At 46.3% G+C, this 144179-nt stretch overlaps 2 protein-coding genes across 2 annotated transcripts in view; both read right to left on the bottom strand.

Annotated features, from left to right (window-relative positions):
- Nucleotides 1-491: 491 nt before the first annotated feature.
- Nucleotides 492-55203, bottom strand: CAPN13 (calpain 13; the record flags this gene model as incomplete). The annotated part of the gene is given in 23 exon segments (XM_084261939.1): nucleotides 492-978; nucleotides 2881-2934; nucleotides 3967-4022; nucleotides 8101-8217; nucleotides 11120-11198; nucleotides 12248-12316; nucleotides 14004-14071; nucleotides 15106-15163; nucleotides 16195-16257; nucleotides 17943-17979; nucleotides 19563-19723; nucleotides 22761-22909; nucleotides 24314-24480; nucleotides 25327-25401; nucleotides 27834-27919; nucleotides 29595-29663; nucleotides 30542-30716; nucleotides 32496-32629; nucleotides 36281-36399; nucleotides 37275-37344; nucleotides 47916-48182; nucleotides 55120-55185; nucleotides 55189-55203. Coding segments are annotated over 22 exon segments (2127 nt in total). The 3' UTR covers nucleotides 492-978; nucleotides 2881-2907.
- A 27994-nt stretch (nucleotides 55204-83197) lies between these two features.
- Nucleotides 83198-144179, bottom strand: part of GALNT14 (polypeptide N-acetylgalactosaminyltransferase 14) — a gene marked incomplete at both ends in the record, with an annotated part of 97395 nt that continues 36413 nt past the window's right edge. The window contains 14 exons of the mRNA XM_084262166.1: nucleotides 83198-83356; nucleotides 83934-84053; nucleotides 92518-92662; nucleotides 94195-94278; nucleotides 95580-95672; nucleotides 98241-98367; nucleotides 102720-102823; nucleotides 104170-104254; nucleotides 104923-105010; nucleotides 109483-109604; nucleotides 111225-111290; nucleotides 113658-113725; nucleotides 122796-122894; nucleotides 142308-142477. Coding sequence (XP_084118292.1) covers nucleotides 83198-83356; nucleotides 83934-84053; nucleotides 92518-92662; nucleotides 94195-94278; nucleotides 95580-95672; nucleotides 98241-98367; nucleotides 102720-102823; nucleotides 104170-104254; nucleotides 104923-105010; nucleotides 109483-109604; nucleotides 111225-111290; nucleotides 113658-113725; nucleotides 122796-122894; nucleotides 142308-142477 — 1530 coding nt within the window. The remainder of the gene's footprint in view (nucleotides 83357-83933; nucleotides 84054-92517; nucleotides 92663-94194; nucleotides 94279-95579; nucleotides 95673-98240; nucleotides 98368-102719; nucleotides 102824-104169; nucleotides 104255-104922; nucleotides 105011-109482; nucleotides 109605-111224; nucleotides 111291-113657; nucleotides 113726-122795; nucleotides 122895-142307; nucleotides 142478-144179) is intronic.

Consider the following 144179-nt stretch of genomic DNA (forward strand, 5'->3'; position numbering starts at 1 on the left):
CAACCTTGAATTGCTTTCATCCATCGACATTTGCATCCTTCATTTTGGCATTTTTCACAAATAGAGTTTTCAGAGATAATTTTTTTTCAATAGTAGAGTAGAATAGATCACTAGATTTGCTTTCATCACCATGATAAAAAAAGTATGAAAGCAGAGTTTGTGCGGGGGCTACAGAAAGGTTACAGTTATATAGCAGATTTAAGTTAACTTTTGAGCATGAATTACATCTGAAGAAGCCCTATATTTTTAAAGACATCAGGTCAGGGAAAGGGAATGCAGTTCAGATAAATTTGTCTCCTCCTAGACAGTCCTGATATAGATGCTGGAAATCAGAAAAAAACACAGAACAATCTGTCCTACGACTCTACTATGCCTCTCCATTGCCATAGCAAATAAAATGGAATTCCTATAGCTGACAAACTCAAGTATGTACAAAACTTTTTTTTTTTTTTTTTTAATAAAAAGTAAAAAATAATCACAAAGCTCCTGGTGTTATTTATGAATTACAATTAATTTCTTCAACCTTTTTGTGGCATTCAGAAACGGCACACAAGCAAATTAAGAAGTAATTAACATAAAACTGTCTTAATTACTTCTGTTATCTAAGCAACAGGCAGTCCTTCCATGTAAAAGACTTGATTCTCACTTGCAATGAAGTTACTGGAGCTGTTCCTGACTTCTGTGCATTGACCAGGAAAACTCACCATACTATTGACATGAAGATGAGAGGAGATTCCACTTGGCACTACCAGCTTGCCTGTGGATCTCCCTCTTTACTTCCTCTTCTCTTCGTAAACAGCTCCAGTTTGCCTGGAAAGGACTCTCTATCCAGGCATCTGAGTACCATGATGCATAAGCGAATGTCCGAAAGAAATCTGGTTTCCCTCCTTCACAGTGTTCAGGTTTTCAAGAGCCCCATGAATGGCTCTTAGATGGGATGGCCTTGGGCTGCGTCATACTGAGGAGCAGAAAAGCCACCTATGGGAGACGTAGAGAGAAACACACTCAAAACACAGACAGCTGGAGGTCAGTCTTTAGAAATCATTAACAAGAGTATTTTTTCAACAGATTTGTTTTCCAACAAATGCTAAGTATGTTTTCTCACATCACTCATGGTTTGTTAGGCTCTAGTTTAAAGAGTTGCAGTTCTCTGAGGTGCCCATGCTGAGACTGCCCAGCCTCCAGCTGCAAGTGGCTGCTGAGTTGCTCAAGTGAACTGCTTAGAAACACTCTACAGGCAGAATTTAATTCAAAACTGGTAAGTGAAAATTATGATTAATGATATATTTGCAGATTTTATTATCAGTTTATGAATGATTCAAGAAAGGAAAGAAGATGACTAGACTATGAATATCATTTGCAAGCAATAATTTAATCAATTTCATCCCCCAAAGTCAGGTCCTTCTAGTCTCATATTTACCTAATGATACTCTGTGTAGCAAGGGGTGGGTGCCGTGTTTATGAATAACCTGTTGCTACACATCAACACATCAAAATTCAGCTTTGCGGTTGCAAAGGGAAGGTGCACTGTCCAAAAACTCCCTGAACGCAAAGGGCAGACCTTCAAACAATAAACTGTGTGCAAACAGAGCTCAGACAGGTGAAAGCATCACAGTGTTGAGTAGTGAAGCCCAGCTCCTGCTGCAGATGAACACATAGGATGTAGTGAGCACCCAAGACAGAGGAGCAGCTGGGTATGACAGCTGCCCTGGAACCAAGGGTGAGACACACAGAACTGTCTCTAGCTTGGGTATGAATCTACCATCCTTTCTCCATGGGGGAGTGTAATTTACATCCTGATGATACATTTCCTCTTTCAACTTCTCACCAAAGCTGGCATCCAATGTCACCTGCCTTCAGAAACAGGATAAGAGACACCAGAGACACTGCTCATATATTATTTATTATTGTAATTCCTGTCTATAGGAAGGCTCATCTTGATGCGGTCCCTGGATTTCAGTGAAGGTCCTGGTTTTGGGGTTTTTTTTTTAGGTTTTAATTCCATTTTTGCACTGGGTTGATAAGGAAATTTTGTTACTTTGCCCAAAGGTGCACCCTGAGTTCCTGGGGTCAACCACAACACAATGGCAAGAGGCTGCTGGCTCTTTGCTGGCTCTCTGACTGTACCTTTTCATTAGGGATTGGCTTTCCTCCCTATTTTCTCCTCAGTGCCAGCTGTCTGGGACCAGCATTAGTGCTCTACCCATGGCAACTGGGACCAGCTGTGTCTCAGTGGGTTACTAGAAGCATGGTGGCCAAGATGGTTTATGAATATATAAATAGGACAAGTTTTTTTTTAGGAAAAGACAGAGTCCTTCACTCCAACTACACAGCAGAACTGAAAAGTCCAGGCAAGCTTCAGGCCAAAGAAAGCCCCTCTTCCAGGCACGACATGAAGGGAGCAAATGTCAAATGAAGCACAAGCCAGGGACTGCTGTTCAAAGCTAAACTAAATGACATAATTCAGCTAAAAATGTGAAATCAGCCCGACCAAGAAATCTAAGTGACCTCATACACCCACCCTCTACTTCATTTTACATGTGCTGCAGCTATCTAAGGTGTGCAGGAGTAATCACATCCCTTAGAAGAGAGAAAAAGACAAGTTCTGCTAGTTGATCTTTGAAAACGTACTACCTCAGGTGGGAACAGAAGGCAAGTGGCTAACTGAGCCATTGGTGGCCTAAGCAATGGATACAGCCATCAGCAACTCCGAGAAAAAATAGCCCAAAGACCAATTCCCCTTGTAGCCCCTCTCCAGCCTCACTCACACTGCACCATAACTGCAGGGTGAGCTTTCTGCAACCCCCCCACACTGTGGCTGCTGTAAGGGCACCCACCTCTTTCTTCTCAGTATGTACAGCACTTAAGGGGATTTCTTACCAGGCCACGCTGAGCTCTGACATCTCTTTAGGTGTACATGACAAGAGTCAGCCACTGGAAAAAGAAGAAAAGGTGCATTTAGACAGTGACATTGTGCTAAGCCTTTGGGCATGCCAGTACCTTCAGGCTATGACTATGGTCCTTTTGTCCTGCACAGGACAGTTAAAGGGTTTTGGAACTACCTTTTCCCCTTATAATAATTCAGATGTTCAAACACTTTCCATATGTTTCTTTCCATAAATTATTGCAGCAGCTGGAGCAAAAGTGACTGCTGGGAAAGGATGGTACCTGCGTGACTGCAAGGTGGCAAGGCTCCGGGAATGTGGTTGTCCTACAGACTACCCCCTAAAACACCTTCAGGGCCTCTGCTTGGAAACTCTGCTCAGCTCAAAGATTTAATGAACTCTGAGCCACTGAACTAACCACGGAGCATAAACAGGAGCTGGCAAGATTGTAAAAGGTTTTTGAAAAAAAAAAGTTTAAACTCTGTATTCTCAAATAACAGCCCCCAGACTGATAAAGTGTAGCACTCAGGCACATCACTATGGAGCACAGCAAGATATTTGCTTCAGACTAGCAAATAAAAAGCTTGATGTATCCCCATTTGGCTAGCTATCCTTCAGGCTGTGCTTTTAAGACAAACATCAGCAGCAAGCATTTGTCTGCTATTTCTTTCTTAAAACCAAGATGTTTCATGATTCAGAATTAACACATGGGGCGGTAAGAAATGAGGGCATGGATTTCTTTTGTCACTTCCTCAAGGTCACTTTGAGCAGTGCTTCCAGCCTCACTGGCATTGGTGAGGGAGGTCTCTGTACTTTGAATGTGGATGGCCACCACAGAGCTGTGCTCACTCCAGCAAGGTGGTGTGACTGGGGCCAGGGAACCTCAGGGAAATACCTTCCACCCATTATGTACATCCAGCCAGGGGAAATCCTCACTGCTCTTCATGTCAGAAGCAAAAAAAACCCCTAGCAAAATATATCACACATCATCTTTACCTTCACCCTCCTGCTAACATACTCAGTGGTCCCACTTTGGTTGAGGGGAGAGGAGGAGAGGGGAGGGGAGGAGAAACAGTCTTACCTCCATTGCTGTCATCAAAATTTGCGATCTGCCTTCTGCTAAGTTTTGAAACGCACCTAGGTTTAGAACAAAGACAATCTGATTGCATGACCATGAAGCAAGAATGCAACACAGACATATGGCTGTGGCAGCTGAGAAGCAGAGCTGGGATCCCAATGGTGGGATCCTTGGCCTGGGTCAGGTGTCTGCACACACTGTCCTCCTGAGACACATGTAATTTCTGCACTGGGTACTTCCTCTGCCCTGGCCTTTGAATTGCAGCCTGGAAAGGCACCCCAAGCACAGGGCCAGAATGTGGCAAAAGCATGGGGACAGCGAGTGCTCAATGGGACTGTGTTCATCTCCTCTCATAACTTGTTTCAGTTGTACCTCCCGCCTGAAGACTGACAGGACTGGGGAGAAATGAAACACATCTTCCCACAGGGAAACTTTCTGATGGTCCTTTTCCATCCTCTCTAGCAGTGAGTGATCACAGTGTGCCCTAAAGAAAATTATTATCTTGAAGTCATTAGTATGCCTTGCGAGCTATTGACAGGGAGTATAAATGCAGATGCTGCTGTTATTCAGCTAGACTTTGAAATTAACATTGCTGAAAGTTTTCTGATGAACACTTTGCTATGACAAAATTCAAATCCATTCAAATATTGATATTCTATGTGCACATTTACACTGCAGTTTGTCTAGGAGAAATGTTCAAACCCAAGTGTTTGGATAAAATCAAAACACAGTATTTTGAGTTCTCACTGTTTATTTTGAAATTACTTTTCTCTTAGAAATGGGCTGTTATGAAGAGTAATAAAAAAAGTTGAAACAAATTTAATTCTGTCTATCCTTGAATGACACATTTCTCCAGGAGCTCCTTTCCCACACTGAATGGAAAAGGCATTGTAAGATCACAAATGTTTTGAAACCTGCCCAGCTTCAGGCAAAAGCAGAAAGCTGCTGGAAGACCGTTGGAACAGGGCACAAGGGCACATTGCTGTTCTGCTCCTTAGGAGGCAGCCAGAACTGCCTACAGAGAGAAAGCAGGGAGATGAACATCCAGCCAATACTGCTCTGAAGAAAGGCACAGAACAAGGAAATCCCTATGTGAAAATCCAAGGGGGAAATGTCCCCTTGACAAGGTTGTATTTGCAGGCGCCAGCTTATGCCCAGCGGTCCTCTTAGGAACAAATGGCAGCGCTGAAATTACCTATTCTGGGAAGAGGTAAGTGTCCCTTTACTGCTTCATTAAATCCAGTTAAATAGAGTTTGCAAAGAAGCTGCTGCTTTTGGTTTGGGTCTCGTCTCTGTTTATTTTGAAAGGATGAGTAATGATACAATAGGGCAGATTTTTTTATCTTCCCTGATGCATTCACATCATCATAAAGGTGAACCGCCTTTTATTTCCACTTGGCATCCTTATCCTCTTCTGTAACAATATTATTCACAATGAATTGAAAAGTTTGAGAAATGTATTCCACATTAAACCCTCAGTAAAGTGATAACCAGAAGACTTAAGAGCGTTTTAAGATACTCATTACAGACAGCAATGAAACTTTTAGAGATTCCTTTCCACATAGATGTAAAGGAGTTGTCTTAACACTGGCACTTAAAATGTAAAATCTTTTTTAGGTAAAAAAAAAAGCCATGGTGCTAATTTAGGCAAAAGAATTTTCATCTACAGCGAATGACATGTATAATCACAAAAAATGAATGCTTACAAGTTATCTGTTTTTTAATGAAAGCATTAAAATCAGGACACGCTCTGACTTTCTGAGCTGCTTCTGCTGCGCGCACTGGAAATGGGATTTTAGGCAGTGCCATCTGGGCGGACCCGCTGACCGCTATCGGCCCGTAAAGCATCGGTGCTAAAAAGCACATGGGAAAAAATGAGCACTCATTTCCACGCGCTGCTGAAACCCAGCTCGTTCCAAAGATGAACTAAATTGCTGTACCGATGTTCTAGCACACGGGTCACAATTGCTGGGTTTGTCTAACTACCAGAATTTCCAGTCAAAATGCTTATTATTAGAGCAGTGTGAATGGTGCTTTTGCAAAACAGAATTCCATTAACTTTCCGGCAAAGGCTCATTTACAGACACTCCCTCCTCACAGCTGCCAACAAGAGCTGGACACAGCACAGGGCATGAGCTTGTTTATCCACTGAGAGGGATCACAGACCTTCTTCTTACCAAAAATCTGAGAGAATTTTACATAAGTTGGTGGGAAAACATGCCTCCAGTTAAAAAATTAAACAAACAAACCCAAAAGAACCCAAATCCACCACCCTTTGCTGTGATTCAGACTTCCCTGACTTTTAACCAAAAGAGAAAGTCTTCTACTTGAGATGTGCTGTCTCATTCCTCTTCATTGGACATGAATGTATGCAGTCTCCCTCAGCAGTCTTGGCAACACTCCCCCCCCCCCCGGGAAGCTCTGCTGTGGAGCGGGATGCTCAACCTTGTGTTGAAGGGCATCAGCATCAGCACAAAGACACATCTTGTTTTTAGAAAATGAGTCTCTGCACGCAGGGGCTCTAAAGACAAACCTGCAGAGACCAGGCTAAATTCACACAGCAATAAAGGATCAGTAGCTGAAGAAGCTCTGGCTACACATTATCATCGCTCCTCGGCAGCGAAAAACACTTGGCAACATGGTACCACGTGTTGTGGTTTTGCATGGCGAGTGTCTGGTGCAGAAGGGGATGCTGCATCAGTGGCTTCTGCAAGAAGCAGCTAGAAGCTTCCCCCAAGGCCCAACAGAGTAACCACCAGCTGGGCTCAAGGCTGGAGCCGCCACTGACCAAGGCCAAGCCCATCAGCGACAGTCACAGCGCCTCTGGGAATCACGTTTAAGCCAAAAAAAAACCCCCAAACACACAAGCAGTGCCTTTTTTGCTGGCAGAGAAGGGAGTGAGAAGATGTAAGTAACTCTGCAGACACCAGGGGCAGTGAAGAGGGGGGGAAGAGGCACTCCAAGTGCCAGAGAGATTCCCCTGCAGCCCATGGAGAAGACCATGGCAGAGTAGGTTGTTCCCCTGCAGCCCATGGGAGACGATGAGGAGACCCTATGGGCAGCCCATGGAGAGACCCCACGCTGAAGTGGGTGGAGACATATGGAAGACACTGTGACCCATGTTGGAGCAAGCCCCTGCAGCCCATGGAGAGAGAGGCCCACACAGGAGCAGGTTGGTGGGGGGGGGCTTGTGACTCCATGGGGGCTCAGGCTGGAGAAGCCTGGGCCTGAGAGACTGCACCCCGCAGAAGTGACCCACGCTGGGGCAGCTGGTGAAGAGCTGAAGCCCTGTGGGAAATTATTCACACTGGAGAAGTTGGTGGAGGGCTGTCACCTGTGGTGGGACCCCATGCTGCAGCAGGGGAAGAGTGTGAGGAATGCGCACCCCCACCCCAGGCTAAGAAGGAAAACATCTCGTGAGGAACTGAGAAAAAAACCCATTCCCTCCTCCACTCCTCCCATGCCACCCTGTGGGGTGGGAGAAGGGAGAGAAAGTTACAGCAGCGAAGAAGGGAGGGATGGGGGGAGGTTTTTAAGATCTGGTTTTACTTCTCATTATCCAGCTCTGGTTTCAACTGTGTGTGTGTCTGTGTGTTGTAATACATTAGATGCTTTTCTTTTTCTTTTTATTCCATGTTGAGTCCATTTTGCCAGTGACACTGATTGAGGAATGATCTCTCCCTGTCCTTGACTCCTAAGCCTCTCAATACATATTTTCTCTCCTATCCATCTGAAAAGGGGAGTGACAGAGCGGCTTTGGTGGGTGCCTGTCACCACACCACTGAAGCCCACGGGTGCTCTGATGGGAAGCTGGAAGCTGACCTCCTTCCAGCCCCTTTCAGTAAAGGCATTTTCCAGCTGTTGCATTCCCAGCACTAAACTGCTCTCTTCCAGCCAATTGTTCCTGTGAGATGGAGGCAAATCTGGCTTTTGGCAAACAGGCTGCCCAAAGAGATGCCTGGACCATGCCTGGGTACTTTGGGCAGGTTTATTATTTCCAAGCTACACCATTAGTCATGGACTATCATGTCTAGCAGTGTGTCCCTTGCCTCTGGCCACTGCCCTCAGTCTGGCTTTGCAAATTCCCCTGCCCAAACCCGTCCCCTGCCCAACCCAGGCCCCAGCACCAGGACTCACTGGTCATGGTTTCAAGGCGCAGCATGCAGCACACAAAGTCAGAGAAGCCGATTCTCCTAGTAGCATCGCCATACCGCAGGATCATCAGGCGCAGGAGCTGATCGTTGGCAGCCAGACCTGCAGAGGGAAGAGGAATGGCAACATTAAGGACTCACTGTGGAATGATGGACTGGCCCTGACAGCCTCATATACCCTGCAAAGAAGCTGGGGCCCTCCCTCAGCCCCCCACCATGTCATGCTGGGTCTCCTCTGCATCCCTGGACAACAGCTTGCCTTTCCCCCAGGTTTGTGCTTAACAGGCAGAGCAGGGCAATGGACAAATCAAAGTCCTTCTAGTCACTTCCTCAAGTTGGGGGTTTGGTCAGCAAGCAGAAAACATTGAGCTAAATAACCAAGTGCTACCTCACTTTGCCTTTTTAACTTTTATTTTCTGTAAGAAAGGGTGATTTTCTTTGGCTCATGGCTGTTGAAGTCTAAACATAGCATTTACTATACCACTGGTGCTTTCTGCTAAAGAAATGCTGCATGTTCTGCCAAAGAGATGCTGCATGTTCATGCTATTATGCAGTATTGCATGCCTGGGATTCTTAATTTTTACATTTTCTCTCCTATTAGAAAATGGTGAAGGGTGAATTTCTTTTTTATTAGCTGATCATTCAGTATTTGTGTCACAATCTGTTTGGATGGAAATTGGTATTCAATTGAATGAACAAAAATTGCCTTCTAGAATGATTCTTTTATTAGTTAAATAAAACTACCCTGAATGTGCTGGCTACATAAAAGAAATGATTTAAATATATTTTGCACTAAAAGCTGATTTGCTAAACAAAAGAGAAATTTCCTACAGAGAGCTGGACTGATAGCTTCAGTTTAATGCATTCTCTGAGGCTTCAGAGAAGTCTCATTTTCTCACCCCTAGTTTTGAGTGGCTCAGCTGGAAGAGAAGTAGCTTTCCTTTTTTTTTCAGATTTAAATGAACTCATTGTGGAGCTAAATTAGTTGAATGAGAAGAAAATAAGGAAATGGTTTCTCTATACCTGTGTAGGGGGAGATACAACTGGTGGAGGTGAGTTACTAAGTCGACAAACTCTGGTTACATGAGCGTAGTTGAAGAAGGTCTCCAGCAGGAAGTAGACAGACAATGCTGACTATTTAAATAATTGGAAATACATTTGGGCTTAAGATAAACCTGCTTTTAGGTTTGTGTTTTGGTTTGGGTTGGGTATTTTTTTCCTAGGAGGAAAAGTTAGTAATTTAAAAAACCTAAGTTACGGAATTTTGTCTTTGAATCTGGTTTTAAACTACTAGCAAGAACCACAGTAGTAGTAAGCAATGAATCCTACCACATTTTTAACCTTTTGAAGGCAGTGGGAATTCAATCTCTGTCTAAAGAGCAGATTTCAGCAAATATTACAATGCTGCTTATGAGATGCTATAATCCTATCTTACTCTAGTAGAACACCATCAATTTGGCATGGTTGGTCTACTTGCTCTGAAATCTGCTCACCTGGCAATGTTTTGGTTAACCTCACCAACGAGACTGAAGTGTTGGTCTTCCCCGTTCCCAAGACATTTCACGTATGTGCTGTTGCTTATTTTTAAGTTTACTCCCCACATCTTTTGTCTGTTGGATTCCTCACTCTGGTTTTACTCCAGCTTTAAAATACAGACTGGATATTTCCCTCTTTTTTAAAATTATTTTTTGATGCATTTAGTATTGCCAGTGAGGATTTTGTAAATACCCCAGCCCAATGCTCCTGCATTTCAGGGCAGCACTGCTATTAATGCAGCTAGCCTGCTTTGCTCTGGCAGAAAATTTGACCCATCATTATTATGCTTTGAAGCATTATGACAACAGTAAAAATTAAACACATACTTCAGTGTTTTGCTGGAGAAAGCACTGAACGCTTCAGGGAACAGCTGGCTTAGAGCTGTATTTAAATACAGCCGTTCCCAGAGGTAGCACCAACCTCCCAAAGGCTTTCTGGGGCTTTCCACTCTTTCCCATTTAAAAGCCAGGACAGGGATCATCCTAATGCAAAGGCAGAACGAAATGCAGCTGTCTGGCTCAGAAAAGGCAAGAATGAGCTTGTAATTGTATTCCCTTTCCCTGCTAACTGCTTATAGCCCATCACATATTGAATCTGCCATTTAACAGTGCCTTGTTACACCTTCAAATAGCTGCACTGTTTTGGCTGCCAGGACTTCTCAGTTTTCCTCCCAGTTTTATAGTTTGGCACCTTTCTTACAGAACGGGCCTGGCAGCTTCTCCTTGGACATCTGGCACATCCTCAGGCAGAGGCTAATGCTCTGCCCGCCTCTCAGCTACACAAAACGTTACGCGTGCATCCCCTGAACCGATGCTTCCCACAGGCAGCACTTCTGCAGCAGGCTTCTCCTGGGGACACCACCGCTCCAAGCTTGTTGAGATTTACTGGGAGCTTCCCTGCTCTACGATTATACGAGGATTGCTCTCTCAGAGCTGTATTTCATGTACAAAGTCTTCGGAGAGACGATCCAGCTAAATACTTTGCTGGTGGGAAGAGGCCCCATGCAGTCCCTGCAAGTTCCAGCATCCGTGTAGCCAACAGAGGTCAGTGCAAACTAAATAAATGCCTGTCACTGCGCTTTCCCTGACAGGCTGTCACTGCCACGGAGGGAAACTGCAGGAACTGGAGTGAGCACGAGCACTGACTGCTTCTTGCTCCTTTCCTCTGCTGGATATTTCGTCTGTGACCCAGAGATAGTGCACAGGAACCAGTCTGCAGGCTCGGGCTGTGCTTCCCTGCACCTTGCTGCCGGCTCCCCAGCTGCAGTGCAAGGTGTTTCTCCCTGAAATGAGCTTTCTGTCTCGATGCCCTAAAACAATGCAGACCTCTGAGCAGAGCTGTGATCTAACTGCCAATCCAAACCACTTTGTCCCTGAAGCTCATTTTTTCTTTCCTCTCTCTTTTTCATCCTTTCATCCTACAGTGCCACAGGAAGAAGGAAGGGAGCTGCTCACCACCTACAGACATACCTGTTGTCTGTACTGCTCTTTTCAGTTCAGACACATCAAGAAATCCGGAATTATTTCTATCTTCCATGATGAATATATCCTAAAAAACAGTGTAAAGGCAGGTTTCAAACCCAGATCAGCAGTCCCCAAATTCACTAATATATTTAATTATGCAGGATGCTTTCCCTCCTTAATAGGCAGATAATCAAGAGATGATACAGGGTGATCATGACAAAGGAGACCCATTTCCAGAAAGTTCAGACAGCGTTGTTCCCGTGCAAGAAATCCCACATTTTTGGATGGCTGGAAGCCTTTTGGCTTGCTCTCCCTGGTTTATGTATGTGGGCACCAATGGGAATACACCTCTACTGACAAAAGGACATTGTCTATAATGCATTAAATAAGCCAGGAGTCCCTAAGTCCCAGAATGGTGTGAGGTCACCTCTCCCAACCCACCTTTGAAACCCCTCAAGCCACACTTGAGGTGCTGTCAGTGGGAAAAGCACCACTGCTAGATGGAGAACTGGCACTCCATGTCCTAGGCTGCATCAGACCATCTCAAGAGGTTTCAAACAAATTAGACCCCCCCACAAATCTGAGGCTTCACGAAGTCTTCTCATCCTGCAGCAAGGCTGAAGGGAGAGAAGGACCTGAGAACCTGCTTGACTTAGGTGGGACCCTAAATACCAAGCTACCATCCTCACTGGTTCCAATCCTAATGCTTAACCCTTTCTCCCAGATAAACCTTCATCAGACCATACACATTTTCACTACAAACTACAGCAGTGAGCGAATGACATTTTTCAGAGGAGACTGTTCAAGAAATTTATTTTAGCTTAAAAAGCTTTTTAAAATAAAATGTTAGTGATGGAACTCAGAGATTTCCACCAAATTCTAAGCCTAATTGGCCTTCCTACCTTTTCTTCAATAATACCTGCACTAGAAAAGCCTTGGCTACTCATTTGGAGCACTTCACACACACCCCACTGCTTCCTGAGCTCCCGACCTTTGCATGAGAGGATGGAACTCTGACCCACTAAGCATGCAACGTTTGTGACGTTTTTCCCTCGCGGTCCTTTGATATCACAGAGCATCTGCTCTCTGCTGATGGAAAGCCCAAGAACACAGTATTGGCAGAGAAGAGAGTACCATGTATTTAGTGACTTTTTGCCAGAGGCTCCCGAACTCCTGCAGTGTGAGTTGTCCATTCGAGTTGAACTGTGCATTTAGTTAAGAATTGAACTGTTAATGAGAGCTAAACCTGCCTGTCTTCATTCCCAAGGATGCTGCCTTCACATAAAGTCATAAATGCAGCCTCTTTTGGTCATTACTTTGTGTTGAGAGAGCCAAGAGCTTTTCTGCTCTCAATTACACTTAAATTCACTTTCTTTGGTACACTGTACAGCTGCTCATACCTGTGCTCACAGACAACAAAAGGTTTCTATTTTTATGGTGCCTTTAACCATGAGGGAACCTGCAGTGATGGCTCTGGTTGACGTATAGCCACTGAACAAAGAGGGTCCTGCAGCAGAACATAACCCCACACTCCAGGCCACACACACACCTTGCCTCGCCTGTCTGCACCAGGCAGCACAGTATTAGCTCTTCCTGGGTCAGCCTGGCCCAACAGGCACTGAAGTAGCCAAAAGCACAAGGAGCCTGCTGTCAGAAGGCAGCCACAGCCTTTGAGCCATGCATATGCTTTGGGCAAGAAAACAGTTCCCCACCATGAGCTGAAGGAGCCATGGGTGTTGGCAGACATCTCCCATGGATGGAGTGGGATCGTCTCAAAGGACTATGCCAGTGGACCTGCTCCCTTCCTGTACACCACTGAGGAGTGCTGACCAGACATGCAGCATCTCACCTAATGCAGCTGGGATGGCAAAACCCCCCAGAAAGCAGAATTCATCACCAGTAAAATAGAAGCAGACAAGTGACGCTTGCCATGAAACCTGATTGAAAAAAGCTGACCCCGTCTTTGCAGGCCAAGATAGGTCACATTGTGCATGGGTTGTATGCAGCCTGGAGAATGAAAAATCCATCTTGAATTAAAGCAGAGCACTGGCTTTGTCAGCTCTTTGCATGTGCCATGCATTCACAGCACCCACTTAGTCCGGGAGCGGCTTTGGAAAGGGGGAAAGCTCTTTCACCAGCTAGATGCAGAAAGCTAGAAAGAGGGCCTTGTAATTTTTATTCATTCTCTCACAGTTCATAAAGCTCTGAAAACGTCTCAAAGTTATTACAAGGCATGGAAGATAAGAGACAGTGAGCAAGCAAGGGGGAGAAAACACACAGGGGAGAATTTATGTTTTCATCAAGGAGCCTGCTTGTTCTACAACAGCCAGCAATGTATTTCCAGTGTTGTCTTGTTAACAGTAAAAAGGCTGCATGATCCATCTAAATAGGGAAGGTACACTGGGAAGGATGAATGGCCTGCCAGGCAAGTGCCTGTGATTCCACAGTGACAGCGCTTCTCTCCCCAACACCAGCTTTGCTGGCAGTGCCAGCAGGCTGCTCGAGCTGCTACCACAGGCCAGCGTGGCTGCAGCTGTGGTGGAAGAGCTGAGTTATGCCTGAGCTCTGTGCTGCCTCCTCACCTTGGGCTCTGCTGCCACCTGATCCTATGCCCAAAGGTGAAGCCTAGCCAAGACCTGGACTCTGCAGAGAGGAAAACGAGCCCAAAGAGTTAGCTGGCAGCAGAAGGCTGAACCTCACTTCTCATCAGACACAATCAGAGCCAGGCCACGCATGACAATGCCTTGCATAGATTCTGGGACACTTAGCTATTGAGGACTGTGGCTAGTATTTCCTTGTGGGTTCTCACAGTGGGACGCTCAGCTCAACCATAACTCAAGGTAAGGATGGACAGTGCTGGGGAAGTTTATTGCTTCTGCTGAAAGGATACATCCATCAGAGCTAAAATGCCTCTGCAGGAATCGAAGCTGAATTGTCCTCCCAGGCTGGTCATTTCATCTGCAAACGTTGACAAAAAAAAAGGAATTAGCAATAACAAGAGAGGTGACAGAGGCATCAGGTCAGAGGGAAGGAGGACATCAGTTCTCATAGGTGAAAAGCCCCCGATCTGGCTCAGGCTCTCAAACAGCAGCAAGGGCTACGTGCCAGGCTGAGGTCCACTGAGGTCCTCTGATGTATCTCAGACATTTCCACTTCTCCCTTTCCCAGGAACAGGTGCCCTGTTTGGGTTTACTATTCCACACAGTCTCTGCCCAGCTTCTTACCCTGATGGAAACTCTTCCCTCTTGAAATACAGACAAAGGAAATGACAGTGATAAGAAAGGCTATTTATGCTGAATGGTGAGTCCTAAGAGCATTTGGAACCTTGTGCATGACTGAGTTGACACAAGGCCTCCAGCTGTGCCCCTGTCTCATGCTGTTTTCAAAGTGGGCTGGTAGAGAAGGTTGGGAAATGCTGAAAGCCAGCTTGAGGTCTCTGCAGAGGATCATTGCAGGCCAGGGCTGAACTGGAAGAAATTGTGTGACAGTGAGGAGAGTGGGAGGCAAAGCTCCCTGGGGCTCTCACTGGTGCAGGCCAGCCAGGCACGGGGTTCCTGCTGCAATTGTTGGGGCATGGAGCAGGAATGGTGGCTCAAGGGGTTGCAGGGACATCCAGGAGAAGGGCAGCATAGGGTAGGGTAGGTCTACTGAGCAGTTCTTGGCAGAACTGTGAAGAGAGAATTAAATTTAGCAGGCGCACAGCTTTGCTGATGTCCGTGCATTAAAGAGCATGTTAGCAGCTGGTCTGGGCTGTACTGCCTTCTTCATGTGAATATCGCTTTGTTTTTCTTTAAAAAACAAAACCCAACTGTTGTGCATGTAAAAGGAACCCTGGTGAAGGCACTTACCATTTTTCAAAATCCAATAGTGCAGCTAGCTGTGCTGAGGATTCTTTGAGGGCCATCAGGACACCACTAAATCCTCTGTCTAATTTACACTAGGCTAAGAATAGGGAAGCATGAAAGACATTAGCTGGGTTGTAAAAGCTTTACCTTGCAGGATCACTTCATTAAGGAGTTGTTGCAGCTGCGAGGCATCGATAGCTGAGCCCTAATGCAGAATAAAATGCAGAGAGGGGTGTGTGAGCATAAAGCTTTTCTTCTGTGTCACTTACACCCAAAACTTCTTCACTCTGTGGCAACTGAGGAGGACTTCCTTATATCTGCACAGCAGCAGCATCCCCTCAAGAGAATAATAAAGCCCTCCATGCTCTTGAGCCAACTTTCTGTTCTTCCCTATGACACTGCAGGGCAGTTACAGACACTGACATCACCATGGGGTATTTTCAACAGCAATGGGAACACTTGCTGACTTCACCAGCCCGTTGCTGGGAAGATGCCAAAAGGCAGGCATAGCAGGCAGCTGGGTGAGTGGGTTGAGAGCAAAGGTGCTGCTGTCTGCTTCCCTTTGAGCCACCCATCAGTAAATTTTATTGCCTCCCTCCTGAGACACCCCCAGGGCATTTCAACATGGCAGCCCGTGTTCATTTTCACCTTCACATATTGATATAACTATTAACCATAAGAGGTCCATTGTGCAAAGACTTTTGGCACTGATTTTTTTTTCCCCTCCTCTTTACTAAGTCAAGTTGTTCTTTCTAACAGTTTATTAAACCATTAAAAGCATCTCCTGTGAACACAAAGAGTTTGGCTCTGAAAGAGCAGGAATCAATTACTCAAATGCTGACTGATGTCTGGTTTCCAAATGCTGTGAAGGCAAATGGAAAATGATGCTGATGAGAGGGGGGAATACCCAAGGCTTTCTAATTGCTTTCAGTAAATAAATGAACCAAAGCCAAAAAAAGACACATGCAAGCCCATCACTAGCACAACTGCAAATCTCCAATCCTCCACTGATATATGGGGCTAGCCAGTCTATCCCAGCTGGATGTCCCATTTTTCTAGGGGTTTCGGCAGGTCAATCAATACTGTTTTCAGGGTATCCACTTAAGGATGGAGCTACATTTCAAAAAAACCCCATTTTTTTCTAAATTGATTTGTATCAACATCAGAGATCAGGTCTTCTTTTTGCAAGTCCATGTGCCACCTTTATTTAGTAGCAAGATGTTTTAGATACAATACCTGCTTAGCGTATCGTAGGAAGACAGCCTTATAGGAGCTGTTCTGGTTCTGTCTTGGTACCTCCTGGATAAAAGACAAAGTACACAGATAAATAATTCAGTTACAAAACAACTGGAAGCAGAAGTCTGAAGATCCAGCCAGCACTTTAGGGAAAGCAGGGTATGTACAGTACAGGCTGCAGCTTTAGCACCCTGAAAGTAAAGTGGACTAGGAGTGAAGAACAGCTACTGCAGTGAAGGAAGAACCATAGTTTGGATGTTATTACTTAATACCACCAGGAAGGAGCAGCTCAAGGCCTGAGTAAGACAACAGAATACATCCAGGGTATTGAATACAGAGATAAAAGTTGTTGAATATAGAGATAAAAAGCCTGATCCTTATTGATGGCCCTCAGTTGAAACCACTGTCTTAGGGCATGTGATTCATGTGATCCAAGAAAACAAACCAGGAGTTCACTTTTCCTTTTTCCTGTACCTTCTAAACCCCAAGACAGTCATGACTGTACCTGAGCAATTGCAATTTAATGGTTAAGGGATTTTTTTTTCAATACTCCAGTGCATAGATCCACCAAGCACTAGGGGAAACTATCCTTAACATTATAAAGCTTTTAAAAAATTTTAAAATCTAAGCCTAAGCCCCAATGCCAATTATCTCTGTACGAGATAATTCACAACAGTGGAGCCCAAATATGTGAACAAGAGCAGAAAGTATGGGTACCACAATTCATCAAAGTCAAAACATTGGCTAACTACTACAGCCAAGTAAACTGACAGCTCGTCAGTGCAAAGAGATAATAAGCCACCATTTACACTACCCCTCTAATGGGACTTAACTGCAGGCTGGAAAATGTATCACAAGGAAAGGAGTCTGCTTTCTGTTCTACTGAAGCATCTTTACACCTCTGGCTTCAAAGATCCGCACTCGGTTTTCGCTGCTATAAATAACAGCCTCTCAGCTGTGAGGCAGCAGCAGGGACTGGACCAGCACTGGCCATCTGCCAGTCCAGCAAGAGATGGTAGGCAGGCAGAAATGCAAGTTGAAGTAGAGGTGCTACCAGTTTTCAAGTGTAATTTCCCTTACGCCTGTGAAGACTTCTTGATGAAAATCAGGAGGAATCTGCTTTGGGGCTCAGGTATCCAAGGAGTCTTGCACTTTATAATAGGGTGCAAGCCCTCAGATGATGGCATTCCCATGGGGAAGGTATGAATGACGCCACTCTCAGGTGACAGGTCTTTTCAAAAGACACAAAAATCAGGGTATGACTTCTTCATCAAAGTTACACCCCCCCCCCCCCCCCCCCCAAATAGTTATCCAAATTTTATAGACATTTCAATAATTTAGCCTCTTTGAAATCCCTACCTCCCCTGCTATAATTGGTTGGTCAGAGTGTTAAAGTTGGCCAGGTGAAAAGGACAGATGTACAAGCTGACAGAGGGACTGCGTGAGATGTGTTTCCTTCAAAAATGAGGCTCTGAGAGAGACATATGTGAAGAGGACGTGCTCCATTGTCACTCTTGTCTCTTCAGAAAGGTACCCCAGGTTGGACACGTGCTCTCCCAGGAAGGTTGCAGGGTGCCAGGGTCGAACTCGGGGGCAGATACTAAGTGTTGAAAGGAGAGAAGAGCAAAGTGGTGTAAGGTATCTACAGAAGGAAGAAGAGGAGTCAGTAGAGGTGACTAATGAAATGTCAGTTCCCTGGGAATCATTCACCGCCACCCGTATCTTCATCAGTTTTCACAGACTCTTACCTTTGGCAGCACTGGGCTGGGCGGGGAGTTTGTGTTCCTAGAAAAGAATTACAAGAGTCAAACTGGGAGAGACCAGGGATCTGCAGGTGCGGCAGCAGGCAGGCACCGACAGGACCACTCACCCAGCCACAGCCCCATGCAATGCTCAGCACCCACACCTTCCACCCTGTCCCAGTTCAGCCAAACCTCTTGCACCAGCCCTGGCTCTCTGTGCAAGCAGACATGAGCAGCTCTGAGCCTCTGGCTGCTCTGGGGCCACTGCCTCCTCTGGGCCAGACCTGCTGGCACCAGCAGCAGAGGAAGGGTAACTTGTCTCACTTTGGGCATGCTAGGACTAACCTCACCACACAGAAGACAGGGCTGCCCTGCCTGGAGCCACATGAAATTTTTATCTGCTTTCTCTTTGCCTAGTTTAATAGTCAGAAATAAAAATAGCACCTGGGCTATTAAAAGACAAAATTTTTTAAGTATCTGCAGGCTTCCTGAAATTGAGCTGGAGTCACCGTACCTTCTGAGACTCCATAGCAACATTCAATACTTGAGTTTTGCTTCTGGTAGAGAAAACAGGCAAGCCAGACACTATTTTTTATAACATCTGTACTATTATATAGGTGAGTACAGCAAAGACCCACAAGAAAGGGATCCTTATGCTTGGCCTAGCTCGGGAAGGTCTGTGAGGGTCAGAGACAATCCTGGAAAGTGCTGTCTCACAAGGCTGAGACATCTTGTGCATGATTCATCATGCTGAAAGCAGTCCAGTCCAGAGCACAGACTTCTCATGTTTGTTTTCCATAACTAAGGAGTCACCTTAGTTGGCTGAGGGATATTTTTTGCCAGGGGCCACAGCCTAGAAAGCAATCTAATTGTTAAGATATGGGCCTGTGAGGTAAGAACTGCAATTACCTCCACTATACAACTTGCTGAAGGAAAGCCACTGCATATCGGATGCTTGAAGGTCATTTGGTGAGGCTGAATTCCATGGCTTGCTTTTTTTACAGAAAGCACAGCAAGATATTTGTGTAAAAATGTGATAAGAGCTGCCTTTGCATGAGCTAAGATACCATTTTTCCACTAAACTTATCTTCAAGGCCCCTTTCATACCCGCAGGGAGCCCTGCCAGCCCACCTATGAGATGGCTGGGTGAAACGATCAAGGCATCTCACTGCTCTTTGCTTCTTTAGGCTCTGCTCTGAGCAGAATGGGACCTGATCTGTGTAGAGGCCAGTCAGCATACCATAAGAAACTACATAACAGCTGGTAAGAAAAACAAGATCGGAGAGATTTCGCCACAGTGTGTGTGTGTGTGGGGGGGGGGGGGGGGGGGGGCGGGGGGTATACCTCACAATTATTGTTTGCTTGTGTGGCTCCTTGTATCGAAGCTGAGCCATCCTACAAGGTGGCTGCAGATGAGCTATTGCCCTGTTCTGCAGTGGCCACCCCTATGTATCCAACTACATGTCTGAACCTCCTCAACAAGGTGCTTAACACTTGGCTGTGTCTTCCTAACCCACTTCTAGAGTCCATTAAAAGCAAACTGCCACATTACTTAACTTGACATTAAATTGTTAAATCCTGGCACACTGTAAGTCTGTAGCCCATAAAAAGTATTTATCATCTTACTCATTGTAGTCTTGATGCCTTGTGAAAATTCGTAAGAGAAATTCAAATTCTTGGTCCTCTGTTGTAGCAGGAACAACAGCGTAGGTCCCAGGGCTCAAGATAAAGTAGCTGGTCACATCTCGAGTCAGGGAAAACATTTGTTTCACAACTCTGGAATCCTCCTGAAAGAAAAATCTAGCTGACCATCTCCCTTCCATGTCAGGAACCAAAGTAAATCAAAAAGTACATCCACAGCAGTCTTAGATTCCCTCAAGCTTTCTAAATAGACACTGCATATAACAAGCCCATCCAGGTGATGGACGTTGTTCAAGGAGACATTAGAAATGCACAAGGGTGGGAGAACTGAAAAATACAGAATGGCAAAATGAATGTAAGTCGATTTGAAGAGAACTTCAATTAACATTAAGCAGACTGGAGTTCATGAAGGATGAATACTCTTGCTAAAACTTCCCTGAGATCTAGCGTGACTCAGAGTGGTCAGAGACTCACTAAGGATCTCACCCAGATGACAATGCTTCAAGAATCACAACCCAAACCTTCCAGCAAGTGTCACAGGAAAACAGAATATCCTGATCTTTCTTCTGTTATTCCAGTATTTTTGCTGAGATAAAACAAATATAATGCAGCAGCTATTACTATGATGACATGTAAAGATAGCATAATAAAAAACCCTTACTAAACATATTCTCCAAAATACATCACCGTGTATAAATTCCATTTAGAATGGTTATACAGCGTGGCAGAGTTATTTATGAGCCATGCCTTTGGGAGAAAATAACATAAAACTGCTATTTTGGGAGGGGAAAAAAAAAAAGATGACTACTGTTACAGACAGCTGGGAGGTATGTAGACTGCCAAGTATTATGGGTCGGATCTCGAGCAAATAGAAATGGGCAGTGCTGCAAAGAAATAAATGGTGTAATCCTTTTTTTACTTTTGGGTCTCATTCCACATTCCTCCTGGTAAAAAGCAGAAGCAGATTAATATCTCAGTGGAGTAAAAAAACTGGTGTGAGAGAAGAATCAGCCTCTATACATTGCTCAGCTTTATCACACAACATTAAACTTCCCTCACAGCCATGTATTAGTATTCCACGTCTATATTTAATCAAAGGCTTCCTAGAGCTATCAGATATGTCCATTCTGGTTTGCATCCTTGCCTGCACTGCATTCCCCTCTCATCCTGTCAAGGGAGTATACTTTCCTACTTCACAGCAACAATTTGACGCATCCCAAGAGGTGCTGAACAATGAGTGATGTTGCTAATGAATAATGGCAGTGAAAGCAGTGCAGGGGAAAAAGTAAAGCCATGTGAATCTTAGCAATTCCAGTCTCCTCATGCAAAGTAAACCCCTTGTAAACTTTTATGCAAAGATGCCACCTCTGACTGCCCTCAGGCACTGAGGCTAGAAAGTGGGAAATAATCCAAGGGAGTGGCACTGTGCACCTTCCCTGACTTACTACTGAATTGGGCTTTTATTGCTACCAGAGCAGGGTGCTGGGCTGGCAGTGAGGAGCTGGTAGACCAGCTCTCATGTTAAAATACTTAAGCTGTGTCAGTTGGGAAATATTATTTGTATAATCTGCCATGTGGATTTGTACCAATATCATTACATTACCTAAAAGCTACAGTGTGACAGAGCAGCATCACTGTCCCCTTTCCCTTACTGACCAGGGGCATCACAGTTATCCTGGTGCATGTAGTAACCTGTCTGTTCTGGCTTTGTCCTTTAGATCCTGTGTAGGAGATCACCTGGGATCAGATGCCTAGACTTAGCCTGAGGTGAGCTATGGGCTGACAGCCCACAGAGGCCATGTCATCCAGACTTGACACATTCATTGAATTTCCTCCATCCTTGGGAGCATACCAAGAGAAAGAAAAACTAAATGAACACACCTGAGCATCAACTGCAGTCAAAGAAAGAAAATTTAAATGTGAAGCAAGAATAGAGCTAATCTGTCACCTTGTCTACTTCCTGATTAAACAATCTCTTTCCAAGGGACCCAAGACCTATGCCATCACATCCCAATCCAGTTAAAATGGGTAACTAATCAATGTGGACATGCATAATGCAAGAGCATGCAAGCACCTCCATGTCAGGTGACTGTTGGGGAACAGCTGATGAGAATACTGGAAGGAGTGAATTCCCCATTCACCAGGAGCAGCAGCTCTTTCCATGTGACACAGCTGGCCCAGTGGAGTCCTACAGGCCTAATATCTGTACCAAGCAGAGGATCTCCTTGTGTAGGAATAGGGAGTTCCATTTGCTGGAGGAATGTTCTTTTTATTTTACTTCTCAGACACTATCTTTTATGAGCTACAAAGCCATGCTCTTCCTTTATGAGTAGCTGCTAGACTTATGACATCAATTATTCAAGCTCTGGAACTAGGGTAAGCCTCTCCAGTGATCAGGAGAATGTGAAGTTAGGGTCATAGCAATCTCTGCTTCTTTTCATTCTTCAGGTTAAGAATAACTCCATCCCACTCTCATCAGCCAACAACAAAAACACTTTGGAAAAGGCTAGCATCCATCCACACTAGCAACAGTATTTTCAGTAAGCCTGGTAATGCTGACAGCACCACCCCATGAAATGGGTCCTTCCTGGGCAGTCATCAAGAGAAAAACCCAAACAAACAGCAAACTGTAGTGGAAGTCCCAGATATCTGAGTGGATTACCTCTGCTCTGGTCTTGAGAAAAGCCTTCTACGCCTTTTGAAAATGGCTTTTGTGTGGCATTTCTGTGATAGAAAAGCAGGGCAGACCCATTTTGGGGAACAAAAGGCTATTTGCTTCCCTACTAGACCTGGAGCACTGCTCAAGTGATCTGGTTACTGCTGGTTGTCATTCCTTGTGCCAGTCCAGCAAGGCATGTCACCAGTACTGCTGGGCACAGAGGATGTTGCCCTGGCACAACTTGTATCCTTGGGTCTCCTTGAGCTTTCCAGGGCTATTTTGGGATGCTACATAACTCAAAGTTCAGCCTTTCATCTCTTAAGACAGGATTAAAGGAAACTAAGCCTGCCTATCTCTACTTTTCCAGTCATGCTCTATGATAGAATTCATCCAGAAATTCACTTCAACTACTAACCACTCTCTTTTTACAGGCCAAAAGGCAATTCAGTCTTTCACTTCCATGTAGGGGCATAATTAATCACACAGAAAACACCAGTGCCTACTTGATACCTGACTGTACTTACCATGGTGATAAAAAAGCCAATCTTCTTTTTTTTTGCATCCCGCACATCCTCAGCATGTTTTTGCATGAGTGAAATGACTACATTGTAGGCTTTAGGTTCATGATTTGGCACTTTGAAAAAAAACTGAGAGCTTGTTGAGACCATACCTGCTGAGAAAGTGTTACTAGATTAATAGTAGCCATAGAGATGCTCCAGTACTAGCCTATTGTGCAAAATCTTGCTTATGTATACCCAGAGGAATAGGTAGTTACTACTCCAAGATCCTTTCAATACCATAGAGTACTGTAGCTTCTACATTACCAGTAGGAGTCGAAGCATCTAGAGTTTAATTGCACATTAATCATTCTAGAAAACTCTGGCAAAGCCATGAAAGTCATGGAGATTCCTCAGCCCCTCTACATCTGCTTCACCTACATAGCACACTTCCCCCAAGGCAGAAAAGCAGTGATATTTAATCAGCCACTTGACCCACTGGCTGAGTTGAAAAGGATTACAGCTTGGAGACCAGAAACACATGGAAAAAAAAAAAAAAGACAATATGGTCCAAAGCTATTCTCCCCATCCTTCCTATTAGTATTTCTGATGGAGAAGACAGAGTGTTGAGCACCAAAAGGAGAAGGCTGAGTTTTGAGTTAACAGGAAGCATCCCTGATGAGAAAGCAATAAGAAGCCCAAACTGGGGGAAAAAGACTGAGATGGCAGCATCTGCTTACATCAGTCTAGACTCTAAGCCATGTAGCTGTGTTGGGTGGCATCAAAAGCTGCAATTGTACTTAGACAGGAACTTTGCTAGAGGGCTGGTGGAAAACACAGATCCATGGAAAATGGCTGTGCCCACATACTTTCAGCTCAGCCTTTGCACTTCCTTGCCCAGCACAGGCATTGCTTTGTTATCACCCCTTGAGACACAGTGATCAAGGTTATGATGAGGAGGCTGAAACCTGTGAGCCATAGTTTGCTGCTGATTCAGGGATCAGCCTTGCAGAAAAAAAGATCCTTCACTGACCCCATGCTACCATCTTAGATGAAAAACACAGAGCCCAAATAGTGATTTGGCTGCAAAAAAAAAGATAATATAAAATTAATTTTATTTTAAAATTATAATAATTGGAGCTTGCAATGCCAGAAGAGTCCAGGCAGTAAAACCAGTGGTCTCATTTGCTCAAAGGACTTTCTACCTTCAAAAATAGAGCTTTGTAGGACAATTCTTCATTTTGTATCCATTTAATTTTGGAGTATTTCTTGCTCTGTAAAATCAGCTACATATTTTCCAGACCAGACTTTCCAATGAGGTACAAAATAAAACCTACTGAAACTGGCTGAAGGAAGATAGACAAGGACATTTTGCTTTATAGAGTTTAAGGTTTCTAAATCACAAGTCTCCTAACTGAGCAAGCAAGTGCTGCTATTTTGTTTCTCCCTCTTTAGCTGATAGGTGCTGTAATGGGAAAGGGCTGGCATTAACAGTTGGTAACAGCTTGGGGTGAAGGTTTCACTGTAAGCACCAGTGGAGAGGAGGAGAGGACTAGGTGACTGCAGCGAGCATTCATTACCTGGGGAACGGTTGTTCCTGCCTGTAGCAAGGACTGGACGCCACAAGTTGCTATGTCTCTCTACAAACCATGTTGTGCAGGGCTGATCTCCAAAGTCCAGAAACGTTGGGGTGCTGTTACATATATACAGCCAGGAGAACTGCTCCTGGAAGTTTTCACAGGACATCCTGCAGAGAAGAAGAAAATCTCACCTTTCAGCGAGATTCAGTGGTCACCCCCAGAGCACTGTAGGCCATAGCTGAGCTGGTTGATACCTTGCAGAAGACATCAGCCCTCACTGCATTTGGGCTGCTCAAACTGCACATAAAGCCCCAGGGAAATTACAGGGCATGTTCAGTATTTCCTAAGTGCAGCCCTGCTATCTCCAGCACCTTTCTGCCTCTGCACCTTGCTTTGCCCCCATTCAGCATCCTACCCTGCACTAATGCTTTGCTCAAGCCTGAAGTGCCCATCTTAGACCAGCCGGCTGTTCCCCTGCTTTACACTGAGCCTCACGGGGCAAGTGTGCGCTTTCAGAGTAGTAATAGCTTTTCTAAAGGATGGCTCAAACATGACTGAAGTGGATTACAGAGTAATCAGAGGCACTGAAAAAGCACAAGCACTTGTGGAGCAGTCAAGTGCACAAGCTGTACGACCGGCTCAGCCACCTGTCCCCTCTGAGCACTGGGCAGTCCAAGGTTCAAGCTAGGAGCTTTAGAGGAAAGATGTGACAACACTGTCAAAGTGTGACAATATGACTGGGTCTCAGGGAGTTGGATTTTTACTTCCCTCATTTCTCATTTTTTCCACCAGTTTGTTACTTAATCTTGTCCAGCTCTGTTTCTCCTAAGCCTTGTTTCCTCTGAAACCATGGGGTCAGGACAACCTCCAATTTGCTGTTTGCTCACAGCTAACACAGGGTGCCTTGAGCCATCACTAAGACCAGGGATCTGATGAAATTACTCTTATTTCATAATGACTCTTCTTTTTTTTCGTAATGAACCTGCCAGGGAGAAGGATTGATAGGGAAATACCAGAATTCTCCATCATCCTTATTTCTGAGGAGGTCTTCTCGGCATTTAGGATCAACGTGGTCCCACTGAGGGGAACTGTAAACAGGAACAAATGAAAAAGCAGATGTGAGGCACAATTTTCCATCCCTCTGGCCAACCCATTCTTCAAACTAGCCCGTCAAGTCATGGGGGATAAGGAGGGGTGAGCAACCTGCACATTGAAAACAGGTCTTTTGTGGTTTTGCCCCAGCTGAGAGCTGAGCATCATGCAGCCGCTCTCTTCAAGAGGGTGTGTGAAAGGGGAACTTGGAGGGGGTGGAGGGGGGGATGCAGTGCGGGCAGGGGCAGAAGAAAGGAAAAGAAAACCAAACCTCATGGGTTGGGATAAGGGCAGTTAACTGGGACAGCAGAGAGATAAAACAATAATAGGACTTTATAGCAAAATATAGAAAACTGGTGGTACACAAATGCAGTTTCTCACCGAACCGCCCAGCTCAGGCCGTACAGCTCAGAGCCATTCCCAAAACTGTACCGCCTCCAAAACCACATGCCCTGGAGCCATGCGCTCCACTCCCACCAGCCCCCCATTATGCTCAGCATGATGTCATTGGTACAGAATACCCTCTTTGGCCAGTTTGGGTCACCTGCCCTCTTTGTGTCCCCTCCCAGCTTCCTGGGTGCCCCCCCACCTTCTCGATGACAGGGCAATATGAACAACTGAAAAGTGTGTGACTGCTTGGCAGCAACCAAAGCATCATCATCATCAGTGCTATCAGCACTGCTCTCATCCTAACTACCAAAGCTGCACTGCACCAGCTGCTAGAAAGGAAATTAACTCTATCCTAGCCAAACCCAGGACAAGGACTATGGTTGGTGCCTTGACAGCCAAGGCCAGCAAACAGAGCTCTACACCTTTTCTGTGCCTGAATGAATTGCCCACCCTGGGATGAGGAATCCTGCTTCTCCCTTCCAAGTCCTGGTCACCTGTCCCCATGCTGGAGAGGCTAGTGCAGTACCAAGTCACTGCACTCTGAAGTGCTGACATTACACTGGCACGTAGAGGGCACATTAGCCAGTCAAATGTGTTGTTTCCAAGCATCATGTTTATAATTAAGTGATAATTGTACTTTCTGCAGAGTGTAAGATAAATAAACAGAGCATGAATCAATAATTTATTGATTTATGCAGCTCACCTGTGAATGTGCTCTACTGACATTTCAATTAGAGTTAGGAGTATAGGTTGCTGTCCTGGCTCCAGCCAGGCCAGAGTTAACTTTCCCAAGGAGCCAGCAGAGGTGAGCTGAGCTGGCCCAGGCTTTTTCCACACCATGCAACATCACACCTCTGTAAAAGGGGCTGGGAGGGGAGGGGCAGGTCCGTGTGGCTCCAGTGCCATCTGGCATAGGGTTGGTCATTGCATTGGTGCAGTGCTCTGTGTTACCACCTTGTTGTGTGGGTAAAGTGCTCGGTGTTATCAGAGTGTGTGTGTGTTGTGTCCCAGGCTCCGTTGTTGTTCCCCTCTCGCAGTGCTGTGTCACTACCTGTCCTTATCCCAACCCACGGGGCTCTGTCCGTTTCTCTCCTGGGGTAGGGGTGAGCGAGGGGTGTGTGGTGTTCAGCCACTGTCTGGGGCTGGACCATGACATTCACTCTCCCAAAAATGGGAGGACACTGTCTGAGCAGACAGCTATTATCCCAACCTTACACGTCTGCGCCACCTGCCAACCCACCCAGACACAACACACTAGCCTGCCTTTTCTCACCAGAGAAGTTTGGAGCAATCCTAGCCACAAGGACAGGTAGGATGCTATTAAATCATGTAAGAGTGACACCTGAACATCTCTGTAGTCAGGAAAACAGTGATGGAATTCCACCAGGAAAACTAGTATCTATTTATTTATGAAACACTGTTGCAGTCTTCCTCTGTATCATTTCCTTTTCAGGGAAGAGAGGTTAAACACAGCAACAAAGTGGTCCTTGCATCTCCAAAGCTGCACGCAGGAAACAAGCCATCCAGCAGCACTTTGCCTTTGTGATAACCAAGAACCCCTTTTGCCTCTGTTCAATACTGCATAAAAATACTGCTCTACTTTCATGGACCCCTAACTACTTCCTTCCTTCCCAGCTAAAGACTCATGGGAAGGGAAGAAGGAGCAGGAAAGTGGATGCATGGTTGCTACAGGTGAATTTAGTAAAAGCAGCAAGCCAGTGTCTAGGGGCATGGCCAGTGCTTACCTTAGGTATATAACAACAGCTTACCTGGAATGAGCCATTGGGAGAAATGTATGCAGAGACAAAGAGAGATGCCTGCACTAGGCCTAGTGAGGAGCACATATAAAACCGACGTGGCATTAGTTTTCCCCAGATTAGATTTCTGTGGGCAGTTGCTTTGCAGAGGGAAATAATGCTTATAATGAATTGATTTAGAAATTAGATTTCATTATAATGAGTGCAAGGCAGAGGTCCTTTACAATAACCTTATAATAAAGAGTGATTCTCCTTATGAGATTAAAGCATTAAAACCATACCCATCACTCCAGGGCCCCTTCCACTCCCCGTGGCCCCACGGATTCCAGATCCTGATGATGTGTTTCCAGCCATTCTTGTATGGTATCTGTAAAAACAAAAGTAAAATAAACTCGGTCACAGCTTTTCACAATTGTGATATTCAGTGAAGAGATGAGTATTAAAATGGAGGCCTGTTTTAACTTCTGGTCTCATTTCAATCAGTGCCTTTACTGCATTGTAAAGGAATGATGTTTGGGAGAAAAGCCGCACCCATTCTTCTTTCCCAAGGACAGTGAATCACTGACACAGATGGGAGCAGCAGCATCCCTGCCACACTGCATGACAGCCTTGGGAAAGTCCAGTGCCTAATCCTGCACATCTGACACTGTGAGTCAGCAAACAGAGACTTTGAGGAACCAAATCACTATTAGACCGCCTGGAGTGAATGTCAAGATGATAAATAGAATCTATGCCTCTATATATAGAGTATCCTGGTTTCCAACAGCTGGAACTTTGGTGTTTTCCTCCTCTTGCTGTTGGCTGCTTTAAGCCAGAAGCAGCTCACTTTCACCAGTGAAAGTGAAATGGTGGAATTGGAGAGGAGAAGCAAGCCTTTTTGTTTCTGGCTTTTCTTATGCACACAGAGAACACTGAAAACAAATGTCATGGCAGTCTCTTCCCAGGCAAAGGCCCAACCCCTGGCCAGCCTCACATCATTTTCCCATAGGGCAGCCCCTTCAGATGTGGGGGCACTACTGTAAGGTAAGGCAAAGACTGCTTCTCCTCTCTGCCTGCATCATGAGCAGCAGGAAGCTGAAACAGCCTGATGCTGTCCAACAGGATTCAGGATCCTTCCACCCTTCTTCTTCCCTCCTTCCTTCTTCTTAGGGAGAACCAGCTGGGAGCTTCTTTGGAGCCTTGCGACCCCCATCCTTCCATTTCAGAGCCTCATGGCTACAAGCAGCCATCCTCCAAGGCGGCTATGATGATGGCATCAAACATGCCGTGGCAATAAGGGGGTACAAAGCCAAGCCAGGCTCATTTGGGATACCATTAAAGAGAGGGGGATAAGGGAGAAAACAACATAGGGGAAAGCAATTTCCCTTTCCAAAGGACTTTAAGTTCCTAGATTAAAATGTGTTGTAGCTTCTCTTGCATGATAGCTTACTGTTAACACTCCCTGTATGTACTACAGCTTATGTTCTGACTTCTGGATGTAAATTCTTGTGATCTTTGCGATAAATTGGTCCTATTTTCAGATCTGCAATATTATTATCTAGTCAGGAGAAGTTCTGTTTGAATAGAACAGCTTTAAAAGATGGAGAAATACTGTTCTTGAACCAGTGAGTTAATTTACTTTTCACACAGTGATTTTTAGCATCTTGTGATTGAGCTGAACAAATGCAGATTTGCATCATATGACAAATCCCAGAATTTCAGACAGTATTTTTATTCCTATTTGAAAGAGAAAAGTGATTTTTTTAATAGTCACCATGGAATGAAAATCCCCAGAAATTATGTATTTTCTATTGAAGTGTCCTAAAACAAAAGTGAACTTAAGTTGCATTTTTCCATTACAGAAGATGACAGGATTCAGATATCCTTTCTCTTCTCATTGTGCCAGAAACCTTCCATCTCCTGGAATTTGAACTATTTGTTTTCAGTAATCCCTTCTCAGCGTGAAGCTAATTAAAATGACTCTGAAAGGAACAAGATTGTGACTGCCCTGCAGTGGATCACCCATACAAGATCACCAGTCAGGAACATGTCCTTGCTCTTACCTTCACAACCCCTGTGACAGTGTAGGCGTGACCCTGTACAATCCCATTTCTCAGCTCTATGTTCCTCAGCTGCAGAAGGGAGAAAGCACAGATTTTAGCTCTCTGCCACACTGCTGAGGTATGGCCATCAACTCCCAGGACTACCATCCGGTATGGCAGAAAAGACAACCTTGACTACAGCAGTATCTCAGACATAGTGGCTCCAGAGGAACGTGACTGTTGTTCCTGCTGCAGCCAGAAGCAGTCCAGTAAATTTAACAAAGTCACAGGTCTTCACACATTTGCAAGTTCTTTAGTGATCCAGAGCAACTGCAGAACGACCCAGACTGGCTGAGAGGATTAGAACTCCAGAGGTTCCCTGCCACCAAGGCCTCAGAGTCAGCCCCACCTGAGTGGAGGGGCTAGTCCTTGGCTTATTTGCAGCAGCTGAGTTGTCCTGATGAACCAGGCACTGAAGGACCAATGCTGCATACTTTGCAGTCTTCTCTCAAGTGCTATAAGGGAAGCCTTAGCAGCTTTTTAGCAAGATACTCACTGAGCATCACAAAGCCTTATACAACTTTCTAGCATTAATACTGGTAGCCTGCAAACTGTAATGCAATAATAACATCATCCTCTTGCAGGGGAGGGGTGTGTTTTGGCCTTGCTACAATCGGTCACAAAGCTATGAGGCCAAAATCAGCCCTACTGCAAGAGGATACCACTCTATCCCAGTGGGATTACCCAGGAGAGGACCCAGAGACCTCCCCCTCTGACAGACAGTGCATCTACTCAAAAGCCTTTACGTGGCTTACTGCATAACCTTATCTGCTTTCAACTGCCAAGTTCTCCCCAGGCACCCATAAGCTGTAACTATTACACAGAGTGATTATGGACTTCCTTCTTCACTTCACCTTTAAACAAACATGGTAAACCGAGAAAGGCACACTCCTGGCCCCGTGATGTACCTGGCCTGAGGTGCTACACCCCATCAGACACCGAGATTTGGCAGCTGCTCTTAGTATCTCCTGCAGATGAGGAGGGGGTTCCTTCAGCGAAAACTGCACTTGGACTCCACCTGTGAGGTCTACTAAAGCATCAGAAAGGTAGCCTCCATGCAGGTTCTGGTAGGAGCCCTGTAACCTGCGGGAGTGAAAAAAACCCACATTGATTAGTCCTTATATGGTGTTTTAATAAAAATAAATAGTTGTAGTTTCCAAAACGGACATGGCATTTAAGTGGTGAGCCTGGAGCGTGTAAACACTGGGGCCAGTTAATGAAAGGAAATGGGATTGAAATACATGCCCAGACACAACACATGGCCTGTGGAATGAATGAGGCAAAGAGGGGCTTTTTCTTATGTATTTACTCCCATCCAAGGCAGCTGTCTAGAGTCATTTACAGGCAGTGGAAAATAATATGCAACTCATGCCAACACAGACATTTTAGGGAGATGAGCTGCATCTCATCTTAAAGTATCTGGTTTCCTACTTCTGAACAGGAAGGGAGCCAAGGGTGACTAGTTCAAATGGATTTTTCAGATCAAGTGAAGCTGAACTGTTTCTACATCATATTTTGTCATGACTCTTCACATAAATGGCCAGTATCCCTTTTGCAAATGAGAAAGAGGAAGATGAGAGAGCTGAAAGCATTTGCCCATGCTCCCAAGGCAAGACAGAAACAAGTTCTGTCCCAGCAGAACAGCACTGTTCCAAATTCCTCTGCTAGAGTGCAATAATAGGATAATAATTTAATATTTCAAACACAGTCCTTGTTGGTTTTATTGTGTGCTTTTTATTGAGACAGCAAATAAACTGGAACATGCTGTACTTAAAACAGGTAGAGCATGCTGTAAAGCCGCACCACACACACTGTATTTAATGAATGTAATCAAATGAAGTCTGCGGCTAATTGTATTTTGAAGAGTTGTCCTTGTCCTACACTGATGAAAAGAATTTGCCATGGGAAGAACTTCTCAAATGGGAATCTCATAAACAGCATCGCTTGCAACTTTAATTTAATAGAGGTTTGGTTTGCTTTGTAATTAAAATCTTATGCAGCAAATTGATACCGAATCCTGAGTCAACTTTTCTGAGATATCTCAGGGCAAAATGCATCTATTCCTAAGTCACTCAGATGCTGCTTTAACATTTGCTTATTCCTCACCAAATCTGCCAGAATAATGAGCTCTCTTCGTCAGGTCCTCTTTGTATTGCAAATGTTACACCGGCTTGATGTAGGGCACATGCCCCACGTTCCAGTCCTTCACATTAACCCCTAGCACAGGAATTGATTTTTCAGCATATTTAATAATGGGTAATGTTACAGGTGCTAAGGTACCAAACTCTGATCCCTTTACTCCTCAAAGTTACCTCCTTATTAATCGTTTTTAACCCTGCAATACTCTGGGGACCTCAGCCAAGAGTCCAAGCTCTCTGTGCAAAGTGAGAGCTGACTAGAGGCTTGCAGGAGTGCATGTGTTGTGCCTGGGCATATTCTTCAGCCATGCTTCCTCTCATTGCCTCTTCCAAATGTCTGTATGGTCTCTGACTAGCGACTGTAAACAGAGGTAATCTCTGCTTGGACTTTGGAGTTTTAAACAGAGGAAAATACAGAAAACAGGCAAATAAGTTTCAGGTAGGGAGGAGATGCCCAGTCCTTTCTGTGTCACCAGCCACTGCCCATTCATTTTACTTCTCGGGTATCAATGTCACAGAATTGGACTGGGTGCATTTAGGTCTTCAGCCTGAAACCAACATCTCCTGCTTATGCTGACCCTGTGTTTGCATTCTGCCACAGTTCCTTACCTAAGCACAGCACAACATACACACTGTTAGCCTGAACTCCTCCCTGTCTGCTTTGCATAAACCACTCACAGAAGGCACTCAGCACCAGGTAGAAGAATAGACCAGGTATATTTACTTGGCATATGCTTTCTCCAACAAGGATGGCCAGAATTCATTTGATGTTCGAGGGTGTACAGACAGGTATCTTCCATTTAAGAACGGCAGCCGGTCATCTATCACTACATCCACCCAGTCTCCATATTGCCAGAACTGGAAAGAAGTAAAAAAAAAAAAGAGAGAAAAGCATGACCCTCTTTTAAGAGCTAATATTCATGCCAAGAAACAGCCTCCAGAAATAGCACAGGAATTAATCTAAAGCATGGATATATGCAAGTTCTCTCCTGAACTGCTTCAGGCTAATGGTCCACATTGTTAAACAAGCTACCAAGTGGCTGGATTTCCGAGTGGCAAGGGAAGTCATTTGGGAATATAAATAGTCCTGCAATCAGTGGGAGGAAAGATTCAACACGGGGAATATGCTAATATTATTGGGCGATAGCAAGCATTCAAGATGATAAAGAACAATCACACAGATGGTTCAGTGAGCCTTACTCCTCAGCTGCACTTGGATTTTCCCCTGTAGCACAGCTATTGGCCAGAGAGCCTCTGTCAAGATCCAGTCTCTGGATTTTCTTTCCTCTGTGTTTCAATTAAGACTCATGTGCTGTCATGGACAGGGACAGTGTAGTGACTAAAGACTGCTTTGTGGTGTTATCCATCTCCTTGATAGATGAGGAGGATGCAGGTGGTCTCTCCAGCATGTCGACAGAGCAGGTGTTTCTCCAGCTTGAAAGAAAACTTTCAAGGGAGAAGATAGGGGAAGAGATCTGTGGGGATGAACTAAAGGAGCCATTTCCAGAGTCATTAGCAGATTAGTAGAGCTTAGCATGATTCTCAATCATAAGAGGCCAAGCTCTTATTTGCACTAATGCTAAGGACTTCAGTGGAAGTATGCCAGCAATAGATTTAGTCTAGCATGATTTTATTTCAACAACTTTGGTCAATGAAAAACCTCAAAATGAGCTGTTCTGTTAGAAAAGCACAAGACCAGATCTGCCCAGCAGCAAAGCAGCTTACAGTCCACTAAGCCGAAAGCAGATTTGATCCTACTTATGCTCTGCCTCACCCCAGCCTCTCACTTCCTACATTGGTGGTGGCAGGAGGTGGCAGGGTTTGACTCTCTGAACCTGAGTGAACAGGAGTGGTTTGAGACTTCTACTTGATTTTGGCAGAATGTGATCAAGGAAAAGCCTACCACAAAGAGAGATAGGCAAAAAGGACAACCTGAAATCAGATGTCCTTTCAGTCACCTGACATGTCATCCTGTCACACGCGGAAGCAGGTCTGTATGGAGAAGCGTGACATGTAGCCACAGCTCCCCATGGTGCTTAACTTGCAAATTCAACAGGTAAACAAGGAGAACAATATGGAACTGTCTGTGGGGATTAATGCAGTCTGAATGACATTTTTCCAAAAGCCAGGTTCCTTGGCCATCTTTGGTAGGGAGCTCAAGCTTGGAGGCCTTCCAAATGCAGCCCTGTATTTTCCTCAGCTGGATAAAGACAGCAATTTTGTCCTGGCTGCCGCAGACTTTCAGATCATGGTCTCAAAAGGACAAGAAGAGCCACAACAGGAATGAGAAACATTATAGAAAGTGCTAGGATGCTCTTGGACTGCAAGAGTGGTACAGGAGAAGCCATTCTTCACCATATGCCTTCAAAGAGGGCCAATGCCTTTACTTCTTATCTTGAGAGCCTGGCTTAGTGAAATTTCTTTATACCCTCAAGATTTAAAGTATACTGCAGCAGGGAATGTGACACTAAATGAAACAAAGAATCCCTGTTTAGCACGCTGCAAAGAAGTAAGTTCTTTGCTTCCACATTTGTGATGAGCCTCTGAAATCAGGACTTTCTTTTTCTGGGCTTAGAAGAGGAGGAAAAATAAATGGACAGTTGCAAGATGGCAACAGACCTAGGGTGCTGGTCAGAGAGGGAATTGTGCGTGGTTATTTTGCCTCCTTTTTTTTTCCTCTTTTGACAGGAATCTGTGAGAAATCCAGTTCTGGAAGTGAGCAAGGTGAAAAATCCCACATCTTTCAATCACTCTCTTTTGCATAGTATTAGAAGGTACCTTTTCAACATGTCCTGAAACTGATGTCTTGACCACTTATGGCCTTTAAAGTTTTCATCAGTTTCTTCCCAGGAGCAGGGACATTAACTCTCAGGGCAGATTCACCCTGTTTTGAGTGGATGCATTGTGCCATAGCCCCCTGTACCCCCACAGAATATTTTTTGGTTTTTCCCAGGCTGAGCTGCTGCTGCTCACTGTCACAATGCATGGCACACCCTGCCTCAGAGGCATCAGAGATTCTGTGGTAGAGAAAGTGATTCCAATACAAACACCAGATCAAGTGAAATCCTGGTTTAATAATGTCATTGTAATTATTCCCTAGGAAAAAAAAAAATCACCCATCTTTATCACAGTTGATTAAGTGCTTAACACCCTTAACTCTTGCATCCAGTTTTGTGTAGGGAGAGTGGTACTGCCTTCTGTATTCCCAAGAGGGAACAGGCTCCAGATCCAAAAACATGAAAAAAGTTATAAGCTAAAATCTGTACATTAGCATATGATATGCCTTGTTTGCAATTCTTCACTGAGCTAAGGACTGGTGGCTTAGCCTGTGGATGGCAGTAAAATATCTTTGATGGAATAATTGAAAGGCATTACTGAGAAGCATTTCCATTCAGAGTAGCTTTCTCAGGGGTTTACTGCTCAAGGAAAGCCAGAAACAGTTGCACTGATTTGCAGACAAGATGACAGGGAAAACATTTTCAAATACTGTAAGGTATTTATACTGCTTAAGATTTAAGGATTGCTCCTAACTAATCTTTTCAAAGCTCTCATGAAAGACAATCAAGCTCGCATCCTTTTAATGTGTTTTAAGCTGGCTGAGATTCCTTCAGATAGTTTATCTCATGCACCTCTGCATGCTGGAAACGGGCCAGGACAGAAACATCTGATATGCTGAGGAGCAAAGGAACAGAGCAGCCTACCCATGAGATAATCCTCCTGGTGCTGCTCCATGAGACCCCCAGGGAGTCAAAGAAGTCTCAATGGCAAAGCTCTTCGTTTAGTACTAAACTGCATATAACAAAACAGATGTGTGATAAAAAACTGGGATGATGAATGGCCAAGTATATACTGATGCTCTCTACACCCAGATTAGCTTCTGGAGCTTAATGGTACCACAAGTAACTCTAATCCCAAAAGATATTCAGTCGACTCAGATACAAGTGATCATGGTCAGCCAGTTACTATCCCAGTCACCCTCCTGGGAGATTCAGAGAATTTCAGGAGTTGCTAGAAAGTGAGATTTACACAAAAGCCTTACTCTTCTCCCAGAAACAAATCTCTTTCCAAATATCAAAAGCCTGGTCCTCTGATCTGTCTCCAAGGATTTGTAATTTCCTGCTACTTCCATGAGCTAAAAGAAGAAGGTGAAGTGTATGGCGATACAGAAAATGAGTCGAAATAGATAACACAGGTCTGCTGACAGCCTGTCCAAATCAAAAAGACACCAGAATGCCATCTAAAACATATATGCACACAAATCTAACTGAACAGCTGGTATCTGTACCTCTGCAGTCATAACTTCTAAGAAAAACACTTAGAATTCCCTGAAGTATGATTGCACCACCTGGAGCACAAGGAATCATTAGAAAATTTGGGGTTTTTTTCTGCAGAATTCTGAACTGTGAGCCAGTACATTCAAGGGTGTTGAGATCTGGGACTGCAGTTTGGACCCCTATATAAGCCAAGCAGCCAAGCCCGGGCAGTACCGATACAGCAGACAGTACATACCCGGAAATGAAAAATCCCAGCATAATCCTCCTGGAATCCTTGGTCCTTTGGTAAAACATTTTCCAAAAGTTCCTTCTGCAGTGTCAGGGATCCCAGGGCAGCCAGCATCCAGCAGTCACCTCAAGGGGAGGCGGGGAAGAATACAGTGCATTCAACCATGTACTTATTGTCATGGACCATAACTAACTCTTCAGGAGAGTGTACATTAACATCTAAAACATCTCAGAAGCAGACTGTTCTAAGAAACCAAGATTCTTCTGTCTCCCTCTCCCAAAAATATTGAACCACTCAGTATTCAGCAGCAATATCCTGTGGGAACCCTGATGCCACCCAACCATCTCCTTCTACCTTCACGCTCCTCCTGTCTTTGGTGGTCATATTGCAACTTGCAGTCTAGAACATTGTTTAGGAAATTTTCAAACCTCTAAATGGGGTGAGAAATGGGAGGACGTTTTTTTCTATATGGGAGCAGAGCTACTCCCAAAGACAAACATGGGTATGGGCCAGGAGAAAACGATGGAACCAATGCAGGGCACAGACAGATGTCTGGGTAAGTATCAGAGAAGATGGACAGAAATTTCCACAGGAGAGAAAAGAGAGATAGGAAAAAGATAAAAACGTTTGGGATGAAAAGAAAATTAATTATTACACATGTTGAGGCCGGGGCTACTTACCCCAGAACTGTGTTTGACCCTTCTACTTGAAGCATCTGCCTAATCTCAGTTGGATCTTTCTTTCTATGCTTGTCCTTATATACATAGAGGGCAGGTGCCATATATAAGCAATAACAATTAAGAGCTGCTGCATTTGGAAATCCCGTTAAATATCTGCAGTAAGTTGTGTGTAGACTTGTATGAGTCTGGATTTACCTGCACTAATCATTTCCTGCAGCTACCATGGTCTGTGTCTTCCCACCAAGCCCTCAGAACATAGCAAGGCAATCACAGGTCATTGCTTTGTGCCAGTCTTTTCCAAAACAGGCATATGAACTTACCTATTTCTCCTTGCATTATATCAAATCTGCTAACTCCATTTGTGATCAAATAAGGGTTTCGCTGAATTTCCTGGAGGAAAGAAAATGCAAAGAGCAGTATGAGTACCCAGCCTTTGCCTGTAGTGTTCCTATCCCTTGAAGACTCTTACTTGCCTACTTTTTCCACAGCTGATAAGTGTTTCTCTTGAGCCCTGATTATTTTGTGGCCTATCACCAACAAAACTAGAGATACTCAGGAATCTCTTCTTTAGTGTGCACGGCTGTTCCTAGGGATGAGGACTTGAGGCTGGGCGCTCACTGAGTTTTCATTTGGGTTTATCTAATGCTACACCTTTCAGAGTGGGCTCTGAGCCTGGCTGTGAAATCATGTGGTTTTCTGGGGGTCAGTAGGACAGACACACAGGGGTTACCAAGCAAAGTGGAGCAGAGTCTGTACTTCAGCTCAGCTCTGGATCCAAGAACGTTTTACTCTCTGAGCCTTTTGTGTTTCTATGCAGGACTAATAGAGATCAGGCTGATCTGCTTTTCATAACTCTGGTGAGGAAAGAGGAAGAAAGCTTAATCCCTGGCTGCAAAATCCCACAGTCCTGGTTAACATATTTAATTCAGGGAGAATATTCCTTGCATTCCTTGACAGTCTTGCTTGGGCAGTGAAGTGGGAAACACTTCAGGGCTTGGCTTTGCACACAGAAACATGAACCATTTTCCCACCTGTGCCTGCTACTGGCCTGTGATAGCTGAGTTCTCCAGTAGGAATGGCCCAGACATCCCCTGTGAGTAACCCTTGCCACACGCCAACCAAGAAAGGCTCTGTTTTGAAAGAGTAATCAGCTTTAAATAGCAAAGTCATTGCACACCTAAGAAAATGAAGAGATAAAGAGGAGAAAAAACATCTGAGTAAGAGAAATAATACACCAGCGCTTCCTTAAGAAGGCCCTGGGATTTCTTCTCCCCAGTTGATATGACATGCTGCACAAAACCGTACCAGTCAGTACACAATGTGACTCATGACTCAGCTGCATGAGCTCAGCATTAGCCAACACTGATGGTTTTCTGAGGTGACTTCATGGTGATAAATCTCCACTAAGAAGTTTCCCTGTCAGGAGGTGATGCAAAACAATTTCGCTGCTCCAGGCTGGCAGACGGATCATGCTCCCACAGCGCTGCTGACACTGGTAAAAACAGCTTGGGCAGACACCTTCTTGGACAGATACTTTCACACAGCCGTTCACAACCATCCCAGGACTTTGAGAATTTGCAATAAAGAGATTTACCCACAGCATGGGAGCAGGCCTAAGAAGTGGTGATCACCAGTAGCAGTGGTTGGTCATCATAGAGGGAAGCAGCAGCACTTGGCCATTCTACCTTCCCCTCTACATCTGTCCCAGCTTTCTCTTCTCCCTGCCTCTATTTCTCTGACAGTAGTTTGCCTCCCACATGCAGGAAAAAGTAACTTGCATGACAAGGGTCTGAACTTGGCCTGTGCTTTTGTGGGTGTCTGGCTTGCCAACAGTCATCCCAGAAAAACATCAGCATAAAGGAATGGGTCTTTCAGTTCCCCTGTCATTTCTGAGGTTGTTGAAGTCTTAGTTGCCCCAGGCTGGGTGGCTGTACTCTGGTAGATGTGCTACAGTGTATTGCTGCCATGGAGGTAACCACTACGCAGAGACATGAGCCTGAAACTAATAGGAAGGCAGCTGAGTGTCCTATGGGATTCCCAAGGAAAGGGCTGATTCCCTGTACTGTGCTGCAACAATAAAGTTTTTAAGTACAGTGTGGATCCTGCTAGACTGTTATAGAGATTAGCTGAAAGGTCAGCCCATTGAATACCTCAGCAGATAACCTATTGTCCACCAAGACATTTGTCTCCAACATGAGAAAATGATGGGGATGAGTTGAAACATGAAGCAGGTTCCTTGCTGAGAGAAAACAGAACTTTTGTCTAAAACCAGAAAAGACATGATCTGAGGTCAGCCCCAGACAACATGACTTGACTTTACAAAGAGGGTGGTTGGGTGCTGGAACAGGCTGCCCACAGAGGTCGTGGATGCCCCTGGGGGTGTTCAAGGCCAGGTTGCATGGGACCCTGGGCAACCCTGTCTAGATCATGCCTGGAGGTTGGTGGCCCTGCCTGTGGCAGAGGGGTTGGAACTCTATGATCTTTGGGGTCCTTTCCAACCCAGACCATTCCATGATTCTATGACTGTGCATACAGAGAGCTCTGTGGCTATCAGAGAGAACAAAAGCTGAAGTCGAAGACTCTCACTATAATCCCCAGCCTGCTTCCAGTGGAGAGCACTCCCCACAGGCTTAGCAGGCAATAACTGGAGAGCAGCCCAGTGTGACTAGCCATGGAACAGCTCAGCAGCTGTTCCTCTGCAGAAGCCAAGCAGCAAATGCAAGGTGAATTCCCACTGAGCTGACACCAGTACCATTGGCTGAAACAGCAGCAGCCCTCCTTTCTGCATGCACTGCGGGCAGAAGCGGCGGGGGAGTTTTTAACGAGAGGTTTGTGCTTCTGAGTGTAGCCACCTCTCTGTGAGCTTGAGGAAAAGGGGCAGTATGAGTGTCCTGGATTTGGCCAACAATGATCACACTTAAGGATGCACGGAGCACCAGCTCTTTGCAGTGTTGGGTGTGAGCCAAGGAAGGGCAGGGGACAAGCAGAAGCTGAAGCAAAGGCAGGAGCAGGCAGTGGTGGGACCTGCAAGACCAGATACTCAGAAGAGCTCTGGAAGAGTGTGACCTCTGAAGTTGGTGGTGGAATGGCTGTTCTCTTTAAGGATCTGTGGCTCTGTGGAGCCTGAACTAAGAAGGATTTTTGAAAGAGCTTCAAGAGGACATAATTGTGATGGGTGCAACGCTTTGGAAATCTAGGCCTTCTGAACTGGAAGGAAAAGAAGTCTCCAATTAGCTCCTCATCCTTCAAAGACAAGGACACAGCAGTGATAAAACATGAGAAACTATAATCTATTAATGAAAACGCAGCTATGCACATAGTTACCACAGCACAAAATGTGCAAGTCTCACTCTCTGCTAGTGCTTAAATTGCATAACAAATACAGAAAGTACAGATGTAACTATGTCTGTCCAGAAGCAGTGCCCCTCTTCACTGAGAAATTATGATGAGACTTTGTGGCATTTTCCCCTATACTTTTCAGTCTTAGCTGGGGGGGAGGGGGGGAAAGAAGAGGGAGCTCAAGAATGAGCATGTGGTCTCTTCTCGGTGTATCTCCAAGTCCAACAGTGAAGGCAACCATACAGTCAAGCACTCTGCCTGAACTCATACCCCCAGGAAAAGCTATGCCTGAACTCACTCCCCTTCCCCTCAGAAAAACTATCATCACTCACTTTCCCTGGCCCACTGAAGACTTCATTATATATTCAAAATAAAAGCAAAGTTCAAGTTCAAGCCAGTTCGTCTTCTACAGAATATTACCACAGAAGTACTGCTTATCCAAAGGCAAGATGGAGAATTAATTCGAGAGGTGGAAGGAGAGCTCCTTGTACATGCATTTGTTTCTAAACTGGGTTTTATAACTACTTGAAATTTTTAAGGAAGTGCAAGTCCACCGAAGCTGAAGGTGAGTAGCACAGATGTAGGCCACAGGCAGACACATGCAAAGGACACAGTCAGACATTTTTGTGGAAAATGAGACAGGATTTCACAGGCAGTGCAAGCCAGTCTGACTGCAGACAGCTGCCCAGCACGGTGGTCTGGCCGCTGCTACTTTCCCATGGATTTCCCCACTGGCCTCGTGTGATCCTGAGTGCCCGCAGAAAGCCACTGAGGGTTAGGAGGCAGGAGATGACTCTTTGCAGAGCCACCTGCCAAACAGATCACCTTAACCCTACAGTAAAATCCCAGCCCTGTTTCTGCTCCTGACACAGCATCACATCTTTCCCTTCGGCTGTACTTGCGCTGCTCCCCCCTGCTCCAGCTCCACCTTCCTGACACGTCCTGCCACCCTGATCGACAGGGCTCCCTATTCAAACCACACCAATTAAGAAAAATTAAAAGGCAGCTATTGATTGAAAGTCAAACTCTGTTCTCAGCTGGAGAAATCTTAATTCAGCATCACTGCTGTGTCCGTAATCATGTTGATCTGGATTAAGAAGCAAACATGGCATTGCAGTTCCTTGGGCACTGCCTAGCCACGCGCTGAGGAGGGGTCAGGCACATCACTGTCACACATTCTGTACCTGCAGGAAGCCTTCACAGAATAGCTAACACAGAAATAAGCCAGTTGGAGTAGGGAGAGAGGGCAAAACAAAGGACAAGCTTTGACAGGTCACACTGAAGGTCTGCCCTCTTGCAATGCCTCATCTCCAACAGCTCAGAGAAGGAGCAGGATAACAGAGAAAGCTGAAACTAATGCTCCTCTTGTATACATCCTCCCACTCTCCATCACTTGGGGGTTAAAGGGCTTCCTAGGCTGGAGGGTCTACCCAGTTTTCTGTTTATTAGAACTCATGGGAATAAGGAATCTGTTCCCTTGAATCTGCCTAATTTATTTTTTAAAAAACTCATATTCTGCTTTTCTTTGACATTCTCTTAGATGGGAAAAAAACAGGCAAATCTCAAGGGGTTTGCTAGCACCACCAGAACTCAATTCCTTGCTTTACAGCAGCATAGCTCAATTCCTAATTGACTGTTTTCAACAGAAATGCCTCAGTTGCTTAAAAAAAAAAAACCAACCCTTCTGTGCTCCAGCTCTCTCTCACAACAGAGGAATGAAGGCCTCAGACTGCACAGGTGGGGAGCCCACAAGTGGGAAAGTAAAGTCCTGCTTTGCAAGGCTCAGTACTTAAAAACAATGACAAGTGCAAACAAAGGAGGTCAATAAAAAGGAGGCAAACAAGGGAGGTAGCCCTGTCTGCCCTGAGCCTTTGAGAGGCAGTTTTCTTAGAGGTCTTGAAACCTCCCACTCAGGCCACACCGTGCAAATTTTAAAGCAGCATGGTGTTATCAACTGTTGCCTGTGGCCACCACAGCCAGATAGAGTCCTGCTGACTGACTCCCCAGCCTGAGAAATGGGGAAACAGGTGAGTCAATAGACCATCATCAGAGGAGCGCTGCTTTCCCTTCAACCCAGGATGTGTGCATTCCAACCCTCTCCAAAAGCAACAGGAACAGAGATATGATACACATAACCACCCCCTCATCTAAAGCCTGTACAGAAAGACAGATATAATGAATGTTGATGCACTGCAGATTTCTCGGCCCAGAGATACGAACTCTGTACTTGAGGTCAGATGCAATCAGCTGAGTAGGCAAGGGCTGAGACAATGGCTGCCTGGAAATGCTGCTCCTGCTCAATTACACTGATTGCACGCTCACACTCAAAAATAAGGTGAATTGATTTTGATTTTCATCAAGGAGGAGTACTGAACAGAATGCAAGGACCTTGCATGCCCTGGGAAATACTGAGGCTGTGAACTCCACCGTGAACTACTGGTGAGGGGCTTTGGCTCGTGCCAGAGAACAGACCCATGGGGACAAACCTCCAGGAAGTGCAGGACAGCACTATCCCTCGTTGCCATACATTTCCTGTAACTTGCTTTAATAAATCAGCTCACATGATAATCCACATTCCTTTTCCCTTTTTTTTCTTAGTATGTTTTTCTTTATTTGTCGCCTGTGTTTGCAGAGCTAAGTTTTTAGGTTAACATCAAACTTGCCTGATTTCTTGCCTGAATTAAATCTGTCTTTTCTTCCTTTCCATCTACAGACAGGCCAAGGCTGACACAGGAAGAACTCCAGCACAATTTACCTGGCTGGAAAGATCCTAACTTCAAAAGTACTTTTTTTAAAGAGTCCATTCTGGTTCAGTCAGCTCCTGGGTTTGAAATCCCTTAACACTGATATTAATTCTTAGAAATTAAATAAAATACCAATAAACAAATAATCACCAAAAGCAGTGGAGAATCATGACAGGCACTCTATTTCTGAAAGAAGGTTACATTTGATTTGGGAAGGGACAAAAGAAGAAAGGAAAAATATGGGCAAGCCTTTTTGAAAAACTACTGAATCAAATAACAAATTACTTTTCCCAGCGAACAAGCACTGACTCCAACTGTATCATTTTCCCCATTTCCCCAATGCTTTTTAGATGCCACATGCAATAACACAGGTCCCTGAGTCTCTGCTAAGGGAACAAGGTATGTCCCTTGCTCAAGTTCATCTCAAAGCTGCCTCTTCCTGTGGCTTCTACGCAAGAACTTCTTTTAGATCCTACTCTTCCCCTGACACTAGACAAATACCCAACAGCTCCACACCCTGATGCTATGAACAGACTGCGATGATTCAGAGGAAAACCCACGTTGGCTATTTCAGACAGTCCTTTCACTACACAACTTCTTAGAGTGAGAAGAGGCACCCAGAGATTTTTTTTCTTTTCATGCTGACCCTCAAACCTCCATTGACCGTCTTGCAGCTTTTCCCTCTCTTCTGGTTGCACCCACACACCCACCCCTGCCCAGGGGATAGGCCCTCCTACACAAGCTTTGCAGGAGCCGTAGCTTGTGACCTTGAAGACCCTTCAGAAAAACCTTCAGCAGCTTTATCCTCTGCCCATTTTAGCCTTAAAAAGCATAAGCACTGAAGAACAGGGACTAACCTTGACAAAGTTTATAACAGGCATCGTACCAAGCACCATGCTGGTGTAGGGCCAAGGCACTGCCATCTATGTGGCAATCTCTCCCCCTTCACACAAAATATGTTTGAAAATGTAACTAATGTTGGGAAAACAAAACAATCTGCCACAGTTCACATCATCTGAATCACCCCGATTCAGCTTCTTTCTGCATTTATACGGTATTGTGCATTGTGATCAGAACAGAGGTGAATCTTTAGCTAAAACATTGATTAAAACCCTATCTTCAGTAACAGCAGATCACTCTGTGACTTCCTCTATTCTACTCAATTCTTTGTGTGAAGGAAAAGCATCAAGCAATGGAGCAATGAATTCTGAATTTTTGTTTTAAGGGAGCATCTCCTTTTTAAAAATCTGACATAACTCATCATGAAGAATTTCCCTTCGATCTTCAGAAAAGCCCAGCTATAGAAAAGACTTTGATCAGTCTAAAACAGGACTCCTCCATTCCTCCAAACTGCAGGTGAACCAAGAGGCCAGTTAATTGCAGAGCTCCTGCTGTATCTGGCACCTCCAGCCCTACCTCTAGTAATGCTTGGAGTACCACATGCAAAATCTTTGTAAGAAACTACACACATTTTAATGGGCACAAACTGAGGGCCTGGGGACGAGAACACAGCCTGGAGCAGTCCCCATCTGAAGGGAAACTGTAATTACTGAGCAGCTCCGAAAAATGGATGTCTTGGTGCTCCTCATTTGCCTTCCCCTTCAAGGGCTCCCATATTAAATCAGGTCACTTTACAAGTAAAAATAGGTAGTTTCTGACTGTCACCACTGACTACTGCGGTCTGAAAAATCAAGCTGTTTTCTCTCTACTTTATACATTACTGCCAGATACAAAGTCTCCAAACTCTGAATGTAATTGACAATCTCCTTGACAATGTACAAGGTAAAATAGTAGTGGCACATTGCTCAGCTGCTCGGTTGGATCTGGAACAATTTATAATTACTATCTACCACTTAAATAGCCAGATAATATAGGACTCAGAAGATGGGGGCTAAGAATAGTAAGATCAAGATGCCATTTCTGCCACAAGCACATTTCCTGACATTTTTTAATATTTTTTTTAAATGTCAGAGGGAGCTAATGGTGAAGGCTGAGAAAAACACAGACATAGGTTAAATTGGCCATTGTCTCAGCAGGCAACTACACTCGCTCTCTGGGTGATGTAGTCAAGTAGGAAAAAGTCTTCCTTTGGGAAATTATATGTGTTTTTTGCTAAAAGTAGTTTAGGTAGCTTAAACGCCTGGGTTCATGTATCCTTACAGTTAGCACTGCAGTGACCTAGGAGCAAAGAGTTTATTAAGATTTCTGCACAGGTGAAAGATGCCCAACTGGAAAACTTCGGGTTTGGGATACTTTGATTCCCAACACTGCAGCCTTCCCTCTTCTTTCCTGGGGATCAAACTCCAGAGGCAACTGGACACAACACTGGCCTCACAAGACAAAAAAATACAGTTTTGAAAATTTTATTTCTGCTGCTATTTAATGACTTCATCCTGCCTCTCCTTCATTCTGACAGATGGAGGCTATGCTGTGATGTCATTGTGACACAGCATGGGTGTTGCATTTACTTTTGAGAACTTCTGGTTGAGCTCCCCAGGCAGCTGATGCCATTGCCCTTCATCTTGCATCTTGGCTAGCAGGAAGGTTGAGCAATGGCTACATGTGGAAATTTTGGTCAAACCAAAGAAAAAAAAAATTGAGCCTTCTTCAGCACTAACCACCTGGGTTTCTGTTCCAGGTAAGCCAGCTGAGTCAGCAGTCTCAACTTTTGTTCCTTGAGTAGGTCACAGAAGAGCAGCTGGTGATGCTGCCTTCACCTCTATAACAGAACAAAAGCCTTTTCGATGTTTGTGTTGTGAACCCTGAGCCATGAGAATATGGTTTTATTTCTTGGAGGAGAGCTCTGGCAAAGTCAACAATGACTTTTCATTTTTCTCCTTCCCAAAACAGCCCCAGAAAATTTTGGTAAATGCTTGGTTTCAGTCAATGTGGTGGGGTCATGCTGGAAACAGGGGTGTAGTGGTTGCTGGGAAAAAAGAAAAAAAAAAAAAACTTTAAAAGGGAAGTGTTGGGAAGGAGAGGAGCTCTGCAAATTTTTCAAACCTCTTTTCCTTCATCAGCTTAATCATCACAGATTCAGCAAAATGGAAGGGGGTTCTCCTGACACCTGCCTCACCGGCAGCCCCAAGTTCTCCTTTTGGCAAGGCATATCAGTTTCTTTGCCTGTGAAGCAGTTCTCAGGATAAATGAGAAGGATAAATGTGCATTCCACACCACAGTGCCTCAAAATTAGTTGTACTTAAATTTCTAAGTCAGTTTGCATGCTTTTGAAATCCTAGGCTTCTTTGCTGCTCCCAAACAGCAAAAACACTGGGGTAGTTAGTACTTAACAGAATTGTATCATAACATTTTATTTTAGTTTATTCATCTTTAAAACACCCCTGAGAGTCCTTTCCAATATCCATATTTGTCTTTTGTGAATTTAAGGCTTAGTTATTGCATCTTTGGCTTTCTCAGCCTGGAAACAGTAGCAACTATCTCCTTTCCATTTTTTTAGTTACTCTTCTACTGTAGCCCTCACTTCAAGAGACACATTTCCCACCTACTACAACCTTGTAAGCAAAGTGCTGGTGTAAAAACTGTAGCACCAGCTACAGCACTGGGCCCGAATTTGAAGAAAGACTGCCTGAGGAGAAGCCCATATGTTCAGCTTCTGTGGAGGAGAATGTTCCCTTTGTAGAACCTCCACAGAGGACATCCAGACATCAGCAGCCAGCATCTCCACAGCTACCAAACCACTTTGTAACACATCAACCTAGATTAGAAGTGCCCATACCTCTGCAAATACAATTTCTCTGACACTATCAGGCCCTGCTGCTGCAGTGGGCTGTGAGAAGTTCAAGCCTTAGGCCCCATCCCTTTCACCACAACACTGCATCCACATCCCTGTTGGTGTCCAGGCTCAAGTTCCGCTCCATCTGGTATTTCACCATATCACATTCCTTTTACACCAGGGCTGGGGCTTTTCAGTTTTCCATTTGGGCATCCATATCCAGCAGCTATGTGTGCTCTCTGTGTTAGCCTGCTTCCTTTCTGGGACCCACTGCTTTCAATGTCCTCTGCTGCTGCTATGCCAAGGCCAGCACTCTGCCAGGCTGCAGAATACCATCATTGTCCTGCCTGCACCTGCTATCCAAATAAATGTTTTCTAGTCATCTTCTCCTGTCTCTACACTCTCACAGTTATTGTCTCCACACCCCAAGGGATTGCCTGCAGAGAGGTGAACTGATTTGCTCCAACCCAGGGAAACCAAAGGCCTCAGGCAGTAATGGTGTGCTCAGCAAAACCCAGCAAAAGGGCAGCACATGTCAAATCCAGTATCTGCACCAGCAGGAAACGATACACAGCAGTGCTAATACAGCACAGTCCAACCATGGAAAGATTCCCTGAATTAGGTCTTAGGATAAGAGCTGAGCATTTGATTCTACCTCACAATTTAAATATCCATTTGCTAGATGATAACAACTGCCTATTAAGCTACAACTGGGAATCAACAGACAAAAGTACTTCATCTCATGCCTTGTACCAATTACTTTGAAATAGGTATTGCTGAGTCAGTGGTTTGGACTACAGAAACAAGAGATCTTTAATAGAACTTGACAACTTTTCAACTTTGCATGAAGTCCTCTAGAAGCATAAGAAAGTGGGAACACGAGTTGTAGTCAGGTTCCCAGGTGGAAACAAGCTTCCTACAAAATGTACCAAATGAATTCATTAATGTCACAGAGGTTATCTTCCCTGCATACATCCCATAGCAAGAATCCCTCCTTGCAGCGTGGTGCTCTTAGTGCTCCCCTTGGGGTCTACTTCCGTGCTTTACACATATGTCTTCCCCCAAGGGGAAGGCTTTTAGCCCCTGGCCACCAGCACTCCCATTCAGCAACAGGGCTACAAAATGCCCTGGCTGGTGTTACTCACAGTTGGTCTCTTCCACTGTATTTGATACAGCTTATCCTCTGGGAGCAGGTTGGGACCAAGGGAACTGATGTTAGCGGGGAAGGTTGCATCCTCAAAAAGAAATCCTTGTCTCTGACACAAGGCTCGCAGGGAGTTGAAGTCCTGGTTATTAAATTTCTTCACGTTCTGGAGGCTTCCTGTTGCCCCTGTTGTTTGCCAGTCCTTCCCATTGCCACTGTTGTTTTCCAATGTCAGAGCAGAGCTGGAGGCTAGCATTGTGCCCCTTTCCTGTGAAGGACATGGACTGACATTAGTTTCCCGATCCAAAGTGATGTAGGAATGCAAACTTTCCTCTCCCCACCAAGAGGATTGTGGAGCAGCAGTTTGAAAACCTGAAGGCAGTCACAGTGACAAAATCCTTATTAGCTGGAAATGCCTGAGGAAAGAGTAGTCGTCAAATCCCAACTGTTTTATCTTAAACCAGTGCTGTCACTGCTACAAATTCAATTTTGAGTCTTCCCTGAGGACAGAGAGCAAAGCTGTTAGTGAGCCACTGTGTTAGCACTGAGGTACATCCGCAGTGTAAGCAAGCATAGGGGATGGAGCAGGAGCTGCAGACACAGGGGAGGAGGGAGGTGGTATGTGCAGGGAGGCCGCTCAGAGGTACCCAGAACTCTCCTGGCCATGGATCACATCTGCACCCAGGATCTGTGCCCTGTTCCTTGGAATCAACACCAAAGACCTCAGGCAGATTAGGGAGTGGCTTCCTATCAGCCTGCACAGACATTCACCAGAATCCCTACAGCTGAGATGGGACCAAGCTGCACCATCCAGACCTGGATCCCTCCTGTACTACTTGCTCGCATGAGCATGCACCAAGGTCTGTGCGTTTTGCACTCAGTAGTTCATTCAGAAGCCAGTGTTTAAATGTATCAAAACTTGTAAATTCATATTTAAACTGGGCAGTCATTGCATAGCATCAATCCAGTCTGGAGCATGTTCAAACCCCTCTTTGTTAATTTGTTGAAGGAAAGGGACAACTTGCTTAGGAAAAGTGAACACATCCCACATGCAGTGAACCCCTAGCCTGGGCAGACCTGCTAACATGTGTGCTGACACAGCTAGGGAAGGATGCAGAAGCTAAAATCGTCTGTCTGAAGTCTGTCCCCTTTGCAGTCATCAAAAAACACAGTAGGACTCTTGCCATCAAAGATCTAGACTTAAGTGAGGTAGCGAATCTTCCACAGAGTCAGAATCATAGAACGATGCTGGACTGTGGGGTGGGAGGGCTTTTAGGACAGAAGTAGGAGAAAGGCACAAGGAGGAGGAAAACCTGCATGTTGTGAGGGGCAGTGTGCTAGACCTTAAAAAGTGTTATTTGTTTTGTCTAATCAGACTACAGGTTTTCAGGTGCCCTTCCCTAAGCCATGTGGATGCACAGACACACACATACGTGCATGACATCATGGATATCTTCCTTCAGCTAAAGATCTCTGTTGCTGATCTCAGAGTTCGGAGAAGTAGCAGAAAGGTTACACAGCTTGCTTTGCCTCCTGGATCCTCCACCACCTTCCATCACACAAAATTACGTGTTCCTGGATCAATATATAACTCAAGATACACACTAGTTTTCACCTGTCATCCACACTTGCTTTCATAAAACCAAAATTTTAACGTTCCTAAGCAACAATTCCCCTTTTAACCCTTTCCATATGAAAAGGGAAGCCCCTGGTGAAACCCTGTGTTAGCAGACTTTTAAGAGCACAGAGGATCCCTGTGCTCACCTCCCCTGGCTTCTTGCACGACAGATGCCACTACACTTGGTGCAGCAATTCCTAACCCAAGCTCCTGGCTTCCACTTAAGAGGTACCTACTCATAAATTAGCACTTGGAAACACAGCACATGCCCCAGGCAAGCCACTCCTAGAATTAATTAGCTTTGCAGTGCTAATTTCTAGCCTGAAATCACCCAGTTTCATTTCAAGCCACTGGATGCCATAGCAGTTTTATTATTATGGGTCTTAATTTTTAGTAGATGAAAGTTCACTGTCCTATCACAACAATATTATCTGTAGATCTGATATGTTCCTGGTGCAGTACAAAGAGACCAGATACTTCCAGTAAGAGCAAAGTCTCACATTTTTAATGTGATCTGGTCACACGTGAGCAAAACAGACCAGCCACACTGAAAGCATAGTACAGCCCTGACAAACAAACACACCTTTTACTTAGTGCCATCCCCTTTCTCAGGCCACCTGGACTCTTGGTGTTGTAACAACAGTCTAGAAAAATAATAAGGTTTGCATCTCATTGTTTTAATTAAAAGCCCCACAAAAAAGAAATCAAATGGAATTCCGAAATCACCCTCGGCCAACAAAACAAGAGAGAACATTCCCCTTGGGCTTGCATTTTTTAGTACAGTGGAAATAAATCTCATGTAATGTACCATAACACGACAAGGGAATGGCTTCTTCTTAACAAATACTCATTTGAAACTGTGCCCAGGCCCCATGCATTCTAAGATCTATTTCTTGTAACAGTGTTCCAGCAAAACTGATTACTAATTCCAAAACTCAAATTAAAACTAACAGAGCTTGAAGGCTGGGTCTGACATGCGTTCCCTCTCTTCTGACAGAGAACAAGAGTTTTTAAGCACATGTGTGTGTGTTTAATTATGTTGTTTAACATATCCGGAATAAATTAGCAACCAGACTGAAGAAAATAATACACTTAAATACTTTTCCCTTGCAGGAATAACTTCATCAGCATTGTGTTGGGGGGCACATGTGCACAGATACACAAGGCTCTGCATCTGTCTGTGCCACTGCATAGGCAGCCCATGGGGTCAGACACACCTGTCCATCACTGTCCTGTCCACCTTTTCCAGAGCAGCATCCTTAGCCCTGGCCACGAGTTGCATCTCACAAGGTGCATCAGCAACGGCATAGATCACAACAGCTTTTAAAGCAGAATATTGCCTGTCTGGTTTAGGAGCATCTTACAGTTGCTGAACTCTGCGGCAGACAGACTGTAACAGGACAGAGTTATAATGCAACAGGTCCCAGAGGCATTGCCTTTGCACTGCTCCCTGCCACAAAACAAGAGGAGGAGGACTTTTAAGCACTCACAAGAGCTGGTTCAGGCTTATTGTGAAACACAGAAAAACAAGAGACTGACTCCCAACTGAGGAAGGAAATTATTATTCAGAGGGGGTTAAACATACATTTACTTAGTCACGGGATCTCTTCCAAACATGTATTTATCTGAAACGGGGAAAGGGATCACACCCAGATTTGCATCGACTGCTCTTTTTTGGGCCCTCTTCCTTCTCAGTAGAGAGATCCTTCTTGCTGTCTGAATCAGAGAGAGGGTCAAATGACCAAATGTGAGGGAGTGAAGGGGAGCAGTGGAAAAGCTAAAGAGGAGAAAAAGAGATCAAGTGTGACAGATGGAAAGGATGGGAAGGAAAGGGGAGATTCTGAGGACATCAGAGCAAAAAGGTTGGTGACCCCCACAGAAATTAACCTGGGAACCCCAAGTACCAACCATTTTCTGCATTAAACAGCTTAAACAGCAACAAAGGGTGTTAGTCTCCTCTCTCTCTTGCACTCATTCACGAAATATGTCAAGCAACTATTGTAATCAGGTACTCAATGGCGGCAAATGCTACTGACAGCTAATTACACTTTACATAAAGATTTATGTCAGAGTACAGATATCAGTTCCTTCAATGGCTTCTGATATTTTTCACCGAGTAGGAAGTGGAAATAGGCAATTAGAAACATGTATCTACTTCATAGCTAACTATCCACCTTCTTCTCTCCACCGATTTTCTCAAAACTTTTCCATTACGTATTGACTCAGCTGGGTTTCTGTACTTCAGCAAGAGCAGCTGAATTGTCTCAAACACTACAAAGAATACCAGAAAAGTCAGAAAGCCAGCAGCCTTTCTTCCCATTTCCTCTCAAACTATCAATGTACATTTCATCTCACCCGTAATATTCAATACACACTACAGTAATGCAAGCACTCTCTTGCTCTAAGACCCTGTCATTCACGTATTTGGAACATTGTAAGAACTTTGAAGAGTCAGCTCCAGAACTGTCTTATAATGAAGGCAGGCATGAGGTTTTCTTTCTGTTCAGAGACAAAAAAACTAATGAGAGTGTGATGCTTTTCAGCAGTATGCCCACAGTGACTGCAAACTGCAGAGCAGGATCGGTGACCTGAACTTGACTGTCCCAGACCTCAGATGGACAAGAGCTCCTTGTACCTCCTTGTACATACAATGTGTGAAAGCCTTGAGTACCTCAGAAAATCAAAACCAAAGCCAGGCACTTCGACAACCCTCCAGATTACTTTCCCAGTGGCATCTTGCATGACCTTCTGCTCCAAACAGTCTGTGAAGTACTCCCTTCTGGCTATTTATTAAATCAATTTTCTCCTTGTTTTGCAGACATAGCATAGGACAGTTCCAGATACCTTTTTTTCTACCTCAGTTAAAGCAGCATGCAGCAACTATAGAATCATACTCCTTGTAGGATCTCCACTCCCACTTGATCCAATTACTTCTGACAACTTACCTTTTTACTGTAAGGCTATTCCTAAGCACAACAAATTCGTCTTTTCTTTTCCTCCAGGTAACATTAAGGATGGGGGCTCCAATTTATTCTGTATCCCCAAGACAATCCTCTCTCAATGGGTCTGAGGTGCTTTTCCAGCACTATTACTTGTATTTCGGCTGCTTCATCTCACAATAAGTAAAACAGCAAAGTCACGTTTTACCTGCAATGCCTCCGGTGTAACTCTCTGGTCAACACCAATGAAGTAACAGGCTGGCACTATCCCCGTTCTCCTTTATAGGGCAGCCTTCTGCCACGCCTTAAGTAAATGTAACCAAGTTGAAGTCGAGTTCAGGGCCAAAAGTAAGCAATCTGGCTAGGGTGTAATAGTTTTTTAATAGATACCATACTGTGGAGATACAAATATGCTTCTATTAGCCACCCACAATGAATTGTTGATTGACATATGACCGTCGATAGCTTCCCGTGACTTCAGTCGCTGTTAACTCTAAGAAAACAGCGTTTGCTTGCTCCTCTCACACTTTCACATTATCTGTTTTCCTCCTCCCTCCCATCACCGGGAAATGGAGCAATCATCCTGGATCCAGGCACAGCCTGGTAGGACTCATCACGAGACAAGTTATCAGAGCTCTGTGTCATTCTTTCCACTGCAGTAAAAGCAGCGGTTGCTTTCAGTGCAATCAATGCCTGTTAGCACTTACACTGGGCTCTAACGCAACTCCACATCAGTTCACTCACCTGGGAAGTTAATTTCCTCCAGGATTGCCTGAGGAAGAGTTATCCATATGCTTAGGAGACCTACAGGACCGTCCCCCCTAAATCTCAAAGTCTTAGAGTAACTAGGGAAAGTACAGGAAGGAAGATTATTTCATGTTTGGGAGGCCAATCTGAGATAACCTAGAAAGGCCCAGTATCCAAGAGCATGGGTGCAGCATGTTCTCAGGTCCATGTTCCTGGCAGCAACACGAAGTGTATCCTTACAGCCTGTAAACATGTTTTTTGAGAAAAGGTCATTGGTGCCCTGGTGTAGAGCAGCCAAACAAGGGCCAACAACTCACCCTTGCAGTAAAGCAAGCTGACACCACCCCGGGCCACATGAGCTGCAGCAAAGCCTGAGGGTCAAGGTGAGGAGTCCTTCCCTTTTGTGCAGTGCTTTTGAAACCAAATCTGCAATGCTATGTCCAGTTTTGAGCTGTCTGGTGTAGGAGGGATACTGAAAGTGCAGCAAGCCCAGTAGAAACCCATCAGGGTAGTCAGAAGGCTGGAGTACACATGTGAGAGAAGAGACTGGGAGCCCGACTGCAGAAGCCTAGAGACCTAATTGCAGTCTCCTAAAAGACAGTTACAGAGAAGGTACAGCAGAAGGGCAGAGGTGATAGGCACAAGGAGCAGCAAGGGAAATTACACATGGTTGGAGAGAAAAGTATTATTCAGAGTCATTCAGCCCAGGAATGGATGCCTGGAGAACATGGAGCATCTCAACCCATGAAGACAGTCAGCTGGATGAGACTATGAGCACCATCACTACCTTGAAGTCAACCCTGCTTTGAGCATGAGTAGGAGTCAAAGACCTCATGAGGTCCTTTCTCAAAAAATTATCTCTATGCTTCACTGTTTCTGTAGCTTACGTGGCAGCATCCATGCTGCCTTCAGGACAGCCAAGCCACGTGTGAGTGTGACACAGCAGTGACAGCACAGAAGTCCACAGTGGTTGCAAAGGTCACTTCAGCACTTGCATGGCAAGTGTACTTTAAGCACTGTACAAGGGCACCACTGCTGTCAATATTCAAGCTAGCAAATGGAAAGTCAGCTCCAGCTAAGGCTGCGTGTACACAGCAGGTTAGGTACTTACCCCAGTAATTACCCTCTCTTTTTGAGCTACCACAGCTTTTTCAAGAGAAAAGTTACTCTGCAGTGAATGTTCATGAAGTTTAGCTCAGGGCTTAGCAGAAAAAACTTACCAATGTGAAGTTCTTTCCTTACCCAAAGTAACAGAATCGCCTGGGCTCAGAAATTTCTTCAGAACAAGACTTTCAACTTGGACTTCAGGCTTTCTGAGGTGGGATGTTAGCAGTTCCCATAGCAGTTCATCCCTAGGAGTCTGGGAAGATGACAACATAAACAGTGCTCATGAAAAAGACAGTTCAGCTTCCTCATCAATGTTTGATTGAGTTTTGTGGGTCTCCAGACCTGGATCTTCAAAAGTTGTGCACTGCATCCTGCTTACTCACATTTCAGGGCTCTCATTTATGCATGAGAACTGAACATTTAGCAAACTCTAGCAGGAAATGTATCCATGTAAATTAGAGAAAAACCTGCCCCAGAGAGCGAAACAGGTGTAGTTTTCCTTTAAGAGCTATTTTCCACAACCACTACATAAATAAAAGCTGATTGCACTAGAAGCAGGGAGCTAAGATTTCCTTCATTGCGGGAAAGGAGCTCTGGGGTGATAAATGCCAGTGCTGCTAGCTCAACTGACAGCACACATGCTGTTAATCGCCTCCTCTCGGGGAAACGGCAGGTATATTCCCCTCCAGGTATGGTGATTCATTGTCTGGAACTGATATCTCTGCTTAAATGGTGGATTAACATGATTTAAGAAATATTCATTGCAAAGTTGATTAGAAAGCATCATCACCAACCTGGCAGGAGACTGCAGTTATTACAGCATGACACCATTTTGAGATTGTCAGCTTTCCTGCAGAAGGCTATATTGATGTGTCCATTTTCACAGTGGCTCCAGAGAAGGAAACCCAGAAGGCTGAGGGTTTTATGCACAGGAATGAGCCTTTGGATTATTTGCTCTTCTAAGTGTTGGTGGAATCCTGCAAGGGAAAAAACCCAAACAAATGAACAAGACCCATTTGAATGAAAAGCACAGGGCTGTGTTTTCTGCTAGCGGCACCCCTGTGAGACCATGGCAGGTGCAACATCGCCCTGACTTGAGGTTTTCTTTTGCAGAATAGGGACATTAACCCACCTCAGGTTAACTGTGCAGTTTAATCCACTCGTGAGCAGAAGATGCTGAGAGATCACTGAAAACTCAGAACTGCTTCTGTGCTGTTAGCAATCACCTCGGGGCTGTTTGATGGTTGGACCTGATGATCTCAGGGGTCTTTTCCAACCTTAAAGAGTCTGTGAAGAGCACAAATAAAGGAGGGGCCCCTATGCTTAAGCCCAACAGCTGCAATGAGTTCCTTCCTCTGGTCCAGTGGGCACTGGCATCAAAGGGCAAGTACCAACAAGTGCTGTTGAACCAGTGCTTTCTGTGCAGTTAGTGTGGCTTGCAAGGTCTCAGATGCTACCACAGAATTTCATGTATTTTGGGATTTAATAAACCTTATTCCTCTCTGCCATGGAATAAAAATACACACACAAAAAAACGCACAAACCTTGGGCTGCTTTTAAAGGAGATTTTAAACTAAATATATTTCTCCTCTCCTTTGCCCAGCTTTCCTGAGGGGAGGCTGCTGTTCTGCATAGCGACCAGCCTCCCTGAAGCAGTGAGTTATGTATCATCTTTGGGTGGGGGGGAACACAACTACACACAGCCTAATTTTGACCAAGTACCGGTGGAAGCTTTGGCATTAAGAAAGGCAACTCTCCTCACTCCACCCACAGAGCGTATGTGTGGAAGTACTAAGACTGTTATCTTTTGCAACATTTCAGGCACATGTCTTCATTTCTTACTTCCGCTGCTTTTACCCCTGTGAAGATCACACACTTTTTAGCGGAAATACTCCTAATTTACACCATGGTAAATAAAAGAAACAGGCCGGGAAGTTTTCCAGAGTAGCACATACAACAACGTTTTGCTTAAAGGGGAAATGTTCCTTCACTCACCTTCATATTCGCTGCAGTGACTGGGTTTTTCACTGCCTTTGCAGTACTAATGGGACTAAGAGAAGAACACTGTAAATCCATTTCATTTCCTCATTCATAATTTTGTATGTAGGTCAAGTGTTACCATTTATTTGCTTCTTTTAGTCAAGCTGGAGGGAGGCCAGGAATAATAATACTCACAATCTCCTTTGCTCTGTGTTTACGTGCTTGTATTTCTGGCAGGACCTGCTCTTCTGAAACACAAACTTTTATAACCGTGTAAACTATCAGGCAAATAGCAAAGTCCTACTTTAACATCTGTTTTTACCCAGCCTTCACCCACGAGCTGGCCCTCAGTGCAAATTCACCATGAGCCGCAGCACTTTGCCATATTCACATATGAATCATTTTGCTTGTAAATGAAGTACAACTGCTGCTGGAATGAAATGTGGCAGCTGCTTAACAGTACATAATGAATCCACGCAGCTAGATCCTACTGCCACTTGAGGAAGGGGGGATTTGGTGTGAAAAATATATCTCTCTGGAGCCCTATTTTCAGAAGAAATATCCACCAACTTCAGACCTACCAGTGGGAATTCTTCAAGAATAAAAATAAAAAGAAGGAAAAAACCCAACACCCATATTAGCACTACAATTTCCCAGTAGAATATTTTTCCTTCAGAAAAATGCCAGTCTGTCAAACATGAAAGCCACTAGCAATGAATTTTCACCATGAGAAGGACACAATACATTTCAATAATGCCACTAGGCTCCATTTTGATTTGGGAATGGTCTCATTTTTCGCTTATGAAAAACGCATTACTTCAGGATCCTCTGTGAATCATCTGTCATTTAAATACCTCCAGGGACAGCGACACAACCACTTCCTTGGGCAGTCCATTCCAATGCTTGATAACTTTTTGGGTCAATTGTAGCAATCTGGGTCTCAATCTCTTCTGCCAAGTAGCAAGCGATAAGACAAGAGGAAATGGCCTCAAATTGTGGCCGGGGAGGTTTAGCATGGATACTAGGAACAATTTCTTCACCAAAAGGGTTAGCTTAGGAACATGGTTTAGCTTTAGACTTGGCAGTGCTAGGTTAATGGTTGGACTTGACCTTAAAGGTTTTTTCCAACCCAAATGATTCTATGGAAGTTTTAACATTACAACATAAAAAAAGATTCCAAGTGTTTTTGCAATAGCTCACTACATTCACTCGGCCATTATTTTTCAGAACTTGGTTTCTCAGATAATTTCAAACACTGTTTTTCATTTGAATGAGGAACAGAATAAGAAAGCATTTGAACATACTAAATTTCCACAAAACTGAAAGCCTAGTTTAGCTCCACAGCAGCTAGCACTGAACCTCTCCACAAAAATCAGCCCATCCCACCATTGTGGCTAACAACAAAGCATTTTTTGAACAGAGTTGTCATGACATTATCCTTGCAAATGACACGGATACCCTTTCATCTGGTCATACCATTGCTGTTTGGCTTACCAAACTTCACGATTAACTGCTCTGTAAATAAGTGTGCACACTAAGTAAGCGAAGGAGCAGTTTTGTCCTCCTCATCACAGTGTCCCTTATCTACCTCTTCATAAATGGGTATCAGGGTCCACGAAACAACAGGGGCTCCATTGTGGAGAGGTTCCATTGCGGAGGGCACACCAAAATGAAATTCATATTTTCATCAGGACATTAGCCCTTGCTCAGATTTTCCAGCCCTTGTACAAGCCCTGTAGACACAAGATAAATTATTCCACACTTTAAATCTTGGTTTTGTCTTGGTGCGAACAGACTGCAACAGTCTCATACTTGTGTGTTTTTCAGAAACATTCCTACTATCCTCTAATGAAGAATCCTAAGACAGTTTACTAGAAACATTCGCAGTTCAGTCCTTGCTGACTAGTGACATATATTGCACTGGGGTTACTGCCCAAATCCAGGCAGGGGAGAGGAGGGATCGGAAGTTAATTGTGGCAAGCCCTCATACCATCACTGTGGAATTAAGACCATGAGGTGACTGGAAGTCACAGATATAACATCCTAGCCTTGCTCTGCAAGAAGAGCTGGTGGAGCTCCTCCACCAGTAAGCATGTTGTACGCTGACAGTGCTGGTCTTGTTTGAATATTTTGGTTCCATGAAATGCAAGTAAATGAGAGAAGGAGACATTGAATTGTCTCACATTAACACTCCCAGATAACACTCTACCAGAAGATAAGAAAAAAAACCAGCAAGCAGGTGTTTTTTATTACTCTGGTTTGATCTTTGTTATATCCAACAGAAGTGACCACACCTGAAGCAATAAAACCTAAAAATAGCTATCTCCAAGGTACCTAGCAGTTTAAAAAGCAAGATTGTCTTGAAAGAGCATGTCAAGATACAGAAACTTGCTGTTAATGTCTGAAAAAAAAGTATGTACATCTCAGTCATCTTGTCAGGTAAGTGTGGTGGTTCAGCCTCAAGCAGTGGCTGAGCACCACAGCTGCTCGCTCACTCACTCCCTGAGGAGAAGCAGACAGAGCCTCCATGGGTTGGGAAAAGAACAGTTTACTGACAAAATCACCAAGAAAGGGGAATGATAATATCCCATGGCAAATTTCTCTCATACCTAGTGATAACACAGGGTACATTACCAACCATAACAGAGGACTGCACACTCAAGGACCAAGCCAACTTCCTCAGCCTAGCTCAGACTTCCCTGAAGACATCCAGGAACACCCCTCCCCAACCAGCCCCTTTTATTGGGGAGTGATGTCAGCTGGTGGGAAACAGCCCAGGCTAACTCAGCTCACCTGTGCTGACCTAGCTTACCTGTGCTGGTTGCCCCTGGGAGGTTAGTTCTGGCCTGGCCAGAACCAGGACAGCGGGATAGGCACAGTTTTTTTTGTCTCTGGGACTGAGCAATGGACCATTCTCCCTGCTGCCCCATGGAGCATAGGTATGAGGCTCCCAGAATCAGGGTGAGTTTCTCTGGAATACATGGGATGCCTAAAACATGTGTCTGTAGCACTTGGATAAATTCCCATTGTGCCCTACTACAAGTACTAGCTATAGAATCACAGAATCACAAGGTTGGTTGATCTTAAGATCATCAAGTCCAACTGTTCCTGTCCTAAGCTATATCCATATCCCTATGCACCTCATCTACATTTTTTTAAACACATCCAGGGATGGTGACTCCACCTCTTCCCTGGGCAGCCTGTTCCAGGTCCTGACAACTCTTTCAGTGAAACATGTTTTCCTCACATGTAATTTGACCCTGCCCTGGCACAGCTTTGTGCCAGTTCCCCTTGTCTTATCTCCTGTCACCTGGCTGAAGAGACCATCACCCACCTCTACAACCTCCCTTTAGGTAGTTGTAGGCAGTGATAAGGTCTCCCCTCAGCCTCCTCTTCTCCAGGCTAAACATCCCCAGCTCCCTCAGCCGCTCTTCATATGATTTGCCCTCCAGCCCCTTCACCAGCCTGGTTGCCCTTCTCTGCACTCGCTCAAGGACCTCAATGTCCTTCTTATGGTGAGGAGCCCAGAACTGGACACAGCACTCGAGGTGTGGCCTCACCAATGCCGAGTAGAGGGGCACAATCACTTTCCTAGACCTACTGGCCACACTGTTTTTGATACAGGCCAGGATGCCATTGGCCTTCTTGGCTGCCTGGGCACACTGCTGACTCATATTCAGCCTGCAGTCAACCAACACGCTCCGGTCTTTCTCTGCCTGACAGCTCTCCAGCCAGTCTCCCCCAAGCCTGTAGTGCTGGATGGGGTTGTTATGTCCCATGTGCAACACTCTACACTTGGCCTTGTTAAACTTTATCCCATTGGTCTCAGCCCATCGGTCCAGTCTGTTCAGATGCCTCCAATGAGCCTCCCTACCCTCAGACAGATCAACACTTTCTCCCAGCTTAGTGTCAACTGCAATGTTACCATCCATTGGTCTCAATAAGTGACATTCCACAGTTCCTTTCACACACACTGAGCCCAAATTCACTAATCTCGCAGCATCTCCTACTCGGCAGAAGATGAACCGCAGCGCAAGATGGAGGATGGCTTCTGCCACCACCCTGCGTTCAGTTGCTGTTCGAGCTTTCTGTGAAAAATGCAGTCTGTGCACTGTACCCCCCTCTCACCAGAGACCCATTTTTTTCTCTTTATGAATGATTTTGGCCAAGAGTCATCTAACAGCTTTTGTAACAGCATCAGCACTTGCCAGCATCACAGGGTTGGGCTGTTAAGAAAAACATCCCTAAAACATTACCAGCCTGAGTATTGCCATGTTTTCTCATCCTGATGATTTTGCAGCCAGATGTCTCTGAGCTGGCTCATCTGACTGACAGTGAGTAAAAAACAAACCACTACCCATAAAGAAGGCAGCTCATCTTATTCTTGAGGCCATACCTGTGCAACACTGTTCAGTGTTGGTGCTTCAGCGCAAACCAAAGGAGATTTTCACTGCTTATTTGAAAGGCAAAGGAAGGGCAGAAGCAGGCTTCTCCAGTATTCCAGTCAGTTTTGCCACTGAAGGCACGTCTCAAGAGAGGAGGGAAAAGCAAGAAGATTTTGTATAGAATTTAGGGATTTACCTGGATGAACTTTTAATACCAGCACAGACTGGGAAGGAAGGGGAATTTGTTCTTTTGCCGTATGGCTCTGGTGGGTGCTGTAGTGCCTAGGACATGTGGAAGACTCAAGCCCATCTGAGAAGAACGAGATGCAAAGTCCATGTGGTGAAGGTGTAGAGACCAACTGGAGAATTTCAGGTTGAGCATCCAGTGGTGCCTCCCTGGGGCAGTCATCGCGAGCAGCATCACATCAGGGCTCAGCCCGGGTTCAGACACACAAACAGCTGAATGCTGGTGGAGGAAACCATCCTCCCCACATTCTGTTTTCCAAGAACTGCAAGGGGCCAGCTGTGACTTGCATGAACAAATGTATCAGTACACGCCACTGCAACAACCTTGAAAAGAAAGGGTTTCTGTGTTTGATCTCATTTTCCAGCCTGTTGCCACAAGCCCGTGGTGCATCAGGCATGCTGGCTGGCACGCTGCTTCCCATGCTGGCCCTTTACTGTAACCTCTTTGCCCGCACTGTGCTGACAGCAGGCTCCCATTACGTGCATGAGCAGCTTCAGAACAGCTCCAGCCCCAAGCTCCTTTGTCAGGATCAAAGCCTCCTCTCAGAGCTGCACAACACGCTTTGATAACGCAGGCCTGCTCTCCCGGCTCTACGCAGAACAATGAGGATTGATACTATATCTGAGGTATTAATTAAATACCTTATATAGATAGATAAAGCATTTAGCTAAAGCTCGGTGCCCACAGGGAGAGCAAAATGCCGCTGCAGAGAACAGAGTATGGTCCCTAGTGAACACTCCTGACACTTTTCATTGACATTCCAACTAATGTTCTTCCCTGATTACCTACTTTCTACAACGTATTAACAAAGCACATCACAGATTACATTTAACTTTTCCAGCCAAACTGCACTATATTTCTAAAGACCTCCTTCTTCTTGGGGGAAGGGGAAGGGGAGGACTAAACCTTACAAAACATCTGAGGTCAGGCACAGGAGGCTATGGGCAACATTTACAAGCTGGGATAGAAATGGGGCAAAAATAGAGAGCAAGAATGTAAACAGAAAGGCAGAGTCTCAGGAGCTTTAACAAGGATCACTTCTGTGAAAGTTACTCCATTCAGTAAAAAAGTGTAAAATAGCAAGCAACGCCTGAAAGGGAAAACAGACTCTGAAAGAGTAGTCAAAGCTCAATAAGACTGGCCCCAGGGTGAGACAGACTTGGAAATGGTCACATACCATTGAGGTGAGAAAAGCTGGTACAATATTGTGGTGGTTTGACCCTGGTTGGAGGTCAGATGCCCACCAAAGCTGCTCTATCACTCCTCTTTTCAGCTGAACAGGGGAGAAAATATATATTGAGAGGTGTCAAGATAAAGACCAGGAGGGATCATTCTGCAATTAGTGTCATGGGCAAAACAGACTCAACACAGAATAAAGAAAACCATCTAAGTTATTGCACTACACACACAGAGTGAAACCAGAGTTGGATAATGAGAAGTACAACCAGATTTTAAAACACCTTGCCCCACCCCTCCCTTCTTTACAGACTTAACTTTATTCATGATCTCTCTCCCAGGGTGGCATGGGGTGGGGGGTGGGGAGAGGGGGGAGGACGAATGGGGGTTTTCCTTTGGGGGTGGGGGGGGCATTCCTCTTCCCCACTCCATCGTGGGGTCCCACTCACAGCAGACAGTCCTCCAGAAACTTCTCCAACCTGAGTCCTTTCCCACAGTGCTTCAGCATTTCACCAGCTGCCCTAGTGTGGGTCACTTCTATGGGGTGTAGTCCTTCAGGACCAGACTGCTGCAGCCTGGGCCCCCATGGAGTCACAAGTTCCCCCAGCAAACCTGCTCTGGTGTGGGCCTCTCTGTGGGCTGCAGGTTTGGCCAGAAGCTTGCTCCAACACAGGTCACAATGTCTTCCATGTGGGTCTATCCTCCCCACCATCTTCCATGGGCTGCAAGGGGACAACCTGCTTCACCATGGTCTTCTCCACAGGTTGCAGGGGAAGCTTTCTCTCGGGTGCCTGGAGTGCTTCCTCCTGCCTTCTTCACTGACTTTAGTGTTTGCACAGTTTCTTACATCTTCTCACTATATTCTCTGGTGGCAAAAAAGCAGCTGCTTGCAGGGGTTTTCTTTTCCTCTTAAACATGTTATCACAGAGGCACTGTGACTGTCACTGATGGGCTTGGTCTTGGTCATCGGTGGGTCCATCTTTGCGCCTAGATGGTATTTACTCTGTCGGGCCTAGAGGAAGCTTCTAGCTGCTTCTTGCAGAAGCCACCGCTGCAGCCCCCTGCCCTTCTCCACCAGAATCTTGCCCTGTCAATCCACAACAAGCACCCAGGGGAGTCTGAAAAACTGGGAAACAGCCTCAATTCCTGTTGCATTTTCAGTTTGAACTTTTTCTGGAACAGAACACATTAATTTTAAATTTGGTGAGTTTATTAGAAACTCCCAAACTAAATCACTAATCTCACTATAGCAGCACTAATATAAATCTGGGTTTTTAGGTGGAGCAAGAGCTGTTAGAAGATGTCACATCCCCCACAGCCCACCTGGTGAGAAAGTTCTCACCCTTTTCCCAGTCATCTCATTTCCTCCAGCTAGTCTGGTGCTTGGTGAGGCATGCAGAGATGCAGAAAAGGAGTGAGTGTGAAGTAGAACTCAGTGAAGCAGCTCTTCTGACTCACTAATGGAAAAGGCACCACCATCCTAGCAGCTCCCAAGAACAAATCAGGGACCTTTACTTTGCCACAGCAAGCCATGAAAAGTTGGTTCTCCAGAGCAAGAAGATACTTTGAATTTAAAAACAATCAATGCTAGGACCTCTCTGTACTGTCACATTTTATTCACAAATGTGTCATAAGACTTTGAGGCAATACTGAATCAAAACCCTCATTTTTCTGCATCCAAGAGAAAACTCTGTATAAGCATATGTGGGATGTGCTGACACAAAGACTAAGCTATTTCTTTCCTGCAGCCTGAATTTCAATTACTGGGCTTGTTGTAGCATACTGGGACCAGGCCTCAGTAGCCATTAGCTGTAGCATCAAACTATAATGCATTTGACCCAGCAGTGAGTGACAGAGAATGGTATTGAAGAGGAAACACTGCAGGCTATGATATATTGTATTCTTGGAACAAAGAATTACCTTCCTGTTCTCAACTCTCTTTTTATCTTCCACCAAAGCACCAGGGATGGTCCTCTTAACTATGGGCTACAAGAGAGCATTGCAGAATCTTGCAAGGAAGTCACAAAGGTGGGTTTCACACTGGATAACTGGGCTGTCACAGAGACACAGAGAGAAGATGACACTGCATTGCTGGGAGACAAACCCTGAAATTTAGCTAGTGTGATAAGCCATCCTGCAGTTTCCTTGGGGCCGCAGGCTACTATTTATCATGTCTGTATAGTTCCTCGTGCAACAAGACTTTGATCCCTAACTGGAGCTTCTAGAAACTGTTATCCAAACAGTAATAACAAAGAATTACTCCATGTCAAAATGATGAATGATTAAAAACATTTTATTGTGTTTTAACAATTGGGCATACAAAAAAACACATGGAAGTTTCAGAACAGTTAATCTTTAATTTTTCCTTTTTTTATTAACTACAGTAATAAAATGCTGGGCATGTCTTTAGTAAGCATGGGTATGTACCGTGCAAAAGCAAAGTCATTATCATAAAAATTATCCTTTATGAAAGTTTCCGTGCCTTTGTTTAACTTGCTGTTTTACCAGACCTGTACACAAGCCACAGAGACACAATACAGATATACAATCAGTTTAACTCCTCCTCCTTTCAAGTACACACCCTTTGCCCTTTTTTGCCACTACCACCAGTGGTGTTTTAGAAGCAGGCTATGCTCTGTTATCTCATTCAACACTGAATAATAGGTGAAAGGCAGAGTTCCTCAACTTCTCATCACTACTCAGAGTGGACAACACTGAAAGCTAGGACTGCCAAGGCTGTGCTCCAAAGTTTGAGCTGTGCACTTTGTACACGGACTTTGAACTCCGGAGAGAAAATTTTACTGGTGAAGCATTCACAGAGAGACGGTCTAAAGCAAAATCAGAAAGCATGTAGTTGGAAAATTAATTCCCATTTACAATTCAAGAGTCCATCTCAGAAACACACCTGCCATTCTTGTTTCTCTAACTGGGGATTAACTCAAAGCCTGGATTTCCAAATGAAACCATGAACCAGGATCTAACTTGAAGGTCACTGACTTTGACAGAAGTTTCTGCAACTTCAGCATGCCTTGGGGCACATCTACCAGGATGAGACAAACACCTAAGCCCTGCCCGGGATTAAAAGCAACATCACAAATGAGCCACAGACACTGAGGTTTCATAAGAAAACACCAGTGGCCCAAGTCTGGCCCTAAAGCCAAGTGGTGTGTGTCCATACCACAGACTTACCTTCTACTCCAAAAGAAGGCACTCTGATCCAGGCTGGCAGGGGATTGGTATCCACAAACTACTATCTGGGAAATAACACCACTTCTTTGCTAGCCAGCAAAACCACCACACCAACCTTTTTTGGGTAGGATGGCCTTAGTTTCAGTTCAGAAGAGAGGCCTATAGGCCTGCACATTCCCATTTCCTTTCTTTATCTCTATTAATAGCCCTAACTCAAGGCACTGCCTCTCTCTGCCACTTTGACCTTGCTCCTGTCAGCATTCCTCTCCAGCACCTCCCTAACGTTCAACCTCACACATGCATCTGTGCAAAGCCATTAGTTAAAGCTTGTGTCAAAAGTAATTGAAAAGTAAATATTTGCAAACACCAGGTCTACTACCTGCTATTCCCTGCAGTTGTATTCCTCCTGGACAGTGAGTCAGGTGTCACCAAAGCACAGGGAAGTTGACTCGTGTTTATGTCATCATCTGCAGTAGGTATTAGAGCCTGAACTGTGGTACCCAAAGAAGAATTTTAGATAAGAAAACTCCCAGAAAGCCTTGTTAGCGCCAGCCCAAAAACCTGAGCTTGTATTTGACTCACACATGGATTTATTTATTCTTCACTGAGTCAATCGCTTACAAACCAACACCAGCCAGCCCTGTGGCCTGGCGTTGCCTTGCCCTCTCAGCCACAGGGTGTTCTGCCCAAAGTCACCGCAGCACCTGTGATTTGCAGAAAGCTACACAAGGTCTAAACTCCACCTTTGCATGTAACCAGGCAACTCCCATTGATTCCTCTCTCTTCCCCCACTGACCAAAAGTACATATTTCCAGGAGATGGCTGGGTGGTGTCAGCCTGAGAGTGCTTTTCGTAAATGGAAACACAGGGAACTCCATCAAGGCTGTGGACAACCCCACTTGAAAGGAAATTGGGGTGGCATTCAATGAAAGTAGCTTGTAAACTCCTTCTTATTTCTCTGAGGAATTCTGTCCTCTTTTTCAGGGAGGATTTTTTTTTCTTTCTAGATTTCTGCTACTTTAATGCTACTGTTCTACAATTGTGCTTCTAAGTAATTTTACTGACAAGAATATATTTAAAAATAGTATTCTGAGCACACCTTTGAGTCACAGAAAATAGATTGAGCATTGTGTAGACAGTCACTGAAAATAGACCAAGTTTCGATCATCTGGGTGAAAACACACAGAATTTCCACATCAACAGACAAGTGCAGTGTCCAGTCTGTAGCTAATGAGATGCAGAAAGCTTTCCTAGGAACACTCCTTATTAGAGAAGGCATCCATACTGAAACAAATTATTCCCTTCCTCCTGGTTCTTTTTCTGGGAAAAGGAAAGAAATAATGTGGGACAGATGTTGATGATTTGCCGAGGGTGCTTCTACAAGACACTCAAATATGGCAAGGCAACGCACAGATCAAAAAGCTGTTCCTGTTGAAAGAAGCTGAAGGAAAATCCACTGCTATCATTTGTCAACAAGCAGCCGACAGCTGCTCTGGATCATATTCTTAAGGCCTAGGCCTTGCTAAGGATTTTAATGACTTATTTTAAGTAGTAAAAAACATTTAAAGGTCACACTCATTTCAGTCAGAAAACAGAAACACATCAGGAACCTTAATGCATTCAGACCAGCTAATCAACACATCAGCACAGCTAGGGTTTTGAATCTCAAATACTTTACTTTCAGCTGCTCACTGACTGAAAAAATCAGAAATTACTAATGGACATATTCAGCAAATAATTTCAGACAGTGAATACATTTGAGAAGCCCTCAATCTGTCCATAGGAAGATCAGAAATGATAAGAAGATGTGACTGGCTGTCCTTCTCTGGGAAATGATTTACTCATAGGAAACCCTGGTTGTTTGGCTCCCAAGACACTGACCCTGAGGAGATGGGCAAGCCTGGGTCCAGCTGAGGGCATGTTCTTCACAGTAGTAGCAGCTGCCCTACAGAAAGCCTCAGGAAAAAGTCTGCAGAAGCTATCATGTTTATTTTTTTAAAAATAAATTAAAAAATCTCTATCACTCCATCTCCTGTATTGACTCAATCCATCAGGAAAAGAAACATCTGCTCCTGCAGTGTCTGGCTGATTTCTCCACTGAACATCACATGTGGCAATAACAAAGCATTGTGAGCTTTTAAAATTAAATTTGTTATGAGATTGAAATTGGGCAGATCTGCAACAGTTGCTGTAAAATCATATACGCCCAATTAACAGCCAGCCATCAGGCAGTCACAGCACAGGCACTGCAAGGTGACTCCAAACCCTCAGGCCCATTCCCTGGCTCCAGAAGAGCTCTGGTATTGGCATATGCCCCCCTTCTGACCTCCCCACCCCCATCTCCCCTCCCCCTCAGACCAGGCTGGGGGCCAGATTCAGGGCAGTAGCCATCTCAAAGCACCCAGGCTCAGGGAAGCAGCTGGAGGATTTCACTGCTGGGATGACAGCACAGCTCCGATGGGCACCAGCTGCACATGTGCTGAATAACACCACTCCAAACACTCTTCCCTCTTCCTCATGAGACCTATGGGCAGCTGAGGAGAGGAGTTACGGCTCTGGGATCATTCTAACTTGGGGGGCATATCTCTCTTCCCCTGTGTAGTGTGTGCTCAGGGTAATGTACTAGTGGCAGGCAACCATCAGCCCTGAGCCCTGGGCTGGGTCCCAAGGCAGCCCCCACTGTAGGGCCCACCCAACCCAGCCTCTCAGCCACAGTGGTGTCACCCCACAGAATCACAGGTTCACGGAACAGCAGGGGTTGGCAGAGACCACTGGAGATCATCTAGTTCAATCACCTGGCTAAAGCAGGACCACCTAGAGCCGGTTGCACAGAATTGTGTCCAGCTGGGTCTTGAATATCCCCGGAGAAGGAAACGCTACAATCTCTCTGGGCTGCCTGTGCCAGTCCTCTGTCACCCTCAGAGTGAAGAAGTTTTGCCTCATGTAAGGATGCAACTTCCTGTGTTCCCATTTGTGCCTGTTGTCCCTTGTCATGTCAGTGGGTACCACTAAAATGAGTCTGGCCCCATCCTCTTGACACAAGCCCTTTTGATATGTAAGTATCGATGAGATCCTCCCTCAGTCCTCTTCAGGCTATACAGACACAGCTCTCTCAGCCTTTCCTCATATGAGAGATGCTCCAGTCCCCTCATCACCTCTGTAGCCCTCAGCTGGACTCTCTACAGTCATTCCCTGTCTTTCTTGAACTGGGAAGCCTGGAACTGAACACACCAGTCCAGATGTGGTCTTATCAGGGCAGAGTAGAGGGGGAGGATAACCTCCCTCAACCTGCTGGCCATGCTCTTCTTAATGCACCCCAGGACACCATTGGCCTTCTTGACCATGAGGACACACTGCTGGCTTGTGACCCTGTGGAGAATGTGCTTAAGGAAAGGTGAAATGCCATGAAGACAGAGAGGACTGAGAGAAAAAATGAAAAAACAGCCCTGCAGAAAATGATCAGAGTAGAAGGTGCTGCAGGTGTTAGAGCAAGGTTATTCCATCCCTTTCCTGGATCTCCCTCCTGCTGCTCTCCCAAATCTCTCAAGGGGGAGAAAGTCCAAACCTCACCCAAATTCCAAATCTCATCAGCTTTTTCCCTGACTCTCCAGAAGAGACTGCCTGGGAGGAAGGGGCGCCAGGGCACCTTCCCCAAGGGGAACTCAGCACCTAACAATCCTCCTCATGGCTTTCCCCTTTGCCCAGGGCAGTGCTCCCAACAGCCCCAGCAAACTGACACACACCCCACATCCCTTTCTAGTGACAGAAAGTGACTTTTTGTTTATCCATGTCCATCTCATGTGTAAGGGATGCAGAGATGTCCACCGATGCCAGTCTCAGGAAACCTGCCTCTGTGCACGAGGGAGATTGCATGTGCAAGAACACAGGACAGCCAAAACGTGTGGGCACACAAGGACCATGGCACAGCCACCAGCATCAGATCCGAAACACCTTATTCTTTGCCAGAGCACACTCTGGACCCTCTCACTTTCTTTCCTCCTGCACAGATCTAATTAAAATGAAAAGAAGCTGTCAGTCACAGCAGCGGATCAGCCCCAGCCAGCCATGCAGTTCGATGCTGGGTATAGACTTTACTGTCAGATACTCTCTAATCAGTTGAGCTCTTTTGCAGGCATTTTTTCTGTCTTTTTTTCCCCCCCTCTTCCTCCTTTTTGTAGTTGTTTTGTTCAGGGCTTCGCTGCACTGGCAGAGTTCTGCTGGGCTCCTGGGCAAATCATTCACACCACAGTCTGTGCATGCCACAGACCGAGGGCTTTCACTGGAGATCACTGTAATTGCTAGCATTTATCACTTTAATAGCCTAATGAAGGTGAGATGTAATTAGAAAGGGTGTCAACTGGAATATGGAGTTTGTTTTACAATTATCTATACAGCGGGTAACCACTGGCACAGAACAGTGCCTTTTAAAAAGCTGGTAATATGTGGCATAAACGTTCATCACCGGGTGACTTAAAGTGACCCAAAGCCACATTCTGTAATTGCTGCTTTTATTCCTAAGCGCTTGAAAGCAAACATGAAAAGACTGAGCCCCTCCCAAGGTGGCTTTTCCAACCAGTGAAGATGGTTTATATCCACACAACTGAGCCCATATAACTGTCACCTCGACATCATTCCCACTTGCAGAGTGATCAGCAGTGATTTTGCTTGAGTGATTTTTGTCTGTGTAAGCAAACTTTAATGAATGTAACAATAAGAACTCCCAGCAGAGTCATTGCCACTGCAGAAAAAAAAGCCTTTTCAGTGCACGCACACACACACACACAATCAAATCAAATCACTGAGAATTAAAAGCATAAAAGCATATCAGGAAGTTGCATTTCTTTCTGTTATACTCAAAGTAAGTGTTCATACAAGTTGAATTTCTTTCTGTCTTATTCAAAGTAAGTGTTCATACTCAGGCTAAAGTGAGTTTTATGCCATTGGCAGGATGGCTGACCCTTTTTTAATGTAAAATTTCTAAAAGTACGAAGAACACTTCACCTGGATAATGATTTCCTACTGCTAAATAAATACCAGGCTTGATGGATATTGTGCAGTAAAGTAATGATGGTTAGCAGATAGCTTAACGTCGAGCAGTAAGATGGAGATTCAGGCAGTCAGGAACCTCCCAAGCCAAACAGCCACAGTACAAAGTATGACCCTCCTGTAAGAGCTAATCTTGTTTTGGAATAACAGAGCATAGTTTTAATTTGTATAATCTCTTGAGGGCTGGACAGATTACTGGAAGAGTGATTACTTCAGAGAAATATTTTCTTTCCTCTGCGGAATGGAAGTGTGGACTTTGGTACTTGGCTGACACCGTGAGTGCACTGTAGTCCCAGTACGTTTTTCTGGATGTTATAGCTGCAGGATTAATAACCTGTTGTACTGGCATCCCTGACATTATCTAAAATGGATTTTAATTTAGTGCAGAAGAGTGACAGGCAGTAATGTTGAAAATTTTAGCTCAAAATGTCAGCAACAGTGAAGACAGAGCTGGCAGCTATAACAGTCTGGGCTTCACTCAGACCTGCTGTAAGGTGAAAGCAGACGGTCTTGTTCCTGCCTATGGGATGCTTCCATTCAGTCCATCATGCCAGGGTTCCCCTAGGTCTTACAAACCGAACACTGGCTTTGCATAAAGCCTTCCTGCTGCAGATGCAGCAGTGGGTTAGATGGACTAGATTTCTAAAGCACTCATGGAGGACACCAGAAGTCTCGATAGCTACTTATCAGCCAACGCTCTTGTCACTAGTCTACCATTTAACATTTTCACCAGACAGTAGGAAACAGTGAGGTCCTCCAGAAGCATCATCCTAATAGCTCTGAACTGAGCCCCTTTCTGAATTATGTGACCAACTAAAGTGCTTTTGAATACTGTGGTCACATCCTTAACTAAGCATCAGTCTGCCTCCTGATACACACTCTTAGCCTAGGCTTCATCTCCTATCCTAAACAACATGCATATCATAGAACCATAGAATCATAGAATCATAGAATGGCATGGGTTGCAAGGGAACCCAAGGATCATAGAGTTCCAAACCCCCTGCCACAGGCAGGGCCACCAACTTCCAGGACTGGATCTATACAAGGATGCCCAGGGCCCTATCCAACCTGGCCTTGAACACCTCCAGGGATGGGACATCCACTACCTCTCTGGGCAGCCTGTTTCAGAACCTCACCACTCTCTCATATCACTTCTAGGTGGAACTTACTGTCATGGTGACATATAAATTGAGTTCATAAAGCTCCTTAAAATCCAGTTTGAGAACTGATTCCACCTTTCCTGTACTTTGCATGGCCATAAGAAACTACACAAAGAGGACATGAAAAATTATTGTTTCAGAAAGGCATCATTCTTCATTCACAGTGTTTTAGGTGCCTTCACAAAGAAGAGGTAGCAGCTCAAGTAGTCTCTTTCCTTTGGTCAACTGAATACAGTTTTCTTGGGTAGTCTCAGAAGAATGTCTTCCTGCATACAGTCACACTGCAGCAGAGAAATCGGACTTGTCATTTGGGGATTATGTATCTGTTTTCTATGTGGACATCCCATAAATGAGAATCAGCATAGGTTGCCCCAGCAGGTGGGAGCCTGCAGAAGTGAGAGCCTGCTATAATATGGAGGCCATACGATGACAGTGATGGCTCAGAGAAAGCAATGCTGCTAATTGCAGCAATTAAACAGTAATGATATAATTAATGCAAAAATTATGCATGGCTCAAATCCAAGATATTGGAGTACGAGAGGTATTCATCACACCTAGATGAAAATCATTCGTGTTGAGATGCTATCAAGTCTGCTTTTATGACTTGATCGAGGGTAATGGTTACAGGAATTCAGGGAACAGTGACAGACTGTTGTTCAGCAGTAGAAATAGGTGATGGGAATGGCAATGAAACACAAAAGGATTTTAATATTGATTGGACAAATTGAGCACTGAAGGTGAGGAGAACGGAAGAAGTCTTGCAATAGCAAGATCCGATAGATCCATGCCCCAGACCAACAGCAGATATTTTGCCCCACACAGACAGATTCAGCTGCTAACATATTCAAATGGACACTGGGCACACCCCCTTCCAAATGCATGACAAGAAACAGGACTAGAAATGTCAACCAGTTCAATTTACTTTTTACGAAGCAACCTTTAGTGAAGAGCAAGTTTAAAGATCAGTATTAATTCTGCATCACCTATATCCCACATTTCTGTTCAAGTATATTCACAAATCCCTAATTTGAGAACTGAAGGCAATTAATTTAAAGTGCATCATGGCATTTTAAGAAATTTGTGTAATACCGCTTAGATTTCAGAAATCAGCTGTTCCCAGTTAGCTGGTAAAAAAGGGTGCAAGTTAAAAGGAGTCTGCCATGTGCTCCATGCCTGCCCCAGCTCTCAGCTCATTGTGCAGTTTAGTTTCTAAATTTTGAAAATCCACCTTTCCATATTTTTAGGTATATCCCATTAGGGCCATTGGGAGAACATGTTAAAAATATGGCTGAGCTGGCCTCATAAATTGCAAAGGAAAGTTTTCACACACACAAAACCACAGAATCACAGAATCGTAGGGGTTGGAAGGGACCTTGAGAGATCATCGGGTCCAACCCCCCTGCCAAAGCAGCTCCCTAGGACATATCGCACAGATAGGTGTCCAGACAGGTCTTGAATATCTCCAGAGAAGGAGATTTTACAACCTCCCTGGGTAGTGCTCCAACACCCTCACAGTGAAAATGTTCTCCTTATTCTTTTTGTTTGTTTGTTTCTTTGGGTTTTTTGGTTTTGGTTTGTTTGGGGTTTTTTCGTGATGTTCAAAGCCAGTTGTTGTAGCCCACAAATATGGACAGTCACATCAGTCAGATGGCTGTTCCCTGTAATTCTTTCCCACATTTAGACCAGAGCAGTGTTGCTGTGATTGCTGTTTGATTGTGCAGCAATAGCAGAACTGTGAAACACGTAGAGTTGTTCAGCCATGCTACACAATGAGAGCCTTGTATAGTTGTTGGTCCTACAGAAGTGCTTTGGATTTGCAAGGTTGAACAGAAAAAGCAGCTAGCCCCAAGCCTTTACCACAAATCCAAATTGAAAGATTACTACATTAAGTGGTAGTTTACTGGAACTATATTACTCATAATTCCATATTGGGTACTTTAATGTAGCGATAAATAAAACCAAAAATGCTTGCTGTGTATTAATACACCTTTTCCTGATTGGTCTTCCTATGGGCCAGGACAAAAGTTTTAAGGAAGAGGGAAGAACTCTGAGCAATCTCCAGGCTGCAAGTACACAGAGCATATTAGGAAGCCATCTAGTTGCTATCACAGTGGAGATTTTTCATGTTTTTTTCTGTACTATGGCCCACAATCATTTTTAACAAATCCCTCTGTGCTGAGCCCAAAATCCTTTCTCTAGTTTCTTAACAAATCACTAGGCTGAAGTCACTAGGGAGTTTTGAGAGTCAAAATTAGCAGGTGGCATACAGCTTTGGACTCCATGAAGTTAAACCAGTTTGGTTTATTTGTCTCTAGCTAAACATAGAAAGCCCAAAGGTCCAGTAAAGTGGACCCAGTATTTCTGTTCATGCAGGCATACAATATATTGGCCATTTGGCTTTATGAACATACCTTGTTTGGTATCTAAGGAGGAGTAATGGTTTTCCATTTAGACTGTGGAGTCTAGTGCTTAATAATAAATGCACTCCTGACATTGCTAAATGATAGCCTGCTTCTAATAAACCCCATGCTGATCCGTGTGTTGGTTAGAGTGGGTAATTCATCTTCCTGTGCTGTTAAAACTTCAGCTGGGATTATAGAGACAACATGAATCAAACACCATCAGCATGTCCCCTGCTGGTTTGCTCATTTTCTCCCCATAACAAAACACCGGCTAGTTTTCTCTACGCCTTGCAGATCTTGTTATTAGTTGATTTCATTATTAATCGCTCCTAAGGCTTGGGAGGCACATACATATGGGATCCACATGGTCTGCTGCGAAAGACCAGTATACTTTCATGCTCACACTTCTCCCAGGCTACTTGGAATCAAGTTGTAATCCCTTTGTGTTACTGAGTAAAGAGCCTGCAGCCACACTCTGACTCCACAAGAATGAACCAAGTGTTCCAATTTTTCCCTTGATTTGCCACCAGAAAGAAAGAAAGAAAGGAAAAAAGAGGAGGGAAAAAAAAAAACCCAAGCCCATATTATCCTCAAATCTAATTATGGCCTCAATAGCTCCTGAGGATTTGGCTTTATGAAGTGGCTCATAAAAGCCTTCCTTTGTCATCATGCCCACTAATATCCTTTGGTCTCATGTGCTGATAAGGGCTTATTTGAGTCATTTTAAATCAGCTGATAATATGACAAGGAGGCTGCGGGAAGCACCAGGCAGCCAAGTGCTCTAGAAAAAGCAGCCTCCAAAGAACAACTTGCAACTACCTAAACAGCTCTGGCTTCTCGCTCCACCGAGGTGTCACCAAAGGTAAACAGGCTCCCACCAGCTGGGCACTGGTCGCCCCCAGAAGGAGGCATGTCATACCAGGAAGGTATAGCACCAGGAAGGGCAGCCACCACTTGCACCACTGATCCTCCACAAGCTACAGCTATCACTGTAAGCCTGGGGAGATAAGGGCTCCCCAGGCACCAGCATGGCCCTGCACACCTCAGCACACAGGACATCTGATTTAGAAAGCAGAGCTTTTAACTGCCCATTGCCTCACATTACAACAGCTGAGGACTGACCTTTTAAATCGCAGACAGGATAGCCCACCCACAGCTGCTACTATTATTATTTGCTAAGGCAAATTGCAGTCAGGTTAAGGGCACGTTCTTTTTCTTCCCCCAATCTAGTTACTTCTTACAAAATTCAGTTAGCACCATGACTTTTCCTTTTCCTTCTGGATGCTTGTGCACTCCTTTTGACAACAACCATTAATTACTGTGATATATGAATATGGGACCATTCATTTCCACAGCTGCATACGGGCAGAACAACAGAAGATTTGCTTTCTGCCACCAAAGACAACAAGCTCTGTCACACCCTGTCCCAACAGAACCACCAGTGCCTGCCCCAGGCCTGGTCAGCCAGCGTCTTTATCCCTGTTGTCTCAGGCACCACCTGATTTGGCATCTATCGCTAGGACTCCATCTGCTCCTGTTCAGGAATGGCTTCTCAGTGTTCATGAGCCAACCTGACACTCCTGCCAAGGGAAAACAGCAATGCAGGACCCACAAAACATACTCAGTCTTGGCACAAGTGGAGCTGGTAGACTGGTGCTGAGGGAAGAGGGGATGACTCCAGGCAGGAGTACTGCAAGCAAACCTGTATCTCCAATACCAAAATAGTGTCCCAAGCCCTGATACATCTTAGATATCCTAAAAATTGAATGTTACTACACATCAGGAAAACCTATTACAAAAGATCAAGAGAGATCAGAGGGAGGGAAGGAAGGAGAGAGGGAAGGAGGGAGGGAGGGATAGGTGGTGGTTTTGTTATGGTTTTTCTTTCTCACAGCTTTTCCCTTCCAAGCATACTCTCTGCTTTGTTGTTTTCTGTAGGTTGGCTGCCAGAGTAGCTAAACAAACAGGCACCAGCTGAGGACCAGACTGCAAGGAGAGAAGTGGCGAGCAAGGGGAGAAGAACAATGCAAGATGCCGAATCTATCCAGAGAGAAAAGCAAGCAGCATGTGTGACCCACCAGAGCCACCACTTACCAACTGGCAGCACAGGCAGAACCTCACAGGCCAGCTTGCTGCCTCCTGTAGGCAGCGGGAGCATCCTGGCATCTTGCTTGCAAGGCAAGTCCCCCAAAGCACACAGAGCTGCCTCGCTTGGCCTGGTAATAATCTCTGGGTGACACTACCAGGCCTCACAAGTCTCTCTGAGATGATTGGGAAATATGAAACACCTCTCCTGAATTAGAGCTGATAGGTTTATCTCATTTCAGAGCCAACTCACGGATGGGTAGAGATCAGATCAGCTGTAAGAAATTCCTTTTATTGTGCAACTTGTTATTCACGGTAGGGTGAAAATGGCTTCAAAGGTGATCCTGTGCACTCTGAGGGATATCTTCTTATATCTAATGTAGTTTATACAAACCAAATTGGTTTTTGCTTCAAACATCTCTCTGCAGAAAAAAATCAATTTCAAGATGCAACGGCTGTGATCTTTCAAGCTAAGGATCCATTGCAAACATACTAAGTGTTTGGCAATGCAAAGCTGCAGAGACAGGACAAGTAATGCACATTATCAATCTATCTGCCGTGTCCAAAGTTGCACTTCCAAGGCTCTGAATAATCCACTGCCACTATAACAACAGTTTCACTAACAGAAGTGAAAATATGTTGTGGCCAGATAAGCAAACTTGTTTTAACTTCTACAGCATTCTGGGGCAGCCATTTCAAGCCAATTGATCAGTTACCAGTTAAAATAAAAAACTCAGAAAGTGTAGGGTGCTGACTTTATTCCCCCAGGCTCTCTGCACCCAAGAGCTGGTGTTTTCATCCTCAGGTGATTTGTAACATCCTTGGTCACTCCCCAGTCTCTACTGACCTGCTGCAGCAGCAAGCCCCTTACATCTCTACTACTTATGGTGCATCTTCTGAGCCCACCTGCTTTGCCCTCCATCAGCTTATGAGTCAGTCAGACTACTTGCAGGTGGTTGCCTCCACTGCCAATCCTCCAGGAAAACTCCCTGTCACCTTAGCTTACACAGCTCTCTCCAGATCAGTGCCGCAAGGATTAGTGAGGAGGTGAAATCTGCTTCAGAATGATAATTAGGAGCACTCTCACCCAATATTACATGCTCTTCTACTTCTTCTGAAATGATCATTGCTGGCCTTTTTATCAGTGGTCACAGGCAGCTAATGTCCAGTACTAGCTATCTGAAGTGTGTTGGCTTAGCCCAAGCATCAGAGGAGAGGTTAGTAATACCCTTGGGTCAGGTTGTGACTGCATGTAGACTCTGAGTCTACATTTAGAGAAAACAATCATTTCTGCTAGAGAAAATAGGCTGGATGTCCATGATGGCGATCCAGGGACTGTCAGCAGGATCAGAATCCAGGAAAACTGCTCAAAGTGCTTCTAACACAGATTCATCTAAAAACATTTCAAATGCAAGAACTGCATTACAGAACCAGGATGCTGACCTGCATTAAAATAGGTTCAGGAAACTTCTCCAAAGCTGACAAAAGAAAGCAGAGCACTGTATGTCTCCTGCAGAGACAGACAGACACGTGGATCATGATGTATCTCCATGGTCAGTTAGCTGATACAGGCATGGCTGCTCTGAAGGATCACAGGAGCACTGCAGTGTGACCCACTCTTTTCAGTAAGAAAAACAGAGGATCAAGGGGACTTTGCTCTGCTGCTGTGTTACAAAGCTGACACCCTGGTTCTGACCCACTAGAGCTGAATTTGCAGCTCACTTGGCCAAAGCACCGCTGCTCCAGCCCACGGCCAGGAGGTCATGCTGCCAGTTTGCAGGTAAGAAAGCCTGGCCTGCAGAGACTACAGGAAAAAGTAGCTTTACAATAAGTTAATGTATTAACACTTATGATTTTTTTTTCCTACCCTTCTCTTAAAAATTACCCAAAACATATTCCTATTAACTTGTAGACTCCAAAACCTTTCAGCCTGAGAACAGTCCTGCTCTAGCAATACCCTTCTGTTATTACATGTGTGAGGTCACATACAAGCTTTCAATGCTCCTTTTCCTTTTGTTTCCCTCCTTGGTTGGTTGGTTTTACAACTGCATTTAACCCCATACAGTAGTAATGTCTTGTCTGGAGACTTCTTTCACATAAATCACAGAAAGACGAGATACAACAGCCGTTGAGATGGGCAGTTGACAGGTAATTGCTAGACCAGCACGTACACAACATCTAACCTTGAAACTCAGTCACGTTTCCTTTGGTACATCACACACAACCAGCTTGGATTTCCTTAGTGGTGCTCCAGAGAAAACAAAAGCCCCTTACACCACAATAGCAGCATTCTTACCTGCACATTTACATGTTGCTTTTCCCCAGCTCTAAGCTAAAATCCAGCTCAACTTGAAGCTTAATTAGACTCAGTTGGAGAGGTAGTAGCTTGTAAGAGGTTTTTATTTTTACAGGGTTCTGAAGGCACTTCCAGTGAGTAACAGAACAGTGGACATATGGAAAACATCCATAAACCTGGAATAATTCCACTGGATTTCAACCCGTAAGTCTCAATGTGAGGAGGACACCCATACCAGACTTCCTTAAACTCTTCAGTCATCTAAAGCAGTAGCGTAATATTAAAACTGGAGCTAGACTAATCATTCAAAATTAATTTAGCCACAACATTAATGAGCTACAGTTTCTTCTGCTGCTTGTATGCTGGTCATCAGTAGTTTTCAATCTGCTTGATTTTGCTTCCTTTACCACCTACAAACAATTCTAGCCCATAGATTTTTACTAAAACTTTAAAGATCTAAGATTTGAGCATAGACCCTATTGCAGAGTTGTCATCAGAGTCCAAGCCATAAAGAACACCAGCCAGCTGGTGTTCAGACCCTGGTTTGCTTAGGGCAGTGTGATGAGTTGACTCTAGCTAGCAGCTATGCCCCTACCTACCCAGTTACTCACTCACTGTCCCCCCAAATAGTATGGAAGAAAGAATCAGAAGGGCAAAAGTGAGAAAAACTTGTGGGTCAAGATAAAGAGTTCAGTAAGTGAAGGAAAAGGGAAGACCCCACCGCCCACCCCAAAACCTCAAGTAATGCAAAGTCAGCCATTTAATACCTGCAGATTGATGCCCAGCCTGACTAACAACTACTGTGGAAAAACTACTCCCATGTTTTATCATTGAGTATGAAGTTATATGATAGGGGATATAACTTTGGTTGGTTTGCATCAGCAGCCCTGGCTGTGTCCCCTCACAACATCTTTTCCAACCCTAGCCTACTTGCTGGGGAAGCAGAGTGAGAGATGGAGAGAAGGCCTTGCCATTGAGCAAGCTCAACATTAACTAAAACACTTGTGTGTTGTAACACTGTTTTCATCACCAGTCTAAAACACAGCACCATACAGGCTGCTATGAGACAAATTAACTCCATCCAATCCAGACCCTGTACAGGCTGGTAATAAAGGACCATGGGGCTAACTCCAGAGATTGCCAGTCCAGTATGCAACAAAAACTAATACTTGGCTTTCTCTCTGTTCAAAACACTCAGTCTTCACTAAAAGTTTGGCAAACTGAGGCAGGGAAATGAAGTACAGTAGCCAAAGTCACTCCTAGAAACAGTAGAAGGGATTGGAACCCATGGCTGGTGCTTGTCTTGAACAGACCTTGAACTCTCATCTTCATTCACCAGCCAAGTTTTCTTATTGCTTCACTGAATAATCAAAGGTCTTTGAACTTAGTTTCCTTTTTGTGACTACTAAGTTACTACATCATCAAGTTGTAACCAGAGATTCCAAGCATTGGTGCTTTCTGTTGCTATCTCATGGTACTGCACTGCAACAGAGAGAGGATGAGCACAAAATATGTGGAAATCAGATGAGCAGCAAGGCAGGGACTGTAAGACTTTCCCAAGTAGATTTGTTCTCCCTGTAACATGGGTTCCTTCATAAGGGAAGGGTAAGGGTAAGGTGCCTTTTTTTTTTTTTTTTTTTTTAAATAGCCTTGGTTGACTCTCTAAAAAGATAGCAGTAGTTTTAGCCCTGCTCTGAATCTAATTTTCCCAGGGCACAAGAAGTGACTTACCTGGAGATCATTAAGGTTGCCACAAAGCTCAACAGATAGGATTAGAACCACATTTCCTACTTGAACTGATGTTCTTTCAAGTCAGTGCAAAATGTTACCAAAAAGCATTACTACCAAATTACATTCGAGCTTAAGAGCTATAGGCATAGGGGCCCATCTAGATATACCTATCAATATCATGTATATCTATTCACAGCACGATACTAAATACCTAGGCAAGTAACAAATACAAAGCAAAAAAGGGTTCATCTGTCACCAGCATATTTTAAAATACCTAAGGGTATGAGTTGGGCTTCAGCAGCAGTCCACCTTTCCCCTGACATGATGCAAGGTCTCTTTACAGAGACACTAACCAGAAGATGTGCTAAATGCCGTATTTGGGCTAAGTCTGGAGACTTCCATTCCATTGTCTGCTTATATAAAGATTCCCAGGAGTCAGGCTGACACCCTCAGGCTTCTCCAAAAACACTGCTGATACATAGGGCCAATCTCATTTCTTGGACCATGAAACAAGCTGGAAGGGTTACAGCCAGTGGGTGCACAAGACACAATCATCAGTTTGCCATGTGGCTGCTGCTCCCCAGGTCTGTTAGGTACTTGGTGGCTTTGGGGCTTGCAAGAGTCTTAGCTGAATGATGCTACTCCCTTGTAGAGGACACTATGCCCAATGGTACCTTACTGCCTGCCTTCCACCACCCTCAAACAAACTGACAGTGATCAGCTTAGCACATGTTTTGGAATAGGAGGGGTTTGGTACAACTCTTGGTTTTCATGAAATGCAAGACAGGCAGAAAGCTGGCCAAGCATCTTCTTCCTAGAACACAACCCTGCAGGTCCCAAGGGCCTTCGTGCTCAAGCGCACACACATGCAGTGAGGTAGCTGTTTCTGCTAAGGCAAAGAAAATCATTACCTGTTTAGAAAGCTTTGGCTGTCAGCAGAATAGGTATTTTTGTCTTAGGTGGAAAATAACAAAGCTAGATTTGTCTGAGGTTCTAGTCAGAGCGTACCTGCTGAGTGCTGGTCTTCAAAACTGATGCCAAGTTCTTTGTCCTTAAGTTTTCAGAATTGAAGTGCCTGTGGCTGGACAGTCCAGGCTGCAGGTATGGTACAGAAGTGAACATGTTAAGCTGCAAGCTCTTGGGAGTTGCATTCCCTTGTTTGCAGGGAATTACTACCACTTGCCTGTCATCACTAGTGTGAAAAGTAGGTGTGATATTTCCCCAGTTCAATTACACAGGAGTCCAAGGTCACTACCCTTCTTTGTGAAATGGGATCCATTCCAATACTTCCCTTTGTTTCCTACTCAAAGTGGTGGCATGGAAACAATGTCATCTCCCACTGTGAAATGACAGCTTACTCCAGCCCTTTCATAACAGAAGCCCTTGAGGTCTGCATCAAGGGAGCTTGATTAGGTTAGTAATCACTCCAGCACATGGAAAGCATTTATACCCTGTGACCTTTTGTAAGTAAAGAATTATATTGGTTCTGCCTCTAAAGCCAGGGAGATTTATACATACAGCTTTCTCCCAGCACCAAGCGATGAGAAACTGAGGCAGTAAAATCATGAAAGCCAGCAATTTATTCAAGAAGGGATGCTGAGAGCACTTCAAGGCTCAAAGCTTGTGGAATTTTACTTATAGTTTGCAGCACAGAGAACAAATGATAGGATTTTCATTAAACCCTAGCATTTTGAGAGGCACAAACTGTATGTTTTCTAAGTCATATTGACAGTCCTACAAAAGTTCTCTTCAAGAGTTGTTACTACGGAAGAGCTGTGTATGAAGCTCTTGATGATTCACTGCCAGCTACCTGTGCTGATCTGCTCTGAAGGACAGGCTGAAAAGGACTGTCTAGTCTTCTCTAATTCCCAAGACCCCTGCAAATTCTCCCAATTCCCAAGACCCCTTCTGAGGCCTTCTGTCCTATTCTCCTTTGGCAGTCACCTCACTATCACATAACAATAGCATATGTCCAAAACCTGAAGAAATAATTTCTGCCAAGTCTGCCAATGCTAAAAGACTTTGAGAGAAAGGTACTGTATGACCTTGGGTTCCTTGCTTACAGGTGTGACTGGGGAAATACCAAACATTTCCTTCAGTACTTCATGTTTTGGGCTACAAAATAGCTGGGAATCGAGGTAATATCCTTTTTCTTTCTAAGAGTAGTCTCTAGCTTTAAAGTACCTCCTTCATTCCTGCAGTAGCAGCACTTCATGGGAGTTCCTTCGTCTGTAGTCAGAAAATCGCGAAACACAAATATGACACAATTACCTTCAATTACCAAAAATATTACTTTTATGAAAGAAAAGTGAAAATTTTACTTATTCCATATCTGAAGTAGTGAGACATGTATAGTGAGATTATAGGGGAGTTTTCAGTGACCAAGGCTTCAAAGAAGAGAAATAATCATGTTACTGCCTTTCCTGCCAGCTTCACAGCAGTTTATGTCCTTTAATCTCACACTGAATCCTCTGTTTGTTTGGGCTTTGGAGATTCAACAACCCCCATGTGCAGTTAGCACGGAGCAAGACTCCCCATTACCTGCTAGCTGGAGCCTGGTCACAGCCATAAATGACTGCCCTGCCTCTGTATACACAACATGTACGTGGATCAGATACAAATGCAAACACACAACGCAGCTCCACCCACGCTGTCTGCAGAAGGCAAACTCATCCACAACAGTGAGAAGTGCAAAGATAATTCAGGTTTTTTCCACTTGATCCCAGGTGATGTTTCTTAGCATCCCTTGCACACTGGCCTCATGCCCCCAAAAGCTATTGAGACGCTTGTTTTGCTGAGTCCAAGTCTCCTTTTGGTCTCCAAGGCTCTTCTACCTGTGTTTCCAGAGATTCATACTGTGCACACTGAACTTCCATAGGGCCCATCACAGGAGCCATGGTATCCCTCTAAAACATTTCCAGCTTGTTTTTTTTTGTCACCCCTTCTCATTGAATGTATGACCACCAAGAGGCCAGTACCAGGTTCGTGCCTTGCAGACAACATCCGTTGTTCAACCTGGAACACCATGTCCTTATCCTTATTTGAATGATTCTTCTCCTGTCCCATGATACACAGGGATCCCCAACGGTTTTGCATTTGAGCTCCATCTGGTGCACCTTGACTGCATGTAGAAACATCTCAGTGCTCACTCCCACTGTGTGAATCCTCCAGCAGGTCAAGACATCACCATGTCCCAGCGCTGACTCATGGCTGTGCTCTCGCAAGGGTTGATGACAAACTCTTTGGTGCTCTCATTTGTGTCCCCAATCGTCTCAGTGTCCAAACAAAAGCGTGAAGCTATGTGTTCAATGTGTGACCCAATTTTACCCCATTGCTAAGGAGAGACACACATGAGAAAGAAACACGGGTGAACAAACTTCCTCCTTGTTATCCTTTTACTATACTGTTCCAGCATCAAGAGGACAGCCATCACTAAACCTTTGTGGCCTGATACTGGAAAGTAAAGGGTCCCCCCCAGCCCACACCCAGCAGAACACATGCTTGGGCACTTCTCCCACCAGAAGCACCATCATTTAAGCTCAGTATCTGCCTGGCTTCAGAGCGATAATGTATTACTATCAGTGTTTTCCCCAGGTCGCTGGTTCAAATGCCAGCACATGATTAACTGCAGAGAAATGTTAGCATCTGCTGGCTGACTGGCAGCCCATGTGAACTAAATTGCCAGTTTTGGTTTGACTTCTGGAGATAAGTATCCAGATCACCACCCGGACTAATAGACATCCTTATCAAGACACTCATTTAAGAGGCAAAGGGCTGAACAGGCCAGAGTCTCTAGTCCCAGGCAGACTGTGCTTCCGGGATGAATTCAGAGCACGTGGGGAATCTGATGTGCAGTAATACTGTGCTGGAAAAAAGGAAATGTCAAAGGGAGGATCGATGAAAGGGCTCACCTGTTTGTTGTCACCTTCTTTACAAGGTAACAGCAACACCTGGGAACCCGGGAAGAGGGTGTACACAGACAAGCACAGCTGCTGCTGTCGGACTTGGTGGTTGTATGTGTATGTCCATTCCTGTAAAGACAAAGAAAAAGGAGACAAGAGATCAGGGTTGGCATTCTTCTACCCAGAAAGGAAACACTTTGACTTGGACCCTGCCCCATGGAACCAAGCACAAACCTCACTGACTTCAAAAAGGCACAAAGACTGGTCACTAGGATGTCTGTCTGAAGCCTCCCCGAAACTGGGGACTGTCATTATGGGTCTGCAGGTACCAAAGAAAATGTCTGTGGTGGTTTGCCCCTGGCTGGAGGCCAGACACCCACCAAAGCTGCTCTATTACTCCCCTTTTCAGCTGGACAAGGAAGAAAATATATACTGAGAGGCTTAGGAGTCGCGATAAGGACAGGGAGAGATCATTCTGCAATCAGTGTCACAGGCAAAACAGTCTCAACACAGAATAAAAAGAAACAAAAAGCATCTAATTTATTACACAACACAGAGACACACCCAGTGAAACCGGAGTCGGACAATGAGAAGTAAAACCAGATCTTAAAGCACCTCCCGCCACCGCTCCCTTCTTCGCAGACTTCACTTTAGTCATGATTTCTCTCCCTTCTCACCCCCCTTCAGGTGGCACAGGGGGGAGACAGGAATGTGGGTTTTGGTCATTTCCTCAGGAGTTGTTTTCCTTTTTTCCTTCTTAGCAGTGGAGCATTCCTCACACTCTTCCCCAGCTCCAGTGTGGGGTCCCACCCACAGCAGACAGTCCTCCACAAACTTCTTCAACGCCCTTTCCCACAGGGCTTCAGCTCTTCATCAACTGCCCCAGTGTGGGTCACTGCTATGGGGTGCAGTTTCAGACCCAGGGTGCTCCAGCCTGGTCCCCAACAGAGTCACAAGACCCCCAAGCAAACCTGCTCTGGTGTGCCTCTCTCTGCAGGTCCTACCAGAGGCTTGCACCAGTGTGGCTCACAGTGTCTTCTATATGTATCCACCCACTCCACCATCGTCTTCTCTACCAGCTGCAGGGGAATCTTTCGCTCCAGTAAAAGCAGCACCTCATTCCCCCCTCCTTCTTCACCACCATTTCTGTCTGCACAGTTTCTTAGGTCTTCTCACTCCCTTCTCTGGTGGCAAAAAGTGGCTGCTTGGATTTTTTTCCTCCTAAATGTGATTCCCAGAGGTGCTGTGACCGTCACGGATGGGCTTGGCCTTGGCCAGGTGGCGGGTCTGGCCTTGAGCCTGGCTGGTATTTACTCTGTTGAGCCTGGGGGAAGTTTCTAGCTGTTTCTTACAAAAGCCCCCCCCCTGCAGCTCCCCTCCTTCACCAGACCCTTGCCACGCAAACCCACAACAATGTCTACAAATGTTGTTGGAAGAAAATGCTTCACAAGGCAAAGTCTTTCATAGCCAGACCTGGGCTGTGGTTGGGGAATGGAAAAACAACAGAAGAGAGGCAGAAATACTACACACAATGTACAGTCCTCTTTTTTGTGAGGAAGAGCAGCAGAAATGCTTTGCAGATGGCAGTAGAGGAGGTGATATGTAGCAAGTGTTTCCAATTCCCAGGATTCTGTTCCCCAATATGACAAAAAATCGGGGATAACATTCCCCTTTGCAACACAGGAATAGGATCAACCTCCAAATGTTTGATGTGTGGGTTTGCTATGACCACTGTTGTTCCTGCTCCTCTGGGCTGTCTTAGAGCACAAGTAGACCTACTTTTATTATTCACCTCCTCTTTATCAGTTCCTTGGCCCAAGAAACAATCTTTGGGGGAACAGAGACTCTGCCCAGTGTAAAGCTTACCATACAACAGGAGCACTCTGAGATTATCCTCTTTTCCACCCATGGATGTTTTTCTTGGGAGAAAAAGAGAAGTAGCTGATAGTGAAGTGCAAAACACAACAAATGCTAATCTTGTCAAATAAGCGTCAGCAGTGAACTATGTAAAAAAGGATGTCCAAAGTCCTGCCTAAAGGACCACAATGTTAGCTCATTGTGATACCTCAGGAAGAACAACTGATCTCTGAGAAGGGAATGATAAAGAGGAAGAAGGGGAAAGAAGAACAGGAGGAAGCCTCAAGGCTGCAGACCATCTCCCTGACTTTGTTAGCAAAGCAAAAGCTAAAGATTACCAAAAAGGACATGTAATGAAGAAGAGTGAATGAAGTAAACGACCATCCAACATCTTTGAAGCCCACCAAGAGATTGTAATGCACATGTGAGAGTGGGTGATAATGAGTTACCATAATGGAAAAAGGAACCAGTTCTTGGAAACCCTATGAATATGCATATATTATGAATATGCATATGCACACATATGAATATGCATGCGCCTTGTATAAAAGCTGTTTAACTGACCCTTTAGGGCACACACATTAGGAGGAGTGATCCCCTGTGTGCCCAGCACTACAATAAAGAATACCTGCTGAATAGTCACCAAGGCTATTGATTCTTGATTCCGGCTTTTCATGGCATCAATAGTTTGACCAGGGTTTCCAAACGTGCTGGACAGCTCATGTACACACAAATTGCTTAGTCCAGAAGTATTTCACAGAAGTTTACTCTAGCCTTTATTCCAGTTGAATGTTTTCTATCATTCAACTGCACTCCTATGACCCAAGAGCTCCACCTGAGTGTCTGAGACTGCCCAGGCAAGGGAATCCCTCCTGTTTCTGTGCATACACAAGCAGACAAGAGCTACTTTGGCTTGAGGGAGACCACAAACCACGCTTTCACATAACCCTGAAAAGCAACTTCTGGAGCAAGGCTTTTTGCTTAAAAACCAAAGTGTGGGGCTAGAAGAGGTTTCTGAGCACCCCTAGCCAGGATGCAAAGCAGGATCAACTGTAAAGAGCTGTGTGAATGGCTCTGAGTGAGCTGTTCAGGCAAGCAGCAGTGTGAGCAAACGCAAAGCAAGCTGCTGAGCTGTTATAGGGCAGGGAGACAAAAACCCGTCTTTGCTGGCAGGGGGCAGTAAGCATGCAATGAGCAGGGCGTGAGAGGGGTTCTGCAAAAGGCCCCAAGAGCAAAGACACATGCCTCGACAGGGTACAGGCTGTAAGAACTGAGAAAGCTGCTGTAAAAGGAAAGGTGCAGAGAGAAAGCAAAATGATTGAGAGATATGGAAAAGTCAGAGCTCTGGGAGGAGCGAGGTGAGTGGGGGTGCTGGCAATGGAGGGGAAGGCAGCACTCAAACATATGGCAGTTTAGGCTGGGTCTAGAAAAATTGAGGGGAAAAGGTTCTCCTGGGAGACTGCAACCCTTACTGAGTGCCAGAGGGGGAATGAAGAATGGCTACCCTGATCTCAGAGCTGAGAACACCTGCAAGCTCCCCCCAGCTTCAAATGGTGGAGGCTTTGGGTTGCACTAGCATGAGTTATTAGAGCAGGGAAATGCTTCCACCCCTTCGGTATTTGTCACCAGCAGCAGCTCAAACTCCTCTCCCTGACTTCAAAACAGACAGCTACAGGCAGTTAATTCCTGGGAATATAAATCCGACTTCATTCAAGTTCTTAGCCACCTGGAAGGGAAAACATGCTTTTTTGCACAGCAGACCCAGATCCACAAGGACTTCACACTGTGATCCTCACACCCTGTGTTTCTTAGCCTACTACTTCCCACCGGCTAATGGGAATCAAACCTGGCTTTCTGAACAGCCTGCCCCCAAGCTTCTCTGCAAGAGCTGCCCAGGATTTCAGCACATAACAAGCATTTATTTTCAAAGTCACAGTCTGCACTCAAGGGCCTTCTGGCAACTACTTCTCCTTTGTCAACGGGAGGAGAGTTTACCTGATCCTACAGCGAACACATCCCAGACATCCCAATCATATACAGTCAGCTGCTCTGTAAACCACCAGCCTGGGAAATCAGGTGCCAAATTAGTCCTGCATCTGTGAAGAACCAAACCCTCTGGGTAAACTCCAACACCTGTTCCTGTTACCCTCATCCCTATAAGCTGCTTTGAAAAAAACACTTTACATTTTTAACCAATTGTTGGTGATTTTAGTTCAGGACAAGGCCTGAGCTGCACCCATGAGGCTCTGCAGCAGCAGCAGCAAGCTAATCCTGTAACTCATGTACATGCTGAATTCTCCCAACTAACTCAGCCCACGGGACATTCTTTTGCTTTGACCTCTTAATCTCCCTGCTTCACTGAGGTACCTCACAGAGGACCGCTTGTCCCAGAGGTTCCCCGTGGTTGGGTTTTTTTCCAAGCCAGGCTCTGTTCAAGCCTTTCCAATATTCACATCCTCCTAAGCAGAACTACCCTCTCAGTCAGCAAAGTGCTATGGGATAGACGGGGTGGTGGTCACCATCTCTCCTAAGCTGTTCTTTGTTTTAAGAAGTGAGGCCTTCAGAGCTAGATATGCGTATCTGCTGGATAACTGACATTGGATCCTCCCCTCTTGCCCCCAGGCTGTCCTGCTGCTGTCTCATCTGATCTGACAGATTTTCACACGGCTCTTCTATTTTAGCAGAATGGCTTTTTATGGAAGCCAGTCCTGTTGAAAATGTTTTATCCAGTTCTAATCACGTCTTGTCTCTTTTCAGCCCTAGATGAAAGCCAGAGAAAATGATGCATAAAATGAAGAAATTCAGGGGAGGGAGTCACTTCAACACCACAGAATCCATTAAAAGCTTTTGAATTAGAATACAGGCAAATGGCCATGCAAATTTCTATCTTACCGCATCTCTTCCCTTATTTGTATCAGATGGCATGAAAATTCCTGGGTTTTTTCCCATGAGAAACTACTTTATCTTCTCAACCCTGGCACACAGAGGACTCACATGGCCAGTACAGCAACAAGGACAGAACTTCGCACCCTGGTGATTGCAGTGAGTGGGGCAGCCCAGGGCACTCCAAAGAGGGGGAGGTTTAAGGAGCTGACATGGCTTTAGAGCTGCAGACTGGTCTGAAAAGATGCCAAATCCCTGGTATCAAGGTAAAACAGACAAATGAGGTGAAAGTGAGATCAAGATCCCCTGCCTTTTCTAAGACAAAGCAGTTCCTGATGAAGTGGTGGTAGAGCAAGGAGGAAGAGGGTGGACCAGGTGAGCAGAGCTACTAGTTGCACAGCACAATCCCCCTCCTCTAAAGCCTCAGATAACTCTAGCCCCTATCTGAGGCTTGTGACTATTTTTCAAGGCTTTAGCATCATTTGAGCAGGCACCTGCCACTGTTACTCAACATCATTGTGAACTGAGGAAATTATTTTAAAATGTGACCTTCGGCTTGGCGCAGCCTGGCTGGCAGAAGGAGAAAGGAGCCCTTCAGCCTAGCAAGGAGCAGCCCCATGGGAGCCCAGCATTACGTGACAGAGCAGTGCGAGCTCTGCTGCTGAGCAGGAGGTCAACCGTACCCTAAAGCCACAGTAGCAGCTAGAGAAAAATGCTTCTGGAGAAGCCGGGAACAACCTCAGCCCTTAATTATTATCTTCTTGAAATCACAGGGAAGAATTTCCCAAAGCACTTGACTGCATGGGTCACCTAAGGATACCAAAGTGCTTCACTCATCAGAAGGCCCTGGGATGCAACTAGCTCTTACACATAACTCAGGAGAGGGAAAATGCTAAAAGTGCCTGTGGCAGCCGCAGCTCCAGCTGGCCTACCGCTGGGGCAAGACATGCCCATGGAGGAGAACAACAACGACTTTTGAGGGAAGGAAGGTCAGAAGAGAATTTTTATGGTTGAGAGGTCTCAGGAGGGACGCTGTCAGGTTAGTGTGGGTAGACGCTAAGTATTCTACAGAGTCAAATGTCTGTTCCAGAGATTAGTATCAACTAATACTTAGTTTGAAAAAACCCAACTACACACATCTTCATCAGACAGACCAGGACAAAATTATGGTTAACTATTTGCCCTTAGATACATTTCTCTTGTGACAAAGAATATCACAGATTCATGTAATGGCAGGGGTTGGAATGGATCTCTGGAGATCATCTAGTCCAACCCCCCTGCTAAAGCAGGATCACCTGAAGAAAGGTTACACAGGATGGTGTCCATCTGGGTTTTGAATATCTCCAGAGGAGGAGACTCCACAACCTCTCTGGCCAGCCTGTGCCAGTGCTCTGTCACACTCACATGGCCAGTACAGCATGCACAAAGGTCTCTGCTGGGTCTTTGTGAGAGCCACCCCAGGGGACAGAGCCCTAACTGCTACCAGACCTTTTGGAGAGGAAGAGCCAAGTGGATTCCAGGGATGAGAAGACAGAGCTCTCCTATACAAAGAGCAGGAGCCTTCTTGTGCCTCAATGCCACTTTTAATAATTCAGGACACCACCAGGGAGGATGCGAGACCTGCTCGGGGTCTGTCTGATTTCACTGCAGTCACTCCTCTCAAGTTATCCAAACTGCTGAAGGGCAGAGGCCCTGCACTTCAGATAGAAAAAAAATAAAGAGCAATTGATTGCCACCTGATGATTCTCCTCAAGCTACAGTCATGTGTGACAGCTCAGATCTTCTCAAACCTGGTCCAAAGACTTCATGCATGTAACAATGGGAAAGAGCCTGGGGAGCCTAGTAGGGAGATCGCTACAGAAGGGCAAACAGCCAAATCAATGCTACTAACACTGATAATAAAGGATCTGGATGGCCAGGATCTTTCCATAGTACCTACTGAATGCTAGGAAAGCAGAGCTTTAATTTAGCAAAACCTATTTCTTAAATAATGAAGCTTGGGGTAAACAAGGTGTGACTTCAGTATGTTAAGATTATTGCTCTATTCTGGTTGTATCAAAGTTGTAAGTAAGTACCATTCATGAGTGCTGCCTACACAGACTGGTGACTATAACCCCATGTCATCCACAAGTCTAGGTGTTCTCGCAACAAATGTGCAATTAAAATACAAGTTTCTATTCACAATGAAAATTGAAATATCCTGCTTTCATCTGAAATATTCTCCACAGGTACAAGTAACAGAGAGCTATTCTAGAAAGAGAGAAAGATAAAAGGAAAAGGTTTTTCTCTATTCCTGCCTGTGTATTGAGCATAGCTGTTCATCTGTGTTTGTAGTGCCTTTTTCTGTTCCCCTGCAGAGTTAGTCCTGCACGTGCACAAGAAGCAGAGGTGCTACCCAGTGGGTAGTGTTGACCTGTTGCAAACTGCTGCAGAATCAGAATGGGAAGATGAGAAGCTGTGGCATGAAAAATTCCCCAAAATTCCTGCTCAGAAAAGTCAAACCAAAATGTGTTTGATGGGAATGTAACAATCCAACCTGTTGGCATGACATTTCTCATTTTAAAACATCGCATCAAATTGATATTTCTGGAAGACCAGTGCCATTTCATTTTGAAACGCTAGCTTGCAGTGGCATTTTCCATTCCCTTCCCAGATTTAAAAAAAAAAAGAAAAGCAATTCCTTGAAAGTTGCAGTTGTCTGTAAAGCATTTTTTTTTCCTTCAGCAGAGCTGACCCTACAAAACACGATGACCCGCTCTCATCAGCTCGCTTTTCTTGCTGTTTGTCTAAAAAGTCCATGCAGCAGCGGAAGAATGAAAAAGAATTCTAAACCCTGGAAACCAGTTAAACCGCAAGAACTGTGGCTCTGTTGTACTTGCAGTTATATTCAGTACATTATCTGACTAAAACTCAAGTAGCCATTGTTGATTTTACCAGGTTGTGAAACAAATACAATTTTCCAGACTGAAGGCAGGTATGCAACTGCACGCAAGAGAGATGCACAGAACAAGATGCTTCGTTTGCACATACAAATCAAGGGCATTTTCTGCAGCATCTCCACACTTGCCCTTTCATGAGCGTAGCTACCCGGTTTGAATGCGTAACCACGAGGGTTAAGGATGTACAGTCAAGTGGAAGCAAGCACACCCTTTGCTTGTTAAATTATTTCACGGCACCCTGAAGAAGCAAGTGATCGTTACCCTCTCTTGTATAGATGGGAACAGTGAGAGAACTTACGGACGTGCCCAAAACCACAAAGGCAGCCTGAAGCCAAGGCAGCTTTTGAAGTTGTGTCTTCAGGGTCTCGCTCCAGTGACAATGCTGCAAGGCACGTGCACCTGCTCCTGGCTCTAATGTTTCCTAGAATATGCTTTTGAGAACACTGTTTCATACAGCTTTTTCTCGTCTCAGTGAGACTGAAAAAACCCGAGATCGAAGAAACCAAGATCATCCTCATTAAATTCTCACTAGTTTAATGGGCAATCTAATATCGAGAGAATGGAGACTAAGAAGTTACAAATACCACTGCAATTCAGTGAATTTGAAAGAAATAAGGCTGAACGATGAGGGGAAATTATAGTTCTCTTTGTCTTTCTCTGATCTCAGCAGATGAATGGCGCGTGGTGCTCCTGAGTTACAGTGAGTGCTCAGTGCAGGCTAGCAGATAGATAAGCAGCCAGTCCCTGCTGCTGCCTCCACTGAGGTAAGGAGGACTTACTAGGGCTTAACTACACACTGCCTTAGGACAGGGGTTGGCAGGATGGGTAATTCTCCAGCAGAACTTTACCAAACTTAGCAAATTAACTTGAGACTGCCCCAGAGCCTTCTCTCCAGCCAGCATCACCCATCTTACCTGTGCTGTTGCTGCCATTCCTTTGCTGCTGTTACAAGGATTTAAGCTCAGGACAGGGAACTCTTGGGCTTCAGACTTGAGCGACTCCAGGCAGCTCTGCCTTTGCCTGATCATCCCAGTCTGATAGAGCGATTCCTTGGGAATCCTGCAGGAACAGAGTGAAAAAAACATCCCTGCTTCTCCAGGCTCAGAGGGAGGCTTAGTGGGGTAAGAAAGGGGCAGTCTCACCATTTCACCTTCAGAAAATGAGAGTGGCCAGATCTATTACAATACTGAATCACCAAGAGCTGCACATGGACAGGGACACTGCAGAAGCAGCACTCAAGAAATTGATGGCTGGCCTTTATAGGAGGAAAAAATAAATAACACTGCACAAGGCAAACAGAGGAGCGAGGAATAGACTGTGAGCAGGCTGAAGGTCACCCTGCAGCTTACAGAAATGGGGAACTTTATAACAAGCCACCACAGAGCCCTGGCATTCCCCGTCCATGATGCTGTGCAATGCCTCACGTGGCAAAAAAAAAGCAAGAAAACAGCTTGTCAAGGTTCAGCTCCGGGCATGGGTGAGCACCACATGCCCCTTGTTCACCCCTGCCCCAGGAGGAGAAACAGACAGAGTATTGTGGGTCTGGATAAGGACAGGTACTGACACAGCACCACGAAAAGGGAGCAACAACAGAGCCCAGGACAGAACACACACACACGTGGTGATGACACCAAGCACTTTACCCACCCCACAAGGTGGTAACACAACTGCGCCAACGCAACAACAGACCCCGTGTCTGACAGCACTCAGACTGCCCCAGAGCTGCATGGACCCACCCCTCCCCCCCCCAACCAGCCACTTTCACAGGGGTGTGATGTCAGGTGGGATGGAAACAGCCAGCTTGGCTCACCTGTGCTGGCTGCTTTGGGGAGTTCACTCTGGCCTGGCCAGAACCAGGACACAGCTATAAAACCTTTTCACACTGTGGGATTCTGCATTCAGCCACTGCACCAGCAGGTCCCTTGAGATATATCCAGAACTTTTACACCCTTTCTGAGGATGACTCTTGATAGTGACTAAGGGAATGTGTTTTGGAGTAATTTTGGTGAGTAAAGGGGATCTGTTCAAAAGCAACCATGGAAGTGCATATTAAGCAATGTTTTAGGCAAGGGGTAAGGCACAGCCACCTGAATACAGGTCAGACTCCCAGAGTGGATCGTTTCACAACAGAGGAGTCTTGAGTATCACAGAGTACACGAAAGGACTAGAAATTAGGTGGTTTTTTGGTAAGCAAGCATCATTAATACTGAAACAACCCACCAGAGGCTGTGATGGATTTTCCACCTTAGGGTACTTTCTAAGGAAAACTGGCTGTTTCCCTATACAACCTGTCCCACAGCATGGGCAGAGGGATACTTGAAGGAAGCCCCAAAAGCTAAGAGAAATAACTGGTGCTTTGCCCTTCACCAGCCCTGCAGGAAAGAGCTACAAAGTCTATAAGATGGCTTAGAGAAAGCAGGATCACAAATGGACCTGTGTCCAGAGACACAGTGGCCCTTCTGTGAAGCCCAAGGGAAAGGGTGCCTGTGTCTCTGGAGCAGGTGGAGGTATGGGGACTGGAGGACGGTGGGGCAGGAGTGATGGGCTAACCACTGGCCTGCCAGAGACAGGTGGAGATCTCATATCCATACCGAAGTTCAGGATAAACATTTTCCAGGTACCACTTGAAGCTGTGGCATTTCAACCTCTTCCGAAGCTCTGCTCTGCTCTGGACACTGTGGGAAGAAAATATTATAGAGATATGATCGAAATCATGAAGGTGAAACCCAAGGCACCAGAAAGGGAGGCTAAGAGAAACCCAACAGATACACACAGACACTAAACACAAGAGCATCAGTAGCTCTATTGCCTGTTCTCTTCTTTGTGACATTTGGTGGTTGTTTTGATCTCTGTCTCTTTGGAGGTCTCACCTGGTGCCATTTTAACAAGGAGCCTGGAGTTTGGTAGATGAAAAGGTTCATGGAAAAGTAGTCACTGAAAAATGATTAGTAAAAAATGTATGCTATCTACTATATGCAGTAAGCATTAATTTAATATATTATTGTACTAGGAAATTAATATATGCTATTATAAGCTGCTCTTAGTTTACAGGACTACAGAAGGCCTTTATTTCCAAGAGCACCTAAGCACACCTTTACATCAGCAGCAGTTAATCACATGGTGTAATACTACTTTTGTTCATTTACGGGGGCAAAATTTCTGCTGAGGATCATGCTGAACAGTGACAGTTTCCAAAGTCCAGCTCTGTCTTGGGCCAGCCTCCACCTGTGGAGCTGTCATGATATGGCATTTACAGAGCAGTAGGAAGCCTCCAGTACCTTCCTTTAAGATGGGCTATCTTCTCTACACTCTTACATATTTAGCAGGAGAGAACATCGATCAGTGCCGATGGATGGGAAGAGGATATGAATTCAGTAGTAATAGGCTAGTCACCATGACTTCTATTTATTTATCCTGGAGATTGGAGAGAAGCCACAAGGAACTTGGGTTTGGATTTAGAATCCTCTGTGGCCCAAAGGAAACTTTCTAAGGGAAGGCAGAGCATATGAAAATGAGAAATTAATACACATACTTAACAGTCCTCCTGACAGGGAGGTATTTCTGACTGTTCACAGAAGGAGTGTCGAACTCCCTGCATACAAAGCACTTTGTCCTTTCCAATAAAGCCTTAGCAGGCCCAGGATGTGGTGATTTTGTTACCCCTCAGCTGCCAGCTGGACTCTCCTGCCAAACTCCTCTCTGGGACCAGAAGTGCTCAAACATGATGTCAAGGGCAGGACGTAGCAGAGGGGGTTTTCCCCCACCTCGATATGGTTCAGTCACTGGGATGAACTACCACAGCATATAAACTAGCTGTTTATACGTTTCATTGCTGTGCTTATAGCATCTGCCTACCATTAGCATTTAATTGAGTGTTACTACAGAAACAGTGCGGGTGGGTTTCTGCAGCAGGGCGATGTCACTGTGAACACCAACTGCAGCAGGCAGGGCACAGGCAGCGGAGAGAGGCACTTACTTTCCATACGGCCTCCCCTGGGCCGCAGGACGCGCCGCGTAGTAGTACTGCTTGAATTCATCCATCCACACCTCTGCGGTGCGCTTGGTGTTTCTGAAGGAGGCAATAAAAGGCAGGTGAAACCAAGGAAGCCTCTGAGGTGACATCTTCTACAGTGCATCGACTATTCCATCCTGCTCTCCTCCCATCCTCAACTTGGTCTGTGTCTTCACACAAACCGCCTTTGAGCTAGCTTACCCCTCACTGCTAGAGAAGATACTCCTCTTCCCCATTACTCCAGGGACAAATCAGGAAAGGCAAAGGTTTGGGTGATGAATTCACTGGTTCAAACACAGCGGTATGCTTTGCATCCATCAGAATCAGAAATGCAGCTTCTCCTAAGTGCCATCTCCCTGGTAGGCATGCCTGGGATTTTATACAGCAGCTCGGTGGAGTTCTGAAAAGTGGTGCAGAATTTGCCAAAGACTGAAGGCAAATATTTCCATTCCTTCAATCTAGTATGGACTCTCCAACTTTGTGCCCCTGGATTTCACTGAGCCAAATCTCAGCACTCAAAACTTAAGAGAAACCACCCCTAATTACAGTGCTGTAGTGTGTGAGTCTTCCACACCAGCCAGATGTCTGCAGAAGGTTATGAACCTCAGGAACTCTTCTGTTGACTTCAGATGGCCCTAACTCTCCTTACAAACAGCTTTGCTGCTCCATGCCTATCTGCCTTATCCTTGCCTAGGTCAGGGGAGTCCTCCAAGCTCCTGCTCCAAGGCAGGCCAGTGCCTCCAAGCTATTGCTACCACACTGCAGGGCTGCAGGTGCCACAGGGCAAAAAAATAGATCGCCTGCATGTGAAGCCAGCACAACACCAGAGCCTGAGCTGGATCTCGCACTGAAGTAGAGGCCGTGTGGGAGGAAGGGAGAAAAAAATCAATATCTGGCAGAAAGGTGGAGATATTTTTTGCTAACATCTCTGTTTAAACAGAGGTACCAGATAGCATCAGGTTGCCAGAAGCTGCTTGTCCTCTCAGTCCATATACTACAAGATTAAGTTTAAGGCTGATAAATACCCTAAGGCTAACAAAATCACAGCTTCTAATTCCTACAGATATGTTTCTCCAGAGTGCCTTTTGGTCCCTTGCTGATTCTTGGAGCTTCTTCCTCTCTTTAAGGCCACTGCAACAGACTAAATGCTCCGGCTCGAGAGATGTCACAGCATCTCTCAGCATCTACAGCTGTGCACCTAACCTTCCACAAAGAGCAGGGTGTTTTTGTCTGGCTTCCTGATCTTGTTTGGGTTTATAAAGAACATAGGGATAAATACCAAGGCTGACACATAGGCATTGATTCAGACCTCCCCGAAGTCCCTGTGCGGCTCTGCCTGGGACATAGCCAGAAGAGCCATACTCAGCCAAGCTCCCCCCTACTCCTCCTGCAGGTGATGCAACACAGACTTTGTCTTTTCACCCAGGTTTGTACAACTCGGGCAGTGGAGATTTTGCCCCATCCCAGTCTCTTCTGTAGGAGTCTGATTCCACTACTAAAAGCAAACCCTCCTCCTAACTCTCAAATCTTTGCCCTCCTCCTTGATGCACTGTGCCCCTCACCGCCGCCTTTCTGAAGCCAGGTTCCCCTTCCTGCCTTACACACTGCGTGGCCAGAAATCACACATTAGATACAGCAGAGAGATGCAATTTGCACTCCCCCAGTTCATTGTTTCCCACAAAGTGGGGGAAAGCTGCAGAGAGACAGGGTCAGCATTAAGCCCGCTGCAAGCAGCAGGGTCTTTACAAATACTGTTGTTGGCTCTGTGTAGCACTGGGGAAGCCACGCTAAAAGCAGTGCCTGGTGTGAAAACACACACATACACAGCTTAGCTGAGAAACAACCCTGCATTAAATCTAACTTCCCCCAGTGTGTTTCTCTGCCATTTACTTAATGTGCAACCTTCAGCCTCACGCTCTAAAAGAGGAGAAAAATCCTTCCTGACTTCACTAGCTGCTCCCATCACCTTTCCGATGCTGACTCCAACTTCTGGACTACCTCCTTCCTTGCCAGGACCTCAGCCCATTTCAGCCGGCTGTTTTGGATCCCGAGCGTGAGGACAGGTCCCCTTCAGCTGGAATATCACCACAGGCCCTTCAGTGTCCCCGCCAGCAAAGCACTCTGCTCAAGAGACAGAACCAGCCCTGGGGCAAAGCGACCCACTCCAGCACGCTGCTTGGCTGCCCTCTTGGAGACACATCGGGAACCAGATTTTCTGGTTCAGCTGAGCCACGCTCAGCCCCAGGTACTGACAGGACATCGCTGGCAGCCTCATTTCAGGTCATTATAAATGTGTTCTGACAACCTTAGGGTATAAACCATTTGCTTACACCATTTGCTGTTACAGTAGCTAGTGTTCAGGGAGATGCTGGGGCCGTCCCTCCATTTCTGAGCCAATGAAAGGTACCGTGTAAGTGTCCTATTTCTGTCATATTCTCAACACTGTAGAAATCCTAAGGGAGAGTCATACCGATTTGCATTTTCTTCGGCTCAGGAGATTCCTGCCCAGGGATATTTCAAAGTTTTCCAAACAAACTTTCCTCCCCGTCTTCTCTGCTCCCCTCTCCCCACAAAGCAGTACCTTATTCCATTCCACAAAAGGCAGAGCAAGCACAAAACACCTACTTAATATACGTATTGGCATTTCCCTCTGGAAAGACGTATGGATGTTTCTTCCGGAAGACGTGTCCAACACGGCTGCAGGGGATGATTTCCAGGCTCCCTCCACACATCCACACACGGAAAGAGATTTCTACAAGAAAAGCAGCTTCAGCATTTTTTCTTTTTGTCCTAGAGCAGGCTGGATGCTGATGCTACCTCTCACTTCATCCTATGCCATGTTAAACTGGAGTAAATCAATTATCAGAGGGACTTTTCTAGGCACAACTCCTTCAAAACACATTTTAAAGTTTCTGGCATCTGTTTAAAGTCGGTGTACTTGAAACCTGCCTATAGCACAGCAGGTACTATCACAATGGCAAGAGCAAGACAGCAAGTAGGTTCCTCTTCATGCAGCCCCACATACATCACAGAATCCTCTTGCTAGTTTTGTGCTCCCCTCATTACTTCTGCATTATCTATTTCAGAGTCATCCCCCTTGAAAGGGCTGTCAGGTTCACCAGGAGAGGCCATGAATTCTGTTTATTAATGAATACAACCATCATTATCTTTATGAATCCACCATTGATTCTGCAAAGTTTACAGAGCTGTGCATCCAGCACGCATTCCAAAATGGACAGGAGCTTATCCTGTTCGGCATGTACCCCAGACCATGAGTAGCAATGTAGTGGTTGAACAAGACACACATTTTCACATAAAGGTCAGTGATGAGAGGAATTAACCCCAAAAAATCTGGATATGCTGTGAGTACAGGAAGTGTCTCCCAGTTGTCCCAAGCTGCCCTCTGGTTGGTCCACGGGGCCCTTCTGGAGGAAAACGAGCCCGTGGAACAACTAACACCAGAAGTTACAGGGCTTTTGGCAGGGAGCTGGATGAAATCCTAGCTGGCAAGGTAGGACGGGTGAGCAGAATGGCTGATCTAATGGGTCCATCTGCTCCTAATGCCTGTGAAGTTTTGAAGCTGCAGCTATACTGTCAGAAAGTCATGCTCAGACAAAACCAGCTTGGAAAATAAATGAAATTAAATAGAAATGGCTTCTGCGCTTCTTTGCATCCTGTTTTATCCGTTGATAGTACAGACCTGCACGTAGCATGTACTTACTCCAAAACTACAAATTCTTTTTCACTCCCCTCCCGCCCTTAACTGCAGAAGTCAGACACAAGGCTACCCCATCATCTTTGCCAGCTCATGCTCCTGGCAAGTCCCCTTACATACACCAGCACTAGGATGACTTACCCCAGGTTGGATGTTGGCAAGACAACATCCCACCTGTGGCAAGAAGGCCACTTGGGCAGTGTGGACAGGAATCCTTCTCCTTCACTCCCAGCCCTCCAAAAACAACTCTGCTTCAAGGAGCAAAAGAGACTGGGAGCGTGGACCTCTGAAGCCACCTACTCTCAGCATATATGGCTCAGCCACAAGGTGTGGGTCGCTGTAGAGATGGGAGCAGGCGTCACAGCGCTCCTGTCCCTGCTCCCAGCACACCCTCCTGGCTCCTGCGCAGATAGATATGGGAGACTGGCACAGCCAGAGCCCTCCCACCTTGACACCCAGGTCCAAAATTCAAGCAGGGGCCAGCAAAGACTAGGCTGGGAAAGCACAGCAGGGGGAAGGATTTTCCTTCCAGAAATCCCCTCTCTTTGCCTTCACTGTTGTGGTTAGAGGCAAGAACAGCTGGAGCCTCAGCACTTTCCCCAGGCCAATAAAACGCGCCCTTGTACTGTGTCCTGGTGCTATATTGGGAGCAACCTTAATCACAGCTGCAGGGAAATGAGATTATGGCAGGACACGGCCACTCTAAGCTGCTTGCACTCGGTTCCCCTCACACGTGGCTTTTGCTCTCATTTTCCTGTGTGTCGCGGCGCCGGCCACACTGCTGGCACTACTGCATAAATCTGAGGGGTATCTGACAAAGGGGGGCAATCAGCTGAGCAGCTGCAAACTGCAGTGTGGCTGCTGTGCTGTGCCTTCCCCTCCTCTGGTCCTTCTGCTCAGGATGGGAAAAGAGCAACTCCCTGAAGCGCTGCAAGGGAAAGACTTGCACCGTTCAGTCCTCGCCTGCACTTAATTTAAAGTCTAATGAAGAGGTGAGCTGAGTTCATCTCTGTACACCGTGAACAGGATTGAGCACACAGTGCTGAGGAGGTAGGAGATGGTAAGAAGCCCAAGATCTCTACTGCAGACATGTTGTACCCTGCAGACCCTGCTCCAGTCCCAGGAGAAACAATTAAAGCACAGGTTTCAACAGGTATGAACAACCCATGGAGCACCCATGGCAGCTAACAAACAAGGTCTCCAGATGGGCAGCTAAGAGCTAAATACCTCAAGAGGAGGTAAACTGAGGGGTCCCACCAGTGAAGGCATGCCACAGGGCCAGCTCAGGAGATCCAGGGGAACCGGAACCAGCAGTGGATTTCACCTGACCCACAAGGGGTGTCTGCACCATAGGTGTCCTCACAGCACAGACCCCAGGAGAGATGCGAACAGTAGTACATGTTGGTGCACACTGGGCTTGGCAAAATACCTTCAGTGCTTCCTGGTGGCCTATAAGTCCTTCTGCCATTACTCATCAATCTATCTTTGGGGGATTAAGTAAATTTAACAAGTAAAAGACCTATAATGTCCTCCTCCTAACCCAAGCATATACGATTTGGGGGTTTTTTTTGCCTGGAGTGCAGGCCCCTCTAGCTGCCCAGTTGGTAACATTCAGGGCAGCAGCAATGGTCCCCAGGACTAGAGTCCGGTATCCCCTCAGGACTAAGTGACCAGAAAAATCAGAGTTCACTGAAAACACCCAGACTGTTCAGCTCCTGCCCTTCACAGCCTGCCCAGAACCAACCAGCTGCCCTTGTCTGCATGCAAAGGAGAGGTGGGTCATGGTGTCCTCCAGTGCTGCGTCTGCAGGATACACAGCATTGAGCCAGACACACTTCTGCTCTCAGGGCAATGGGCAAGATGGGATCTGCCCTGCTGTTACACAGACTTGCACTTCTTTGTTGCATCTTGAATCCATCAGGCCAACACCCTGAGGCAGTGTTACACCCAGCAGCGCAGCCAGTGCACGTCTGGCCAGGACCAGCGCCGCAGCACAGCACCAGCACTGCGCTCCATAGGATAGGCCACAGCAACGTGTAAGGAGCACAGTGCCTGCTGTTGCAGGGCATGGGACAAGCTGTCAGGACTGGGCTTCCCTGGAGGGGAGGCCAGCCCATCACTGCTCATCTCCCAGGAGCATCTTGTGCTGGCTGCTGTCAGAGATGAGTTACAAGCAGACAGACAGTGGGTCAGGTGCAGGGCAGCAGTCCCTCTCCTCCTGTCTGGTTTCCTTCTGGAATGCTTTTTTTGGAGGCGGGAGGGCTGCTGCTGCTCCCTCCTAGGCTTCCTCAGAGCCACCCCACTCGGAGGAACAGATGCTTTGGGTCAGACCAGTGGTGAGACACCCACCCACTGAGAGAAAGCACGAGGGCGAGAGATCCGACTGCACAAAAATATATAAATAAATAAAATATGCTAGCGAGAAAAGGGAAAAACAGTGCCAGGCAGCGGATGGGTTACTGCAAGGCAGCAGCATCTGCTCCCCCGGATGAGTGACAGCATTGCTGTATATGTTAAGACACAAGATCTTTCCTTGCCAGTCATACTCCCCAGAGGTGTGAGCTATTAAAGCCAGGTTCTGATCTCTCCCTGACATGGAGTGCCTCTCCCCCTTCTTTCACGGATACAGCTCATTGCTCTGATCTGCAGCATCGCTATGGCTTCAAAGAGAGAAGAGCCCAGCCTGATCCCGCTCCTCTTGACACGGGACACAAGGGATGGGCTGTTATCTTTTTCATGTGCCCTCTCAAGTTTGCGTGAAGGAGATTTCTTCATGCCCATCTTGCCCCCATGATAATGGGAAGAGGTGACTGAATTTAGGACAGCTCTTAGCCTTTTATTCCACACAGGGAAAAAAATAGTCATGTCAAGGAGAACCTGGCAGTGCTCAGCCACCTAGTGATACAGGAACTGATAAGCAGCCATGTTACTTTGCCACCTGCTCGCAGTATGTCGACGGAGCTACTGTGTCAGGCACTCTGCAAACTTAGGGAGGCACTGATGCTGCAGTTTGGAGCTTTAAAATGCTGTCATCAGACAATGGAATAAGGCAACGTCTTTGCCTTATTAAAGAGGAAATAAGATCAGGAAGGAATAGGAGGGGATGAGTGGCATTCTCTCATCTGTTGGTAACACCAAAGCTGAAAACTCTGTGGTTGAGAGTATTTACCTATAGAAAAATCAAAGCAGCGTGGAAGGCAGGAGTCCCAAGTACTGACAGTTGCTCACTTCCCATCATTCATGGCTGTTGGATGCCTTACCTCAGACCATAAGTGAGGGAAACCATGCAGAGCATTCAAAGCAAAGTCCAAACCGACCTTGCATCCATCTGGCATGACTCAGGAAGAGAAGCCAGCACATAAGGCACAGGAGGAAGAAGAGTGACTCACCAAAGTTCTCCCCACCCCAGATGTCCATGGCACTATCGTACTTCCCCAGGTGGTTGAACCAGGCTTTGTCGATCACAAACAGCCCCCCGGCAATGATGGGAGTCCTACAGAATGGGTAAGGGAAGAGGGGGGGACATTCTGTAACACCACTGCAGCGCCTGGATGCACAGAAGCAGCCAACCCTTTGACTCCTATCATCAGGACATTACCTATGCATCTCCTTCTCACCAAACACACCTCAAAAAGCATCTAAGCCTGTCTTTCAACTGCCTTGGTATTTTGCTGTCAATCATAAATTGCCTGGCACTTAATGACTGGCTAATGCACCCGTCAGCACAACTCCTACAAGCCCAAAGTTCACAGCCCTGATTGTAGGCTTCAGCATCAAAAATGCACTTAGTGCTCAGGGGGTTATTCACTCAGACGGGCTTTTTGCCTGGAGCCAGCCTATTAAAAGCACCATTCTACTGGGGAGGGGAAGGCAGAGCCAATTCAGAAGGGCTTTTTAAAAGCCATCACTAGCTGTGTGATCTCTATTTCAAAACAGGGTTATTTTTCGTTCTTTGGATTAGCTAAGAAAACTGCAGAGAGAATGTCCATGGAGGAGGGGAAGGCAGACCCAGAAGACAGCTCGAGGAGACCCGCCTGTCTCCACTCAATTGCAGAGAGCGTGGATGTCTTAGCATAGGCTCAGGAGGAGCTGGGGTGACTGCTGCACCCAGGTGAGTCTCGGCAGCACCCTACATGGCAGGACAACTGGGAATGTGAGCCTTCAGGAAGCCAGCAAGAGCTCCTGTTAAACATCATCATCCTAAGGAGAGGTAGTGCTTTGCTCCTTAGTGAGGCTTCTGAGACTCTGAGTTCCCCTCAGCACTTGGTCTCCTCCATGCTGCCCACCCTAGTACTTCAGGGCTGGAGATGCAGACACCAGCACTTGGCATGCTTCCAGGAGAGATTTTCAGCAGAAGGAGGGACTCCCTCCATCCCACAGCGTAAGGACAGATGGCATCTTTCCCGTTCTGTTTTGCTATCTCTTGCAATTTCTGAGGAGCTTTCAGCAAGGTCTGGAAGAGTAGCTCTGGTTTGGAAAGGCTTGACTAGACACCACACTGAGGACACCGCCTTATTTTCCAGCGACAGCTGAGCTGAGAGATGCAGGCGCCTGGAGCACTGGGGTTTTCCCCTAACCATATTCAGTCCCCTTAGCACGACCAAAACACAACCATAAATACACTCCTTCTACCTCTGTAGCACCTTCAGGCTTCAATGTTGAGAGGTGAAGCTGTGCTGCAAAAGCCAAGCTACCCAGGAACTTGCTATAGGTGTTATAAGTTCAGAGCTGTCCTGAAGGAATATCATACTGCTGTGATGCAGTGACACACACAAGATCAAATGAGACGCCTGTTCCACCCCACGCTCCTCAGGAGCCTCCTTTCCCCTCCTGACTTACTTAATGGGTTCGGTGGGATCAAGTCGTTTGGCTTTCTGCTCTGGGGAAAGCTGCTCCCATTTGAAATGCAGACTCCAGTCAAAACCTAAAGCCAAAACAGAGAAGTACCACGGGGAAATTAGATATGGGTATGGATTAGGAAGCAACGCAGGCTGCAGAAGCCATGCTTCCCCAGTTTCAAATTACTTAAGCCATAGAGATGCAGCTCTTGGGAGAGCTGTTCAATGACTAATATATTTTACTACTGCATCTGAACAAGAAACAACATATTGCATTACAATTGCAGAGTAAAGCACTCCAAAGACAAGAAAAGTCAGAATTAAAGCTGCTGCTGAAACCTCACTTTGTCCCCTTGTGCACAGAGATACACGCTCTGATGGATACTGCGTGCTACAAATAGCACAGGCATACTAATAAGCACTACAGTCGCATCCTCTATTTGTTGCCTAGACATCTCCCATCTGCTCTTCTCGGCAGCTCGGCTTTCAGTGCAGCTAAGGGTGGCTTTGACATGACCCTTCTTTCCTGCCTGGCTGCCTTATCCACTGTAGCAAACACCATTCCTCATGCCACACTCACCTGTCTCTAAAACAGCTTGAGAGCAGCCAGCGGGGAGCACTGAGCAGCGCTGACACGCTTGGCGCAGGATAGCGGGAGCTGGCGGGGCGGTGCGGAGCCACCAGCTCCTCAGGCCAGCGCGTGTTCCCACCACAGGATGGACACCCACGGGGCATGCAGCTGACTTGGACTTACCTCCTCGGAGGTCTGAGGAAGCCGCCACATAGGCAAAGGTGTCCAAGTTGATGATGTCAATAACAGGGCTGACCACTCGTGTGGGATCCTGGAAAGCAGAAGTGAAATGACCCATTGCTTCAGATGACACTGCTCAGACTGGTGAAGGGAAGCTCTAGACTCCTGGAGACACCAGGTGGCTTGAAATCTGGGTGTCACTCGGGTTTGTCAGGGACAAAAGCCCATCGGTGCCTTCTCCTTCTCAGCCATGACATCAGTTCAATCTAGGGATTAATGGCAGCAGCACCAAGTGGCAGAGGAACTGCTGGGAGCCTGGGAAGGCAGGCCCCATCTCTCCTGGGAAAAAGGACTGCATGCTGCTGGGCTACCATCTCTCACCAGCTTTGGCTTCACTCACAGTCCTCTGTCATCCCCCTGTGTCCCCTCACCCAGGCTGTGTGCACACTCATCTGGGTGCAAAGCTGTACCTTCTGTAAATTCACCGATGTATTCCCCATTTACCTCCCTTAAATACTTGCTACTGGAGCTGAGATGGCAGGCGACAAACAGGCAGTTGAAATGACAGAGGGAAAACATAGGTAGTCGAGCAGCTTAAATACCATCATTTTTTAAATGTACAAATCAGGGGGTACAGTTAGAGTTATGCCAAAGGTACGAAAGGGTTAAAAAAAAAAAAGAGAGAGACACAAATTATTTTAAATAGCTGGTGGTGATTTAATTAACATCTTGTTATGGGCAAAGAGATTATACAAACAGTTATGAACAAAAACATCTACAGGAGAAAGACACTCTGACAGCTTTGATTGGTCTCTTATCTCCCTTTTTCTTTTCAAAAATCCCAAACTCCAATTATAGCTCAAACTCCGAGCTTTTACCCTCGCAGATGAAATCATTCTTCACAGCCATGCAAAGGAAAGCATCTGAGCACACGCAGGCTTGCTCTCTCACTGGGAAAAGAATTTGTTTTAGAAATTGGTCCTAACAAAGAAGTATTCAAATGCAGCTGTGGGAAGAAGCAACCAAAGGCCATGAGCTGGGAGCTGGACTAGAGCTCAGGTTTTCAAATGAGCACAAAACATACTCGGTATTTCCATAACAACGTCAAGTCTGGTGTCTTAACTTGACTTTTGCTGAGATTTAAGCATCCCACTGAAAGGGCAAGGTCTGCTGTACCTACATACTGCATGGAGAAACTCAAGTCATCATGTCCAAGCGCAAGGAGCCTTTCAGAGGCATCATAGCTGCTGCACGGTGCTCCCTAAGCTGCCACAGCTCAATATATCCAAGCATCCTTTAGTTGCCTGAGGGCAGGGGAAAGGTTTAAGTGAAGCATCTGCTTTGTGTGTTGAACACTATGGGGAAAGGATCATATCTAATCATCATCTTACTGGTGAGCACTCCTAACTAGTCCACACTTGTTCCCTGTTTCAGTTCCACACCTATACCCACTGCACTTCTTGCAAGAAGATCCCCCTCACCTCCTGGCTGGGCGCATTACTGCAGAGTGCTGACAGCTTTCAGCAGCACAACCTGTTCCCTGCCTTGCTTTCCCTGCCACGTCACTGGGATGTTTATATTTACTCAGCTTTCATGAAGGTCTCTCTGACCCTCAGCAGAGAAGCACGGCATGCTCAAGAGCACAGCACTGCTGCTATGATTTATTTTGGGGTGAGCACCGGATCTTATTATAGGCAGCTTCACCTTTCTTTCTTTTTTTTATACCCTCCCATGCCAGGGGACATTAATATTAATAGTACCCAAATCTTTGATCCTCTTTTACATTAAATTCTCAAAAACCTGAGAATGCATTTCTCCAATACGCTTCTCAAACCAACCAAATTACGGAACTAAACCAACAGGAAAACTCTGAAAATGGTCCTGAAGGCATTGGCTATGCTTCAGCAAGGTTAAAAGACCTTGACTGCAGCTTGTCTCCTAACTTCTACATCATGACCTTGCAATGGTCAACAAAAAGAGCCATGGTTACTCTCCCGGGCCCACAGAAGCACCAGGCAAGGCAAGAGCATCAAACTGGAGGGGGGGAGGATGCTTGAGCTGGAACTGGGGGTTCACAATCCATTGGTGCATCCCAGTGCCATTTGCAAACGCAGTTTTGGGGTGAATTCATTGAGTGATACTGTAAAAATGCCTTGGGCTGGGCAATTACATTTTTGGAGAAGTTATTCAGTTGAAATGCACCGTTAATGGCTTCAGAGGTATTTGTTCTCTAAGTAAAAGCAAAGGCCCACGCTCACAAACACACTGGTGTAAAACAACTGCTGTCACTGCTGCTCCATGAGACCTCCCCAGACCTCCCCTCTTCCCTCAACACCCCTTCACTTACTCTTAAACTTTCTAGCCCTGCTTGTTTCCAAACCCACGTGCTGGGCACATGCTGCCCGCACCCAAAAGCAAGCATGGGCCTGGGGAGGGGTGCCATCAGCTGCTGGGAAAGCTCAACGTGCCACTCAGGGGGCACCTTCACAGGTGTCCACATGGGTGCCTGGTGGCACAAAGCAGCTCTGGTGTATCCCACCATGGAAAGCTGCAGGAATAGCTGCTCTGCTCGAGAAAATAAGAGAAGCAACACGCAACGGGATGGCTGGTGGCGATGAGAGTCACTCACTGCTCCTTCGCGTGAAACTTCAATCACATTAGCTCAAAGCAGGCTGCTCCTAGGAGTAACGTGAAAAGGAAAAGCTTTCTAGGCGGCTAATCCTGACAGCAGCAGTGGGACAGGGAAGCCATCTCTTTAGCACATCCTGAAGGTGGCAGCAGTAACATTTCATACACTTCATTGATCACTATTCTAACCCTGATGTAAAGGATAGATATGGTGGGCCTGGGGAGAAGGAAACCAAAGACCCTCTGCCCTTTCTCCGCAGCTTTTGTGAGCAGTTAAAAAACAAGAAGGCAAGACCTCACTTGGTTCCCCTGTCTTGCAACACTCTCCATAGCAATTCTCCCTTGCTGCCTTTTGCCTGGGCTGCCACACTCCAGGCAGGGTAAAAGCAGCACCAACAATAGTGCAGCATTAAAGGCTGCCTTACTTGAAGCCAGGGAAGGATTTAACCCAGAAGAGCAAACAAAAAAGAAGTTAACAGAGGTGACACATGCATTTGATGCTATATTCAGACCACAATGTTGTGAAACTCCTATTGCAATACTGCATGGTGACATCCATAGTCACCTGCCCCATGGGCATGGGGCACAGTCCTGGAGCTGCGTGGGAAAGCAGCTCTGCCTGCCCCCTTCCTGCTGCTGTTCTTCTGCCAAACCACATCGTAAGTTCTGCCAAGGAAAGGAATGACTGCTCTGAATGTTCATCACCAAAATACAGCAGGGCTTCGTCAGAGAATGAGGAATGCCTGCCTTAAAACAGCTCAGAGGATCAACCAATGAAGTAGGTTTAGTGGTGAACCCCATGCTGGGGCAGGCCAGCTACAAGGTTCAAGCAGAGCATCAGAGCACATGTTCCTGTAATGCCACCACAGCTGGAATCGGTAACACGAAAAGGCCACTTTCACTTTCATTAGATTACCATTTACCAGCAGCACTGTGACTGCAAACCAGGCTTGGGACCTCTCTGGTGCTGGCTGCACTATGATTCCCAGCAGCACCAATTCACCTTGCCCACTGTGGAGGGACCTGACCCTGTGCCATGCCTCCTGTACCCGTACTGTTGCTGCTGCACACAGTGGACACATGGCCCAGCCAGCAAAGCTGTGACCTATGGAGGCATGCAGAGCAGGATGCCTTGCCAAGGGGAACTGTCCCCTCAGCTGGGAACACCAGCTCAGAAGGTTTCTCCATAACCCATTGCCTTGGCTTCTCCTTGCTCCTCAGCTGCCCTTATTTCAACATAATTCAGTAGTTTTAAAAATGCTAGAGTAATAAATACTAGGAATCGGGGTGCAGCAAGGCTGGGGGAACAAGGGACAGTGAAGGGAAAGGACCATCTGCATGATGGAGCTGAAGGCATTGTCCCTGCTGTGCCAGCGTGTCACTGGCACAGAGCTCCCTCTGGCTTGAGGGACAAGGCACTGGGAGCCTCCGTGCACCCGTCTGGTGAGAGACTCATCACTGGAGAAAGACGAATGTCATTGTTTGCTCTGAAATCAGCAGAATTTAAATCCTATTAAATCAATTTATTAGCGCTTAATTTGCATGAAATTAAATTCGGCCCCTATTCAAGGAGCCGTCACTCTCTTAAATCATCAGCACTGAGTATTTTACATGAGCCTAATTAAAAACTCTGCTGGAGCACTGCCCACCTATTCCCCTTTCGCCACTCAACCTGTGCTTGTCAGTTAGAGCCCTGCTGCCCCAGGAGGGACCTCATCCTACCCACCCACAAGCTCTCCCAGCCACAGAGGTAACCCTGCCTGCCTGCTGAGTGGAGGGAGACCAGAAAAGGCCACTTTGCACCCGTAAAGCTCATAGCTTTCTTACTTGGATGGCCGCATGCAGATGGTTATGGTTGGGCTGGTGATGCCCATTGAGTGGATGTCAATGAGTGTCCCTCACTGAGGGTGGCTTTGGTCTCTCAGGAGCACTCACCTCTTTGATCCTCTGCAGTAGTGGGAGCAGCCAGTCCTTATTCACCTCACAGTGACTGTCAAGGAAGGTCAGGACTCCTGCTTGTGCCACATCTGCCCCTCGGATTCGAGACCGGATCAGACCTGTTCAGGGAGACACCATGTCAGCTGCCACCTAGACCACTGGGCAACATCCCCAGGATGCTCCAGCACAGTCTCTGGTACTTGCTCATCCCCTGAGATAAAAGATGTGTCCCCATTTGTATGAAACAAATGGGTTGGGTTCATTGTCTCCTTCCCAGTGCTGCGAGGCATGCCGATCATTTCCCAAGGTCACCAAAGCAGATAAATGGCTCCACCTAGGTTAATGATTTAATGGCATTTATGCCAGTCCTTAACCTGCGTGATTATTTCTGCTGTCACCTTCTGGGGCAAAACAGGTAATAAATCTAAAAGCGATTTAAGTCTGTGGGGGAACAGGACAGGGGAGTTGGGGGGGGGGGGGGGGGGAGGGAGGTTCTGTGGGAAATTGCCTATTTATACAGGAGTCATCTGACTTCCTGACACCCCTCCTGCCTGCAGCTGATGCTCAAGTGAACCCCAGCCTAGGAAAGGAGATGGTCTGTTGGCAAGCAGGAGGACGTGCAGGTTGCTCAAAGGGAGCAAACCTTCTTAAAGAAAGAGAAACAGCAGTAATATGAGGAGAGAGAGGGGCAGACAGAGATAGATGGTTTCAGGGAGCAGCCACACATCAAGTCCACATGGGAGGTCACCAATTTCATATCAGAACTCCTCAGAGGAAAAGGCCCAAGGAACAGCCTCTGAGCCGGAGGGAAAGGGACAGCAGAATGAAGCCTGAAGCAATCCAGAGTTTGCCAAGGCTGCCTACTGCAATGCAGGACGTCCCTCTAACTTGTAGGTAGGACCAGCTGGTTGTGTTGACCCCAGGCCTCCCCAAATCCTGACAGGTCCTGAGGAACACAACTTCAGTGATGTATTAAGTGAGGTAAGCCAGAAGGAGGTGTAGACCTACAGAGACCTCCCATACCCTCCTGCCAATGCAGATCTGTCTCTGACACCCACAGCAGCGCGATGCCAGTCTGACAGCAGACCTGCACTGCTGAAACCTTCTGCAGAAGGAATCCACAGACAAACCCTCTCCACGCCTCAGTCTCCCCAACCTGATACACACCTGGACTCACGTCTTCATTTTTCAGTATGAAAAAACTTCTTTGTTTTTTGTTTTCCTAATGCTGTAGAGCAGGGACTTGAAAAGACCCATTCAGACTATGGGGAGCTGAGAAACGACCTAAAAGGTTGCCAGCAGTGTCCCAGTAGGGCACACAGTCATCATCTTACATATAGCCCTTCTAAATCTCTCAAATATAATTAATTAATTAATTAGAAAGAAAAAAAAATCCCAAAGAAGCAGCAGGAGCAGATCTCCTCTCTTTCATTAGAGCAAACATCTTTAAAAATAAGACCTGGGGCTTTATTTTGCCTGTTCTAATTTTCTGGCTAATAAGCTACAGCTGAGCCTCACTGGATATCTTAATAGTTCCATCTTTTTCAGCAAAGGAGGGGGATCTATTTCAACTCCCAGCCCTTCATCACATCTTCTTTCATCAGGGCCCCCCTAAACCCCAGGAGCTGCTGACTTCACTCGTCACTCACTCCACTGAGGTTCACCTCCCCAGATCCACCCCTCTCACCCCTCCCAAAATTTGGGTTTCCCCACCTGAGTCATGAGCAGGATGCTCTTACCTTCTCGCCGTCCGTTCCGTAAGCACTTCACCTTGGGGAGCTTGCCCAACAAGCGGCAGTCGTCAGCTTGGGAAACACAAAGGGAAGACATGTCACCCTCAGCCCTCATGGTGGTTCTGGCAGCAGAAATCGTCCCAGGAGAAATTTGGAGCAGGGAGAGGACCCCGTTGTGGACTGGTTAGTGGCTTGCTGGCCCGACAGCACTGCTGGGGCACAATGGTTTTAGCCCTCAGCTCACACTAAGCAAATCAGGACTGGCAGAGCAGCAGCTTTCATGAAGCCAGCATAAACCCAGGAGATTTACACCAAGAACAGCTGAATTTCATCATAAAGTCAGCACAGAAGAGCCGTGGTTGGGGTCAGAGTCTTGAGTTGTTGCACATTAATGCAGAAGACTATTTTGAGTAGCTGCAGAGCAACACATAAGCGGTTTGATGTATGTCTGCCTGGCAAGGCAGGAGCTTCCCGAGGTGGCCTGTGAGCCTGGAGTGAGGAGAAAGGGATGGTCAAAGAGACCCCTGTGGAGCAGCTGGGGGCTCCTTGTGCCCTGGGCAGCAGCAGCTCCATGGGATGGAGGGGCCCTACAGCCTGTGACTCTGTACACAGTTGCTGCCATTGCTCTTGCCCTGGTGCTGCCTGTAGCCCTGGTGTCCCTCCTCACCTGAATTTCTCCCAGCAAGAGCTGGGTCTGCAGGCAGGCGTACCTCAGCACTAGAACCACATATGTGCATGCCCCATCCCTGCTACCCACCCTGCACATACCATACAGAGCTCCAAGCACTTTCATCCCCTTCTTTAGCGACAAGGGACATCACCGTACCAGTATCCCTAACAGCTCCAGTATGGAGCTGCATTGCTCTGTGCATACCAGGGGAGCATCAGTGGCAGGGGCTGACTACAGACCTACAGCAGAATTTGCTGGGAAGAGCAAGAACCTGTGTGCAGAACAGCTCCATCCCAGGGAATAAAAGGTTAGCAGGTGGACAGAGGTGAGAAATGAGGCACAACTGGGGAGCAGATAAAAGCACCGGTTGCTTGGGGTGGGTTGCAAAGGAAAAAAAAACTGACCGTGTGTGTATGGCATATTATGCAAATACATGTATTTTATGTAAATGCATGCAGACTAGATGCCAGCAGGCTCAGACTATCACAGGAAAGGAGATGTAAGACAGCTGAGAAGCGCTGATTTCGAGTAGCCGAGGGGCTGCTCCAAGTTACATGGGAAATTTTCACCCCCCCGGCTGGCCCTGGGATGAGTTGAAACCCAGCCCTCCTCCTTCTCCCCTGCTCTGGCCACACTGTGACAGGGAGCTGCATCTCTACAGACCTCTCTCCTTTCTGGAAGGTAAATGCTGTGTAAATCCAAATAACCAGCATTTACTTCCTCCTCCTTCAAAAAGCCTGTTCTGCTGTGCGCCAGGTCTCCAGAATTGCCTAGCTTGTCCCCCAGTCACCCCCAAAGCTCACTGAAATCACTGCAAACCCTTCCCCTGGCTTCAGCAATTCCCCAGGGAGCCGTCAATGCTGAGAACTGGGTCTCGCGTGAAATCTTTCCCTAATGCTCTCTGAGGCATTGCCTATTTATAGCATCCAAAAGCAAAGTGTAGATCCCTTTCTTTTTATAAACCTCTCTAGCTTTGTTTTCACATTTCCTAGTAAATGGCTACGTTCTGCAGCTCCTCGAAACCTCAGTGCCACAGACCACTCAGCCCAGGTGTATTTTATCATCTTTTGTATGCCTGAGACAGTTTTTTGCACGCTTACTCTCAGTAACTGGATCTTCCACTAACCCATCTCACTGGGTAAGGTCTTCAGCTGGGAGCCCCTGGGGCTTCAGCTACTGACGTCTGCTTGAGATCAGACCTATTGATTTCACTTGAGTCACACTATTAAACGGCAGGAGGATGTGGGCTGCCTGTTGCATACAGCACTATTTATGGTGCATCTCAGAAATGGGACGCCTATACAGGAAATTCTCTTTACATGGATGAAAAAGAGGGTGGAAAAAAAACCCAAATCAGTTGAGAGTTGTTGGCCACCTACATAAATGTATGCAGAACATCATAAACATATGCAGAACATATGCATACATCGGGGGGTCAATCCAGAAGTGCTCCTGGCTGCAGCTAAAGTCAGATTAAAGACATAGCGGCTTCGGCAGGATACAACTAGGTAAGGATTGAATTCATGTCTGCTGGGTGTAAAATGATTTGCCATGTGCTTTTCTTGTGTTATTTTCATGAGGAGAGGTTTGGCCATTTAAGATTTGAATTCTCCATGCGGCAATGCAAACCCAGCACAGCGGGGTTTGCTCCCTACACCTATGGAGCATCACATTTCAACAAACCCTTCCCCCTTCTCTGTGTAAATCCCAGCCTCTCACAGACTCTTTGGGTTTGGTCCCTTGTTTTTAACATAGAAAGGGTCACTTACGATCATCACTGAAGTCATCCACTAGTATGATTTCATGGACGAGGTGCACTGGGGTGCGGTTCAGCACGCTAAAGAATGAAGAGAGAAAATCCATGACAGTGCTTGACCAACTCAACAACTCAGCAAACAGGGCGGGAAAGCCAAGGATCCATCCACCGCCAAAGCACAGAAGACCAGTTGGGATTTCAGGAAAGTATACACTAAGATCCAGAAACCATCCCCCCCCCCAACCATGCCCTTGGTAACCAACAGTGCCCAGCTATCAGGTCCCTGTAGCCTGATCGAAGAGCCAAGTGCCCGGCATTCCTGGGAAGTAGCTGAGATTCACCCATACCACCTTGGTGAGCAGAAGCAGAGTGCCACGTAAATCCAGGAGAAGCTGCCTTTTCAGCAGCACGTGCATAGCCACAAGTTTCCTAACGGGGCTTACAGCAAAGCTGTGGTCACCTCACCACCTCCACCAGAGCTAATGACACCCTGTCCACCGACAGCAGGGCCAACACAGAGAAAATTACCCAGCTCAAACCCGTCTTTACAGAGCTCACAGCTGAGCGCAGTCCTGTTTTTATCTGTGAGCTGATTGCATCTCAGAGACTGCCGAGGAGATAAGAGCAGGCTTGGAGCCCACCTATTTAATGAAAGAGAGAGGCTAGAGGATGCGGTTCACGGCTCCCTCCAGGTGGACAGACACTGTGAAATGGGACTGAAAGCTGCAATCTTCTCTTAATTATGCCAACAAGGTATAATAACAACAACAGCAACAATAGTAATGAGGAGGAGGAAACTCCAGAGCATCTTAAAAATCTTCAAGCACTTGACATGGGCCTTGATAAAGCCAGGTTGGGTTGTATGGACTTTACCAGCATTTAAACTTCTTTGCTTTCATCCTGAGCATGGTTCCCTTTTCACATCCCCCCAACAAATTTCACACCTGAGTCTGCCTTCTGCTTAGGGTTAGGTTCAAGCTTCCCACTTGCCTAAGGCGGCAAACATTCTGCTGTTGGCTAACAAGCCCCTGGTACCTCCAGATCCTGACTGACAGGTTTCCCTGGCCTCTCAGGCTCCCAAAGCTCCATCAAAAATCTGGAAAATCCAGAAAACCACATTCCTGGACCAGACTCCAGTCAAGCAGGCTCTGAAGGGCAGGATCCCCAGGGGACAGAGATGCTTGGGAGCTACCAACCCAACTGGTAGGAACCCAGAGGGGTCTCATGGCATTAGCCCTGGCTATTTGAGGACATTCAGCCAAAGGGCTGCATTTCTCTGATGAAATCTTCTTGGAAAGAAACAACAAGCACCCAGGAGGGTTTGGAGTACCTATGCCTATTGCCAGGAGCCCGCTGCCTGTGCTGGTGTACCCCCACCCCATCAGGTGCTAGAACTACAACCTTCTAGAGGGAAGGAGTTGCGCTGGAATTTATTGTAAGGAGGACATCCCAAGGCAGATACCTGAAATGGATCTTCCCTCCATGTGTTTGGTTTTGGTCATTTGGGCTTTTTTCCCCAGCAGAAATCCAGGAGAAGGGTTTTTCTCTCAGATCAGAGTGGATAAGGCCAGTACCTCCTTTGTGGAGTTCCTCAAAAATCACTTCCAAGAATTACTTTCCCCGGAAACACAAACCCAGCTTCCTCCAGTTTGAGGGCCTTGGCAAAAGCTACGATTTCCCTCCCTACACATCTGATGCTTTGCTTGTTGAGCATGGGGCAGGGAAGAGGAGAAATCCTTTATCAGCATCCATGGCAGGAGCCCTAACAGCCAGCATCGCGAAGGGTTGCGCTGCGTGGGGTTAGACAACGCCGCCTTGCCAGCACCCACAGCTTGCGTTAGGTATGAGAGAAAGCAGCTGAACACCTCCCCCCCCCCTCCTCCCGCTGGGGCACAGGGAGCAATTTAGATGTGCTGCTCCCACCTGTCAAACGTTTTTTAATTATTATTATTAATAGGTTTGTTATTTAAAAATAAAAAAATAAAAAAAAAATCCCCCTATGCCAGAGCTGAGTTCAGCAAATTACCGCAGCCCAGCATCAGTACAGAGAGAGCAATATCATGCTCGGTGGAATATTTAACAAGCACTGATTGCCTGGAAACCTAACGTGGTGAAACCTGCGGGAAAGCAGCAGACTTGTAAAAAAGCCAGCAAAATAAATAAATAACCTGCAGGGAGCGGGAAGGGGGGGGAGGCAGCGGGCAACTTGAATAATCAAAGCCTGCCTCTGCCTGGTCTCCCCTGTAGATTCAGCTGCCAGAAGCACAACGCCGGGCTTAACCCTACAGGAGGGTGGTCACACAGGGGCTGATTCTGATTTTGTTGGTACCAGCAAGAATAACTCACCCGGAACTGCTGCACTGGGCTATAGACTCAGACCTGGGCTCTAAGCAGTACTCGGTGCCTTGGAGGAATCCTCCCCAGGGACCTCTTCTAGAAGAGAACCCAGCACAGACAGCTTTCAGAGCACTAGGCTGGGGAGATGTGCAACCCAAGCTCTGCTCAGCTGCAGGCTCACACTGTTCCTGGGTCAAGCCATTTGCTGCTGACCACGTGCCACCACCCTGAAAATTGGGGATGGTGTCCCCTGAATGCCTGTGATGGCCATCCATGGGATGTAGGGGGTTGATCAGAGCAAGGGTGGAGAAGTCACCGTGCAGACTGATGAGGGAGGGACTATTCCAAGGCTTGCCCCAGCTCCACAAACCATCACCCTTCCATGGGGTTAATGACAGATGTCACCATAGATGACGCAGCCTCACCCTGTACCATCACAGCCCACTCCTATCACCTCCCTGTGGGACTCACCCACTTTCCCAAATCCCATGTGATAAAAAGCCCTTAGTGAGGGTGGTCCAAAATCTAAGTGCACCTTAGCTCCAAAGAACCAGACATCCACTGATTTCAGCAGGCTGTGAGGTCATTAGGGCCCTGCCAAGTCTGCGAACTGACACCTGCAAGCCCCAAAACCGCCACCAAGCTAAGGACCACTTGATGCAGGCACTAAGTGATCCCCACCAAAGGCTGCAACACCACAGCAGCAGCTTGCTTCCCAGTGCAGCCAGTGGCAAGCGCCATGGCTTTTCAGCAAAGCCAAATTCACGTCTCCAGTGTGCCTTCTACCAGAGCTTTATTAATCACATGATAACATACCCGTGCCACCAGAGACAGAGAAGATTACAAACACCCTCCTGAGGCATTTCTCCGGGAAGATGGGAAACGGAGGCACCAGTTACAGTTTACAAAGTTACTGGGATTTTTTTTTTTCCCAGATAGACTACAAAAGCATTTTTAAAAATCCAGAGCCAGCTTTGATTTTTTTAAATACTTTCTATTCCTTCTTTATATGTGTGCACGGCTCTTTTTCCTTTTATAAGGGTAAAATCAGAAGATAGTTAATACTATTGTGCTTTGAGGTCCCCTGTTATTTACAGAATTTTTCCCTGAAATCAAACACAAGAAGATTCACTGCAGCAAATGGGCACATTTTGACAAATCAAAACAGCTTTTAAGTTCTGCTGAGCCACATACCACAACACTTTCTCCCTTAAATCGCCCCAAAACCCCTTACACAGAATGTTAGGAGCTTGAAGGGACCTCAAAAGTTCATCTAGTCCCATTACCATCAAAATGAAAACTCATGCCTCTAGTTCTGTGTTTTCAATTCCAGAAGACCAGATTTGTTGCTGAATTATCTTGAAAAGTTAATGCTGAAGTTTTCTTTATTTGGATTTAGCAGGTGTTATGTAGATGCAACCACAGAGAATTTCACCTTAAATTTTCATCCTCCTCAATAATTTGTTGGGATCCTCTTCTGCACCCCAGCCCTCCCCTCAAGGTAAACACTGAATTTCACAATGTCATCTGCAAATAAATACCAACACAAAGGTCTCCCTGATGTATAAGACACAGAAAATATTTGCTGGGAGGAATTCAGACCTTCTGACTAAAGGTCAGTATGTTTTTGGTCATCATGCAGAATAACAGTTGCTTTAGAGAGGTAACTATGGACATTGATTTTTGGGAACTCATGAACCCAGTAATTCTCCCCATGGCAACATAGTTGGACTTGTTAGGGGAAAAAAAAACAAACCACCAAACAACAACTAAAAAACCCACTTTGGGGAGCATAATAAAAGTGTCAAAAGGGGCAAGGGTCACAATTATCAAAATGGGACCAAGAGCACAGCGAGAAAATGCCCACCAAAATGAACTGCTTCAACAACCCAAAATGGCTAATTATGTAGGAAGAGAGATATCACACCAAGAATAACCATAATGAGCTTTGATTACACTGAGGCTTTCACATTTTATTCTTTCAAATACCCACCAAGCTCTTTGAAATTCAAGAGTTCTCTTATGTTAACATGAAAAGGTAAAAGCACATGGAGGGCTGTGTACTTCGTCACCGCAAGAGATGATTAGCAAATTAAGGAGGGAAAAAAAAAGTCCATGGTTTAAGCAAAATGCAGAAAAAAAATAGTCAGCACAAAGTGCTAATTATGCAGTTTCTGCACAACACCTGGCTTGGTTTTGCTCCTTTAATCAGGCTCGTTTCAGTTAAGGTACAGACTCTATATGGTGCCACCACTGCCTAAGGAAAGAGGCACGCGGCTTTGTCATTTCCCTGCCTCGGGTGGTGTATGGATGCAGACAAAGTAGCTGCAAGGGGGAAGGTGTGAGACACTGGCTGTCCAGGACATCACTTTTCTTTCTCACAAGCACAAGAAAATGAAAGGTCTGATATTCTCCCTCTAATTAATGATCTAAATATTTGATGTGGTATTCACAGCACTCGCATTGGGACTTTTGCCAATGGACATGGTTTGGTTTGTCAGTGAGAGGTAAATAATTTAAGTTTCCTTATTTCTGTTCTGAGCTCCCCAGATGCAAGTTTGAAGAATAAATAAATAAAGACTACTCAGCAGAGTAAACCAGACTGCCTCACCCCCCTGTGCTCCTCTCCTGCCCAGCCTATGCCAGCACTGACTGGACAAGACATCTCCAACTCACTGGAGAAAGTCACACCGTGGTGGTCACTGATGTTCTGGGAGCAGAGCATCACCCCAGGCTGCCTGCACATCTGCCTCCTCCAGCCCTCCCTCCCAGGCAGGCAGCATTTCTCTCCCTGCCACTCCCAGGGATGCTTCCAGGGATGAAGCACGCACCAAGCCTTGCTCCCTGCAGCCCTCGGCATGAGATGTCACACTGCATTGTGTCCTGGATGCACAGCTGGTCCCCCAGCAGCAGCTGCATCTTGGCATGTGAGCATGCCAACGCCTGCAGAGAGGGTCAGCAAAGAAAAGTGGAAGATATTCTCATAAAGAAGCCATGGAGGAGATACCCCTAGCCACAGGGGTTACAGTATGGAGAGGCACTACTACCCACTGTTGAGAGACCCAGCACCCAGCCTGGCCCCAGGTGACAAGAAGCACAACTCCTTTCCCAGACATGCAGTTCCTTCTCCTCCAGTGACTGCTGTGGCCTTGAGGACATCCTTAAGCTCTCCTTCTGAAGCAGCTGAGCAGATGGAGCTAGGCAATGAGTTAAATGCAGGCTAGTACAGCATGGAAGGAGAGGAAAGAAGAAATGGTGGGCTTTTTTCTTAAATACCTCTGTATTACTTAATCTCTCCCTCACTCCTGCCTTCCCTCCTTGGCTTCACTCACATGGTCCCATCCCTATGCTGTTGGAAGCTCTTGTCCACTTTCACGTGCTGAACGTTGGAGCTTGAAATATATGAAACCAAAATGTGGTGGGATAAGAAACTTGCCTAAGGTCATTTGAAAAGTGAGTGGCTGAAACAGCCCACTGTTTCTTCACTGTCTACACCATAAAAAAGTCTCACCACAAGAACCATTTCATTACTCACCATCACCTCCTTTCTGGGCTCTTCACCCTTCTGCTCTTTCACTTTCTTACGTCACCCATCCCCTACTGCCTGGACACTTGCACACATTAACAAGCAGTTACACACACATTTATAAATGCTGACTACATCATCTGCAGAGATTTGGCCATTTGATAAATTTAGTGCTGGTTTCCCCCCGCCCCTCCTTTCTTCCACCTGGCAAACAGTCAGAGAAAAGATGATGAAACTTTTAAATGAATTAATTATTCAGCACAGTCCAGTGGCTTTGCTCTGAGGACGCAAAACTGTTCCTAAACGAACTGTCACAAACACTTGCAGCGTGCCTTGCGTGTGGGGTGCTGCAGGGGCCGCGTGCTGGTGCCTCTGCTTCACGGGTCAGAGCACTCGTGTCCTCGCCGCAAGCTGAACGCAGCAGGCCAAGCCTGCAATGCAGCACTCCGAGAGCGTGAACGCTCTCAAGCACCCAGGAAAAGTGTAGGAATAGCAAAGGAATAGCAAAATCTCTCCTGCTCATCATGTGTGTGGCCCCTTCTGATAGAGCTCACTTCAATCCCTGCTAGAGGGTGTTTTCACCAGCACTTCCCTCTGCCACGCCTAAGTGTTCATATGGGGCCCTGTACTAAGAGCTCCCTTTGGGGCTTGAGTGCCCAATGGTCCCACAGCTTTGGGCAAGCCAAGCCACATCTCTGCCCTGCTTCTTACTCCTGCCATGCAATTAATGGAAAACTCATTTTGCAGTGGGGCTGGAAAACCCAGCTCACTGGAACTTGGGAAACAACGTTTGCAACCCAAAATCTTTCGCCAGCCAGGGTCAAATCACCTCTCTGCACCTCAGTCCATCCACCTGTCAGCTGGGTAATATCAGGAGCGCACTGTGGAAATACACTGCTGAGAACAGGGTAGAAGAGGTGCCATGACTACCGTGCTTAAAGTGCTTGGAGATAGTTGGCCACAGACTGCTCCAAAAGGCACAAAGCAGCATCAGGAGGACAGGCTTTGTTTTGAGCAGCCATGGAAAATGATTCACATTGCTACAGCCACCATGGGATGGAGTTATCTAGAAGATCTAATTAAAATAAGCATTTGTTGAGCAAGAGGGGAAAAAAAGCGAGCCATTAGAAGGCATAGTAAATTAACCTACAGAGGCTGAAGAGGCAGATGAGCTCTCAGCTGGGTCCAAAACCAGTCAGGGAGGTGGCAATACACACACAATCAGGGTCAGAGAGGAGTGGAACAGGAGCCATGTCATTAGCACAACTTGCCACCAAGGGCTTGTATCTCTAGGGCCGGTTGGGTCAAAGCAAGCTTCTAATTACTGCATCCAGGAGGAAAATGGTGAATCCTCAAACCAGGAGGCCACTTCCAAGACACAGGGACCAAAAGAAGGAGGGTCAGCTCTGGATCTCAACCCAAGGAGAGGCACGGGAGACGGGGACCCAAGGCTGCCATCTTGGTTCCTCACTGCCCAGGCTTGCCTCTGTGGTGCAGCTCAGTGGGATGCTCTGCAGGGTTCTGGCACTCTTTGGAGATCAGCCTCCAGGAAGGAGGGCTCAGAAAGGGACCTAGAGCTGGGGAAAAACTCCCTGAAGATGAAACAGGAGTATTGAAATTGCCAGGGCATGTGAACAGGGAGAAGCAGTGCACAGGGGCAAAGCTGTGGTGGAAATCACACGTGACCAGGTAAGGCAGGCAGTAAAGCCAACTAATCAAGTCAAGCAAAGATGAGAGGAACAAGGAGGAAAGTCTTTTTATAGCTGGAAATCAGAAACTTCAGAGGACAATAGAAGAAGGAAAAATTAAAGCTGCCTGTTATTTCTAACCTTACCATCATTGCAATGAACAGTTCCCTAATGAAGCCAGATATAGGGGGGTCTAGGTATAAGAGCAATGTCACAGGTCTAACATCTCTTAGGTGACAACATCCCTCATGATCATACCTGCCAGGACAGCCAAGTGTTGAGTTATGGGAGAAATGAGATTGAAGTCCATCCCTGCACTTGTTACAAGCATCCTAACTCAGGAGCTAGAGGCCTGCACTTGCCTTTGCCTTGCCCTCTCTGTCGCAGGGGGTTCTGGAGAATGGTAAGCCTCTGCAAAGCACAGTAAAGATAAAAGAGATGGTCCAGGATCAAGGAGGTGTTACACAGCACTGAGTGTCAGTGCTATGCACACCCAAAATCCTCACACCCTGGAGAGAGAAAGCAGTGATAGATTATTAAGTGTGAAGCAAAGGAGATGGGATTGGGCAGGAAACCATAAAGCAGAGCAGGAATTCAATTTCAGGACTGTCAAACTCACTTGTGGCACTGGGCACGTTCACCTGGGGAAGGATGCTGTCTGCAGAAAAGAACCCAGCTAGGACACGACAGTGAACAGGGCACAGCTGAAGTCTCCCACCCAGCCAGAAACCCCAGCCTGACTGGTAGTGACAACAGCAAGGTGTCCCCGGGGATGTCAGAGTCTGACTGACGAGGCTTGCAGCATGGCACAAACCTGCAAGTAAGTGGGCATGAAACACACCTGCAAAACACCCATTACTGGCTCAGAACAGAGCACACCCAAGCTTGCACCAGAGGAACACACCAGCCAGGAGCTGGAGACAACCCCCTCAAAGGTCACGGAATCTTCCCACAAGAGAACTTGCAGATTCAAGGCACATGTTTGAATTAAATGCTGATTTCAAAAACCTGCAGTGAAAACGAAGCCTTTAGCCTTTCCACTACAGCAAAGCACAGCCAAGAACAAATCGACAAATGAAGGAATGGCCGCATGCCCAGAGCACTCCACCGTGCATCCGGAGGAGTACAGAAACTGCCCTTGAAAATCCAGTCCGCATGTGCATCATTAGGGCTTCTCAATTAGCAAGCCTTTCTGGCACTCGATGGGTCACTGGAGAAGCTCGAACAGCGGCACCGGAGCAGACATCTGCAGAATAATAGCTGTCCCTAGACAACTGGGACAAAGTACAGCTGAGCGCTGCTACCCAGCTGGATGGGAAACCACTTATCCCAGTCTCTGTCTAATCTGCTGCTGCTCCCTCAAGTGCACCCCGTGCTAGACCCTGCAAGGCAAGCACAGCTACTTACTTTCCTCAGCATCCCACTGTAAAACCAGCCTCCCCGAGATCAGCTTTCACGCTAATTTCTCTCTCTAATCACTTGAGACTGTAGTTGGTAGGTCTGGTCCCACTGCCGCAGCGAGAGCCAACAGATTCCGCCTCTCAGCACAAAAACCTCTGGCCCACTCACCCCCCTTTAAGAGCAGACTGGGAGCTCTCACCTCCGAATTGTCCTCAGCAGGGTGGACCTGGCCTCGTTGTGGAAGGTGATGATGACGCTGGTTGGTGGCAGGTCCTGGCGGTAGTGCAGAGTCGTACACCTGGGGAGGCAGAAAGAAAAAAGGCTGTTCAGGCACTGGAAGTCGAAGTGGGAGCTCGCCTCATTACTGAGGTAGCAGAGTCCATCAGGGGACTGTCCTCAGGCTGTTGCTCAGAAGGAAAAAAGAAAAAAGAAGTTTTTCTGCATGACTCTGTTCTGAAAAAGCCCAGAAGCTGCCAAGTACGACACCAAGGATTAAAGCAGCAAAAAGAGCTTAACTGTCACTAATAGGAAGGGATGAGAAAGGAGGCACCCACCCTGCAGTCCTCTTCTCTAACCATTGCTTCCCAGCTGGCACAGGCTCCTGGTGCCACCAGGCAGTGGGAAGACAAAGTCCTTCTTCCCTTTTCATACCAGTTAGGTCAACACCACCTTCGGCAACAATGCTCCTCATGGCTGTTAGCATAACGGTATCAGGAACAGGTCCTTCACCAAAGGTGAGGCACAAAGGTAAGCTGTAGAAGGCCAGCTGCGAGTCTTATGCTGCCTCCGTGGCTTTGTGATCTCCATGGGGCTTTTGTCATTCCAGAAATATTGGGTCATCATTATGAGGGTTTTTTCTTCCTTGAATTATGGCACAGGCCTGAGCACTCTCATGCCTACCTGTAAGAGCATCCATTGTTGGAACTCCAGCTCTGAGCTGCTTCTCTCCTACCTCTCAAAGCAGCGATTTCCACCAGACAACTGCAAGGTAAGCCAAGCCACATTTCTAAATTGATTGCTTTCTTATTCATTCTGCCTTAATGGTTAACCTGACTACCAGGAAAATCAGGATTTAACCATTTCCAAGCCAGCCTGCACAGGGTAAAAACCACAACTGCAGCCACAACCTTCCCAGGAGGAAGTGTTGTAGACTCTCCAATTACTTGGACATTTAACTGATGAAATTTGTGGCTTTACAGACCAATGACAACATATTCCTAGCTCAGGAAATCCAGCTATACCTCTTAGATCTGTGCTGCTCTGTCTGGGTCCCTATCAGCTCCTGTGATGGCCTTAAGATGCCACTCCAGCGGCAGGACGACACCCTCTGCCCAGCCTGAGGCGTTCCTCTTCCCAGCTGTCATGCCCCTTCTCATCCACACACCACTTCCTTGCTCTTGCATCACACTGCCTGAGTGCTACCACTAGCATCCTCACACAAAGTAGGAAAAAGGACTGAGCTGCCACTCTTTCACCAAGCCATCACTTTGCTCCCCCAAAGCACAACATCCACAAGGCAAAGTAAAAACAGATGGAAAAACAAAGGTGGGGATGGGGAGGAAGGGGAGAGCCAGTAATAGTAACCAAATATTGCTGGTTTATGCCATCGGCACAGCAGGTTGCACCTCAGAAATGCCAAAATACTTGAGATATTATTTTAGTTATGTTTTCCACCTTTTCCTTTTGAAATTGCATTTCTGATTATTTACAAAGTGACCTAAATGAAAGGAAAAAAAATATGCAACAGGTGAAGTAATGTGCTAGTTCAGCCAAGCCACACACCACTCGCTCACTCCCAGAGTTGAGATAAGGACAGTTTACTGACAAAAACACTGTGAAAGGGGAACAATAACAGCAAATTTCACTCACAGCTGGTGATAACACAGAGTACCTTACTGACCCAACAATAACAGAGTACTGCAGGACACCAGGACCAGCCCAACACCCCAGCCACACACAGACTGCCCTGGAGACACCCAGAAGTGCCCCTTCCCCAACCAGCCCCTTTTATGGGGGAGTGATGTCAGGTGGTGTGAAACAACCTGGGCTGACCCAGCTCACCTGTGCTGGCTGCCCAGGGAGGTTAGCTCTGGCCTGGCCAGAACCAGGACAAATAATTACAAAAATAAGGGGGGAAAAAAATGACATCTTGGCTGTGACAAACTACTTGCAAGCTCATGCTAAATTAGTGCCTTCTCTCATCAAAACCTTTCCCAAATCCTGCCTCAACTTGACCAAAGCAAATTTCTCATTACCTCCCTGTTCATCGAGTGTAGTCGCCAACCCCAGAAATTCATCATTCAACCCATTCTAATTCTAGGTCCATCCTCCAAGGATAACAAAGTTACACAGCCACTCTGCATGCAGGGAAGAAATTCCGTGACACTGCCCCGTGTGACAACACCCTCATTCATCACAGTTACATCTCAGGGATGCTAAAAGCAGCAGGTTTCTGAATTACTAAACAGCACCAGCTTGTGCCCTGAGCTGCTCCTCTGGGTCACTGCAGCGGCCCTTTGCATCCTCCAGTAACCAACTTCATCTGCGCTTTCCCAGCCTGACACAAGAAACAAGCTGCCGCCTGGTCTCTGATGTGCTGCGCTCAGACTCCGCTCTCATCTGCTTTGTGGAGCTGTAGGGACAGACTACAACAATTGCTCTCCCTGTGCTATTTATACACCATTATCTCCTAACCATTCCAGATGCGTCTCCTTCCACCCACTTCCAGTGCAGCACCAGGAGGGGTTGTGTGGAGCAAACAAGGCAGCTATCTCTGGAAGAGGGCAGAAAATACAAAGTCATCACTACTTTACTCATGTTATTACAATAATTAAGGAGCTAATAAACAAAACCGTGGTGGATGTGTGCTGTATCACCCGGCAGTGGGAGTGCTGGGGGTACTGCACGCTGGCTGAGCCTGCTCCTCATGCATGACAACAACTTGTTTTCAGAACTCCAGATGTCTGCATACCAGATCAGCCTGGCTAGACAGCCTGCATGTGGGAAACACCGAAATGTCATACGCAAGCACCTCCAGAGCTCTGTCTAGATCTGCGACTTGGCCCTGACTTCTAAGGAGGCTCATCACATCGCAAAGATGTGATGCTGCTGCTGCTTCAGAGCAGGCAGGGGCCTGGCAGCACCCCCCCAGCCTCACTTTGCTTCCGTGACTATCCAGGCACCACAGATGGGACTTTCCTCCCCCCCAAAAAAGCCGGAAAAAGAGTTAGGCTGAGCTGCCGCACCTGCCAGGGCTCCTCTGGAGTCCCTGCAGTGGTCCTGACTCTGCCCTTGACCAGGATTTTGCCCCTGAGCCTCCTCCAGGAGCCCTCCCAGGTTTCCTGCAGTTGGCCCATTATTCTTCTTTCCTTCCTCCCCCCACCCCCAACAGTGTAACTGCAGCTAAATATCCAGGCTCCCCAGAAAGCAAATTTCAGTTTAAGTTGTTGACTACAAGTGGTTTTTTGGCACTTGCCTGGGTAATAAAAACCACAGCTTGGAAAAGTATTAAATCCACCATGTCCAGAATTATTTTGTGTGACAATTACATCTGGGGTAATTTCAATTTAATACCTCACTGCAAGTGAAAATTGCAGCATGCAGCCCTAAAATTGCTGTAATAATGAAAATAAACCCGCTAAGAGCTGCCTGTGCTACCTCAGGCTGTCACTGGATAAATGTTCTGTGCTGCTTATAGTATTTCATAGGTCACCCAATTGCCACAAGGGAAAAAAAAAAAGAAAAAAAAGAAACAAAACAAAACAAAAAAACCCAAAACAAACCCCACACCAAAACTGACACCCACAACGTTTTCAGGAAAACAGTGAAAGTTTGAGGCTTTTCTGTTTTTTTAAGGTTGCTCAAAAAATTAAAAATAAACCAAACCAGCAAAATCCAGTGAAAAAGAAAATAGTAGCTGCATCGCTTATCTTCACGGTGCACTGAAACTCACTGGCTGAAGTCATTAAAAGTTTCATGCTCTGAAGCCTTGCAGCAGAACTGGGGAGCAGCCATCCCAGCAAGGAGCGCTGCCAGGCTGACCAGCCCACAACGTGGGCTGCTCCCCCAGCTCCTGGCATCTGGGGGGCTAGAAGAGGACAGAAGCTAGGCTGGCATGCCCTGCCCCAAAAACATCACAGAGCATCCAGCTGGAGAAACAATTATTTCCTCCTTCAAACCCAGAAGTCAAACTTTGATTTGATGGGAGGTTTCACTTCTTGAGGTTATTTTTCCCCCTCAAATTCAAAATCATTTCAGAATCAGAGAGCTACGGAAGGGGCATTGTGGCAGCTTGCTGTACTTCTTTTAGGGCAGGAGCAGCACATCTCATCTCCACGTTACAGAATCACAGAATTTTAGGGGTTGGAAGGGACCTCCAGAGATCAACCCTGCTGCCAAAGCAGGTTCCTTAGGATAGATTGCTCAGGGAGGCATCCAGATGGGTCTTGAGTATCTCCAGAGAAGGAGATACTCCAGGGCTCTGTCACCCTCGCTGTGAAAAAGTTGCTCAGGAATAAATTACAGCGCACACATTTGCAGAGACAGGGAGTAGACAGACACAGTCCTGCCCTCATCGTGGGTATCGTAAAGCCCTCCTGAAAAGTCCCAAACTTTGGACACTCCAGCATCCCTCACAGACCTCTGAAGTCCCTCACTCTGAAGACTTTTTCCTTGGGTCGCTTTGACCCTTGTGGTCCCAGTGAGTGATGGGGTACCTCAACCTGGCAGCCTTTGCACACAGCCACCCCTGCATCCCTAGAGGCCCTCCAGATGGAGCAATGAACACCCATTCCCAGGGCATTTCAAGCTGTTTTACATTTAAAATGGCATTGTATCCCTCACCAAACCAAAGCCCACCTTGGAGACACCGGCAGCAGCACAATGGTAAAGACTACAGGTGTGAACAGAGATGGACCCTGTTCTTCAACCGCTCCTGGTCCACCTCCAGGCTCATCCAGAGCATGTTTTCTCCTTGATATCAGCCATCATTACCCACAGAGTAGTACTGTGCCTCCCTAAGCCCACCCCTCAAGCTTACTCTCTCCTGTGCCTCGTTAACTTCTCTCAAGAGATTATTATCCTCATCCCACTCCCCCAGCTTCCCCTGCCAGGCTCATTCTACTTTTCTGGTTCAACAGCCATCACTTCCCAACAGCTCTGCTTTGAATTTTTAATGCTGTCCCAAGTCTCCCTCAACACAGCTCACCACTTCCAAAGTTTGCTCTCTGTATGTTTATTTCCAACAGTCAGCCATGCCAGACAGAGCTACAGAATCTTTCAAACTCCCTCCTGGCTCCTCTCTCCTCCTTGGAAACATGTGGGAGAGCAGTCTCATCTCCACACATCTAAACCAAGAGTATTTGGGTTTGCCTCCACAGCACACTCACAGGGCTTTCCCTCTCACATCGACTCAGAGGACAGGGACCTACCCTCAGAAACAGTATGACCTCACACCACCGCCAATGGTTGAACCTACAAGCACTTTAGTTTCCAGGTGATGTTTGAGTCTGCCTAGCTCTCCAGGCTTGATTGGCTCTCTTGAGTGAAGACACATGCAAGAGTCATGTCACAGCAGTGCAACCAGGATGAGCTGCATGTGACTCAGGCATTCCACAACTGGAGAACAACTTGCTGGAGAAAGGGTAAAAACTTTATAAAAAAGTTCTTTTAGCTCACAGAAAAAAAATAACTGAATTACACAAATCTCCACAGATGCTATAAGAAAGAGTTAATACTGATGTCAAAGCTCTCAGCTCACACCTATGCTGGAAGAACAGACCTTGCCAGCCTGGTACACACCGCTGAAAGGAATCTGTCAGTCAGGACCAGAGCAAGCCTCTGCTCCAGCCTAGCCTTGGGCTGAACCAAGTCATCCAAGCTTGGGAGAAGCCTCTACAGCTTTGCTCAGGCTACAAGCCAGTCAGTCAGCAACTACATCCCAGGGACTTTGCTGCCACCTCACACCCAGATGGAGAGATAGAGCAGCAGGGAAAGCAGAGGAGAATGACCAGGGATGCCAAAAACACATCTGTACCTTCCCAAAAGGACAAGAGCCAGTCTGCTTCTGAAAATGAGTGGCAGTCCAGGAAAGAAAAACAAGGAGAGCTTGCTTTCACCATTTTTCTCTCTTACAAAAATCAGCTCATCCATCTCTAGGTTGAGCTGCTTCACCCAATTATTGTGTTCAGGCATCCTTGGTGTAGTCACTGCAATTCTTCCCTCCAGGACTCCAGAGGAAACTAGAGCAAGTCCTGACAATGAGCAAGGTGTGAAAAACAATTCCTTCAGAGGAAAATGAAAATTACCACCCTACAGAGGGAGAAAGCCACCCACCATAGGCAAGCAAACAGCCGGTGGTGGGAAAGAAGGGATTACAGCCCCAGCTGCCTTGCCATGAACAGCACCAAACATGCCTGGGCTCCATATGACTGCAGGGATGGCAGGATGTACACGGGCATCTTGACCATAACCCTCAGGACAACGTCTCAGGGTGGCACATCCCCCAGCCAATGGGAAACCTTTATGCCTAAACCCTAACTTTGAGCTGAGGCAAAATTACAGGAGACTTCCATAACAACACCCTGAACAGGGACACCGGACGTGTTGTGGCTTAGAGCTTTATAGCAATGTATGTCCCAAGTCATATGGAAGCCAGCAGGTCCAGAGAGCACACTGCTGGACCGGACCATGTGCTGTCTCACCTTCCTCCTGGTTAACGCGGTGACTCTGTGACAGTCACCCGTGTGTTCCTCAGCTATCCACACGGTACGGCCACCGGCTTGTGTCTGTCTGACTGCAGAGAACCTTTCAAAAACTCACCACTTCGTGCCCTCCAGAGATGGAGAATCCAAGAAGTACTTATCACGTTACAGTCAACACATCAGCCTCATACAACGGCATAAAGAGAATACAGCAATTCAGTGTTTGCACGACTGGCGCACACAGAGCGGGGGGAATAACTACACCACCCCCTTCTTTCCCTTTGGGTTAAATACAGCAGGTCTTATAATAGCTTTGGGAAATTCTCAATGTCCCTGGGACGTTCAAACTAGCGGTGTGGTACCACTAAGCTTTCTGCAGGTGGTCCAAGTTCTGTTTTACATTAAACTTTTGCTTAAGAATGACTCTCGGGGATTTTCCTCAAGGTTGGATAATCAGGAGCAGCAGGGCATGTGGCAGAGTATGGGCAGGGGACCTTCTCCTGCCTGATGGTTTGGAACTTCACTCACAAATTGCTACAAGACCCTGACAAAGTGACAGCATATCTGGAAAGATAAGAGGAATCTGTGCAAGCACTAACCTCTCCCCTACCCAGCACAGGCCACTGCAAAAATACTAGAAAACGGGCAAAGGAGAACAGGCCTCCCAAGGGCAGAAGATGCAGCCACCAGTGAAAAAGGTCCTCTCAGCCTCCATGAAAAATGTCCTTCTTGGTCGACCCAAGAATTTTTCTACATAGCTTCTGGAAACTGAACCAGTGCTATATTTGGTTGGTGCACAATTAGTATTTCCTCTAACTCATTGCCTCTTTTGGACTCTTCCCTTCTTTCTTTTCCCTGCAAGACAGATATCTAAAAAATGAATCAAATGGCTAAATTTGAAGAAAGGGAAAATGCAAGAGGGCAAAAATAACCTTCTGTGCACATGATGTGCTGCTGCCTGCAAACCTAACTGAGGAGATGATGCATTTATAATTTATTAAAACTTCGCTGGATTTTTGTCTTTGGAAAAGGGGAGGGAAAAAAAAGAGAACCTACTAAAAAGGAAGGAGAGAATAGCATGGCTGCATTTAAAAACAAGTTAAACTAGACTTTGTAGCTTTATTTTCAAAGCAACTCATGCATAATTCAAACTTCTAGGGCCCTCCTCACAGACTCAGGGTCTGTCTCACTTCTTGACTTGCCCCATCCTTCCTTCCTCAGAGCTCAGGCAAAAAGAAAAAAGGAGCCAACAAAACTGAAAACAAACCAAAACAAAGCAACCCCTTTTCATTTTCATTAGAATTTTAAATTGTGACCAAAATTCTGAGGTCAGTTTTACTGAAATACCAGAGCTGACATTAAAGCTTTTCACCTGGTGTAAGTGAAAGCAAAATCTAGCACCTTGCACCTTCCTGGAAAGGCATCAATCCTTTGATAAAGACCTTTAGAAGCCGGGACAACCTCACGTTATGTGTCAGAGGGTGAGAACCACAGATATAAAGATTCATTAGGGAAGGCACTTTCTGACAAGAGCTTCCTAGTACCACGTGGCAAATCAAAGCAGGGAAAGTGTCCATCCCCACAGCACATCTTTAGGCATAACTAGAAAAGCAGAAACCCAAACCCACACTGTGATAGCTCAAAAACACTGGGAACATGCAGGTATCTGCAGTGCTCACGGCAAAAATTCAGCCAAGAGGCCCTGAAATCCTGCCTAGGATCGTCCTTTTGCTGTTGCTGATGAAGTAGGACTTTAAAGTGCTGGGTAGCTCAAAAACCAAACAAACAAGAGTTTGATGGAAGAAACTGACTCATGCCCTTAATTATCCTTACTAGCAAACCTCAGAGAATTCGTTCCATCACTTACTAATACTCGACTTCGATTTCAGCCTACACAAACATATTGGGTCAATAGAAACACTGTGACAGGCATGGAAGTTAAACAAACAACTTTATACTGTCAAAATTACTTGGAGCCAGTTATCAAAGTCATCGATGGCATGTAATAACTATAAGACAAGTGGTCAATATGTTACAGTGGTCAAAGGCAGAGGATGGCTCTAGCAGAGAGTGATCAATGGCATCCTGGGAAAATTGAAGCACCTGGTGATGAAGTGATGTCCATCACAAAGTTATCAGTAGGATCTGCTGTGGGTTAGCTGGGTGCACCCTGCTTCCTATGAAGGGCACCAAGACAAGCAGGCTTCCTCTTCCCTATAAAAACCCTAGAAACCTCTCTGTCCATTGCAGAGGAAGAGGCTCATAGAGTTCAAAGAGGAGACCCCATGCCTCTGTGGATTGACAAGTATTGGCCTATCCATCCTGAGGTCAACAGTGGTCTGTCAGAGACCCCTATCCATCCCTCCCTCCAGTGAGAAGGAGCCCTCCTCTTGGCGCAGTGACCACCACAGCAGTGCCACATCCTCCCACCAGCAATTCCTGTAGCCACTGATGCACATCATGGCATCATTTCCACTCCAGCACATCATTTGTTCCAGAGAAGCCCAGCATGTACTTTTCATCTGATACTCAAAATCACTTGCTTTTAAATACAGCCTGTCATTTTTAGATGACTAGAAGTGTCAAAAACATTTGAGATCTAAATGAAATTTTTTCCTTTTCAGGATGAGAAAAACAGATCCCTTTGGCCTTAAGTTCTCCTGTATTTTTTACTTTTAGGTTCACTGAGAGCTTTGCTTTTGGTTTATCCCAGAATTGCTAATGCCTGGGTTTTCTTTCTCTCAAAGAACTGAAACATGGTAATTCACTCAGCTCTACCGAGCCCTGTCCACCCACAGAGCCCCCAAATTCAGGCTCCGGAGATGTGGCACTGATAACACGGATACAACGCGGGTGTGAGGAGCAGAGTGGATCCTGCCACCTGATCGGTCTCCAGCTTCAGACTCTCAAACAAAAGTGGCAGCACCTGTGCCAGCAAAAAGCTCACCTCGAAATGGAGCGGTTTGTCCTCAGGGCGCAGTGACTGGCAAGTCACCATCTTTTATTAAAAACTCCCAGCTCTCCCCTCTCCCTGTCCCCCACTGTGACCCGGACACGCAAAAAGATCACTGTGCCATAGACAAATATCTGGAGAAGAAGCTTTTATCTCTGGGTGAATGTGTCACAGAAGTGAAGCTAATTAACTGGGGCTCTGTTTTTGAAAAAGGTTAATATTTTATCACATGTCTTCTGTCTTGAGGAATAATTAGCCCTGGCAGTGCTAGCTCTGCCATGTCCTAAGGGACTGAGCAAGAGACTGGAGGCTGGAGAGAGACACGTGGTATTGACAGATAGACGGCATCTCAACTCAGGGCTAACGTACCTCTAACTAGAGGGTACTTCTCAGCACGAACTAACCTGCTGCAGAATATTAACAGTGGCAAAAATCTGCTCCAAGGGCTGTAGGTATTCTGCTCATTCTATTCTATGCCCTTGGGTATGGTAGAGGATACTTCAAAGCAAGGTACTGCGACTCAGCCAGGAGCCTCACAGCCGCACTCATGGCACCGGAGCACCAGTCCAAGCCCCTTCTTGCCAGGCACCACCAACAGCTCTGGGGCAGGCTCTTCCATCATTGCTCCAATGCTCCAGTCTGCACAACAAGATGGAAAACCCAAGGGCTCCCCCAACACAAATTTCCATGGGCACTGTGGAGAAGAAGGTCCCCCCAGTGCTCACACAGTCCTCATCGGGGTTACAGCACATGACATCTCTCCACAAGGCTGACAAGTGCAGGGCTGGGGTGCACGCAGGGTGAAGGGAGGAATTGGAAGAGGGTGAGGGAAGGATCATTTCAGATTGACCCAGAACTATTTTGTGCACACGTTTTTCTTGGCAAAATACAACGGTAGGTGGGGAATTTCCAAAATGAAATCAAAACTGTCTCACGGGGAAACAAAGCCAAAGTAACTTAGGTGAAGGTAATCTATCACTTGGAGTGACAGATCACACTTTTCAGCTTTTTTTTTCTCTCTGAAACAGCAATTTTTGGCAAGCAAAATGTCAGTCTGAACAAAATAAAGGTGTTTTCCTCCAGAAGAAACAGCTGGGAGAGAGGCTGTGTCTCTGTCTGAGTGAGCTCCTTGGACTCGTTGGAATCCTCCTCTTGGGAGGATGCTTTCTCTAACCAGCGAGGCACTATGGGGCTAGGACAAGGGACAACTTGGAGAAATGCAGCATGTTCTCTAACGTTACACCAATGTGTTTGCTGAAACAGTCCAGAGTTACCCTCACCACCTGGAGCTGGGGTCTGAGACACCGAGGTCCTATGGACCTCCCCGGTACCTGTGCTGCCGATCCCCTTTGTCCTGCAGATACCTTTTATCCGAGAACACAGCTCAGGAGTTGTTTCTGCTTGCTGCACAGACAGGTGCCATAACTCACTCTCCCAGCACAGCTCTTTTGGATATAACTACCTTCGTCCTCCAGAAAAAAAAACAACCCAAAACAGTAACACAACCACTTAACTGACACATCCTCCCACATTCAAAACACCTGCCTGTGTATTCCCATCGGTTCCTCATACAGTCTAACTCACTCCTCAGCTCCTTCTCAAGAGTCACCCCCAACCTTCTCACTCAAGAAAAAAAAAAAAAAAAGGAGGGGGAGAAATAGGGCTGGACATCCTGGAAACCCACCACTGCAGAATAAGCACCATTATTTGCCATCTTCCTATGGCACCTATGTTTCAGACACCACCAACCCTGCTCCTGAAGAAACACCGGCCTCACTTCCCAGTACCATTCTTAATTAAAGTCCCTTGGCCTGCTTTTCTCTAGGCAACCCTGGAGATGCAAAACCGCAGCATCTCATGGAACATCAGATCCTGATCCCTTGGTGGCTGCGCACATCCACAACCAGAGCCCATGACTCCAAGGAACAGTTCAGAACCTGGGATCAGTTCAGTTAATCTGAGAACTTGCACTGCCAGGATGAGGAAGACATAGCACCTCCAAAAACAACAGTGTGGCCATCCTTTCGCTATGATGCGGGTAGCCTGGAGGTAACAATTCCTCTCCATCTCTGCCAAGATACTGACTGACCCGACCCACCACCTCCACCTCCAGAGGATGATCAGGCTGGCTCAGCCATCAGAGCAAAGGCCAGGGTTGGGTTGGGATCTTGTCACTCAGAAACCTCTTTTGTCCCCAGGAAGCTCTGTTTTTCCACCAGTGTTCTCTGAGCTGAGGTCAGATTGCAGCCCTGCAGTCTAGGCAGGATTTAGCCAGGATCCTCCTCTCTTCCTTGAGGAAAATAAAAGGAGAAGGTCACAGCCAGTCCTCCAGTGAGTTCAGGCATCCCTGGCAGGAACCACTTCAAATCACAGGTCCTATTCTCTCAGAGAAATATACATAAACCACGAACCTCTCTACTGGAAGAAGTGAAGTGGTTTTGGATTTACACAAATGTAAAATGTTGAGTTCTCTGTGCACAGAATATTCTGAAATACCAGGGACAAAGCAGCACGTTGACATACAGGCAAAACACTGGGTGCTGCCTACAGCCCAGCTATTCAGGCTTTCTCCATTGCTGGTGGGGCTCTTTCCAGCTGACACAAGGAGGCTGCATCTTTACAGCAGCCTTGGATGGATGCAGTGCTAAGGCCACCACATCTTACGCTGGATGTGCTGCAGAGGATGCACAGGGGAAAGCAGAACATCACAACAGCTGCAGAGCCCAAGCAGCATGAAAAGCTGACAGAAAAGCTGTGGGGACTGCACTGGAGCCTAAGAAACCCCACCACTGGCAAAGCTTTGCGATAACAAGCCAGACAAACATGAGTGTCGTAGTTAACTGCATCGCTTTTAGGTGATGAACCCCAAGAACTTGGCTCACCATTGTACCACCAAGAATGCCCCGAGGACACATGGACTTTGGGCTTTGTGGTTCAGTTCATTCAAAAGCCTCAACTCTCCAGTAACACACAGGTCCAAACTGTGAGTGACAACATGTTGTAAACTCCAGCATGAAGTTAGGGGTATTGGGATTTGGTGAGGGGAGCTCCATACTGTGCCTCTTCTTAGCAGGGAGCGTATTTTCCCAGCAAGGGGAACTGACAGGGCTTGTAATCAACTTGAAAAGAAAAGACCTGAATTCCTGGTGAGCTGAAGAGCTTGAAAATGGGGTAACTATGAAGAAAGGAGGTCACAATGACAGTTCCCTAAAAAATAAAACAAATCCCATCTCATGACGATCCCCTCTTACACAGATGATATGGCATAAACCCAAATGGTTGACCAGAGGTTGATGAGCTGGCTGCCCAAAGCCATCTCTCTTCCTGACTGTCAACTGCTAAACATTAAGGGAAGCTACAAAACATATTAAGATACTTTTCCTGACATAATCTGCCTGTGCAGGCTGTTTCTACTGCTGTCAAAGGGTTACTAGGTTGCACAGAAGAGGCACAAGCAATTCTCTCTTAAGACCTTCCCAAGCCTGTGAAAGTTTCAAACTTAGGCCCCAAAAGCCAGCTGATCGATGGCAAAAAACCAACCTTGGCTACTTCAGGCAGTTCTAGATTATTCCCAAGACACATGCCAACCCCTGCCTTGCTTGATGGACTATTCTCATAACTTCATCCCCAGAGATCACAGCCTACGGAGGTGATGGAAAAATACTGTGTCCAGCACCAACCTCTTGGGGTTTGGTGTCCAAGAGACAAAAGCAATGATGCTGTTTCCTAATGGAGATACTTTTGTCTTGGATGTGTTTTCCACCATTTGTCTAACTGCTCACAGGCAGGGTCATGCTGTGCTCTTGCCTGTCATTAGAAATAAGGAGGAGACAAAGAGGAAAGGCAGGGGGATGCCAGATCTTTTTTCATCCAGCTAATTCAGCCTCAGAATATGTTCTGCAGACAGGAGATCCATGGTCAGCCATCATATATGCAGTACTTTGCCCAAACTTGATAAATCTCATTTTGTAATGAAATCACAAATGCCCTGGCCCTGCCCAGAGAAGAGTGCAACAGCTGAACAGATCAAGGGGCAGAAAACCTCTTCAGGATATTGCTGGCAGTCACACAGCAGCTAATAACAAGCCCCGAAAGCAAGAAGCAACCAGACCCGTCCCCCCTGCCTTGTATACAACCCCTCCCAACCACACAAGCTATCCCCAGGGTACCACACGCTTCTCACAGGAAAACACCCACACAAGGACCCCCAGCCCACACAAGAGGGTGCAGGACAGAGCAAAGCCAGCAGCACACACACATGGCTGCATGGGGACAACTCCTCCAGCTTTCAGCAATGCCTGAGCCTGGACTTGTGGCAATGTTTGTGCTCTTCTTCTCCCCCACCCACCTCACCGGGCTCCCATCTTCACGTCTTAGACTGCACAGCTCCATCCATCCTCATGGACAGATGTCCATCCACCTTCTCTGCAGTCAAGGCACCTCTGCTCAGCCATGCCCTGGTCCCTGCTGTCCCACCACCTCTTTGCCCTGAGGAGAGGCACCTGGCAGCATCAGGCACAGGGAGGCCAGAGGCACACACACCCATACCCACACCACGTCTTGCCCTGGTCTATAACACAGTGCATCCAGAGTCAGCAACTCACAAGATACTGCCTGAATAAGCAAATTTTAAAAATAACAGACTCCCTCAGTTCTTAGTCTGTGTTACACAGGAAATTGGATTAGCTCAGCAACAATCCAGAGGCCACAGTGAGAAACGCATGGAGTCAGCAGACGGAAATGCAACAGTAGATCAGGAAAACCTCTAGGTTCAGTTCCACTCTCAGCTGTTCAACATCCATCCAGGTAATGTCCTGGCACACCTTCCCTTGTATCCAAAGGGGGTTTGGCCACCCACAGGTACCTACCTGTGTCTACAGGTTTGATGTTCGGGTACTGCTGAGGACAGCAGAGCAAAGCCCCACCTCTGCCCTGCCTGTGCAGTAAGATGGGCTTTTCCACACATCCTTCTCCAGACATTAAATTCCTCCTTTGGGGACTTTGAAGAAACCAGGCAAGAGAGAGAAGATACCTAAATCCTGATGTGGGGTAAAAACTGCATTTTTAGCTGCTGAGACCCAGTGTTCACCTTGATTCATCTCAAAGTGGTTTTGGTCCAGCGGGCAACAAAGTTGAAGGAAGACAAGTCAATGTGAGAAGTCCAAGGGGATAACAAACAGCAAAGGCAATGCTGTCAAAATCTACTTTTCTCCTGTTCGACTCTTCACTTCCAAGAAGATATTACAATACTGTCAGTGCACTTGACTGCTTGCCACTCCTGAGACACAATCATCTGCTCAGCCAAAAACAGAGCCACTTCAAAACCTGCATGTGATACAGCTGCCCTCATGCAATCTGCAGTCGGACATCTGCACACACCTTCACGTGCTGTGCACCAAACATATTCACACAGGACACAGAGACACGCGGCGTGTGTGCAGTGGCAGAGATACACAGTCAGCCCAATGTGCCCACGTACACAGGTACCACACCGGGCAGAGGCAGGACGACCCTCAGGACAGTGTGTTCCTCAGGATCATCCCCAGGCACAGCACAGTCAGGTATCTTCAACCATCCCAGACAGAGCTGCTCCAACGTAATGCTGAACACGCAGCCTTCGCACCGTTAGGATGCATGCTGCAATTAGTAGGTGCTTCAAGGCTGAAATCCTGACTTCTGCACCTTCAGAACTCAAGACAGCAGCTCTCTGCCCCAGGGGAACATCATGGTCATCAACTCTTCCTGCTCCTCCATGAACAGTCCCTATGAGCAGAGCAACCAGCCCTGGGCAGCTCTTCCACCCAAGGGACACTCTCCAGCTGTCACGGCACTGCAGTTTGAGTGAGGAAGCCTGGAGGAAGTCTTACACTGTGTGCTGTTCCCTGCAAGGGAACAGGACAGATGACAAGGGCAGAGTTTTTCTAGGGGGCACAAGCTGTCATGACCAGGCCACAGGACTGCCAGGTTGTTCTCATCTCCAGTAGATGACACAACACCTAATATTCCTATCTGCCAGCATCCCTGCCAGCCCCGCATTTCAATCTCTACTTGAGTTTAGCAGCTGCTTTCTCTCTCTGAGACATGCACATACTCCCATAAATGCACCCCCTCAAGCAGCTGTGAAACTCAAGCTTAGCTGGGTAGGTAGGGTCTCTTGAAAAGCACTTGGGAATCAGTGAGGGGGGAGCTTCAAAAACTCACAGCATTATTGCCGTATGCCAGGATTTGAGAGGGCTCCATCCCTCTCCTCCTTGCTCTACCAGCTCTTGAGAAAGCACTACTAAATTCAGCACCCTGGAGGAAAAAAGCAAGGCAACAGAGGGACACAGGCAGCACAGGATGCCTGAGGCTGGCTGTGACTTGCAAGATAAGCCTTCTGGAGGCTCCTACCTCTCCTCCAGCCACTACCTTTTCATCTACCCTCCTCACCCCCGATTTCACCTCTCTGATTCACCACCGTCAAGTGAGGACACACCTCAGCTCAAGTCAGTGCTGGCCGCCACTCATGGTCCCAGCCTGGCAGCCACAACATCATCTGCATATCTATTAAACCTAAGGGAGCATTGGAGAGGCAGAGGTCAGCCTAGCAGCATATGGAGCAACCGCGTGGCAAACACAGGCCTCCCCAGGAGCTGTCTGCCACAGATGGATAAAGCCCAGGAGCCATCATGATGAAATCTTCTGGCTGGGGGCGACGCATCCTCCCTGTTGGCTTTCTAAGCCGCTGAGCAATACTGGAAACCTCAGCTCCTCTCCCTACGCATGCGTGCCTGGAACTGACTCACTTGCTGCCGTTTTGGTCCTGCAGTTTGTCAGTGGGAGTTGCAGAAGGTGAGAGATGTGGTGATGAGGTAATCCCAGTGGCATGTGGCCACTGCAACAGAGGAGGACTAGCAACCCACTCCAGCAGCATGAGCTGGCTATGCCTGACATGGATGTTCCACATAGATCCGTGTCCAGCTTGCTGCTGTGGTCATCAGGATTTTTTAACCTTGACTCTTGGTGAGGATGGAATGTGCCACCATGGGACCATACAAGGTTGTCTTCTGGAGAAAGGCATCCTTTTATGTGGTCGAAGGACTTGGTCAGCATGCAACCAGGAATGCAGTTGATGGCACTGAAATGCAGGCAAGTCACCAGGATTAATCTCCAGCTGTGAAATTTCCAAGGCCAAGGGGCATGATGTAGTCCACAGAAGTCGACATTTCCCTGGCTGGAGTCACCCACATACCACATACAAGCTAACAGCCCTGTGCTGGCTGGAGACAGACAAGGGGAGTCACCATGTTTTCTCCAGCTCCAATTCCTCAGATCCCTGCGATTCCTCTCCATCTGATCCATTCCACTGGTTGCAATCTAAATACAGAATCAATCCAGCAAACATTGCTAAGCAACTGTCTGCTGGTGCCACATCCCATCCCACTGAAAGTATTTGCCATCCCCATGACCTTCTGGCAAGGAGCTCACTGCTCAGCCCTTGCCAGATTTTGTATATTCAGCTATTGTTGGCAAGTCCAGATGCTTTGCTGGATTAGCAACGAAAACTCCAGGAAATCTGCAACTATCTTGTTGAAAAACACCCTACAAAGAGGCTGTAAGGAGCACCATGCTGTGTGTCCTGGGCACTAGGATTGGGACTACAAGGTGCCAGTGACTCAGCATTACCATGGTCTGCAAGTCTGTGAATCTTAGTGCTGCCTTGCACCATACACAGAGGGCTAAGAGTCCGAGAGCAAACACACCCAAAACCTATTTGGAGAGCAGAGCAAGCTGCTCTCTGGCTGAGAGGCTCAAGGAGAACCTGCTCACCCATGGGGATGAGCTAAAAAGGTGGGTGAGACCTACTCCAAACCCTCCTAAATCCTCATGTGAGCTGGGCAGGAGCCTCTTGGCATGGAGGAGCCCCTCAGCACTGCCCCTTGGTGTGGCACCCATACTAGGATGTACCTTCCCCCAAGGTCAGATGGAACTGAATCGAGGTCCAGCCCTTTGGCTTTGCCATCATACAAGAAAGCCTGAGCACTTCCAGTCTGGATCACACTGAGCAAGCTAAGCCAGATTTGCCATTGAAACTAAGTCTCTAAAAACAGCCTCCAGCAGGTCACATAACATAAGCCCTGGGGGTTTCTTCTCTCTCATGCTAGCCTGGTCTACATTCCCTTCATAGAAGGGACCTCTCCTAGTCAACGCCATGCTGAGCTCTGTTTACGTGCTCTTCTTGCACAGTCAGCAGCAACTTCTCCCTGCTCCAAGGGCAGGTTGTGCTCATCCACACTTTCCCACCCCAGCTCCAGTGTGCAATTTAGGACCTACTCCCAAGGTGCATGGTAGTGCCAGAGCATTGTCTGCAGCTCCTCAAACACTGCACCATGAGCAAAGATTTATTTTCAGAGAGGGCTGTGCAAACTCTGCACCTTCCTCTCCCTGCTGACCATCATACCCTGACCCTTCTTCCTCCATACCCCATCAGTGCCTGACTTTCCCAGATCTCCCAGCAGCCCCATTTCCTCTGTGGCCACTCTAATGCTTGGCTAATGGTGCATCAACCGCAGCACTGTTCAGACATATTCAATAAATCAGAATCCAATTACAGGGTTAAGGAAATTGGAAGCAAATGCAATTAGCCTCAGCCCCTCCCACGTGCTGTGCCCTTGCTTCCTCCTTAATGAGAACTTTTCTTTCACAGGAGCACTCACCACCGCATCTGCCTGCCTGGGGACAAGGTGGCTGCCACCGCACAGCGGGGGTACAGAGAGGGGGCAGCCAAGTCGATCTTCCCTTTTAATAGGGCAGATGGTTAATATCCCTGGCATTAATTCTCTCCAGGAATAGCACACACTTGCTCTCCGCTCACCTATAACAGGCGTCCGTCAGGGCTGACAGCTCCTCTACCAGAGAAAGTAGCATCTGGTCCTTACCACGAAAAGGAGCTAAAAAACCTACGTAAATAAAACCCCATTGCTGCTTGCCGTGGGCTGGAGAACTGGTGCTGTTCGAGCATTTCAGGCTGAGTGCTGCATTTGCACTGGAACTGGGAGAATTCAGCATTGGGTCAGATGCCCCAGGAGTTGAGTTGCTCTAACCTGGGAGCAAGGTGCAGCCTGGACAGCACAGGCTCCAGGGCTCCCAGGAGAAGGCAGGAGTGGACAACTGCTGTCCCTGGGGCTGGGACATCATGCCAGGTGCAGCTCCTTGGGAAGGACTCACGCTGGCTGTGAGCTGGGAACCACCACCAGCAGCCAAGTATATGCTCTGCCCTCAGAGAACAAGTTGGAAAACTGCATCAAGGCAACATCAGGGGTATTTCCTATCCCAGCAGGACACCCTGGCATCACTCTGTCCAGCAGACTTAATAAATAAGCCCACTGACCATCAACCACCTGCAGCCGCAAAGGGCAGCACTTCCCTAATAAGTTTGGAGAGGCAACCAGAGGGAAGCTACAGCTGTGGCTCACAGAAAGCCAGGGCGCTCCAAAACTCCCACCCTGCTGTTCCCACACTGATAGAAGGAAGGGAGTGTGGGTTGTGCAAGGCAACCCTCACTGCAATCCTCCCTGCCTCCCTGAAGAGGTTCTTCAGGAGACAAATGGTATTTTTGATGGCAATGGTGCTGGAGCTGCTAGTAATCCTAATCCAGCAAGTTCTTACCTTCCTCTCCACCTCCCTCAGCAGTAGTCCCTTACTGCCCACATTAACTCCTCTCTCTGCAGCGCAGAGTAAGTGCTATTGCATCACTCATCCTGCACACCCAGTAATTTTCTGAAGGGTAAAAAAAGAAGGTTTTTCCTTTCTTTCCCTCTGGTCTTGGAGTAATTTATACAGGTTTTAATTATTAGGTTTAGGACTGCCAGACACGCCAAGAAATGAAGTGAAAGATTCAATCCTAAAACTACAACGCAGGCAGAACCAATCCCAAGTGCACCCACTAGGCATGGTTGGAGAGCCCAGAACCACCACCAAGCATCCCAAAACCACAGCCTTGAAGAGGAACTGGACTATCCACTCATATAACAAAGTTTCTTGAGGAAGACCAGGAGAAACCGGGGGGAGGCAGAACCTGTGATGGCGGGTGTCACGGACGGCACGGTCACTGGGGATCCTCTCGCTCTCTCGCTGGTTAAAGGCATGGAGCCGGTACGGGTCCTCGCCGCCCTTCCACCGCCGGGCACTCAGGTACCTCCGCTCTTCAAACTGATCCCAAAGGTCGTCCCAGTCCACGTCCGAGCCCTGCGCGCACAAAGTCAGCCCCATTAGAGAGAGGAGGAGACCAGAGGGCACCTGACTTCTCTCTGGAGGTCCTCCTGAGCCCAGCTGGAGGTCAGCTGGCCCCACAGCATGGGCAAGCATCACAACAGCAGGCTAACAAGGAGCCTCATTAGGTCTTTGGGTTTTGGTTTTTTCCTAGGTCTTGAATCAGCATGTCAAAGAGAGCTTGGCAATTTGAATTTAAAATGACCAATTTGAAACCGAATTCAGGTCTCTGGTGGATCCCCCTCTCAAACAGCACGGTCTCCAGAAATACAAAAGCGCAAAGGTCTTGTTAGGGTTTTCATTTCTCTCCAGCCAAAAACCAAAGGTATTTCAGACTACATGTTCCCTTGCCCCCGTAACCCTTCAGGTGGGAAAGGGCCATCAGGCAGGAGTAGTTTCATCAAGTACAATCCCACATTTTCACAATTGTACTCTGGTCCCAGGGCCAGTTCAGCAACCTGACCCTGGAAGAAGGGGGCTGTGGTCTTCCCAGCCCGGTTTTCATCCATCTTTGCCGCGACAACTCTCCCACCAAGGACTTCAGCCCTACTGTAGGGTGAAGTGTGGGCAAGCGCCCGTGTGGTCCCCAGCTCCAAAAGGATGAAAAAGCTGCATTTCAGGGTTACCCGACAGCCATCAGGGGCTTTAAATATCCCTTGGTATCTTGGTGCCATAAGAGGGTTTAAGCATCCTCATCAGCGTGGTGCTCTCGGGGGGTGGTTGTGTTAAAGGTTAAAGTAACTTGGAGTGATGCCCAATTTATTGTTACAAGTCCAATCATGTTCCATGCACTGAACTATCACGATTACAGATGCAGCATCCCGGCTGGATGAATGACAGCACAGGCTGCTAAAGCAACAGGTACACCGGCTCTCTGGACAGACAGCGACAAGGTGACTGCCTGCAAAGCACCTGCAAATACCAAAAGTATTAAGTAACACTACTTGGCTACAAACGCATTACGAGGTACACAGCAACTCTAGAGAGAGTTACACATTTCCCAGGGAGGCACTTGGTGTAACCAGGTGTTTGAATCTTACCCAAAGGTAAGGGAAAAGAGAGGCTTAGCCCGTCAACTGATTTCGGAGGTCAAGATGGAAAGCGACCGTAACTTCCCATATGCTATTTTTACATTATTTCTTATCTCTGAGGTGGAGCTTGAGTGACTTCAATCACATGTACCTTTGTTAGGAATGGTGTAAAATCCTCTTGCATCGCGTTTAAAGGCTCAGAGGGGGGTGGTCAGACCCTGGAGGCAGGTAGCTTTCGGGATGGAGGTGTGTTTTGGTATTATAGTGCACCAAAAGGACAATGTTTTATCAAAACATGACTGACCATTAATTCAGGGGAGCAAATATGCAGCTTGTCAGTTCTGTCAACTTTCAAGCTCCTGTACCATCACTGAGCCTGGCTGCAGTGTCTCCACTCCGCTCCACCCTCTGTGCAGCTATCTCAGGGTTAGTACATCAAGCTCCCCTGACTGATGTTACCAACCTCCAAGACTGCCTTGGAACTTACTGCAAAAAGGATGCTTAGGAACTTATTGTGAAAAGGATGTTTGGCATATCAGCCGTTCCTCACCCTGGAAGTTTCTTAACTGCTGAGCCTTTTCCTAAAGTGTGAACATAAGTTTAATTTCCAAGTTACCCTCAGCATTTATTCCATGGGGGTTTAATCA

The sequence above is a fragment of the Gallinula chloropus genome (genome assembly GCF_964237585.1).
Source record: "Gallinula chloropus genome assembly, chromosome: 3".
Lineage (NCBI taxonomy): Eukaryota > Metazoa > Chordata > Aves > Gruiformes > Rallidae > Gallinula > Gallinula chloropus.